Here is a 112,724-nt window from a genome sequence, read left to right on the forward strand (position 1 = left end):
ATTGAACACCTCTACAAATCGACGCATGAACTGCGGTTGCGATTGGCTCCGAAGCTGCCAGAGCGGCACATCTACCAGAAACCTTTTTCCAACATGAAAGTTAGCCGAGCGGCACAAGTACTTAGTTCATCCGTTAGCATCGCAATTATGGCATTGGTTTATGTGAATGAACTCCCAGCATCAGCCATAGCTACAGCAAATTTCTGTGAGTGTATAGATAAAATCTTTGATGCCCTGAACAGTTCAAGCCCCCATAAAAATGCACAAAAGTGTCGATACGGAATTAAAAAGGGTGACAATGAATTAATTCAATTTCTTCAAGAACAGCTTCTGTGGTTCCCATCATGGAAATTTTCTGCAAAGCGTCAGCCACGAACAGTCATTGGATGGCAGATCACTATTCAGGCAATTCTCTATCTTTGGGAAGACCTCTCAAGAAATTATGAATTTATTTACTTGCTAACTCGTCGGCTGCAGCAGGACCCCCTTGAAAATATGTTTGGGCACATCAGGCAGAAACAAGGGTGCAACACTAACCCCAATGTAGCACAATTTATTTCTGGTTTGAAACATATTTGCATTCAAAAAGCTTTTAAACTCTCCGAGAAAGCAAATGTAGAAGATGATGAAACTGAACTCCTTAAGGAAGTGTCGCCGTTCTCCCTGAACAGTTCTTCTCTGGTTGACACTGTGGAATGGGTTAAGCCAGACGACTTTCCATGTCTTGAGGACATTTCAGAACTGGCAGCCCACATTGACTCTCATATAATCGATGAATCCGCAGCATATTACGTCGCTGGCTTCCTGGTGAAATTATTTGTTACAAGGACTGTGAAAGATTGCACTTGTCGCCATTTGTTACTGGGTGAAGAAAACGCACTGAGTGGAGCGCACCAATATTTCACAATGTTAAAAGCATATCACGTACCAAGCAAACTTTTTGGCAATCTCACTGTGCCATCACAAAGGGTATTTACTTTTGTTCAGGAATTGGAGACCCACTTCCTTGCCATGATCGAGGCTACAGCGCATCTTGCATCTGTCTGTGATGTTTTGTTTCAGTACCTGTCTCGCGTTGGGGACATGGAATTTTGTTCCGTTGAGTGTCGGCAGAGGTTTGTCAAAATGTATTGCCGGATCCGTTTGTGTTGGCATATCCGATTTGTCAACCGTAATTTAGATAAAATTCGCTTTCAGTCATCTGTTTCTGGCGTGCAGCTTGAAAAATTCAAAGGTTGAAAAATGCAAATTTCAAGGAATTAGGACTTCCGTTAAACCAGTGAACACAATTTTTCTAACATAACATTGCTGTTTCAGGACTGCTACTGCTTGCTTGTTCACACTGGATCGCAATTCGGAAGGGTCAGTCGTACAACAGTGACGTGTGGTGGTGGTGTGGTAGAGGGGGGCGGTGGTGGCGGTGGTGGGGTGGGGTGGCTGTGGTGGGTGGTGGCTGCCTCCGGAGGTGCAACAGCAACAGCACTTCCGGAGGAGGGGGGAGGGGGGCAACATGGACCTTCCGAATGCTATTAATTGCGACCAAGTCATCCGCAGCAGGTTTTGAAACATTTTTCACAGTCGCCGAGTTCCTAAGGGGGAGGAGGTAAAAGCATACGAAGTGATTTCTGGAAGGTTACTCAGCCTGGGTCCGGCTTAGATTAGTGTGCGTTATTTTTTGCTCACGTAACAGCTGACGCGAAAGGGGGTGGGTAAGGATGTAAAGTGATGTAAATGCAAATCACTCTGGGTGGCCTCGAGAAGGCTTGCTCCTGCTTGTTAACAATCGGATACTTAACGCCAAAAGTATACGGGTTTTTTCTTGGGGGGGAGGGGGGGTGGAGCTTGCGGAACGAGGGATTGGGGGGGAGGGGGTGTGGATTTTAAGTGCAAATCACAGTAGACGGTCTTGGGAAGGCTTGCGCGTGCTTGTTACCAATTGGATACTCAATGCCAAAAGTATACATGGGTTTTCGTCTTGGGGGGAGGGGCGGAGCTTGCAGAATGAGGGATTGGGGGGGGGAGGGGGCTGGGATTTTGCAGTGCAAATCACTCTGGGTGGCCTCGAGAAGGCTTGCTCTTGCTTGTTAACAATCGGATACTTCATGCCAAAAGTATACGGTTTTTTTTTCTGGGGGGGGGGGGGGGGGCGGGAGCTTGCGGAATGAGGGATTGGGGGGTAGGGGCATGCGGATGTAAAGTGCGATGTCATCATATGGACGTCGCGAGTTATTGGTTCAAACGAGGGACCAGTAGCGGTCATGAAACATCAAATGTGTCTAGACAAAAATAGCCTTGTGCAGGAAGTGGCACAAGTACACATATATGCCCACTCGTGAATTTTTTTTTTCTTAAACATAGAACATGTTTTGTGTTAAGTTGCTTCCTCGGCTTCCTTTTAAGCTGGCAGATGCAATTTTTTTCTGACCAGGATGTGTTCATTCCAAAATGGTGTTATTCGCGAATGTATTAAGCTTCACATTTTTTGATAAAATGAAATGATATTAATTTGTTTACCCTGTGCGCTGTATTGCACTCATTTCCTGACTTTATGCCGGCATGTATCAGCTTTCTTATAGTGCGCCAAACATGGGCTATGTTTACTGTGTACTGTATCAATGTTTTTGTATATTGAAGTGAAATAAATATTCAATTGAAATGTTCTGTAGCATCTGTTTTCTGGAATAGCAGTTGCCCAACGCTGATGGACAGCTGCCTTTCCGTATCTTATATTTTGCATGCTGCTTCCCACGTTAAGCCGCGCGCGCGTAGAAAAAAAAAACGCGCGCGCCTGAACCCTGATCAGGAAAGCATAGGAACGGCCGATCAGCGGAGCCGGCGCGGCGTGTACCAACTGGTGTTCAAAACGAACGGCACGCGCGTTATCAGCATAGAACAGTTTACACCCTTTGGAGTGCCCCTTCTGATAACGCGCGTGCCGTTCGTTACTGGAAAGTTCCGGGCTCGCAGCGTTAAAGAAAGGAAACGCATCAAGGCAGATAACGATTATCGTTGTGTGGCAGAAGGGGCAAGCCAAAGGGTGTAACTTTGCCTACACTCTAAACACTGTTTGCACCCTTTGGGGTGTATATTTGTCCCACAACAACAATCGTCATCTGCCTTGCTTGCGTTTCCTTTCTTGAAAACTCGGCGCTCGCTACTTTCCTGTCGAGAATGCTGCGTCACACTGATAACGCGCATGCCGTTCGTGACTGGGAAGTACCGGGCTCGCAGCGTTAAAGAAAGGAAACGCGGGCAAGACAGATGACGATTATCGTTGTGGGACAAATATACACCCCAGAGGGTGCAACTGTTTTTAGAGTGTACACTCTTAGAAAAAATTTACACCCTTTAGGGCGTATCTTGTCCCACAACAGTAATCGTCATCCGTGCTGCCCGCGTTTCCTTTCTTTAACGCTGCGAGCACGGTACTTTCCAGTCACGAACGGCATGCGCCTTATCAGTGTGACGCAGCATTCTCGACAGGAAAGTTGCGAGCGCCGAGTTTTCAGGAAAGGAAACTCAAGCAAGGCAGATGACGATTATTGTTGTGGGACAAATATACACCCCAAAGGGTGCAACCGTTTTAAGAGTAGATGACGATTATTGTTGTGGGACAAATATACACCCCAAAGGGTGCAACCGTTTTAAGAGTGTAAGAACAGTTTACACCCTTTGGCTTGCCCCTTCTGCCACACAAAAATAATCGTCATCTGCCTTGATGCGTTTCCTTTCTTTATCGCTGCGAGCCCGGAACTTTCCAGTAACGAACGGCACGTGCGTTATCAGCATAGAACAGTTTACACCCTTTGGAGTGCCTCTTCTGATAACGCGCGTGCCGTTCGTCACTGGAAAGTTCTGGGCTTGCAGCGATAAAGAAAGGAAACGCATCAAGGCAGATGACGATTATTTTTGTGTGGCAGAAGGGGCAGCCAAAGGGTGTAAACTGTTCTTAGAGTGTAAGGGTGAAGGGTGATAGCATAGAGAACACTCTTAGAAAAATTTGCACCCTTTGGGGCGTATCTTGTCCCACAACAATAATCGTCATCTGTCTTGCCTGCGTTTCCTTTCTTTAACGCTGCGAGCCTGGTACTTCCCAGTCACGAACGGCATGCGCGTTATCAGTGTGACGCAGCATTCTCGACAGGAAAGTAGTGAGCGCCGAGTTTTCAAGAAAGGAAACGCAAGCAAGGCAGATGACTACTATGGTTGTGGGACAAATATACACCTCAAAGGGTGCAATCGTATTAAGAGTGAAAGGTGATACTACATACACTCTAAAAACAGTTGCACCCTTTGGGGTGTTTTTCGTCCCACAACAATAATCGTCATCTGTCTTGCCCACGTTTCCTTTCCTTAACACTGCGAGCCCGGTACTTCCCAGTCACGAACGGCATGCGCGTTATCAGTGTGACGCAGCATTCTCGACAGGAAAGAAGCGAGCGCCGAGTTTTCAAGAAAGGAAACGCAAGCAACGCAGTTGACGATTATTGTTGTGGGACAAATATACACCCCAAAGGGTGCAAACAGTTTTTAGAGTGTATGCATGCATACCTACACTCTTAAAACGGTTGCACCCTTTGGGGTGTATATTTGTCCCACAACAATAATCGTCATCTGCCTTGCTTGCGTTTCCTTTCCTGAAAACTCGGCGCTCGCTACTTTCCTGTCGAGAATGCTGCGTCACACTGATAATGCGCATGCCGTTCGTGACTGGGAAGTACCGGGCTCGCAGCATTAAAGAAAGGAAACGCGGGCAACACGGGTGACGATTATTGTTGTGGGACAAGATACGCCCCAAAGGGTGTAAATTTGTCTTAGGGTGTACACTCTTAAAACGGTTGCACCCTTTGAGGTGTATATTTGTCCCACAACAATAATCGTCATCTGCCTTGCTTGTGTTTCCTTTCCTGAAAACTCGGCGCTCGCTACTTTCCTGTCGAGAATGCTGCGTCACACTGATAACGCGCATGCCGTTCGTGACTGGGAAGTACCGGGCTCGCAGTGTTAAAGAAAGGAAGCGCGGGCAACACGGATGACGATTGTTGTTGTGGGACAAGATACGCCCCAAAGGGTGTAATTTTTTTTAAGAGTGTATGTATTTGCTTCTTTACTTTTGCGTTGATATTATCCACCAATCATATAGCCTCCGTTTAGTTATTTTTACCTGTTCAAAGTCTACTTTACTTTCACTGTCTTTAAAACCCAAAGCTTTGAATAGTTAGTATAACCAACTGCAGCAACTGCAGGGTGAATTAGTTGTTTACAAGCAAGTATCAGGTGTTCAGTCGTTAATTCGATCCTCCTCCGATCCACACGCCTCGCACAACAAATCTATCACCTGGTATCTGGCTCGGTACGTTTTAGTCCGCAGTACACCTGTCCTGGCCTCAAATAACAATGGAGATTCCCTTAGAGTTATCGTAATATTTTCTTTGGCTATTTCTTGCTTAAACGTCCTGTATGTCTCTACTGCTGATTTGGTTATCTCTGTTTTCCACATACGCCTCTCTGTCTCCTGAACTTTTTTCTTGACGGATGATTTCTTACCTGTCCCCTCACTGCTGCCCAAGTATATTTGCTTGACAATTTTCTAGTTCGCTTCCTCCACCTTGTGTCAACAATATTCCTCGTATATAAGTAACTGAAATCCTTCCTAGCCCACCGCATTCCCCCCATTTTTCTCAATCGCTCCTCAAATGTTGCTACTAGCCTCTCTGCCCTCGAAAGAAGACCATCCCAAATCCCCCTGCACCCCAAGATTTGGTGTCTTGCCATGTGCTCCCAGAGCGAGCCTACCACACCACGTTGCCTAGTTTCCAACTGTTGCCGGGTCTCGGCTCTCATACATAGAACTGCATTGGCAAAAGTCAAGCCTGGAATCATTACCCCCTTCCACATCCCTCGTACTACCTCGTACCTATTGTAGTTCCACAGTGCCCTACTCTTCATAATCGCTGCATTTCTGTTACCTAAATTTTAGTCGTTACATATTTTTCGTAATCTGTCAGATACTCAATGCCATTATTTACCACACCCCAAGATAATTGTATTTATCGACTATGTCCCGCGTGGCCTCCTAGTATCTTATGCTCGCCGCAAATGTTATCATTAAAAATCATGACTGCTGATTTTTCTTCGCTAAACTTCAAGCCTAATCTGTCTCCTTCTGTACCACATATCAATCCCTGCAGATCTTCTGTATTGTCATATCATATGCGAAACTATAGTGCCTAGAATATACTGGTATATTCAGTATACCAGTATATACCAGTATATACCAGTATATTCTAGGTACTATAGCGAAACTGTGCAAACAACGCCTGCGGCGGCAGCGTCGCGTCATCGAATGAAGAACCAACTGTGGCATCCCCACGTCGGCGACACAGCGAAATCAGTCAGGGAGATCTGATGAGCCTCATTCGTCCCTGTGAAAAAAAATTCTGCCACTTATCTTTGTATAAGACGATGAAAGCAGGAGCCCTGTATCTTTGTATAAGTCACTTGGTTTTTATTTGTTTTTTTTTTTTAAGGGTGATAAAACAGAACCCATCTTGCGCATCAGGAAACGACGGTTGCCCAGCAACGGTTTCTCCCTCTCCCGCTTGCTTCTCGCTATGTAATTCTCCTCACTCTCTTCCAAGGGCTCTCGCCTCTCGCCGCGCTCGGACGGCTGGCTCGGCTCGCGCTCGCGCGTTATCCGGTGGGGGTGGGGGCAGTGACGGGGGTGCGTGGTGGCGTCAGCCGACAAGTGTGCTTGTTTTCCTTGTTGTGCCTATACGCCGGCAGTGGCAGCAAGTTGTTTTCGTCGTCGCTAATTGCGTCTAGCCAATGCCGTGGTCCCGATCGTGTGGATGCAGTGCGAGGCGACTCCGGTCAGCGGCAGGGACGCTCACGAGCGCGGCCTCGGTGATCCACTCACCCAGTTTGCGGCGACGGCATTGAACAGCACGGAGCGGTAGCCCTGCGCGGCGATCGATATATCAAGCGAGGCAACCGTAGGAATGAACGCGATGGATGGAACTTCTGCCCTTTTCCTGGCCGCGCTGATGTGTTTGGCCGCGCTGTTGCAATACGCGAGCCCTTTGCAACCGAACGAAAAAGTCGACACAGGAGTGCAAAAGCTGAAGAGTCTGTACATAGCTGCAGTGTTCCCCATGAAGGGCCATGGTGGCTGGCTCGGCGGTCAAGGATGTCTTCCAGCGGCGCTTATGGCACTGGAAGACGTCAACAAGCGATCGGATCTTTTGATTGGCTACAAGCTCGAAATTGACTGGAGGGACAGCCAGGTGCGTCGTCCTTGACATATATTTGTCGAGACATCGAAACACACCGCGCAGCCGGCGACCTTTGACATTTCAAGCAATGCTGCTCTTTTGGCAGATGTTTAATTCACACTGGAATTTGATTTGGCAAATGGTGCATTAATAATCGTTCAGCTAGCTGTCGCGCAGACCACGTTCCTTGCTATGGTTACGAGTTGTCTTGAGAATGCAGTGTTTGTTCACCGCGGTCTTGCGCGTGTAGTGTTTTTGCCGAGCAGCATAATCTGTGCTGTAAATGTGGCTGGCTGCACGTTGTTCGTTGTTTTCAAGGAGACATTATTACCTTAAAAACAACTTCCTCATTTTGCTGCTCTCATTTGCAGTGCAATCCTGGCCTAGCTGCGACAGTCATGTATGACCTGCTCTACAATGAGCCGCAGAAATTGATGCTGCTTGGAGGTTGCAGCATTGTCTGCTCTACGGTAGCAGAAGCTGCTAAAATGTGGAACTTGGTAGTTGTAAGTGTTTTTTTTTTGTGCCTATATTGAATAGCAGCATGACAGTTATGCTGCTATTCAATAAGATTTAGATATTCAGTCACCTTAGATTGCCCAAAGGCAATCTAAAGTGACACTGAAAATGGAGTGAAAATGGAAAATGTAGTGCTTAGACAGCTCGAAACTGAATTTGAACAGAAAGCAGAAAACATCACAGATTTGGCAGAGCCAGTCGTTGCTCACAGCACAAAGCATGTTTGTAAATACGTGTAATTTGAGAGCAGAGTGCATGCAACTTGCTACATGTGCTAACACTTCTCATGTCATTTCTAGGTGCTTTTGTTATAGTGCAAATTGTAAAAACATGTTGCTGCATGATTCTCTTTTTACTAGTGGATCCACCGCTTATGAAATATGGACTAATCATTCTTTGGAAAATTCTGTCAAACAATGATGAAAGATATTTCTAAATTTCTGAGTAGTTTGTTTCAATTGGTAAATGGTGTGAGGTTGGTCGATACGTGTAAGATGCAGCTGACCACCCTCGTCCCCTGTGCTTCACACGTTCGGTAGGCACTATGCTTTTGGTATCATTCACCTCTGCATGAGCAAGTCCCACTAGGAACTGGTGGCAAAGGAAGGACTTTTTTCTTGGCGGTAGTTGAAGTTAAAATACTAGGGCTTCTTCTTTTTGTTTTTTCATTTCCCTATGGCCGAGTGTTCTTTAGTTTTGTTTAGGTTCTTTTATCAGTAAGGAAATGTCACATCAAACACAGGTCACTAGTGCCCTACTAGGTTACAATTAGCTGCTGTCACTATTTTTTGTACATAGTTGGTATACCATTTCTCATGTTCTTTCAACTACAACAAAGTTTGTCATAGTAATGCCTCAAAATTTTATCCTTTGCTGAAAGCTTTAACAAATTTGTCCTTAACAATATTGTCTTTGCTGTGACAGAGGTACACTTTCCACTTTGGTGCATTCATCTGAGGTGTGCCAGTGGAGATTTTTTCTCCATTTTCATTGTCACTTTAGATTGCCTTTGGGCAATCTAAAGTGATTGAATATCTAAATCTTATTGAATAGCAGCAGAACTGTCATGCTGCAGAGTTGAATAGAAAAACTGTTGTCAGTGCACCCATGCTGAACATATCAATTGAGGTGTTAATTGAATTCTGGGGTTTTACGTGCCACAACCATGATTTAATTATGAGGCATGGCAAGGGGGGGGGGACTCTGGAATAATTTTGACCTCCAGGGGATCTTTAGCATGCCCCTATAGCATGGGATACAAGTTTTTGTTTTTACATTTCGCCCCATTCGAAATGTGGCCGCCGTGACTGAAATGTGATCTCACGACGTCATGCTTAGCAGTGCAACACCATAGCCGCTAAGGCACTGCTGTGGGTGACCTATATTACCTGCCACAATAGCTTAATGGCTACAGCATTGCACTACTGAGCTCGGGGTTGTGGGTTCGATGCCGGCTGCGGTCGCCGCATTTCACTGGGGGTGAAATGCAAAAATGCTTGGGTGCTTAGATTTAGGTGTACGTTAAAGAACCTTGGGTGGTTTAAATAAACCTGCCGTACCACACTTTGGCATGCCTCAAAATCATATTGTGGTTTTGGCATGTAAACCCCAACATGTAATACTTTTTACTTATGTTGTTCTAATTTGTCTTTAAGCAGTGTGATATATAAGCGAAGATGTGGTTCTTATATTTTATGACTTCAGGTTTACTGATTGTCTTATGTAGTGTAACTAAAGCCTTTTGCTATCAGATAAATACCAATTTTCTTCGCAAGCTTTTGCACCTCAAAGCCAGCTTTATAGAAATTCACTTAAGCTTAGGTCCTGCTATAAGAGCAGTCTTTGCAGAAGCTGTAAAGCATGCTTTATAACAACCAGTAAAGCTAAGGACATAAACAGCTCAAGAAACAGGACAAGGAAGAGAGACAAGCACGTCATGTACCAACTAGCCCAACAGTAAACACCCATTGAAGTTGTTTCCATGGCGTTATATTTTACATAGTTCTTTTTTTTTTTCAAGCCCTGAAGAAAGCGAATGAAACATGAAAAAAAAAAGAAAGAAAGCATCGTGTGCTTGTATGTCTCATATGCAGTGCTCTTAACTGTTCTTCCAAAGACAAGCCCACATGCCTGTTGTAACAGAGGTACATGAGCATGTTTCGATCTGCTTTAAGTACCGGCCTATCCCTTATCGTTCCAGACCATGCTGACCTGGCTTCCTGGATGCCAGGGCCAGTCGCTTCCTTTTACGAATGAACATACGGCCTTTATTCTTTAGAAATATGACCGATAATGCCGCAAACCAAAGGTGCAAATACGCAGTAACGTCTTTTTTAAAGAATATTTCAAGTGTAAAAGATGACATCATTGCAACAACTTCATTGGGTGTTATTGAGCATGCTCTACAACATTTATGGTCACACTTATGCCTTAAATTAATAGCTAAAGCTTTTCATAATTGAACTTTGCTAATTTGGTTACTAATCACATTTAAAAAAATAGTAATCTTACTTGGAGAGAGAGAGATAAAAGAAAAGATGGGGAGGTTAACCAGTGGATATCTGCAGTATGCCATTGCTCTCAATCACCTAAAATGCACCACCTTTTTTTTTTTTAAAAAAAAGAAAAAAGCTTGATATAGGTTACTTGAAGCACCTAGTATAATTTGTCATTTAAAGGGGAAACATTATTTTTAATACCAATATTGAACATTATCTTTTCATATGCACCATAGTTTCATTCAGTTCATGCTCACTTCCTGGCCTTTTCAATGTACCCCTATAGCGTGTACAGATGCACTTAACTCAATTACTTGCATTTTATTTGTCATATATGAACCATTACTAAAAAATGCACATGCTAAATGTCGGAGCTAAACTGATGGCTTATCATGCTCAAATTCCACACGGAGGTGGCATATCTCAGTGCATTTTGCTTAATAGCATGTTTCAATGTCGTAATTCCTGCTACTTCATCTTCAGTAAATCAGGATTACGCATTGCCTGCAAGTGCATACTTCGAATTTATACCCCAGTCACACTGGGCGCTTTGAATCATGATCGATGCCATTCAGGCTCTGTCACGATTGTAAGTGCCCATGTGATTGGGTATTATACTGCTCTCCTTATCTATACAACATTCTGTATTACCCATATACTTTGCCCACATTGTGCTTAAGGCATTGTGTATCACACACTCATGATAGATAGGCAATATCTCTGTTTCCTTGCAGAAGGGTTGAAGACTGGCATAGTTGGTTCATGTTCACTGGTGTGAACCAGTGAAAGCAGACAAAGCACTCAAGGATGAAACACTGCAGTGTACTTCTTGTGTGCTGTGTGCTTTTGCTAGTTCGGATATCTGTTTCTGTTCATTCAGTCTAGATAGTTATATTTATTTCCAACCACACTGCATGCATATGCTATCTTTTGCCTTGCTCTCTAAGTGCCACAGCAAAATTAGTGACGCACTGTGGTGACACAAGGCCATTGGGCACTGCCTTCATTGCTGCCCATTGTGTGCATGCACTAAACCCAACATAGCCCTTACTGCTAGAATGTGTTGCGTGTTACGTGTGGCTAGATTGATTTAGCATTTGTCATGGAAACAAGGAGTTTGGGGTTTGATCCTTCCTGAGTGCAGGGCAGTGTTCAGTTTGATTGATCGCAGTGTAATGCACTTGCTGTACATTAAGGCTTTTGCATAGGAGCATGACTTGTTAATAAACTTGCCCCACAAGCTGCATAAGTCTGCTGTCAAGAGGACAACAGCGCTTCGCCTGAACCACATTGTTTGCCGCAAATTTGTATGTGATAAACAGCACAACATCAGATGCACACAAAGATGGAAGCAATTATTTTGAATGCTACTCTTTTCTAAATTTTCTGCAAAAGATGTCATTCTATTAGCAAGTATGAGCAATAACACACCAAAAGCACTAAGGAATCAGTGATCAGAAATGGATGTATTATTATTGTTAAATGGAAAGTTCAGCACTCGCATTGGTTCTCACTTTTGAAACTTACGCTTGATGAAACAGCCCAAACAGCTTAAGTGAAAGCGACTTAACTTCTGTACATTTTCATTGTGCCTTAGGTGGACCTCAACTTATGTAAATTAAATATCTTTTGATGAAATGGGAGCCAGCTATTGCTCAGTATTTGTATGGGAAGGATTTATAATAACACAAGCTCCCTAATGTGCTGTTCTAATATAGTATGGAAAGAAAAGGGGTTATTGTGGTTAACAAAATAAACACTACTGCAAGCTTCTTAGATGCAAAAATATTTATGTGTCCCACACAGTTCTTAAGCCAAACAAGACAGAAGTTAAGAGGGAGACGGAGGCTTGAATTGAATAGCAGTGGTTAAGCAAGGAATGTCACTGGAGCGTATGTTTTAACAAGCTGTTTATTCGACTATTCATACTGTTAATAAAGTAGTCTCTTCAAGCACTCTACCACTGCGCTCATATGATATGAGCAGTTCATTGCCTTTTTTACTGAGATGCACAGTGGCTGTGATAGCATTGCAAACAGCCACATTGAGAAAAAAGTTTTTGAAGATCTAAGGCATCCAGAAACTAGTAAACTTTTGTTTTTAGATTTTCTTTTTTCCTTGTGAATGCTTCTCTGTGTTTTGTATTTAAAAGTGGTAAGTATTGAAAGCTTAAATATGATACTTCTTATGGTCATTGGGATGTTTCTCTTTCTAGCAGGATTTTCTTAAGTGGAAGGCTCCTAGAAATTAAAAAGAATTGTCAGCCATGGCTTTGACCTTTCAAGCATAATAGTTTCATTGCTTTTCAGACTTGAGTAAAATTGTTTAGTCCATCAAGACAGACTTAACTGTCAGCCATTTAGTGCAAAATAAAGATGCAGTTTACAGGCTGCTTCAGGAATGTCTATTCATGGCTGTTCAAAATGTAGCATCTCCTACATGATGACTTGGCATACTTCTATGTCCAGCCGTTTTCTGTGTCTGTATTTTGCTCTTGTGCTCTAAATTTATTATGACTTGACGTTTCTGTGGCCCACTTTGTATTTGCATATATTATAGTTACAATGACTTGTCATTTGCATGGCCAAACTTCTCTTTGCAGATATCGTATGGGTCTAGCTCACCTGCACTCTCCAATAGAAAACGTTTTCCAACATTCTTCAGGACACATCCATCAGCTACTATTCACAATCCTACGCGCATCAAGTTGTTTCAGAAGTTCTCATGGTCAAGAATTGCTATCATTCAAGAAGCTGAAGAAGTTTTTATATCTGTAAGTGGTGTTGGTCTATGTGTTTTGAAAGGCAGTATGAAATTAGATTGAAGTGGCTTAATGTACAGTGCAAACTTTCTGGATCAAATCTCAGCCATGGTGGCTGCATTTCGATGGGGGCGAAATGTGAAAACACCCGTGTACTTAGATTTAGGTGCACGTTAAAGAACCCCAGGTGGTCAAAATTTTCGTAGCTCTCCACTACGGCGAGTATCATAATCAGAAAGTGCTTTTGGCACGTAAAACCCCATAATTTTTTTTATTTGCTACGCTTTCTGATTCTTCCTTCTTTTCTTTTCTTTTTTTATGCGAAGCATATTACGAGAGCTCAACCCAGCTCCTCAGGCGCGGCGGTGTCGCCTTCAATGACCTTTGACCCCATGCCATACCGCGTGACACCGTGACGTCACGACAGAGGAGTAACGGGGCTCCAACTCGCGCCGTCGCTCGCGGCGTCGCATAAGCAGCTGCGCTTGTTTCTAGGTGGCTTTGGCTCAACTCTTGCAAGATGGGCTCGGTGAGAATCGAACCAGGGTCTCCGGAGTGTGAGACGGAGACGCTACCACTGAGCCACGAGTACGATGCTTCAAAGCGGTACAAAAGCGCCTCTAGTGAATGCGGCGTTGCCTTAGAAACGAGCTGTTTCTAATGCTCGGGCATGCGTCGCTTGCTCAGGCACACATTTCGTTGCCGCGCCGAACGCTGCGTCGCTCGACGCTCACCGCGTCCAATGCGGGGCGCGTAGTCGCTGCTCCGTAGCCCATTGTCTTACACCCCTTGGCGGGTCGATGGGAACGCTGTCGCGTTCCACTCTTGAAGGTGAAGCAGAGTAACGCATGAGTTGTTTCTTCGTCTAGCCGAACCAAATATAGCCAAGCAACAGCAGTTCACCAGGCTAAACAGTGGTTCAACAACTAAAATAAAGGCTAGTATGCTGCGCATCCTGGGCTTAACCTTAGCTAAGCCACAGCCATTTTTTTTTTAGAGCTGTAGCCTTGCTGATGTTTATTACCTCACTATTGTGCATGGAGAAAAAGTCGTAAAAGTGGGCTGGTCTGCCCTGTTCTAGTTTGTGAAATTGCATTCTGCATGAATATTCAGTCTATCATCTGTACATGGGATGATGGCTTGAGAGCTTATGCGATTTCATTTCGAAAATTTTTTAAACATTTTAAAAATTTTTAAATGCTCATATGTCACCTTTTAAATAGTGTACATAGTGCTTGTTTCAGTGCACAATTCTTAATAGTATTTAAGCGGTCAATGCAGTCACTGCACCTTTGCACACAAATATCTGTGTCCCTCACTTGTAGTCTCAATGGTAAGATAATATTTTTACTGAATCTATTAATTGACAACACATTGCAGGTCTCTTAAAGAGCATATTTTTTTCGTTATCGTTTCTGCACAAAGAATGATTGATATATTCTGTTTCCTATTTGAATTGACCCACAACAATGACTCAGTGGCTATGGAATTCTGTTGCTGAGAACAAGGTTTGATTCCCAGCTGTGACAGCCACATTTAGGTGGAGGCTAAATGTAAAGAATGCTAATGTACTGTACTTCAGTTTAAGTGCACATTACCAAGTGGTCAAAATTAATCTGGAGCCCTCCACTACGGTGTCCCTCCTAACCCACTGTGCAGTTTGGGGACATTAAACCCCACAATTTATTTATTCTTTATCATATTTTATTTCCTGGCTAGCCACTTGTTTTGCATAGGATGTGGTATTTTGCTAGTAAGTTTGATGTGTTTGTGGGCTTTCAGATTTACTTGCTTCACTTTTGCAGACAGGTGAAGACTTAGAAGCACGTTGTAAAGAAGCGCACATTGAAATTGTTACCAGGCAAAGCTTTCTAACTGATCCCACCGATGCAGTCAAGAATCTTGTGGTGAGTCTTGTGCTTTCGCTGCTTCAGAGGGTGCTTGTTCCTGTACCTTTGTAGTGTGTATGTGATAAAGAAGTGTTTCCTTTACATTTCTGTCTACAGAGGCAAGATGCACGGATCATTGTTGGCATGTTTTATGTTGCTGCAGCCAGACGAGTATTTTGTGAGGTATGTGCAACTGTGTACCTAGAAGTGCATTTTCATCTTGACATTGTGCTTGCTTGCAATATTTAAAACATGCCGTATTGGTTCAGTTCTAGCATGCTCTCATGTGTAACATGCACCTGATTTTCATGGCGAGTAATGAAAGATTCAATGCCCTTGTCATTCCACTCAAAAGTTTTTCATGGCAGGAGAGAGTAATGGTGATTTGTGCTTACTTCAAAAAGAAATTTATTGCATCTGAGCTACAGTTGATCGGGTATCGCTCATCATCACTGTCAGACGCCTCCTTATCGTTATCAACAACCCCAGAGCATCACATCTTCAGTGCCATCTATGGCATTTCAAATGCTGCATTTCCTAAACACCTTGCAGACAATGGCAACCTGATAAACTTGCAGAGCAGGCACAAAGCTACCACAGCTCCTACAGCTCCATTCTGGACACTTGCAAATTTCACAATGTTCATGAATTCTGCCATGTTGAAGTCTTGAGCCAATCACTGAAGCTGTAGGTGTGTACTCTGTTCACAAATTCCGCCATGTTGACCTGTCGAACTAACCACAGAAGCTGTAGCCGCCTGCTAGGTTCACGGATTCCACTATGTCAATATCTTGAGCCAATTGCAGAAGCTGTAGCTCTGCACTATGTTCACAAATTTCACCATGTTGACATCTTGAGCCAACCACAGCATCTGTGGTTGGCTCAAGATGGTTCACAGAGCTCAGTTGGCACTCGGAGCCAGTCAGACACGACAAAATGGTGTTTTTGACAAGATACTGTAATTTGACAGTCGGAATTGTAGTGATGTGGGGATTGGATTATAGAAATTTTTAATACCAATGATGGTAGTTTGTCACTATTGTAGTACTGGTTTTGTACTCGATTGTAATGCACATGTTTAATTTTAGTAATTCCTTCCATGAAAAGTGTGTGTTAGAATAGAGTAAAGGCAGTATTCAACAGTCTTGCATTTATTACTGTACGCTGTACAGGAAATCTCAAGACAGGTGATGTGGGTATGGCATTATTGAAGCTATTGATGCTTGGAAAAAATAATAATAAAAGATTTAAAGTAGAAAATGTCTAAGGCTTTAAGGAGGCAGTTGACTTTTTCACACACTGGTACATATTGTGGAGATTGAGGTATGCCCCTGGCGCCTTTGCACGGGCAGTAACCTGTTCTGTCATCCTTACGTCCCTCCCCCTTTCCATTCGTGACGGTTGTTGCCGGTGGCGCTCCACTCGCTGTGGTTTGCGGTGGGGGCACTTGCAATGCGGGGGTAGCCGCTGTCGGCTCCTGCTGACAGAAGCGCAGGTATTCTCTTCAGGACCATCACTGAGTACGTACAGGGTCGTCCACTCTTAGTACGAACATGGTGCAGCATGGCCAAGCTCCATGAAGTGCCAGCGCACATGGCGTGGCCGCGCATCGAAGCTAAGTGGCGCAAGTGCACTGGGGCTTGGAGTCAGGGTACCGTGTTGTCTGCTAAAGCGTGCGAGCATGCCATTCTTGCTTTGCTGTGAAGCGCATCTAGAGAGAGAGAGAAAGGCAAAGGAAAGACGGGGAGGTTAACCAGAGATTATCTCCGGTTGGCTACCCTGTACTGGGGGAGGGGCAAAGGGATGCGATAGGTGAAGCACAACTGCATTCTTGTAGCACCTGAGCGTGCCATGACGGCCTTGCGGGAAAGTGCACTTCACTGCAGCGTGTTGTGTAGTTTCCTCATACAACTGAGCAGTTCCTCTCTTCAGTGCCACGATACCAGTTAAATGCATGTATTGTTGTAAGCTTCTTAGGACTGGTTTGATTTGGTTTATGGGGTTTAAGGCCACAAAGCGACTCTGGCTATGGAGACGCTGTAGAGGACGGCTCCAGATAATTTCGACTACCTGGAGCTTTTTAATGAGCACTGACCTCGTGCACCACACTGGCGTTTTTGCATTTCCCTTTTATTGAAATGTGGCACCTACTGCCGGGATCATAGTTGGGCATCACGGCTCAGTACAGCTGAGGGTTCTAACCAGTGAGCCATCACAGCGGGGCATTCTTAGGACTTGACCGCACTCTGGAAGTAACGAGGATTATGAAGCAAAGCTTTAGTTTCTGTTTGTGCTCTCTAAAGCATATAGGATGTTTTACTGTTTCTACATATGCCACAGTGCATGTAAATTGGCTTTCTAATTGCTTCTATTTCTAAGGGAGCAAAATATTCTACGGGATTCAGAAGTTTGTGTCTGTTTTATTACATTCAGTGGAAGCATACTTCGGTCATATTTTATATAAACTTGGCTAAACTCAAAACTGTTCTACTGGGGTGCGATCGGAGATGGTTGTTCGGCGCGTTCGTTCGGTTACCGGCGCGCGCGATTGGCCTACTCCGCGCCGACGTCGCCAGCTGCGGGGTGCCGCCCTGTTTTTGGTGACGTCAAAATGACGACACGCTCCTGTCAATCATCCGCCCAGCAAGCATTTCGTCCGAACGCGACGGGAGTTGAGAAGTTTGGAGCGATCATACGGCTTCGCATGGCGCGTCTGATGGATTGGATTGGATCCAACAGGCAACCTTTTCGGCTGCGGAATGGCACGTTTGAATCCAATCCATAGTTTAATTCTAGAAAATGGCGCTTCCGTTTCGCGGCGTGTACTGTACTGCTGCCCTCTGGCTTCAGAAATGTGCACACTTTACTAACCAGTACACATGCGATATGCATTGGAGCAAGCACAAAGTGTGGTGCCAAAGTGCAGTGTGGCTTATCGAATGCCTGTATTTTTTACACAAATTTGAATATGCATTTGGACAGCCAATAATAGTGTGCAAAATGCAAGTTAATATTTCATAGTATACGAGAGCTTCTGTAAATTAGGCTTACTGGCAGTTTTCGGGCCGTCAGACTCGCTGCTGCTGGTTCCACATTGTGGCAAATGAAACTTCATCCATAAAAACTACCTTCGTGCTTACTTTCTTGACAAGACATCGTTTTATGCATTGAAACACAAAAGTAATTGGAACCCCAATACGTTTCTCCGCAAAGTTCGGGAATTAATATCTAAAAACTGGTGTCATCCTGAGAATCCATTCCAAGTGGATCCGTCTTGCGAACTCCATGGCTAGAATTTGTAAATTGCAATATGGGCTATAAGGTAATTAGCTAAAACTTGATCAGATATTTTTTTAAATTAGTCAATAATGCATTTCAATTTATTGTGCAAGAAATGTCTGCCTCTTCGAGTAGACCAGCTCATCAACCAGAATTGTGCTATCTGACACAGACAACTCTTAAAAATTTTTGAAAGTGTTCGCTGAAACACCCTGTATATGAAAAAAGCCAATAGACATTGAGACCAAGGTCGCAGAATCAAAACCCAGCCACTGTGGCCAAATTTCCATGGAGACGAAATGCAGGGACGCCTGTGTGCTGCTTACTGTCGGTGCACGTTAAAGAACCCCGGGTGGTCGAAATTATCCGGAGCCCTCCTCTACAGCGTATCTCATAGGGAGAGTAACTTTGCGGCATCAAACCCCATAAACCAAATGAAACCAATCCTGAGAAGTTTGCAACAATACATGCGCTTAACTGGGATTGTGGCACTGAAAGAAACTCACTTTCGATTGCGACACTCCTTAAAGGGACACTAAAGGCAAATAATAAGTCGACATGGACTGTTTAAATACCATTCCAGAAAACTTGCAACACTTGTTTCGTGCCAAAAAGGACTTAGTTTACGAGAAAATTGCATCTGAAGGGTCCGAATACCTTCTTCGAAATTCCAATCTCCCGCCAACTAACCGGGAGAGCGATGACATTGTATACGCCATCATCACCCTTTGCTGCCATCTGTGAGTAAAACGGTGCCCGACAGACGGTGGCACCGAGTCAAAGCAGAGCGGTGGATTCGCTGCTGCAGCTGCTTTTTGGTCAAGTTGCATAGACCGTTTGGGCATCGCGCGACATGACATGGAAGTTGAATTCTCTGCTACTGGCAGTTTGTGCGAGTTTTGTGAGCCAGCAAAACCAGCGCAGCACTATGCGATAACGAAACTGCTGAAACGTGAAAGCGGGGGTGGCTCAGAGTCGAGCAAAGACGAAGCCTTTCAACGTCTTGCGTCGTTGCCGAGGGTAATCAAAATTATCGAGCGAAGATGAAGCCTTTCAACGTCCTACGTCGTTGTCGAGGGTAATCAAAATTATCGAGCGAAGACAAAGCCTTTCAACGTCCCGCGTCGTTGTCGAGGGTAATTAAAATTAGTTCTTTTTTCTAAAAATGCAATAGAAATGGACAAGTACCATTTTATTTCATCTTATGATACAATACAATTATATTTTTTGCAACGATTGGTTGAGTACTAGTGTCAATTTAACTGATGAGTGCCTTCGTCATCGGGCAAGTACTTGAATGTCCCGTGGGAGCCTCTAATCATGTCCTGCATTTACCTCAATGTCTCGATTATTAAGGTTTTGTTGCGATAATATTGATGCCTTAGTGATTCTCGAGCACTAATCTATCACTTCAGCTTGACTTAATATTTGCCTTTAATGTCCCTTTAATGTGAAATTTGAGTCCAGCTCTATACGTGTTTTCATTTCGCAATGGCTGGTGCGGACAATCTGTCTCGTGCGGCTCATCGCAAATGGAGCGAAGTGTGGCGCGAGTGCCTCGCCAATCGGGAGATTGAGAGGCAGCGGGTGGGTGATGCATGGGCGCGTAAACAGCAGCCGTCACAGACAGACCTCCACTCACGTAGCACTTTGTTTCTATATATAGTATCGGAAGACAACAGGCAACGGCACCCTACTCTGTCGCCATCTCGTAGTGGTCGTCGCCGCGGAGCCTTTCTTGCATGGCACTACTCTTCTCACGCTTTTGCCATACCCTCCTCCTCTGCTTTCCACGTCATTGCATAGCATAAAGAACCAACTTTAGAGAAGGAAAACTGGACCTTCTGCAGTGGTACGAAAATAAGCAGCGGCATCACATGGAACTTACATACGTGGACACCAGTTGGTGCTTCTCAACCAAAAACAGAAGTGTTTTTTTTTTAGAGCAAAATCTAATATGGCCACTTTTCACCAGTGGCATACGCTGGTACGCGTCGTGCTCGCCCTGCTGGCTATGCGGCATGCCTCAATGCCTTGGCTGCCACGTAGCTGGTGCGTTCTAATTGCCAGGAGACCAAAGAGCCTCTGCTGACGCCCATACATACAAGCCACAAGTGAGTGAACAGAATGTGCGACTTTTATTGGCAAAAGACAAGCAGCGTACATTCTCACGCAAGAGCAGAAATAAAAATTGCATGTCAAGATACGCTGGAATCATTGACGCGAGCTCGTAAATGGTTCGTCGTCGTCGTCGCACATGGCGGTCTGGTAACGAGCGACAGCCAGCGGCGCAAGCAGATTGGACAGTGTCCCATCTGTTTGCAGCAACAGTCGCCGTGAAAGATGAGCAACTTGCCTTGCGAAGCAATCGGGTTATGCAGGCATCTGCTGCCGCAGCCAACACAGCAACGTGGACTACCCAATATTTTAGTGTTAACTCCTTTCCAACCTGCATGTTTCTTTTCTTTCGGGGGCTGCTTATGTCTAGCTCACACTTGGTGTCCCACTTTGTCTCAATATGGACAAGTCGCTTTCATGGGCATAACCTTCGGCAGCCACTTTTGCGGGCCTTTCCACTCATATGGCTATCAAATTCATACACTTTGAACCATGTAAGCGCGTATGCTGATCTCCATTCATGTCTAATTGCAGCCGAGAAAGGCCACAGGCACAATTTGCCCATGGCTGCAGCAGGAAAGGGTGAACGGGGAGCACGAATCACGGTGTGTGTAAATTGGGAGTCTATGTCGCTGTGCAGACTGCAGGAGCAAATGCTTACTTCGAGAGACTGCTTCCCAATGCAACTGGCCAGGCGGCCATATCCGAGAAACATTACATGGCGACCGTAACCAAGTGAGATAACAGCGAAATTAAACAGCAATCAATCACCGCATAAGATTCACACAATACATTATACATTGGCTACAAACCATATGGTAACAGTGAGCATTCACGTACACGGGTCTCTTACGATACATTCAGCCGCCTGCTTACAGGCATAGTGCTTGCCTTCGTCGCACGTGGTGGTCTGGTAACGAGCGACAACCAGCAGTGGGAACAGATTGGACAGAGTGTCCCACTTTTTTGCAGCGACAGTCGCCGTTAAAAGATGAGCAACTTGCATTGCGAAGCAATCGGGTGACGCACGCATCTGCTGCCGCAGCCTACACAGCGACATGGACTACCCAGCATTTTAGTGTTGACGCCTTTCCAGCCTGCACTTTTCTTTTCTTTCGGGGGCCACTAACATGTGGCTCATGTGGAAAAAGGCACTTCTGCCAGGTTTATTGGCACAGAGCGTCAAGCCGTCCTGACATGGCGTACTCAAGGTGACTAGCCTAACATTAGCATTCTCCCCGGTCGCGAGCCAATCTCCCTCTTCCTCTTCTTCGATGCGCTGTGCGAGCATGATTTCCAACACCCTCCGTGGCCAATAATGTCACTTGCACAGTTCCAGAGGACAAAGAAGTTGACCCGGCCTCGTGAGCTCTGTGTTGTCTGCTAGTCGGACTTTGCATGCTCTGACGTACCCATTGCTCCCCTTAAAGATTTTAACAAATTTACCTAATTTCCAAAATGTAATGGGTACTTTGTTTTCTCTAATAATGAGAAGGCCATAATTCTTTAAAGAGTTGTCAGGCTTCTGTGACCTGCTGTGCATGCTTCTCAGTGTCAAGATGTATTCTTTATACCAGCGCTGCCAAAAGTCGTTTAGTTTTTGTTGTTTACATCTCCAGGCATGCAGTGTGTCTGTGGGACCTCCCAAGTTCTCGTTAACTTGTGCTTGTGGAAGGGCAGTGAGACATCTACCTGACAAAAAGTGTGAAGGAGTTAGTACTTCCGCTTCAGTAGCATCATCAAAAATGTATGTGTATTCTAGAATTTATCACTGCCTCGACCTCTGTTAGTAAAGTGTGGAGCTGTTCGAAGCTGAAGCATCCTTTTCCTAGTGTTTTCCTGAGGCAGTTCTTAACTGTTCGAATCATTCTTTTCTAAAATCCTCCCCACCATGAAGCGCGCTCAGCAATGAACTTCCATGTGATATTACTAGATGCACTAAAGTTCTGTACCTTGACATCACGTAGAAGTCCATATGTCAGCTTAAGTTTGTGACTGGCTGCCTTAAATGTTAAAGCATTGTCAGAATAAATTGCACCTGCCAAACCACGGCGCGAAATAAATCGACGAAAGGCCAATAAAAAGGGATTCAGTCATGTCACTGGAAGGTTCTAAGTAAACAGCTCGCACAACAGCACAGGTAAATACTGCAATGAATGTTTTCACAGAGCCATTTCCCTTCACAAACACCGGACCAGCAAAGTTGACGCCCGTGACTTGAAATGGATGAAACCTTGAGACTCTGTCGATCAGAAGTGGGGCTGTAGGAGCTGAAGCCATTTTAAGAAACCTCGCACAGACCCCGCACTGGCCAAGCACCTTTTTAACACACTGGCGACCGCGCTATACCCAAAACTTCTCACGCAACTCGGTGAGTGTAACACCGACACCGCTGTGAAGAAGGCATCGATGTTCGCAGTCCATGATGAAGTGCATACAGCGATGATCTGCGGGTAGGAGTACAGGACATTTTACATTGTCCGAAGCAGCTGCATTGTCAAGACGAGTCTTGATCCTGATAATGCCCTTGGCATTCATGAACAGGTGAAGGTCTCGTATGGTTGACGTCTTGTCGAAAGCTTTGTCCATCTTTAGTGCAGCAATCTCATTTCCAAAGCTTTCTGCTTGTAAAATCCTCAGCCACATATCTTCGCTTTCTGAAATCTCCTGAGCAGAAAGTGAACATTCTCTTCTAGTATTAGAAGGTGCTTGGCCATTGTGAATGAACCTCTTCACCCAAGTCATGATTCTAAGGACTGTCTTCCAGTGACTATATTTCGTGACATCTAATATAGGCTCAGGAGTCCTACTCAGGGCCATCAGAACCACTTCTTCTGCTGGTTTTCTTTCGTCGAGTAACACCTCAGGTGAGTTCTCGCACCTCTCTTCTTGTTTGGATGATGGCGTATCCACCATGCCAATCGCTTCCATTTCCTAGAATCGTTGCAATGGGAAGGAAAGTTCTTCATTCTCGTATGCGTCTATGCGGAAAACACATATCTGACTGCTCGTTTGCTGACTAACTTTCCATGTGAATGCCAAGGGCTCTTGAATAGTCCATCCAATGTTCGTGTTGATCGCTACCAGAGATCGGTTTTCGATATCCCATTTCACCTCACTTGAATTCGGCATGAGCTTCCACATCTGGTCGGAACCAATCAAAAGACTCACTCCGGGTTCACCTGTTACGCCAGGGAAAACCACTTCGTCTGCTAGTGGCTTGTCCTCCACAATGATGGCTTGGAACAAATGGCTATCTGGTGGAATTTCAGTCATGTCTTCGCAGATAAAAAACACGACGATTGCTTCTGTCTGTACTGATACATTCTTGTACTGGCTCCGAAGTGTTATGCTGACTAGCTTAGCCCGCTGAGCATGCTGTGACCGAGCTCGTCTGAACGTGCTAATCACCAGATCCATATCTTGTGTGGGAGATAAATTGAGCTTCTTACATACATCTTCCCAAAGAAATGTTCTTTGACTGCCATTGTCTGAAACACCACGGACGTAACAGCAGTGGGTCGGAGTCGTCAGCCAGGCACGGAACGTCTGTAGGAGAATCTTCATAGTGAGTCGAGGCTGTGTACCGTTCGTTAGAACGTGCATGGCAACATACGGTGTCTTTAGTGGTGCTGAAGAACGTGATCTTTCGTTAACTCCAGCGTTGCACATCGTGGAAGCATGACGACCGTTGCATGCGTACACTGGATCCTGCGACGACAGTCACGCGCAAGGTGTCCCGTTGTGCACTTGAAGCATCGACCATATTTCCTGAGCATGCTGCATTTGTCTTTGAGGCTAACGTCACTGGTGCATCATTCGGTCCTGTGGTCTTTGGCTGAACAAAAGCATGGTTCTATTAATACTTCTGCCTTGTTGTGAAGAACCCTTGCAGCAGGAGTCGACGATATATTGAAGCTCGGACTGTGTTTAGGACGTGTTTCGTTCAGCCTTGGTGTTCTAGTCTAAGCACACCTCTCTCTACATTCGACTTCTAGCTGAAGAAATTTCAGCAAGCGCTCTAACTCCTGTTCCGGTGAGTGCTCACTATTGGGGGCGAGCTCCACCACTGGAAAAGCTGGCGCCACCGTCAGTGTATGTTTCCAATCCGAGACGATGGTTTAAGTGTCAAAGGTTTGGCCATGCTTCGCCTTTGTGAAGAGGCAAAGCAACATGTGCAAAATGCAGCAGCAACGATCATGACTCCGAAAAGTGCAATTCTCCTCCATATTGCATAAACTGCAAAGGTGATCACCCTGCCTACTCACGGTCGTGTCTCGTTTGGAAAAAGGAAAAGGAAATCATGGCAATCACAGTAAAGGAAAAGATATCATTCTGTGAAGCCAGGAAACGTCCATCACACCTACCTAAACTCAGCTATGCCAATGTGGTGCATCAGGGGGAAGCACCACATAGGCCCCACAAGCCTACAGGGTCTACTAACAGTAGAGCTGTGGGGGCTCCTCCTACCCCCTTGGTGGTGGCAGCCAGTGCTGCCTCATCACTTTCAAAGGCTCTGGAGGCCACAGTCTTGCAAGGTCTTAAGACAATGCGAACATCAAGGCTTGAGGCACCTCAGCGCCAGTCGCTCAGTCCTCCAGCGTTTCTGATAGAGCAATGGAGGTTGATACCAAAATACCAGTGTCATTGACACCGAAGGACCTGCGCTCTCTCGAGCACGCAAAGAGGGATGAACTCCCAGTAACCGCTTCAAAAAAGGACAGGTAACCTGACAGTTACCGTTCTTATCCATAGTTGATTTTTGAACATATGTCACCTATAATCTGTATTTAAGGATCCATCTCTATTTAAATATTCTCAGTTCTGTTCCATCATGGTTTTTATTATACACTGGAACTGCAGAGGTCTACTACATAACTTAGGTGACATAACAGACATCATAAATAGCTTCTCCACAGTTGCCTTTTTTTTTTACAAGAAACAAATCTAGGCCCCCAAAACCAGAATATTTAAAAGGTTTTTCCGTCTTTATAAAAGACTGGGAAAACACCAGCTGACTGTCTTGAGGAGTTGCCATTGTCTGTCCTACCCAAAAGGTTAAACTGGACAGTCGTTTCTAACTGGTTGCCGTGACTATTCTCTCTTTCAAAACTATAGCAGTCTTGAAACTTATTGTGCGCAACAAACAGGGACGAAGAAGAGAAGAAACACAAGGACGAGCAGTCTGTTCTTTGTACTTACCACGCCACAAAATGTAAATGTGAAAGAACTTGAAAAACTGATTAAACAGCTATTGGGCCCTTTTACGCTTGTAGGCTGATTTTAATGCCGATTGTACTCTTTGGGGAAGCAAGAAAACAGACCGAAGAGGACATCGCATAGAATATTTTATTCTATCTAATAACATCTGTCTTCTAAATTCAGGTGTACCTACTTATTTTTCACCTACATCACGTAACTTTAGCTGTCTTTATTCAGCTCTCTGTTCACCTTCTCTTTTCATTGATTTTAACTGGGAAGTGTTGGACAATCCATACAGCAGTGACGACTTACCTACCATAATCAAAGTGGCATCAACATTACCCATCATCAACTGCAGGCCACGTCATTGAGAAATCCAACTGGCAGACTGGCCACTTTTCAGAGAAACAGCCAGACTTGAACATTTTTCAGCCACCATCTAGGTGTCGATGAGATTAATGAAGCATTTACTAATTGCACAATCATGGCAGCTGAAAGAGCTATACCCCAATCTACTGGAGAACGTCGAAAGAAACTAAACCCATGGTGGGCAAAGGAATGTACTGTTGCAACGAAAGAGCAGAATAAGGCCTGGAGCAATCTTCGTAGATACCCAACTTACCACAACCTTCTTGACTTCAAACAGAAAAAAGCCCGTGCACGATAAATACATAGACAAATAAAAAAACTCTCTTGGCAGAACTATATCTCCTCAATTGATAGTTCAGTCACCTCCAAACGTGTGTGGGAACAGGTAAAAAAATTTAGAGGGGATTACTCATCCTACACAATTCCTTTACTCTCAAGTCCTGGCACACAAACAACGCTCAAAGAACAAGTAAACATTCTGGGGGAACACTTCTATAGAGTATCAAGTTCAGCCAACTACACGGACACACTTTTAACATAGAAAAAATATGCTGAAGAACAAAGATTACCAACAACAGGTGCATCTGATCTACCGTACAATGCTCCCCTCACACTCCCAGAATTACAGAATGTACTTTCAGCTGGAAAGAAAACTGCAGTTTTCATGGGCCACCTGCTCTTTAGCATGCTTGCCCATCTGTCAGAAGCCTCAATAAAAGCATTACTAAAACTCTTTAACAAGGTCTGGGAAACTGGTGAAATTCCAAGAACATGGAAAAATGCCGTTATTATACCTTTTCTAAAATCTGGAAAACCCCTAACATCACCCAGCAGCTACCGCCCCATTGCTCTCACCAGTTGTTTGACAAAGTTGTACATGTTGTGCACCAGACTAACTTTTACCCTTGAAACAGAAAAGCTTTTAAACAAACATCAATGTGGTTATAAAAAGGGTTGTTCTACAACTGATCACCTAGTCCGATTAGAACCTGAAATATGCAATGCCTTTTTACACAAACAACACTGCCTAGCTAGTATCTTTTTTGACTTGGAGAAGGCATATGACACTACATGGAAATTCAGCATTTTGAGGGACTTGGCAGACTTGGGGATTCGGAGCAAAATGCTGAAGTGCCTTTCTGACTTTATGTCCGATCGAACATTTCAGGTGTGTCTTGGCAGTATGCTGTCACATGTATTCACCCAAGAAAACGGTGTGCCTCAGGGCTGTGTTTTAAGTACAACACTGTTTGTGGTTAAGATGAACTCTGTTAGCAAGGTCATACCATCTACCCTTATGCATTCTCTCTACGTTGATGATCTCCAAATTGCTTTTTGCGCATCTAACATAACATGGGAATGGCAGATCCAAATCACTCTACACAAGTTGACACAATGGGTTCCTGGCCAAGTGGCTTCCTTTTTTCGTCTGAAAAAACTGTTGCCATGATGTTTTCTCAGAAGAAGGGCTTACAACCGGACCCCGTCCTGAAACTTAATGAAATGATACTGCCACTTAAACAAGAACACAAATTTTTAGGGGTCATATTCGATAAAAAATTTAATTTTCTCACACACATTAATAACCTAAAGGTTAAAATAAATAAGGCACTCAATGTCCTAAAAGTCCCTTCCCAAAAACTCTGGGGCTCTGACCGTAAATGCCTCCTACATATTTATTGTTCTCTGGTACATAGCAAACTAGATTATGGATGCATAGCATATGGTTCAGCCAGACAATCGTACCTTAAGCGGTTAGATCTCGTGCATAATAAAGGATTACGCTTAGCAACCGGTGCCTGTAGGACCTCGCCCATTCCCAGTTTGTATTCTGAGAGTAATGAGCCATCTTTAGATCACAAAAGAACACAACTCGTGGTTACATATGTTCGAAGAGTTCGCTCATCACCTGATCAGATTGGCCATAACAATATCATGCACTGCGACAAACGACTACACTACACAAACAAGCCAAAAACTCTAAGACCACTCATACTTAGATTTGAAGAAAAATGCCACGACTACAATGTCTCTGCTGAAGCACTTTCTCTCATGCAAAGGCCAACTAAAATAGCTCCTTGGAATGATTTCATGAAATTTCTAAGTTTTTCATTGACACATCTAAAAAACAAGATATGCCTCATGAACACATACTATAGGAATTTCACACAGCTCAAGACACATATAACACTTACACAGAATTTTACACCGATGGCTCAAAGATGTCCATTTATGTTGGAAGCAGTGTAATTGAAGGTACACGGGGACACACAGTCAGACTACCACAGTTTGTATCAGTTTTCACTGCTGAGTGTTATGCCTCATGGATGGCAGCACAAATGATTATAAATGCCAAACACAAAAAATCTATAATTTCTACAGATTGTTAAAGTGCACTTAAGGCCTTGAATACACAGAGTACAAACCCATCATAGGTGACATCCTACATATACTAACAAACCTAAATAAAGACCAGACTGTTCATTTCTGCTGGGTCTCAAGCCACGCTGGGATCCCTGGAAATGAGAAAGCAGATGAATGTGCAGCAAGGGCAACAAATATACATATTTCAAAAGTTAATGTACTTGTCAGGGATGGAATTCAAGCTGTTTGTGAGGCACTGCTCTTTAACTGGCAATGCGAATGGCAGTCGAAAGACAACAATAAACTTCAACTGATTAAACCTGTCCTTGGGAAGTGGAAGACATGCTACCATCAGAAACGCTTCATTGAAGTAATTCTTTGTTGACTTTGGATAGGCCACATACAAATCACACATAACTACTTATTGAGACAGGAGGAACAACCAACATGGGACATATGCCATGAACTATTGACAGTAATACACATTCTAATCACGTGTCCACATTTCGAAATGCATAGACAAAAGTGCTTCCACGTATTGTACAAGTCACACACCCCATTCCACCCAATGTTGACGCTAGGAGAAGATGCACTGATACCTCAGACTGATGTGCTAGGCTTTTTAGACTGAACAGATTTTTTAAGTAAGCTTTAATTAATGCAGGCTATGTTGCATTTACTAATGAAAATTTATCACCCTGTGTCTGGCGCAGCATAGCCTTAGTTGCTTTTGCGCTGTTAAATCCAACTTAAATAACTAACTAAATACTTCAAACATAACTTGAACACGATCTTAGTATCATAAAGATCTGTTACTATTTTCCTGACGTAAATGGCAACCACATGAAGGTTACTTGTGATGTATTTTTGTCATAATGTCCCCTGATGTAAGGTTGTTGACAGTGAATCCATTGCTGCAAATTCGGCCAAAGAATGCTTCATGGGGGTACTTGCTTAACACCAAGGATTAACTAATGGTACACATTTAATAGCAGTGTCTTCATTGTGTGGCCATGGAAGAAATGCACCAACACCAGTTTATGCATGATGAAGAGGCATTGCAAATGTGCCCCCTTATAGCTGATGCTTTAGACTTGTTTCTTCCGATAACCATGGCTGCTGGTTTGACGTATGAATTGTGAGCTGACAACCCTTTTTGGCTCCATTAGTCTTCTCACTGTACACTGTTATGAAGAGCTGTAGCAAACCTCTATTTGGCCCATCCTCTCAAAACATGCCTATACTCCATCTCACAAGTCGTTTGCAGCACTGTGGAAGCTGCAGAACTCCTTAGCCAATAGGAAAGCCGCATGCCCCTCCAAATGTGTTCATTCGCACTGCATCATCTGCTTACCACCACAGTAAATTGCGATATACGATGTGCATACGCGGAGGTCCTAACATGTCATGTATCACTGTAACGTTTCATGTACCAAGCAAAAATTTAACTTTTTAATTCCGCCAATAATCAAGCAGTTAAGCCCAAAGCTATAACGCTGTGTAAGGATATTACCTGTGTGCGCCTCGTAGCTTTGGCATTGCTGCAAACAACTTGTGAGATTGAGTGTAGTATCTATAGGGTATATGAACTGCATTTTTTTATTTTTTTATTTTTTGTTAGAAATAGCATTCTTAGAGGGACAAGATTAAAAAGGGGGGGGGGGGGGGCAAACAAGCTGTTGCGATCACCTTCTGGGTCAAGGAAAGCAAAGAAAATTGAAAAATTAGTATAGTCTCATACATTCACAAAATTTTGTGTAAGCTTAAAGAAATTTAATATTGCTCAACAGGTGAATATGCTTGTAATCTTGTCCACACTTGATAAGCTGGTGAAACTGTGCAGAGCAACTTATAGAAAAATAAAAGAGAGTATAACTGCTCAATCAAGCATTGGCATTTCTTTAGTGCTTAGAGTGTAGAAATATAGCACACAAGGTGCAATGCTACTTACTGTTTTCACCTATTCTGTCTCAGCACTGTTTGCTCTTCAACAAATCAACCAACTCAATTGTACACATTGTTGCAGTGGTGTGGAATGTTTCTTTTTCACTTGGTGAATGCCCAAACAGTTGACATGGAATACTATAACATTGCAAAACACAAAAGGAAAGCCATTTCAGCAGTTTTAACTGTATGCTGGTCCTGTAAAGATACAAAGGAATCAGCAGACAGCAAGATTTTTGACCTGGCTGAATTTGAAGGCTGTCAAAATTCAGGACATGAAAGAATGTTCTTTATCAGAAAAAGAACTGGAGTGTCTGTTACCAGCAAATTGGAATGCGATCAGATAAGGTCATTCCTTTCAGACGTATGTTTCTTTTTTCATTTTCTTTTATTGAGGGGTGGTGGGGGTTAGTGCATTGTGTATGCCCTCTATTGTCCCTGTTTTTACTTGTACTGTTCTAACTACTTGGTAAAAAAAACTTATTCCATTCTATGTGCTGCATTTTAGCACCCATTCTATATAGCATTAGTTATTGATCATGGTGAGTATGTAAGAATAACATTCAAAGAGTAAAATGAAAAGTCCTTTTTTTTTTAATGCAAATCATTATATGGCTACTCATGCTGGGACCTGGAGGTTGTTTTTTGCGGTCAGCCTCAAAAGGACCACTTTAGTGTGCCCAGAGTCACTAAAATGTGCCCGATATGTAAAATATACATCATGAGGAATGCAATGTGCAAGTTTTACGTTTCAAAGAGCTTTTATTAATTTTCTTGAATGAATTAAAACTCATTACAGTGGAAAATGGGCTTTAGGTGAGGGGTGTGCAGCCTAGGAGCCATATATGGGTGCAAAGGCATGCTGTCAGTGTTCCTAGTGTGCCAAAGTACATTTGGCGGCAGTTCGAGGCCACAGGGTTACCTAGGGAGGCCTGTGTTCTCTCATCGTCAAGGTTCCACCGGCATATCGAAGGCAGCAGGTGGAAGTGCTACATATGTGCAAGCAGTGTCACGTGATAGGTGTGGTGCCATGTCATTTGTAGAGGTAGCTTGTGCAGAGAGAAAAGTGGCACGGCCAAGGAGAGCGAGTGTTGCACCAAAGCTGCTCGGTAAAGCGGCATGCCACAAACAGCAATACACCAGTCTTGCCAATGAGCACAAGCTTCGCACATTTATGATAATTCTCCCATAAGGAGTTTCGGCTTTTCTTTTGTGTGTGTGTGTGTGTGTGTGTGTGTGTATGTGTATGTGTGTGTGTGCATGTGTGTGTGTGAGAGAGAGAACCTGCCAGTGGAGTGCTGTTCCCCTGGCAGGCTCAAGACGTGCTTATGAGCCTAGCAGTTGTTAAGAACATGAGCAGTGACTGTACAGTCAATCCCAGATTTGTTGAACTTGAAAGGGATAATGAAATAATTTGCTACACCGATAATTGAAAATATAAAATATGCATCCATCTGAGGGTTATCTGAAGACAGTCTCATGAGATGGTGAAAAGTGAGAATTTACCTGTTTCTCCAAGGCTGTGTTGAACACACAAAAGTTTCAGCGCATCAAATGCGTCACATTACACGTCTGTGCAGTGGTAAAATTTAATAAAGTAAATCGACTGTTATGGAGCGCATATAAGACTTGCTGCATGCGCCAACCACATTTTGAGATGCGCACCATGCTCATTTTTCCTCTATGGCATGTACTACCCATAAATGTCTATAACTTGTTCAGCAGCATCTGCCAAAACAGTACCGTTTTACCAGCATGAATATTTCCGATTACTCAAGCAGTTATAGCAGTGCTGTGAGGAGAAGCATACTTGCAGGGATGCAGCATTCCATATATCAAATCTCGTGATGTATAGGAGTTCAATATACACGTAGTACGATGGTATACTTTTGCATAGAATTTTCGAGGAAATGTTACAACTGTTTGATGTAGACAATAATTCACTATGTCTGGGTTTGATATGTCCAGGATCGGCTGTAATTTGTAACAATCCATTTTATTTTCCATTCTTAATGCATTGAGTTCCCCTTGGCTGTGCATGTACACCATATTATCACTAGTGCGGTTCCACGGTGCAGCACATCCCGCATGTACTTTTGTACCATGAGCTGCATACTCCTTCAATGAAGGCGCAATGTGTTTTCTGTGCCAGAGTGCAGGAGAGTGCGGGAGCTGACGTCATTGGCACTGTGCGGTGCAAGGTGGTAGAGTGTGTGTGTGAAGTGCCGTTTCAGCAACATGGTCTGATGCATTATCAGGTAGCCTGTGGAGTTAGGCAAATTAAAAAGCATTGCATGCTGCCAGATTTTTGGCCTATTGGTGCAGAGTGATCAGTAAATCTTCATTCTGAACTAAAAAAAGTTTGGTATATCCATTTGAAAGAAACTTTTGCTTGATTAAATTTTAATTTTAATTAATTATGATTACATTTTCAAGGGAAATTATAATTATATTCATTATTTGCTATAACCTGTTTCATTGTATCAAGGTTTTACTGTATCTGTTTTTGTTACAATTGTGTATCTGGCAACATTGCTACGATTGTGTTGTAACAACTCGTTGAACAGGCATTTGACCAACAGTGTTTGGCTGTACAAGCTGGCCAAGCAACAAATGTCTGATGAGATTGTTTAACGATTTTTTATGAGTGACATTTTCATCAGAATTAAGCAAATAATGTGACAGTTTTCATATGGAAGCTTGTTTGATAAGTTGTGCAGCTGTCATTCGTTGTCATTTAATATAGAAGTTGTTGAGTAACTCTTTATGATCCCTTTTGGTATGCAGGCATATAAACAGAATGTGTTTGGCAAGCAGTATGTGTGGCTTCTAATTGGATGGTACGAGGATGGTTGGTACACAGTCCAAGACAAAGGCCACAACTGCACTACAGAGCAGATGAAAGAGGCCCTTGAGGGGCACTTCACCACTGAAGCTCTTATGCTCAATCAAGGAAACCAGGAGACCATCTCGGGAATGGTATGTTTATTGCTAGCTAATGTTACATGCCTGGGGTGCTGGAAGATTCTCAGCCTGACTAAGAAGATTATGGCATAAAGCTGTTGAGCTTCATTAATTTGACATACTTCACTAAGTAAAATACACTTAGCATATTGTTTCTGAAGACTGCTTAAATTTTTAAAAAATTGCAAATGCTTGTTGTTGAATACTGCTTTCTTGTAGGTTTTTTTCAAAGTTAAAAGAAAGGTTTTCTTGCTCTTGGTCCGAAAAAGTAAAATTGTCAGAAAGAGCAAGATCTAATAAGGCAATCGGTAAAATATTTTTAATATGTTTTACCTGCGCAGATCAGCGTTCTGTCGGTCTTTCTTTCTTCTTCCATTTTTTTTCGCTGATTTTCATTCTTAACAATGTGTACAAGTTAGCCCAACATCAAGCTCTCCAAGTTTATTTATGTACTGAGAGTCAGTTAAGGAAATGAAAGAGGAAAAAATGGGGAGGAGGTGATTATTACGTGTTTCCTATGCAAGCATATCGCAGTATTTTCGGAATGCTTTTCTTCTGTGCAGCGTGGTCAATGACTCGGTCGAGTACCAGAAATGAGAAGCTCTTTGATGACCCGAAGGCCTGATGGGGAGCAACAATGTCCCCAAGTTTTAAGCATGTGCTTGTCGCCTCTTTCTCTGTGTGTGGACCTTTTATTGCCAATTCCCTCTCAACAGTTATGGTTAACACAGTCCGTAATGAGATAGAGGTGCACCTTGGCTGGAGCAGCAATGTTCTGCCTGCTACAGGCACCAGGCAACACCTTTCTCCTACATTTCTCTCCGGAAGTGATGCACCCCTTGCGCCCATTTGATGCAAGGAGTGTGGTCCTAAACATAACGGTCTTATACCCCAGTCACACGGGCACTTTCAAAGTCCTTTGAACGAAAGGTCCTTTACTTCAAGGGAGAATGCGCACTGTCACACAGGCACAGCAAAGGAGCCCTACTGGAAGGGAGCTTTGAGTGAAAGGAGTGCTTTGAAACCTCAAGGGAATAATCTCGAGCCTAGAGGGTGTGTGACAGCAGAAAAATAAAATCTAAAAATATGGAAGTTGCATTTTTACCACTTCAGAACAAGCTTATAAGTACTGAATACTATTACTAAGTGCCGGTACAGCAGCGCCAGCACGGCCTGTCGTCAGCAGCAACATCGACACAACACGGGTGCAATGTGCGATTTGGTCCTTTGGTCAGTGGCTGCTAGGCATCCCAGTCTCCTCGGCTTTTTTCTGCGCGTCTTCTTCCCTCGTCGCTTTTTTGTTGTTGTTCTTTATTTTACCGCGTTTACGCGTAACTACCACTGCCTAGCCACAAGGAATGAAACAAAGCAGCTGAAGCAAGGGCAACAACAAATAATCGACGCCAACATGCGGTGTACGAAGTGGTACACATGGTGGCCATCATTACTATAAATACATCTGTATTTCGTAAAGTAATGCCTTTACTACGCTTGCATTTTGTTTTGATTGTTCCATGTATTAGGAAAAATAAATATTGCTGAAAAAAAAAATGTGACGAACTTATTATAAGACACATTTGGGCCATATTATTTTATTACTATCGAGGGAATGGCAGCGCTAAAGATACTTTGCGGTTTCTGTTAAAAGCTTCAATGGAGATTACCTGGAGACCGTATAGCACCGACAGATATCCCTTGAACAATGCTCCATAACTTCAAAGGCCCTTTGGCATGCTCGTGTGACTGGGGTATTAAATATTGGATTCAGGGGAGCCCCCCTTCCCTGCTACTGCTACTATTCTACTGCTATTTTTTTTTTCGCCTCTTTGTTTACATTTCAAATATACTTGCAAGCAGCACATCTTTCTGTGAGCAGCAAGGTCAGGCTACATATCTCTTATCCCCTAAGAATTTCATTGATAGTGCATTTTGTCTGCGCATCTGGTGATAACCATAAAGCGCGGGCTGATTGTACTCCTAAGCATGATAAAGTCATCATTCTTTCATCAAAGAACAGTGTTCGGTTGCTTCAAACGGCATTTTGCATGCTTGTCGATTTTCTTTTCAATAATGTTTTTCTCTCTGCCCTCATATTCGCTATGTGCCTGTCATAGGCATATGTGCCTGGGGGGATCGGCAATGCGGTCAAACTTGTGTGTTCGCTATGAAAACTCCTCAACAGCGGCCTTGAAAGAAGCTAAGGCCCCTGAAAAATTTTGGCATCTTACTAGATACAATAGCCCGTCGGCTTGCGCCTCTCGAAATGGGCTGTTAATTGTCTGCATGCCCTATTCATGCCCACTAGCTAGTGTGTCCCCTGCATGGGAGGCAAAATGTCTGAGTTAATTGTCCTAACATTCAGTATTGTAAATACTGTGATTGCTTTAAATAGGCCCTCTGTATTTTTTTCCTCCCCATTCTGTGCTTTCTCCACTTCCGTACCCTCGTCATCACACCATCTCTCTTTCTGGCCAAGGTTCAGGTGTCAGCCATCACCAGTGCAGCCAGCAAAATTTTTTCTTCTAACAAGCACAAATTTAGCTACTTTTTTCACAATCAGATGCCAGCTGACGTAGATGCGTAGTAAGCTGCACCTTTTGCTTATTTGTTCTTGGCACGACGGCGAAGACGTTTTCTTTGTGTGCGTGGGAGAGGGGATTGCCCCCATGACAACCATGACAACCAAAGAGGGGGTCCTTTTGGACTGCCACTAGCCCTCGACTTGCTTTTGCATTCAACCTTTCTCTTTCATTTATGTTGCTCTTTTAAAGCCCTCCTCCTGAAAAAAGAGGGAGGGAGGCTCGACCCCCCTCACCTGGCTATGCCAGTCAGAATTGCTGACCACCACACTGCAGTCCATTTACCGTTGTCCGACATTGCCCCCACGACGTTATGATTGGGCTTGAATTCCTCACAATGCACTCTGCCCTCATAGACTTTTCTGTCGATACCCTCTTCCTGGAAATTCCTGCTCCTTCTGTTGTCCTACCAAGGCCCTGAGCAGCCTGAGTACTACCAGCTCTGTCCGCCTGCCTCCTAAAGCCCTAATGTTTGTTGAGCTGTCTCCTTCACCCCAGTGCTCAATGATCAGTACATCGTCACACCAATTGCGGATGTGTTATTAATGTGCAGTGTTACTGTGTCGCACTCTGTCTTGACCATTATTGCTAACTGGCCGTGCCTGCCTGTCATCAACTTTGGCTTGACAAAGCAAGTCCTTTCCAAAGGTATGTCTCTGGCAGTGCTATGTGCTGTAGAGGACTGCCACATAACTGCATTTGCAGTTGACTTCTGCTCTGATTGTCCCCAACCTCTGCAGCATGTTCCTTGCCTCAATGCCACGTTTGCCAACATGATCATGACAGACCTATTACCTGAGCAATCTGCCGCTCTTTGCCACCTCTTGGATACCTACCATGACATTTTGACGTTGACAATTGCAATTTGGGCCAACTTAATTTGTTAAGCACCGCATCAATACTGGTGATGCCACTCTGGTTCGTCACCGACCATATCGGGTGTCTGCATCAGAACGCCAGATTATTCAAACATATCAACAAGATGCTTATGAAAAGCATTATTGAATCCTTGTCAAGCCCTTGGGCATCACCTGTCATGATTGTCAAAAAGAAAGATGGCACCTGGCAGTTTTCTATGAATTATCGTCCCCGTAACAGAATTACGAAAAAAGGCTTTTCTCCTTTACCAAACATTGATGACGCTCTCGATTGTCTACATGGTGCCAACCACGTTTTGTCAATAGACCTGCAGTTTGGTTACTGGCAGATTTCAGTGGCCGAGAAGGACCAAGGGAAGACCGCATATGTCACTCCTGACGGTTTACACCAATTCAGAGTCATGCCTTCCGGTCTAGACAGCACCCCAGCAACATTCGAATGAATAATGGGCTCATTGCTTCCGGGATTCAAATGACCACATGTCTCTGCTACCTAGATGACGTAATTGTATTTGCCGCCACATTTTAGACTCACCCTCTCGGCTATTCTTGATGTCTTCTGTAAAGCTTGGCTCCAACTGAACTCGTCCAAATGCCACATTGGCTGCCACAAATGACCGTACTGAGACATGTTGATGCTTTCGGCATGCAACCAGACCCGTAAAAAATTTGTGCTGTTAATTCTTTTCCTTTTTCTTGGTCACTGAAAAGCGTTCGGAGCTTTGTAGCCCCTTGTTCCTAGTTTCGACACTGCATGAAAAGTTTTTCAACTTTTGCATGACCACTTACTAACCTTCTAAAGAAAGCTGTGCCTTTTATCTCTAACCCCCACAACCTACTCATTAGACCACCTATCTTCGGCCACTTTGACCCGTCTTCTCCTACAGAGGTCAGTACAGACGCAAGTGGTTATGGAATTGACGCAGTCTTAGCTCAGCACCAACGTAGTCACAACCGTGTCATTGTCTTTGCCAGCCAACTCCTGACAGCTGCAGAGTGCAGCTGCTCAATTATAAAGCAGGGATACTCATCTAGGCTGTATCTAAATTCTGCCCTTATGTATACAGCAGGCAGTTCTTTGCAATACAGGCCATCACACTGCGGATGCAGTGTCCAGCAACTGGTCACCTGCAGTCGGGCCACCTGCATCAAGGTACAGGCTGTTTGTCTCGTTACCCTGTGAATGAACCACTTACCACTGGCAGTCACTGACGCCGTTGTGAGTGTTTGCATTTTTTCGATTTCACTGTTCCTCAACATCGCCGACAAGCAACGCCGTGATGTCTCCTTGTGCACCATCATTGATTGGCTCAAATCTTCACCTTCCGATGTGTCCCTATACTCTTTCGTCCTGCAGGATGGCATATTATGCCCACATAATGTTTACTCCTCCTCCTCATTGTTCCCAAACACCCGCCCTCCACGGTTCTCCATGAACTTCATAACAAACACAGTGCCGAACACCTCGGCGTCTCTTGCACTTACGATTAAGTCTGCTGACACTTCTTTCGACCAAGTCTTTCCTGTGCTGTCTGATGATATGTTACTGCATGCAAGAAATGCCAACGCTGCAGAACACCGTCAACCCTACCTGCCATGTACCTGCAGCCTCTCGACATCCAATCCAAACCATTTTTTCGTATTGTATTGCACTTATTGGGCCCCTTGCCTTAATCCACCTCTGGCAGCGAGTGAGTCACATTTGGCACCAATTAGGCCATGCACTATGCCGTCATGTGAGCGCTTCCAACAAGCTGCGCCACAGATGAGTGCCGATTTTCTGCTACACGATGTCATTCTACAAGATGGAGCACCATGCAAACTGCTCACTGATCATGGCAGCACATTCCTCTCATGAGTCATCACCGACATCTTGAACGCATGCTCAACGTGCCACAAGCTGACACCGTCGTACCACCTGCAAGCCAACGGTCTCACCGAACGTCTTAGTCGGGCCCTTACAAACATGTTTTCGAAGTATGTTTCTTCTGACTACACTGATTCGGATATCGCTCTGCCCTGTGTAACATTCGCCTATAATTCGTCGTGCCATTATACTGCCAGGTACTCTCCGTTCTTTCTATTGTATGGTCAAGAAGGTATGCTATCTCTGGACACACTATTTCCATCTCCCGCTTCCCCAGCTAGCGAATATGCATGTGATGCCATTACCCAAGCTGCCCATGCCCATCGCATTGCCCATGCTCAGCTTTTCACCTTGCAAGAGAACCAATGGCATTTGTATAACCAACGACAACAGGACATTCTCTTTATGCCTGTTTCTCTGGTGCTCCTGTGGTCCCGCTCTCAACATGTTGGGCTCTCACAAAAACTGCTGTCTCGGTACACAGGCCTCTACCGAGAGCTTCATGCCGTGACACAGATTACGGCATGAAGCATCGTAGCAATTGTAGAAACTGCTGCTACAAAGGAAACGGGTTTCCTTTGTATCAGTTGCTACGGTTGAGTGGATGTCTCATTTTCTCTTAATTAATTACTTCTCTCCACCTAGCGGCTTTCTGCAGAACTATTACGTCAAACTCTTGCCTTTGCTTCGAGTTGTTGACAAATTCGACTTTGCCCTGCTATCTGCTAGCCGCATGGTTAGCTCAGATGGTAGAGCGGCTGCCCCGGAAAGGCGGTGGTCCCGGGTTCGAGTCCCGAACCAGGACGAATTTTTCTTCAACTGCGAGGCTTTTCTTTTGAGGAACCCATATGGGTTTCCTTTGTAGCAGTTGCTACGATTGGGTGTATGTCTAATTTCCTCTTAATTAATGACTTTTTAGTATTAAAAAAAAATATGGCAAAGGTCTTATATGTATTGCAGAATGGCGGCCAGTTTTCTCGTCAGCTTTGTCAAATGTTTTTTAAATTGAGCTTCGCCGCAGTACAGCAGTGGTATGCGGTAAAGCTTACAAGCACCACTAACATGGGTTTGATTTCATGTCCGATTGCAGTGAGCAGGTAATTTCTGGCACAATTTTTTTTTTTTTTAGAGAAGAAGAAAGACATGTATTGGAATTGGGTAACTACTATTATCAGACAGTTGTGACCTACTGTTATTGCTTTAAGATCTTCTTAGGCCAGGCCAAACATAGGTGTTTTTAATGAGAGGTGACGTGTGTTCAACTCATTCACTGTCTGCTAAGCTCCTCCGAAACAGATGCTGACACTAAAGGGTTGCTATTGCCTGCATGTTGACTGGTCAAGTTCAAATCATCTGGTGAAGGCCAATTTTAGGATTGAAATAAGGAAAGTTTGTGGCCATATAAATGCATTGGCGCCAGCTGCGACCGTCGGTCAAGATCGAATTAACCAAAAAATCTAATTAACGGAAGCCTACTGTAAAACAAGCCCTTGGTAGAGACCAAGCTCTTGACCTATATGTTTGTGCTTTGTCTAGAACTGTTTAAGACAAAAGAACCTGTATTCTGCATTGTTTGTGGTTTCTCTGGAATGCAGCTGTGTTTGCATGCACATTACTTCATTGTCGTTCTTCAGAAGCAGTATGGTCATGCAGCCAAAGCATCGGCACTGACAGTGTTTGCTGCTGTTTAACAAAATGCAAAATAAACCAGCACGTTTGTTGAGTAGCAGAACAGTTGCCGCAGCATGTCATTCACTTGATGTGCATCACTGGCTCTCTTGTGTGCAGAGCTCGCAACAGTTCCTGGAGCGGTATGAGCGAGCGCTAGCGGAGCAGAATGGAGGACTGCAGGGATACAAGCCTGAAGGTCATCAGGAGGCCCCGTTAGCATATGATGCCATCTGGGCCATTGCATTGGCGCTCAACAAGACCATCAACACCTTGCGTGAATACTCCATGAGCATTGAGGACTTTACTTACACCAACCACAAGATTGCAGATGAAATTTGGTCTGCCATGAATGCCACCCAGTTTCTTGGTGTCTCGGTGAGAACGTCTTTTGTGCTCTTGCCTCTCATGGGCCTGAGTAATAAAGAGATTCTATTCTCTTATCATCACCCGCCACCTTGACTGGCTGATTCCAGTGTTATTGTAAGCAAAGACTCGCTCAGTTCAAAGGTAAAAGGGTAAAATTAGGGGTGTGCGAATATTCGAAATTTCGAATACGAATCGAATATTTTCCTTATTCGAAGCGTATTCGATTCGAGAAATGCATATTCGTAAATTCCCGAATATTCGAGGACGGCCGAATAATGGTCGAAACGGCGAAAATATTCGGACAGACTGTGAATAATTTAGCAATTAACGTTTTTTTCGCTTGCTCCACATTGTCCTAAGAACATGTTTATTCACTGAGAGCTTCACATGACCCGCTCATCATCTGTATGCTCTGCATCAAGATGGCAAGTTGGGCCAGTTGGTTAGGATTCATAGTAAGGTTCGTTACAGCGCAACACAAAACAAGGACAAAAGAAGGTACAAAACGACGACACAGCGTTACAGCACTGTGATCTTAAGTGCTGTAACGAACCTTACTATAAATGTGTACGCTCTGTTCCAGTCTATCTGTATCAGGCCCGTGAGACATGATCAGTTTCGATTTTTTTTTACCAAGCTTTATTCCAGGGCTCTTTCATAACAATATATGATGTACTTTCGGGCTTTGTAAGTATGCACAATAAAATATGCACCTAGAAAATGTTACCTGGACCAATGTTGTCACAGTGCATAGAGAGCCTTTACTTTCTGAACATGTTGAGCAGTCAATTTTCCTTCGCGATAATCTGCAACAAGCGTTTACCTGACAGAGCATCACCTTACATTACCTGAGTGCATTACCTAGAATGAGTGCCTCTTTAACCTGAAGCAGCCTCGTAAAATGCAATATTATTTTTAAAAGGGTAATAAAGCTATTGTTACCTCGTTTTGCAATTTTTTAATTGTACACATATATTCGATATTCGATTCGATATTCGAACAGAGTTTTTCGCCTTATTCGTATTCGATTCGTATTCGAAAATTTCAATATTCGCACACCCCTAGGTAAAATAAATGGAATCAGAATTCGATTCAAATAGAATATCTGTATTCATATGACCATGGTATTCTTGTCATCTTTTAGGTAATGCCAGCTGTGTGTTTGGCACACAAAAGTAGCCGTTCTGAAGTAATAATATCAGACAGACAAAACCTGTTTCATCAAAGAACCTTGACAGAACAGTGCATGGATGTTCACAGCACAAAGCAAACTATATTTTTTCTTCACTTGCTGTTCATGGAAAAATGTATGTTGGCAGAAAAAGCTGTGACAAGAAAGCAATTGGTAAAAAAAAATTGGCCTATTAGTTGTTCTGTAATTGCTTGGTACGTGTCATTTTGCTTTGCAAATTGAACTTGTAATGACTGCTTGCGATGAGGCTTAGTCTAGTCACTCTTTTAGCTCTTTTTATTATGATAGCAATTATATGGACATTTAAGGCACATTCATGCTGCCGTCATACCATCCCAGTATCAAAGGCACATGCGCATAAGCAGAGGGTTAAAAGGTCTTCGGAGATGAAAGTAACGCACAGTGTGTCTGGCTGCAAGAACAACAAAGCCAAGTGGACACACCATCACGCACCGATCAATCGACTTGGCAGCTGAGCCAGAGCAGTGCTCTGCTTTCCACTGCTGCCATGAGCATTGTGTAAACACACACTGGTTTTCCTGCTGAGCAGTCATGCACTTACACTGGTCTGAGCAAAACGGACAGTAAACATCAAACTAAATTATCTAATCTTTCGTTGGGCACTGGCAAATGCCTGCAGTGCAATGCCTGCAACACCACTGAGAGTGCTCCTCATCACACCAGCATTGTGAGGCATCTGGTAGCTAGCGGCCAGGATGCTGTTCCTTCTGTGCAGCAGCACTTGCCTTCTGTACAGCAGCACACCAATGTGTCACCTCATTGTATCGTTAGAACACTATCCAAGGAGCGCAAGTGCAACACTAAACCTTGCTATCTGTAAGTTGTTCACCCCTCGGGCAACATTGACCATCCTTTATTATTGCCACAGGTTTATTTTTGACTTGACCTGGGATGGTTTGTTTCTGCAGAAATTGTAAAATTTCCCGAAAAACTGTGTGGGAAGTGCCAACAACACAGATGGCAGGCCTTCACACTGTTTTGTGACATCATGCTACTTGGTCCAAAGTTCCCACTGCAAAGGCAAAGCGCAGTGTGACAAAAGCAGTGATGTAATAATTGGCATGGCTGCATTTAGAACACACCCATTTGAATCTATGAAAGTCGGGCCAGGTAGCATGACATCATTTAGCAGTGTGTGAAGGCCTTCTACTGTCTAGGTGGTGTTGGAAGTGCCATAAGTGCATTGTTTTATTCCTTGTGGTGACAATTATAATTGAAAGCACGCAGGTGACTCGAGAGTGTCAATTAATTTTCAACCCTTGCTAAGGTTCACAGACAACAGAGGTTACTGATTAAAGTTCTGTGATATTAAAAGAATATTTTAAAAGATTAAACCTTGAAATTACTGATATCATTAACCTGAGAGATGACAGTTTAACTAATGAAGCAACCATGGTGTGTATTTTCACGCATTGACATTGCTTCATCATTGACATGCGGTGTGCAGGGCACGCAACTCTTTCTGATTTAAGGGACCAATTGTGCTCTCTGATATTTCTTCAGGGATTTGTTGCCTTCTCTGCAAAAGGTGATCGCATGGCATGGACACTCATTGAACAAATGATTGGTAAGTGCATAGGACACACCACTGCATGACTGCAAAAATTGGCATGTTGATTTTATATCAATTTTGTTAACCACCAGATGGAAACTATGTCAAGATTGGTTATTTTGACACCCAGACTGACAATTTGACCATATTAAACCAAGAAAAGTGGGCAGGTAAGCCACCTTATCAACATTGTTCTAATCTCGTGCCTATCTTTTGCCAGCATAGGGATTTGTACCTGCAAAAACAGTTGCATTACAGAGCTGTTGCTAAGAGACGTAACTTGGACAGTTTTCATCATGTTGCATGCTTAAATACTATGCACCTTGGATATCACAGCGAACTTTCAAGTGTGCATAACTAGGCATGCAACTAATTTCAGCTCTTGCCAAATTGAAATCAAGGTGCAGACTAGGCCTAGTTCATTCAACATTCTGAGTAAGCCAGCACTGAAACATGAGACAAATGGCAAGGCAAACAACATGGGCGCTGCCTTACTCATTCATTCATTGTAATAAATTGATGTCACTTTGGGACTAAAGGCACACTTCTAGCTGGCATGCTTTTTCTTCTGGCAGGAAAAGTGCAGGCACCAAAAAAATAAATTATTTTGGTGCTTGCATAAATGAAACAATAATAGTATGATTATATATATATATATATATATATATATATATATATATATATATATATATATATGTGTGTGTGAAAGCATCAAATGGCCCATTGAGTGAAAAATCCGGCGTCTGTAGCAGCGAAATGGCGCCTAAATTCCCATTGGCTGTGACGCCACAACACGAGCACGCCTCGATGGAGCAGAGCAGGTGAATCGGAACACCTGCTGCCCGGTAGTGCACCAGGTGTTGCGTGAGGGGAGAGGGCATTGCCACGATGGCACGTCACCATTGCACCTCGACGGAGCACATATGACGGCATGAAGCTGCAGAACGAGATGGTTTGCTCTGGCGAAGCATTCCACTTTCCATGCCGTCTCACTTTTTTCCACGCGGTCTCACATTCCACGCCGTCTCACTTTTGGAAGCTGACACGGTCCATATCTCTCTCTCTCACCCTTAGTGGGCTTAGCTGCTGCGTGCGCCTGCCGGCCTCGGTGGCTGCTGCTGCTTCCTCAGTCTCTCGTTGTGCAGGACGTCAGTGGCATGCAGTGTCCTTGATTTCTTGGAAATATCGTCCAAATGATTCCGGTCTACAGCCAACATGCTAATGTAGAAACTGTATTTGAAAAAAATAACCCTCACCAATTTAATCGCAAAACTCGATAACATACCTCACAGCAAAACTCATAACCATTACTTGTAGTGCAAAACTCGTAAGAAGCATCGTAAGAAGTGCTTAGGTGTCCTTGGATTGTTTTATTTGTCTTAGCCAAGATCATTCTGGGTTGTACAGTTATGTGGGTTGAAAATGTGTAAGGAAAAGCTAGTCAGATGTAATCCAAAAGTTCTGGCTCCTTTATGAGAACTGTCAGAGTTTAGGAAGTGCTAATGGCATCTTAATGAGTGTAGTAAATGTAAATGTAGTAAATCAGTGATCTGTTTCTTGAAGATTGCTAAGGTTCCACATTCTCAAATGCTGCATGTTTATGTTGTTCATGTGTCTGTGTGTGTTTGTGCGCACGCACGCATGGTAGGTGGGGTCTTTTAGAAGTGCAGAAATCTCAGTACACTCAGTTCTGCATTCCACCCCTCCAGACTGCGACTTCCACATTTGAGAAGCAAATGGTCATCTGCAGAACTCAGTAGCCACTGTGCCACCATGATATTTTTCTTTATTTCTGAAGTTTTTCTTCCCCCTTGTTTTTCGTTCTTTTTTCCCCCCTTTTTTTGGCAAGGAAGCATGGTAATCACACAGATCCAATATTATGCTTCAGTTTAGTTGTGTCCAACCAGTACACTTTCGTGCCCCTTTTACTTTTGTCTGCTCAAAGCTCGGAGATGTGTTTTGCGTTTTGTTCATTTAGGATTGCGCATTCTTTTGCTTACGTGGTACTGAACATTACTGTAAAAGTTAAGTAATTTAATCTAAAGCTATCTGAATAACTCTCCAGCACTGTGTCAAGTGTCTGCACCGTTATGTAAGTCATGAATAAACAAAACTTGTTTGTGCACTCTTGTGAATACAAGCAAAAAAGTGCATGTTGGGCCAGGGTCTTGCTAAAGGTATATAAGGTATCAAGAGCGTAATAGACTTCCATGGAAGAAGCTGTCAGATACAATCAGGCATGAATCCTGCTACAGTCAAATCCACTTATAACAATACTGGTTTCAACTCGACAACACCTTGGTTTCGGGCGAGTTGGTTCATCTTGACAGTTTCCATAAAAACGCGCTAAACACAGAAGATGAAAGGAACACATAAGATAGGACTGGCGCTGAACTTCCAACTGCCGTTTATTTCAAACGATCATCTATTTATGCACTGTGCATCAGCTACATCATGCACACATCATCATACGAAAGATTGCATAAATCATACAGTTCATACATATGATTGTATGGTCAATCAGTGTACGTTCCTGATACCCTATATAACTATGTTGGATATAACATTGAGCAGTTAATGCACCTTCAACATTTGTATGTGTTCTATGGCAAAATAAACAGCTTACTACAATGCTCCCATGCTGCACTATTGGTTATAACAATTAAATCTGGCTACTGGTCTGTGCGCCAAAAGGAAAAAGGACTACAATAGCCTCAGTAAAAATTGAAAAAAAAAAAAAAAGTAAGGGCCTGGGTGCGTGTGCTCTACAAAACGTTACCATCGCGACAGAGGTCTCTCAAGAGAGCCCGCGCTACAAATTCTTTGGGCTTATAACATGTAGTAGGCGGACTTCATTGAAAAATTACTATTACTCCCATTACTACCATTACTATAGAGCAAAATCATGAGCCATTCCACTCTGTGAAGATGGTTGATCAGCAAAGCTGTTTAGCACACGACACGGAGTTGACACATAGTTGAGTTGACACAATTTTGAACAAAGGTACGAACTCATTTATTGTCTTGATCGGTGGTCATTATTTCACTCGCAACTGCAATCACATTCTTTGATAATGTCAAATCGATGCTTGAATGCCACTGAGTGGTCGGTTGGGCCGGATCGGTGTGGCAACGCAAGGGATATGTCTGCAACACAGAACGCGTGAATCGCTCCCTTTTCGGTGCCAACACATCCACATTGAAAGCACAGACAACGACAACAGGGTTAGTGTCATCGCAGCTAATTCACGCAAAGTGAGTAGCCATGAACCTTACAGGACTATGAGTCATTGCATTTTTTGCTTGTTTATGGTGGTATGAGCCATTGCTCACGGGGGTACGAGCCATTGATGACAGTTTTCGACATGCTGTTCTGTATGTTGTATGCATGATTAGAAAGAATTTAAGCACTGTTTACTTCCTTTTGCTGAGTGCTTGTAGCCTCTGCCTTACGGGGCTATGAGCCATTGCATTTTTTGCTTGCTTATGGGAGCATGAATGCATTTGTAGTGTCTACTGACACTACAAATGTTATCAGTTGGTACCGTAAAAACTTAATTTCTATTAACCAGAATAAAACTAAATTAGTATGTTTTCACGATCCGCTGAAATCTATTCCTGTCATCACTCCACTGTTTCTTCATTCTCCTCTGTGTAACAATTGCTCTTGCTCTCCTATTCCATACCTCTCAAGTGTCAATTATCTCGGGGTTCATTTCGATTCTAACATGTCCTGGAACACTCACTTGGCTAACGTTTGTGAAAGGCTGCGCAAAATAGCCTGCCTACTGCATTCTATTAAAGCACTATGCCCAATTTACGTAAGGAAAACAATAGCACATGCATTAGCGTACAGTGTGCTGAGATATGGAATCTGTTCTTTTTATTTCTGTTCAGTGTTTTGGCGCAATAAAGTTGATTCTTTACTAAAATCCATAATTCGGGCGGTGATGTATGGTGTGCACATTACTAACAATTCCAGTCTTTTTTCATGCTCGCACATGCCCTCGTTCAGGCTGTTATTCAAAGAAACGGTAATCCTTTTGTATATATCGAACAATGAGTTCTGCCTCCCGTATGTCCCCGCCAGAGCATTACGTACACGCGACCGCTTTACCTTACCAAGAGTACGGACAAAATATGGCAAACGTGTCCGTGCCTTCTATGTACCTGATGTGTTAAATGACCTGCCAGATAAAGTTTTATCTTCCAGCACACGGAAAGAAGTTAAATCTTATATTTTTGATTTGTATGTGTAATTTGGTTTCCTTCCTTTTTCTTTCTTTCTTTCTTTCTTTCTTTAGTTTTATTTTGAGTCTTGTACATAATTGATTTACTGTGCCGCTCCCTGGCTTGCTCCATTCTGCCGAGCGCTGCCCCACAAGCCCATTGTTGGCTTGGGCAGGCTCGTATTTGTATGTCATTTTCGAAATAAATAAATAATTTATATTTATATATAGGGGTATGAGCCATTGATGATGATAGTTTTTGTTCATGGAGAACAAAAATGCACGGAATCCTAGCCATATACAGCTTCACTGTTAAAACGGGAGCTGCTTCGCCACATCTGCCTTTGTTTCATGCACTCTGCTTGACACACCTTGTTTGCATTACCTTGAAAAAATAAAGAGCTGCTTCATCACACCCACCTTTCTGCCACGCACCCTGCTCGGCATGCCATCATCGCATCTCTTCACCAGCCTCGCACATCCCTCTCCAGTCTCCTCGACTTAGGAGGGGTGGAAGGGAGATGGGAGTCACAAAGGCCTGCTGTGTCGGATGCGCTGCACAAAGCCGGGTGTGGTGAAGACCTCTTGGATAGTGCAAAATTCTTGAAGGGAACTTTGCACAATGCTTATAAATTATGCAAACATTATTCCCAAGAATATCGTACCACTCAAAAGGGACTGTTGGCTGGTGAACCAGCAGGTGAATTTTTCAAGTAGGAAGTCTGAGTGCACCGGCAGTTTGCTACGTCAAGCAACAGCAGCTTTTCTTTCCTACACAGCAAGAAGAGGGGCGAAGCACACAGTCCAGCCTGACTGTGACTGTAGCAAGTACAAAAAGTCTCTCAGATTTCAGTACTCCCCTGTGCAACATACAGCTTTGTATTTACATCTGTCAGGTGCTGCAACAATTGTGCAGTTTCATTCACAGCTTGCTCCTTCCCTCTCCCCAGCTTTTATTTGTTGTTGTTTCTTGGGGTATACAGAAATTGACTCCATTTTTTTTCCAACTCTTTTCATCTGAAGGAAGTGGTTCAGTGCTCAACGTAATAGCACAAAACACCTCATGCTTTAATGATGACAGCCATAAGCAGTAGCACTGTGTGTCTGATTTACAGATGGGAAGCCACCCCAGGATCGTACAATCATAGTTCGGGTACACCGCAAAGTGTCACTAAGCCTCTTTGCTGGGATGTGTGCAGTGGCCTTCATCGGTGTTGTCTGGGCTGTTGGCCTGCTCATATTCAATTGGATATTCAGGCACTCCAGGTGAGAAAGGAACAGGCACATTTGCCTTTTCCTTTTGTAACCCCCCCCCCTTTTTTTGTGTGCAGCATATGATACCTGCTGGCAATTTCTGTCCTTCTTATGTCTCCCCCCTATACTGTTTGCCTTTCTTAAGTGTGTGTCCTTTTCCCAATATGTTCAATATGTACTTGTTTTTGCCTTGCATTAGCTTACCTTGTAGCAGTGGTGTAGCCAAAAATTCTCCTCAATGGGGGGGCACTTTGGCAGCAGCGGCCATTTTTCCCACAATTGATATCCATCTGCATTCTTCTATCTATTCAGCCATCTGCCCCCCCCCCCCCCCCCCCCTCTCTCTCTCTACTGGCAAACGCACATGCAGCAATCTTGTCAATACAAACAATTACAGAATATAGTGGCTCAGAAAAAGTTTAAAAAATGCCTTCTACCTGCATCTACTATCCCCAACTCCTGGTAGTTATAAGTGTGCCACTGTGTCTTCAGCATCCTGAGAATGCACAGAAAGTCACTTGCAATGAAGGCAATCCATTTCTTCTTATTTTTTGGTTGCTTCCTACCCTCTGCTTACAAGAATCACAAGTTTTGGGCATGGAGGTGTTCTACAACAATCACCATGAAATGTTTGCACGACATCATCTCATCAAAAAGGCTTCCTCGTCTTAGTAGTTACTGCAGTTGTTATTGTTATGCAATGAATCTTGCTTCCAGTCGGGTTACTGCACTACTAAAGAAAAACAAGGGGTGATTTTACTTTCACAAGTTTAGAACATATGGCACAAATGCAATTTTTTTACTTCTTTGTACATCTAAACTCAGTCGACTACACTGAACAAAGTAAAGTATAGCTAGCAGAAGTCAACATAGGTCTCTGTTTGCTTCATTCTTCAAATTGGTTACCTTGATAGCATATACCCTGAGCATCTCTGTATATACACTGGCCCTTAAGACTGTGGCAGGTCAGATCACAAAGCCATTTAGAGTATGTAGGGGAACTTAGGGGATGGTGTACCAGGCACGAGCAGAGTCCTTGTTCATCACTAATGTGGCAAAGCTCTACCGTAGAAGCAAGAGCTAACAACGCTTTGGGGTGCTGTACTATCTTTTTCCTACTTTATTTATTATTATTATTATTATTATTATTATTATTATTATTATTATTATTATTATTATTATTATTATTTTATAGAGAGTTTTAGAACAGTGGCCTCAATAGTTTGGGGCCCCAAAGAGCTTTGCAGGTGTTAGCGTTGGGGCACACAGGAGTCAAGAGTTTTAGAATAGGGCTTTGTGTTTGCGAATAGCATCTTGCACTGACAGCGCCACTGCGGCGTCAAATAAAAGCTATTAGAAATGATTAAATAAAATATACCATTTTATGATAGGAATAGTAATTTTGACTTGCACGTATTTGCGTTTAATTACAATTTAGAGGTCATTCTGTAAACAGCAAACAATTAGTTGCGCTTAGCTTTGAGCAAACCAACTTTACGTGCCTTTACCAGCCAAGCTTAGCTGTGTTAGGCCTACCAGCCATAAAATCCACAGTCGAATTCAGAATCAGCGGCGTCTAATAAATCAATCTTCATAACACACGCTAGCTGAGAGAAAGCAATAACCACAGTCACTTCTCCTTGCTTGCGAACTTCATGCGTTACCACAAATCGAACCCAGTTTGGTGCTAAGTTAGAGCTGTTGCTTCAATGGGTGCTGCCCTGTTTGTCCACGCAAAGCTTTTGGGGCTGCTATTTGGGCTCCCGCTAAATTGGTGAAATAGCATTCCCAACGCAAAACCCAAACGCAGTTTGCATCTTGTGCATGCGCAGTTGCTTCGACGCTATTTCTTTGGGGCCCCAGAATGTTTGGGGCCCCTATTCTAAAACTCTCTAATATTCTTTACCCCTTCAAGTGCAGACTGCGAGCCTAGTTTGTTCTGCATAACCTTATTTGCTGCTCTTTTTTTCTTTTGTGCAGTCTGCCAAATTTACGCTTTTTACCCTCATCATTACGGCCTACCATTGCATCTATCTTGAAGGTGTATCTTATTGATGTGGGTATGTTATAGCATGCTAACTGCTGATGTAAACATGTTGGGAGAGCCATTATGTGGTCGTGCTAGTATGATGCATAGAAGATTCATGGACAGTGGAGGGTGTGCTGGGGACTTCACAGTAAAATCTCATTGATGAGATTACAAAAATGTATAGTTAAGCCTCACTATGACGAACCTCGATTTAACGAAATTCACGATGTAACAAACCATTTTGATTTCCCGATCTTAGTTCCGTTGAAATATCTATATATTTTTTTCTCAATTTAACAAAGTAATTTAACGACAAAATATAGATTTAATGAAGTTATCGGCCATTTCAAGCATGTACTTGTAGCCATATGGCTGGTAAATGTAGCAAAAAACTATAAAAATATCAACTGAGACAGAAGTTATTTGCAAGCGTCCTTCTGCATGAAAAGCTTAAGCAACAAAAGTGTCGCCGAAGAGTGTGCGCTAGGACACATTATGCAGGAAACGCCGCTGTGCCATTTGTTGCATTGGTAAGAAACTTGCGGAGGCCATGTAGCACGTGGGAGCTATAAGACTTTCTTTCTCATATTTGCTCGACCATTGTGCGCATGCTTGAATTGCATGAGAGACATGTGAGTACTTTTGCTCCTCGAAATCTGCCTTTCCCTAGGTACTGCAATACAACAGAGGAGGGTATGCTTTGCACCAATTCTCCCTCGCAGAGCTGCACACGCGGCAGCGGATAAATACTCTAGAATAAGATAGTATTGGGGTGGGAGCTTAGGTGCATGCCTCGTTGCGGCCACAGATCAGTGAATAATGACTTGTTACTGTGAATACGTTTAGTCTTAAATATTCAATTGCGCGTTATACTGAAGTTCTTGTTCATGGCAGGGCAGCACATATGCAGAGATTGCCCATGTGTCACGCACTCCTCCCATTGCCGACGACCGTGCCACTGGCTGAGTGCCTAAGACGTACTGCAAATTGGCAAATATGTTACGTGTGTTGCAGTGACACGAACCAACCACCGACAGTATAAAACTGATGTTTTGCCATTACACATTCTGTATCGGCCACTATGATCCCGTTTGGACGTAAGTTTAGGAGGCTGACAAAGCAAAGCGAGTTGTCCTCCTAAGTATTTATGCACAGGCACAAGTTGAGGTGCAGGGAGGCAAGATTCCCCTGCAGAAAGTCCTTATGGAGGTGAGATTTCTCAGCAGAAAGTCCACACATTTCTCTTTGGGGACATATTGGATCGGGCAAGCGTAAGAAAAGCGCTTGGAGGAATGTGAGAGCCAGTTCTTAAAGTCGAGGGGGGGGTGGGGCAGTGGGGGTTGCCTCCCACCGTTCTTCAAGGAGGGGCTCAGTCCCCCTCCCCTCGGCAGGTCAGCTGTAGCACTGTAGCACCTATTCAACAAGTGCTGGAGGTGATTTTATTACCAGGAGTGCCTTGTGTGGGGCAATTCTAACTCTCCAATTTTTCTAATAATGATTTAATTATGATTGATCAGTTGATGCGGGATGAGCAAGAACAGGAAAGCAGGTATTGTCGTACTTCTGCATGCATTTCTTCAAGGCACTGCACATGATGGTCACCACCCTTGTTTGATTAAGATTCTTGGCACAGCACACCGTTACAGGAACCACCTGAGTGCGTTGCTACCGGTTTGTGAATTAGTGAAGGTTCACCTTGGTTTTTTTTAAGTAACCTTTTACCTCCCGAGTTATTATAGAAAAAGAAAACTAAAAAAAAACTTTAACACACATGCGCACACATGCACACACATACACAGGTAAAAAAACAGAGGCACATAAGAAAAATGAAATACTAGGATTTTACTGAAGTTTCAGCCAGGGACCGACCTCTGTCGGAGTGAAGGCCAGTCCCCGGCCGAAACTTCAGTAAAATCCTGGTATTTTTCCTATGTTTTTTTATCTATTCTTTGACCTGTTTCACTGCTGGGTCCTGTGATTCAACGCTTTACTGATGGGTCCTGTGATTCAATGCTTTACTGATAATATATGAGCGTGTGAATGTGCTCCCACTATACTGGTCGCTGCCCTATGAGGCACCCCCTCTGCTGAAGTGTGACTTTAATAAGCCTCTCGAGAGCTGACAATTTAGATGATTTCTTTAGTGTAAGGGGACGTGGGAAGGGGGTGAACATACGGTAACATGATAGAGCACATTATAGGAAGGTGGGAGGGGAGAAAACAGGATATGCGCCCCTATCTGGCCTTTACCTCTAGTGTGTGCATCTACTCCTCTATTCTTGCCATGGCTATGGTATCTAGAACTGGCTAGAACTAGTCTAGCCACCCTACCACAGCTGCGCATAGTTGTCCATACACGGGCCACGCACCCTATCTTGGAGGTAATCTGTGGCAAGTGCAAAGGCCAAGCGCTATGTGTGTGTCATATTCTTCTCTGTCCTCATTCACTTGTGCTGCACTGTTTTATCATGAAACCCTGCCAACTAGCCCGCCAGCGTGCTTTAGCCCAAACTATGAACCTTAGTTCACATAGTTGTCTCTTTGCTATCGTTATCAATGCTCTGCCTTTCTGGCAAAACTGTATCATCTTTTTTTTTTTTAATCAGGACGAATACCTGTATCTTTTTACACTTTTGTTTTTAATTTTTGGGTGCCGTATGACGATGGCTACAGGCACTAAGCACATTGAACCATGACATCCAAAATTTACGGTTGTGCAACACAACACTTGTATATCTCGGACGTACGCCATGAGCCAAGCCGATAAATTGCTCTCTGTGCGATATGCACCGCATGCACTGACGCTCATAACTGCCCTGTTATGACCTGACCTTGCGATTTTTTAAAAAGTGCTCAATGAAGGGTATCCACCAGGAATGTCCTAGGAATTTGTGATATTATTTTACTGTGGAAACTATAAAACCTCAAATTAATTAAATTCACATATTTATGGAAGTTTTACTGCGTAAGCTGTTATAGGGTGATTCCAATAGGCGTTTCAGTTGACAATGGTGCCCGTCACCATCTCCGCCGCTGGTATCTGGTGACCATAGCAGCTGTCGCCAGGAACAAGAAAAAAAAATAGCCAGTTCCCGCCGGGATCAAACCCGGGCCCGCTGCGTGGGAGTCGGCTACTTGCCAGCGCTTGCTAGCAGGCAGCGGAAAAATGCCCTCTAAATGCATTCTAGCGCGTGAGGAGACACGTGATGTGACATGCGCGCCGCATAGCTTCGATACATGCATATTTTGCATTGCCGTTGCACACGATTACTAGAACGCTATGTAGCAAATTCACAGATAGCAGTACAAGGCAGGTTTGAGGAAGAAAAAGAAGTTTAAGGAAATGTATACAAGAATGCTAGAAGAAGTATATATTGTGTACCTGATTAAGTCAAGTTGGCTAGTTGACTATGTCACCACCACGTTTGAAAGGGGATGCCAATAAATCATCATCATCATTGTATCGTGTCACTTGCCTTGCGATGTGAGATGCACGTCGCATAGCATCTGTATATGCATCCTTTGCATTGCAGTTGTATATTATTACACCAGGTGGCACACCATGTAGGAGTTGCATAGAGTTACTGTATATGCTACCACAGGTAGCAGAGTTGCGCGTAGGTCCGCCATCTTGCCTAGCAAGCAACCAAATCTATGCGGCGAAGCCGCACTCTGTTTTTGCAGGCGACATGCCTACCGTATCGTCGATCGACCGTGGACGCTTTTGCATCGCTTGTGGACTGATTTTCCGCCTAATCGCAAACAAAGTGGATTGAAACAGCTGACTGAATAAGATCGTCAAGACGAGATCGGTCCCCACCGAAGCTTATGCCAAGCGTATCCACCGAGTCCATCGGCACGCTCTCGGCGCGTTTAGGCTCAGGAATCAAGAAGTCTAACAAGGATAAATCACCGTATTTCAGCTTTCGCATCAGTGTCCTTAAATAAACACAAGTAGCATGAGCGCACAAACAGCACAAGTAGCGATGAGCGCCGATGTGACGCGTCACGAACACAGGTATATATGTGCTGTCGCCGAAGGATCACAGTCCTAGCCTGCGCTTCTCTGACGAAGATATATGAATAGACAGACGTGTCGACTGAAAGGCATCACTGAACTAAGAAAACGTTGCAGATCCTTCGCGTGAAGAACAACAAACGGCTATCCGAATCGGTAGTAACAGCCCATACAGCGTCCCGGGTCGGCGGTTCATTAGGACTTTTTTCGAAGAATCGCAAGTGAAAATCGGTGTTGTGGCACTTCCGAGCAAGCTACTGAATATGAACAGCAAAATTTTCTTTTGGTACAGGCGTGAGCTTTAGTTGCTGGCGATAACGCATCTACCATGACTGAGCGAGACTTATCTCTGTGAAACTAGAGCTGCTTCTTAGTCCTTGACGTAGAAAATCATGCGCCGACGTTCTGCTTCTGGCGTGGAAAAAAAAAAAAACTGGCGTGGCGTAGTGGTAAAGTATCGGGCTTGGGATTTGCAGGTCCGGCGTTCGAATCCTCGTCGGAGCTTGCTTTCTTTTTTCGTTTTTTTTTATAGCGCCAAAATGCTCTGTTTCTGTTCTCAAAAAATATATATACGGTGTCCAGGCACCGCGTATTTAACGCGCTAGAGCTGTTTTTCGCAGCAGTACCCAGTGCCTCCCAGTACGCCGCACCTGCCCAGCATCCAGCGCGCGGCACTGGGCCCATAATCCGGCGCTGCACTGGACACTGGGTTTCGCAATTGGCATACCTGCTTATGTGCCAAAGCTCTCAACGTGTAGGTAGTCTTAAATATTACTGGTGAATCAATGATCAACCATTAGTATTTCGACTCTGGTACCCCATTAAATTTGCTGTAGAAACGTACCCACCTACTAGCAGGCACTGGATATCAGCCACACCTTCAAGTGCCATTTCATTATGTGCCTTTTCACTGCAGGGATTCGAAAAGTAACCTTCTGTGGGAGTGTATAGTGAAAGTTATTCTCTCACAGGATTGATATAGCTACAATGTGGGTAATAATGCAAAACACAGTAAAGGCCCTTACCGTATGGTAAATAACGACATTAATTCCTCTTGCATCCTGCTTCACATAAGCAGTAGTAGACGAAATATCTTTACTTAGTTGTGTAACCTCTTTTATGTTCAGAAACAGCAACCAAAGCAGTGCATTATCCTGAAAATGTGAGCTGGCTTTTTTATGACACTTCTGTGAAAGCAGTGTGGTGCATGGGTTTGAATGGGATCGAATAAATAGCTTTTCCGCTTTCAGAGCGATTCGTGCAGACGGGAGCAGAGCACCCGGTCATTATATCATTCCGATGGGACTGCGCGGACACTGCGATGAACCAACTGTGAGATGCGTTGCGCACGTTGTGTTGTTGCTCAGCAGCTAGCGCGCACGCGAACAGCGAACGCCAAGATCGGCCGGATTCGCTTTGAATTTGACTTGCGTCAATCCAGTTCGCTGCAGCGGCGGCGTCGGGAAATACAAAAATTGGCCCGGGCATCTGCTTCTCCGCAATGCACGGTTGCTTGACTACCACGTGATGACGCTCTGCCAATAGGGACGCTAGCGGCGGGATAAAACAGACGCGCAACTCTGCTACCTGCGGTAGCATATACAGTAACTCTAGAGTTGCATAGGTAGCGGCACAAGGTAGATAGAAAAGTCTTGAGGAAGAAAAAGAAAATTATGGAGATGTATAAATATTAATATAATGAAAAACATCTATGGCATACCTGATTAATTCATGCAGGCTAGGTGACTGTTTGTCACCGTCCTATTTCAGAGGGAATGCCATTAAATCATCATCATCATTCATATCGTATTGTGCCATTTAACAGGTGATGTGACATGCACATCGCGTAGCGTCAATACGTACATACTTTGCATTGCAGTTCTGTTATATTCCACTACGTGTACCGACATGTAGCAGTTACATATAGCAGTTGCATGCTGCATGTAGCTGGACCTGGTTAACTCAAGCTGGCTAGGGGACTATTTGTCACCACCCTGTTTCGAAGGGGACACCCATAAACCATCATTATCATCATCAACAACAACAACAGCAATGTACTGTGTCACTGGTCAAGGGATGTGATATGTGCGCCACGCAGTGGGGATATCTGTGTTTACTCTTCGGTACACGTCATGGCACCTGTTTGCAACGTGCGAACCGCTGCTTACAGAGCGAATCGTAGAGCTACCCACGCAGCTGCAACCAGGCAACATCAGGCTCGGCAGACTGCTGTGCACAGAGCAGGACAAGCCGCCACTCACCTTCAATGCCGGGTGGATAGTTCAGATTGTTCTCATGAAAACGATGTGAAGATCCTGTAGTACAAGGTGTGGCAGATGGAGCTCCTATGGGGCCGCTCCTCCACCTTATGCTCCGTGTGCCACATAGGCCTGTGACTCTCTCCAAGTACACCTTCGTAAGATCGAGGATATATATATATATATATATATATATGTATATATATATATATATATATATATATATTTTAACAAGGTTCTACTGCACATCAATGAAAATAATAGAAAGGTATGGCCAATGGTGTCACTAGGGTCAGCGGCACCTGGTGAAATGACCTGCCGTCTCGTTTCAAGCAAGAAAGCACAATTTTATCCTCCTGGCACTTCAGCGTAGTTTGTTCTGTAGCTATGAACTGATTATTTTTCATTTCTTTTTGAAATGTCCAAAGTAACAAGTGCACCACACAACTCCCAATCACCAAAACATCACACCAAAAGTGCATATGTGCATGTTTATTTTGCATTAATATGCATAAAAACAGGAGTATGCATTTTTATTACTTAAAAAAAAAAGCCTTCTCACAGAATAAACAAAGTAAATAGTTTGCCTGATGAAAACTATTTGTTTTCTATAAGCTATGCATATGCCACTGTTCCATTCAGTGAAGAGCGCCCGGTGCCTTTTCACTTTGACGAATAAGTCTTTGTTATTTCACCCCCCCCTCTCCCCCTTTCTTTTTTCACTGCCCAGCCGCACCCCCCCTGAGCGCAGCACTTGGGGCGGTTCCCGCTCCCTCTCCCCCCTAGTGACACCACTGGGTCTGGCCATAAATTCAACTTGCATTATTCATCTACACCAAAAATCATCCAAGCAACATGCTGCATACTGCATTCAAATTGCAGTCCAATGTGCCCAGTTCCTTCTTAATTTGTCCTTGTCTGTGACATGCTATGTTTACTGCTCATATTACAATTGTGTTCTAAACACCTAACATAAAAGGCGCATGCTATTTGTGTGTGATATCGCTATAGATTGTATAGCACAAAAGGCACTGTCTAACCTTGATGTCTATCCATAAAAGGAGGAAGCACTATGTAGCACAATGGCTTTGCAGACCTTTCAAGCATTCTCATTGACACCAAGCATTCATAAATTGCAAGATAAATTAATTGCATGAACAAACCCTGCTTGACCTCAAGGATGCTGGCCATGATTTGCTGAACATGCTGTCACCCTTGCCATATTGATGCAATTTCACATGCATGCAGGTATATACAGCTTTCCCATCCCATGTGCAATAACATCATGCTCATCGGCATCATCCTGTGCCTGGTGTGTGTCTGCCTTCTTGGCCTGGACGGGCAATTTGTCAGCGAGTTCAGATATGCACATATCTGCCAGGTACGATGGATTTGATATTGCTTGGATACAGTCTGAAAGGTTGCTCAATTGTCTCAATGCCAGTTCATTTGGTATATTAGCTCACTAATAAGTCGCTCAGCTTGGGGAGTCTGTGTTTGATGTAGAACTGCAAGGCACAAAAAGGAAGAAACACAATGCAGGCCTATGTGGTATGGTAAAAAGTATTTTACAAAATATTCAATCTAATAAACAAGCTTTGATTTTTTTCAAACTTATCCATAAGTCTCAAGCATGAAAGAATTAAATAAGTTCACCTTTAGTTCTAATTTTACAAGCTTTTTAAAAAAAAATATGAAGCAAGAAGAAGGATCAATGTAAATTTGTGCAGTGCTTGGAAAGCTCCCAGCTTCATTGCCGAGATGCATAGCAACATACACATTACAGCATTTTATTACATAACTGCACTTAATGACAGTGCTAGCAGTCTGAAATATTTGGCAGTTTTGACAGATCATTCTACAACCTGTGGTTGGCCATGCCTTTTCTTCAAAGCGGCGTGTTTGTATAATTGAGTGGAAAAGAGGTAAGCTGTCCGAAGATGCTTGCAGTCGAAAGCTTATGAACCTTTTGTGATGAAATCAAGTAATGTCATCCTCCTAAAGTGATATGCGGGTATCTGAGCTAAGGAGTTGTTAAATGTTCTGACAGTCATTTTGTAAGTGCACATGTAACCTGCTGCTAGAGCTTGCTCACAGAAAAATTACAGACTTTCGTTCCACAGTAACTTCTAACCTTGTAATTTCCTAGTGTGTTTTTAATGTAGCAAAGAGTAGATCCTGACTTAAAGGGAGTGGCAACTGATTTTCAAGCATTCCTCTTTTCTGGCACGATGGAAAGCCTACTACCTGAAGTATCTGAACCCGTGGTAGTTATTTCAGGCACGTCTGGAAATTTATGAAACATAATTTTTCTATCTGCAAAATCTTTTAGTTACTGTGTAGAGGCACTGGCAACAGTGATAACTGATAGTGGTAGTGACAGAAACGTGCAGGACAGGTGGCAGAACAACTGTTTGATCAAACACTGCAACTGAGGCCATAAAAAGAGCCACAGCAACTTTTAATGATGTAGAGATGTCACAGACATTTTTCGGTTTTGCAAAACTTACTGCTGGGAAAGAAACTGTGGTCGAAGACATGGCAGCCGTGATGTGTTTCTGGGTCTACAATCACTTTCAGTGCAAAAGCATAGCCTTCGAGATCTGTCCGCGTTTCTCGGAGTCAACCATGGTGGCACTCTGTCAATGAATGGCTCCGCTTTCTAGAGCACAGGCAGCACCACTCCTCAATTAAATTATTTGCAAATTCCAAATACATAGATAAATAGACATAATTTACAATATTAGGAAATAACCATCCTTGTGCACTTACAGCACCTGAAACGATCCCGAGAGGCCTAAATATCTATTTAGAATTCGCACTGTTTGCAAAGGCCTAATGACACATTTCATCACAGAGAGTGCCCCACATCACTCTTGCGTGAATTTCAGTGCCGATATAAAAACGTAATTCCATACTTAAGTGATAAAATTGTGCTTGTTCTTATCATTGTGAAGCATAATCTTTCCATAAGCACAATAATCTGAGGATGCATTCCGGATGCTTGCTGGTCCCATTAATCAAAATAATTCTTAGCACTTGCAACATTTGTTGGTTTATCCTTTAAGGAACATAGTTCATATATATAATGCCTTTAGAATGTAGTCTGAACACAAATAATATATAGACAGGACAAACATTGCCTTCATGGTGCAGCATGAAGCATAACCAGCTGCAAAACATGTGTAGTATAGTCCTGAAACTCCATTTCTAAGCTATAATCACCCTGATGTCATCTGGAAACAATAAGCTTGCCCATTTCATTCTGTTTATGCTTCAATTGTTTCCAGTGGTACTCTCATGAACATGTATATATATGCATCAAAAAGCATTAATGCAATAGTCCGGAACATTTTCCCTGCAGCTTGAGAGGTTCTTCCGCTGTCTGCACATTTTTCTTCTTTTTTTTTTTTTGTAAGGTCCAAAAATCAACACCATATTATTTCATTTTGTCATAATATGTGACGATAATGTGCATCTCAGGCTCTGAACCAGGATAATGATTTGCTATTTCAAGATGTGCAATATGACAGTAGCTAAACTTGTATGTGCACTAGTGCTCTTCTATTCTCGCATGTGGCCTTGCTTTTGACCAAAGCCACATGGGTTATTTTTTTTTTTAGCAGCCCACATGCACTTAATTTCGTGTAAATAAATGGGCAGAGAATGTAAGTGTAGCAAAACAACGATGGGAATTGGGCCTGGACCCGGACGCCTGACTCATTCATCATCTGGTAGCAACTGAGCAAACAGCACATGTGGCTGCCGCTCGTGCTCGGCGCCTCTTCTTCTATATTTGCAACACACTCCCGGCCCCATAAATATGCAATGGCCAGTTTCAAGCAAGTACACTATTGCATGGCCTCAGTGCCTATACTGCACACTAGCCGCGGATGCTGAGCTAGTGCATTGAGCGGCAGTTCAACTGATGACAGGAGTAGTTCAAGCGACAACCTGAACAGCGATACAGGTGGTGATCGATTGAGGTGATGATCAGAGTTGCAGTGTCTGTGTTGGCTTGAGTGGTAAAGATCAGCGTCAGGTCCTGACATTGCCTTGCTCCTCTTGTTCCAAAGACGTCTCCTTTCATCTGTAGGGTATGTCGTGGTCATTGTAATACATCTGATGCTGCCTTGTTATAATTCACATTTCGACTCGTTGGTGCATTGGCAATGGCCTTACATCGCAGGTGTTCTTACGGCTTGACATTGCATTTGTGCAGTATGTGTGTCTCTTGTTGTGTTGAGCTTTGCTGGATTGTCATGCGGTGGCGTTCATTCCTGAAGGGCAGCGCTTGTACACCTGCGTTTTGATGTAGTTGCATATTGTAATGCTGGTGCTTGTAGTTGAATTACCGTTCGAAGTACATGAAACCATCATTGGCAATGGCCTTGAGCCTTATCTGTTATGTTTGGACAGCCTTGTAGGAGGTGACATTTCTTGCTTTTGGGAGACTTCGTGACACTTCTATTGGACTTGGGTTCCTTAGGCATTTCTGCAACAGCTACTTCAGGGCGTGTTCCATCATCGGCAATCTTGTCACTCTCGTGTCTCCTGGTCTCCTTTGTTCTTTGCCTTTCTCTCTATTTTCCTTGCCCTTGCTGCCTTCCATGCCATCCTTCTGAGGCATGGTGACGGCTTGTTTTGTGGACTCACTCTGGACTCACTCTTGGTGACAGCTTGTTTTCTGCAGCACTCTTTTTTGGAAGCTTGGTAAACAATGAAAGAGCTCCGGTGGTGTCACGGGCTCTTCCATGACGAGGGGAGCTTTGTACTTGTATTCATTACCTTCCTCGGTAATGTCTTGTATGCCAACTGTATTCAGGTGCAACACCAAAGAACTGTCAACTTTCATTGACGCATAATCTCTGGGAGGCTCTCCAGTACCAAAGACCAGATATCTGCTCTATACATTTGAACCTGGGGAGAAGTTGTGGAGGGTTACCTGGACCGTCCATCCAAAACGGGTTTCCACTGCAGTAACTTAAGGCGATAATCAAGCTATCTGGCTGGTTACAACATCCTAGTAGATATCGGAGTCAATGAGAATGCTTATCTCGTTTGCTCGGAAAGTATCTGCTTCAGGGCTTGCATCAGTGTGAACAAGACTAAGGTTTGTCATCATGGTGATAATCGTGCCATACGCTGGTGCACTGGTTACAGCAGAGATTTCTGACACTTCAAGGGCATATTTGGCGGTCTCATTCGTACTGTGCTGGTTCCAGAGTATGGCGCACACTCGTTTAGATGTAAATGTCACAGGGCAGGTTTCAGCACCACTTGAAATGTAGCAAAACAACAATGAGAATTAGACTCGTACGCCTGACTCATTTGTCATTTGGCAGCAACTGAGTGAACAGCACCTGTGGCTGCCACTCGTGCTCGGCTGTTCTTCTTTTTTATTTAAAACAGTAAGTATTTGCAGGGTGTGGACACTTCTTAAGAAATTGAAACATTACACATAAAAAATAAAAATGACATGGAACTGGAAATTGATAATGGTACAGAACCTCAAAGAGTGAAAAGTTGGAACTGGCAGTAGAAGGCCAACACAGAGAACCTGGTTTGATAGTCTTGCTTGTCATTCATTGCAGGCTCGTTCGTGGTTCCTGGCCATTGGGTTCACACTATCGTTTGGTGCTATGTTCTCAAAGATATGGAGGGTGCACCGCCTTACGACAAAGTCCAAGTCCGAAAGCAAGGTATCTTTGAGAAGGAACTGAAAAATCCCCATTACCAAGCAGCGGGAGATATGTGTGCAGCCATCTGAAGTGATGTTTGCATGTGCAAGGGATTATATTACAACGAAAAGTCTTAATTTACTGTGCGCAGTTGCCTTCCCTAGTACCAACTTTTTAAAATTCAATGCTGGTCATAAGCAGTTCAGCTGTTTACATGACAGATCTAGTAATTATTGGAATATAATTTCTATTGCAATCTTTATTAAAACATTCCTATGGTAAATAGTGCTGTGGATGCACCATAAAGCAGTAGGTGCCATTTACTTGCACTTTGTCATGACTAGGCTGTTTGTATACTGTGAGTAGAAACTATATCAGTGATTTTGTGAATGTCACTCTTGATAAATGCATGTAACCAATGTGTAAACTTCAACATAGCATGTTGATTTTGTCCATTAAACTCTTAAATGCTGTTCACAGGATAGCAGTAACTGTTTCTGTTGCAGGTTTATGGAGTTCGAAACTTGGCATTTCAATTGACCACTGAAATCATATTCTGTGACCATCAGTGACTGTACTTTGATGTTTCTTTCGAATGCAAAAAATTTAAGTTAATATGGCTTTATCGTTTTCTAATGAGAGCCTTTACTCATTCCGTATGTATTTGAATAGAAAATTAGGTTAATCGGTTCTTAAAATGAATGAGGCAATGACAGTAGTGAAATATAATAGTTTTTACTATGCATGCAGAACCATGTACACATCCATTCATAATGTTTTTAAAGACAAAGTGAGCATTGTCAGTACTTTAGCCACCATGGTGGTGTAGTGGCGATAGCATTGCGCTGCCAAGCCCGGGGCACGGGATCAAATCCCGGCCATAACATCCGCATTTCGATGGGGGCGAAATGCAGGAACACCTGTGTGTCATGCATTGGATGCACATTAAAGAATTCCAGTTGGTCAAAATTAATCTGGAGTCCCCCACTACTGTGTGCCTCATAATCATATCATGGTTTTATCACGTAAATTCCAGAATTTAATTTTTTAATTTGAATTGTCAGTGCTGCGTGGCTGTGTGCTGCTAGGAAATTCAAGAAATGTAAGTAGCGAGGCTACAGTGTCGTGTCCTGTGTGCTTCTAGTTCTGGTCCTGCATCATTTAGCGCTACTTGAATATGTCTCAATCCTGCATCTTTATTACAGGTAACCAAAAACCTACAATTATTATTCTGCGTGCTGATGAGATCAAACAAAATTGATACTATGTTATTCATCTGTCAGTTCCTTTTTACTGCTTGTTAGCAGAAAGCCAGGTGATCACACTTTGTACATTAAGAAGTCTCTATTTTACCTGCTAAGAATACTGATAAAGCACATAGAAGCAGGCATACTGCTGCGGTTTCGCAGGTGCTGAAAGCAAGCATGTACTAGAAGAATTGGTAGAACCATGCTAGGGGGTAGCCTGCAGAATAAATAAACTCAGCTGCTTTCATACTATGTGTTGGGTGCCTTGGTTTATGCTTAAAGGGTGAATAAATTAAGATTATAACGCTTTTGCTTTTTGCTGTAAATTGCTTAAAAGTTCACATCCTTCTTGGAAATGGTGCTGCCATACTATTGGGTGCAAGTGCTGCAGATATTTAAGTATGGTCCATAGGAAGGATGTCTAAGTGGTGTATTCTGCAGTTTGGTGAATAGAGCTATGCCATGTAAAGATATTAACTGTGCCATATGTAACACTGGAGCAGCTAACATTGGTGTAGAAATATCTTATCAAGGCTGTTCTTGATTCAAGTTTGCTAACAACGTTCAATCTGTTCAGAACCGCACTGCCCGATATGTGCTCTCTAATTACTCTCGCTACACCAGCATTTCTTTAGTGAAAGCTAATTTAGGTGCTCGGTGACACTTCGGTCACACCGCAAGTGCTTCCTCTTAAACCTCTATCACAAAATTTTTTACACTAACTCAACACTTAAAAACAATGTTTTCCTCCCTCCAGGTTACATGTCCTCACGGATTGATCATAAACTCAAGTTTAAAATTCCGTTATGGCGCACTAACACTTGCATGCCTCTTTTTTGCCGCAAACAAGCAGTGACTGGAACCACGTTCCCGCCTCCGTTGCTGCAATTCAAGACCCTGCCGCCTTTCAAGTTGCGGTTAGCAATTTATTGTTAGAACCCTCCTCTCTGTAATACCCTCGTGTCCTGAGAGTATGAAAATAAATAAATAAATAAATAAATAAATAAATAAATAAATAAATAAACAAACAAACAAACAAACAAACAAACAGAACAGGCAACTTGCTCTCTCATCACACATGCAAGAATTACAGTGCATGGCACATATATACTGTAACCATTTGTTGTGCTCTCACTTTCTTGCTGACACCCTCCCACCCTCCCTTTAATACACATCTGTATACTGCCTAGGACATCGAGGGTTTGTCTTTTTTGCATGACTGAGCTTCATGGTGGTTTAACTCACCATAACGTACGAAATAGAAAAAAAAATATATCACCTTGTGACATTATATTCCGAGCATAGCTTCAAATGTAATGTGAAGTGCTTTCTCAAGACATAATGCCACTAAAAAATTTTGTGTTATATTCGTGCAAATATAGTAAGTAGAACAAAATTGGTAGTGACCTACCCAGGGAAGCAAAAATATGTGAAGTAATGCGAAAATACTACCATCATTGCTGTTATCTATGTATTGATACACAGCTTTTGAACTTGAAGCTGTCTTCTCTTTGGCACGATGCCTACATTGTGGATATTATAAAGAAATGCTGCGTCTTACCTCTTCCATCTTGTGCATGCAACAAAATGACACGTAACAGTGCTGCTGGGTTTTCTTTCTCATGGGATATTTCATTGATGACGTACATGCAAGAGTATACTACACACCAGATGGCTAAGCTCTTTTCTTAGTTTTTGAACGCTCAAGAAACACTTGAGCAACACAATTCAACTTATTTATGAAGCTCAGTAAGCTTTTCTTATCTGTATCAGATTAGTATGTGGCTTTCAGATGTGACTACCATATAGACTCGTGCGAGGGCTGCACTTTTCCTTCACAATTTCGACGAGGTGTGGCCCTTACGCAGGACCGAATGTTTTGGTCAAAATTGTGCACACCCCATATCACCGAATATACCTGTGCATCAGAAGTCAACACACAGCTCTCACCATCTAGTAGCGGCACGCGGAAGTACACAGCGTGCGAAAATTCTCTATTGCGAGTGCACTAAACGCGTTTGCTTTTCCGTTGGAAATTTTTGTCCCAAATTTTGGGCTGCCAAGTTGGGGGTGCGACCCTTACACAAGTGCAGCCCTTACACGAGCCTATATGGTGTAACTTACACTAAGCACTTGATATTACAGTCCCATAGTGCAAGCCCTACCTAGACAGTTTTGCTATACTACCACTATCTGGCAACCTTTGAGCACTCCTTCTCAATAGCCCCTATGGTGCACGTACCCCTTGCACTATTGCAGGGAACACAAAATCTTTCATGCTACGTAGGGCCTGTCATTCCAGCATGTGGAGAGCTGGAAGCTGTATGGGATGGTGGGCGGCCTCGTGTTGGTGGATGCAGTGATCTTGTCTGCCTGGCAGCTGGTGGATCCCATGCAGCGCCACCTCGAAGTCTTTCCTCTTGAACCACCTGCCCTCTCTGATGAGGATGTTCGTATTGAGCCTGCCCTCGAGCACTGCGAGTCACGCAATCATGCCATATGGCTCGGTGCGTGTTGTCTGTTGTGTTGCTTGATCCAAGTGCAGATATATTTTTGTGATGCCTTGCTAGTTGGCTGGGAGCAGCAGTCATCATGTCCTTTTTCTTTTATCCTCCTGTTGTGGCTTTACCTAAAAATTAAAAGAAAAGAATGTTTTCTGGAAATACTGCACACCGGTAAGCTTATCAATGGGTACTAGGGCAGGTAAACACACGTGGCTGTGTTGGAGATGGCCTAGCAGCAGCTTTTCATATATGCAACTCTCAATATTTAAGAAAGAGAGAGAGTTGATGCAGCTGGTTTGGTCAAAGAGACCTCTACTCCTAGATAAACATTTTCCCATGCACTAGCAGTGTCTTCATCACTGAGCTCAGCAATGCATGAAAGATAGAAGCACCTTGTGCTTGCATATGTTCAACCACTTTTCTTATACTTAGAATAAGCTAGCACACTGCACATATTCAAGTACATCTACAAGGAGCCAATAAACTTTTTTCAGTGCGAGTTCCCAGGCCACTATCATAACTTGCACTAGACTATTGTGTGCGTGTGTGGGCACCTTGCTTCCCTTTGAGGGTATGGTGACGATAGAATGTTAGAAAAAAATGTACCTTTTTGAAATGATGTGCCACCTGGCGTCGCTTCGGGGGTGCTGCAACTAGGCTTTCTCAATGCGCCTCTTCAATTATTCGTCCCTGACAGTCCCAGACTGTCTGAGGAGGTGCATATTCAGTGCTCATTGGCTGAGAGCACTGCCTCGGGCAGTCCGGAACTGTCACGGATGGATAACTGAAGATGTCCAATGTGCTCCTCGTCCCTCAAAAAGGAGGTCATCGAAGAACCCTAGCTACAACCTTCCGTGACTTCTAGAAAAAATTCTTATTGTGCTGCTGGCCCTCGGTTTCCACCAAAACAATTTTTTCGCTTTGCTTTATGGTGGTCGCCACCGTGATAGTTTGGGAGTATTCCCGCTTCACTTAATTTACTGCTGCATGCTCATGCTCACCCTTGCATGCTTTATAATACGCATTCTTGCACATGTCATTTCAAGTTACGAGTATTAGGAAAACTGATTTCTGCCTTCTTTCTTATAAAAGCATTACCATGAGATGCTTGCCTGCAAGGCTCTCCTGTAGGCATGTGATTACTTTAGTTACAGGGGCAAGCGCTTGCTAACTGGTTGTACTGCTGTGCGTGCATCTTATTTTGCAAGACATGCAAGAACTGATATAATCTCGTCTAGTCATCTAACAGTTGATTGCTGCAAGTTTCTCATTCGCAACGTTTTTCAAGGGGGGCGGGGGGGGGGGTGCGCCACTGAGTTTGCCTGTGGAAGCTCACATGGCATGCCTCGCTTTCACTATGGCCATGCATATGTCCCTGGGACCGTGTTTTCTAACAATCCACTTCATTTTGCATTCTTCCTATACATAGAATGTGTAGAGGCAATTGAAGATGCAAGGAGTGGTGCCACTGTGATCTGTACCAATGCAGATGTTTAAAACTCAATAATAAATCGCACAGTTTATGTGGAGCAGTAAAATTTGTCCTTTCACCTACCCTACCAAATGAGTGCCTTTGTACAGAAGAGTCAAAACTATTTCGGGGTCCCTAAGTATTTCACACAAGCAGACTGAGCTAATTTACTGCATCCTTCTTCTCTTTCTTGCCACAGGTGTGATGTACAGCTATAAGGGCTTGTTGCTCATATTTGGCATCTTCCTTGCATATGAGACGCGGAGTGTCAAGATCAAGCAGCTGAACGACTCGCGCCTCGTTGGCATGAGCATATACAACGTTGTGGTGAGCACCTGAAATTTTCTAGTACTCGGGTTGTCAGTTGAACCAAGAACTTTTGAAGTATTAAGAGGATTCATTCTTGGTTCGTCACAGACCATTAATAAAATTATAGTGTTATGAGGGTAGAGTGTATGGATTGATATGTGGTAATTATGCATCACTTCTCATGCATTCGTGCGAAATATGCAAAAAGTTATTCTTATGAGTCTTTGGAAGGCTTGTTTTTATGGACTAGCTTTTCAAGCTCAATTGGTGCCGGAAATGCACTGTCAAGGGACTTCAGCTGGATGTGCAATAGCAAAGAGTGTCTTTTCTGTGCTGTGTTGCATTTGTTGCAAGTTGTGCTCGCAGGGCGCATCAAAGAGGATAAAGTAAAATCGGCTCAAGATTGGCAGAATACAGATGTTAGGTTTGTAACATTGAGTTCGCCATGTTTGTACTGCTTAGTGCTGTGTGCCAATAAACTCTGCAGAAGTGTGTTTTCCCACATCATATTTTGGTGCCAAACGAACTTGGAAGCCAGCTAGTGCCTTTGCAACTTGCAATTTCATCTGGGAAACACTTTCGCCATCTTGCACGACGAGGGCACAAGAGCCTCTAATTGGCTGTCTGAGCAAGCGCTGCGGGTGGGCCAGGATCATTTCTTGCAGGGGGGTGTCGACGGCCCATCCGAGGTAGCGGTCATGGTAGGGTCAGTTTGTATAGGTGTTCTGTGATAGGGTGGCTAGAATCCTAGTCATGGTAGGAAGAGCGGTTGGATGGAGCCACGTTGCCGGGTTTCCCCGCCAACGCGAGGGAAAGCCAACTTCATGGAGCACTTTTCCACTGCTTGATGTTCGATAAATCGGGAGTCGCTGTTATTTTTGTTCGATGTAAGACTTTTGCTATATATACTCATTGTAACTATACCGTGTCCAGAAATTGTTCGATATATAGAATAATGCGATGTAAATGGGTTCGACTGTACAGGCATGGAAGCACTGTGCCAATTGTGCCATCGTGCGCCAAACCACCTGCCTGTGCCCACATTTGCCAAAATGTGACTTTTGGGAGGAACCCCTAAGCTTTGCACGGTGCACCTCTGTAGTGGCAACTACAGAGTGTTGTCCGCAAGGTCGATTTCATCTGATCTATTTAAGTGGTCGCTCCGCAGGAAAAGTGTACATTGTTTGTGCGCGTGGCAAATTGGCAAATTGGCACTTTTGGCGGCTCTTACGACTTTTTCTTGGATTGTAGCGCGAAGTGACATACACGCAGACTAGAAGACAGGATGAGTGCTAACTCTTGTGGGGTTCTTACCTGTGCTCTTGGGAAAAAGGAATGACAACACAGTAGTGCAAACAATCACAAGGGCATTTATTGCACCTTTCATAGACTAATGCCTGCTAGCCGAGTTGCTGTCCACGAAGCATGTCGATGGGCGTGCGCCAAATCGCGAAAGTCCGTCTCACCGCGATCGCATAGTGAGCGAATATGTTTGCCCCATACTGGACACCGACGCCTGGTCTTTCGCCCGTGCGGTCACGCGAACAGTTGCACGTTCGAACGATCATGTTCATCCATTCCGGGATAGGCTTCGCGAGACAGTCTCGCAAAAGCATGGATCGGCGCACGTGCAGAACGTCCGTGCCGCTTGCCGACTCCGAACTTCTCCATTTTGTGCCCAAGTAACCCCGCTGTTAGGTGGCGTTAGCAGAGCCACACTCGCACCATCTCTCACAATGTGCTTCAACCAGATCGACTGCCACTTGCACCAAGCCACGCGACGAAGCCGGATTACAGGAGACGGGAGCTATGCGGGAAAACAACATATCAGGGGACACGTGAGAGTTGCACATCCCCACACTCTCAACTAAATCATTATTGAAACTATCAACATATATATAAGTGATTGCAAATACCGCAGTATATGAACATGAGAAGGTCTAAAGACTATCAGTTAAACATAGCAAGAGGTAGGGATGCCAAAAACACCACGAGAAAAAAAAAAGAATCGCATTCAGCGCGTTCAGTTTGCTCCGCGAGCCACCATTTTTGTTTTGGTATCCCGAACTAACAGCGGCAGCCGCCTGCTTGTCATCCCGCAGCAAATGTGGGATGAAAAAAGAAAATGTTTCTTTTCGTGGGAAATTTAACCCACGTAATGATCGCACGACTGAATTTGCTTCAATTTCTTTTGACAAAGAAGTGCGATCATTATGCGAGTAAATACAATATGTATGCTCACTTGCTTGCTTCTGTGTGGATGGTGCTCCTTGGCCATACCTGGCCCTTGTGCCACTAAACAACACATTCATTCATTGCTTCTATGCGCCTATACACAAGCCGCACCAAACAAGGAATGGCAGTTAGCTTCTACAAAGAATGTGTGGTAGCACAAACTCACTCCTGGCTGCATGCCTTGGCAGACATTGCTTTTGATTGAGCTTAATTTATAGTGCTTTGAAATACTTATCAAAGCCATTAAACATATTTGTTTTCTTTTTGGAGTTGTTCCTTGCATAGCATAATCTCAGAAAAAAAGCTGATATGCACTACGCTGTAGCTGCCATGATGAGCCCTCTTGCTGGTGAGATGCTCGGATAGCTTCATTCTCTAATTGGTCTCTGTTGTCCACATGGCATCAGGCACATGACAACGCATGCCAGGGTGAGCGCCCATATCTGACTAGTGCAAATGTCCGTACCTGCATGCGCTTCTCTGTGCCGGTTCTGTCTTGCGGCACTTGGGAACATGCACACATGTATAGATGCGACCTGGCACACGCAGGCAAGGCTATGTAGAATGTGGGCTTTACATACTAAAATGTTTTTAATTGGCCATCATTGAAGTGCCAGCCACTCAAGACAGTGATATGAGTAATAGCAAAATGATCGCTGCAGCAATGGCCAATCATGAATGTCACTTAAGTAAGAGTTTCTTTAATATGGGTGCTCAATATGTTCAAAATAACTTTCCTGCAAAAAAAAAAAAAACTGATCCATTAGACTTATTGGTTGCATTGTCAGTATTAGTCTAGTGCATTTCATTCCTACATTACCTCAGCTTTTGGAGTTGAAATATGCGGCAGTAAAATTGGTGCCATTCTGATAGCGTGGTGCCTTTACAATGCAGATGCAACAGCTTTTTCACAGATTTAGCATTATGTGCCGCAAATGACCTCTGCTGTACTATAAAATATCTTTTTACAGCACTAGAAAGTAGCCGTTGTGAAAACATTTTCTGAACTGCACCACAGTCGGAGAGAGAAGAAGCTGATTTCTTTCTTAAGCTGTGGAAATGTGATACATTTTTTATGGAAGTGCCATGTTTCACATTCTGCTCTTTGTTCGTTCTATTGTGGCTTAAAATCAATGTAAAGGGTGACCTTGAGCTGAACTGAACATGGTAAAGGTGTGCAGGAAGTGCAACTTTGCCACAGTGTGTTTATATCTGCTGTTTTGGCAGTGACTTAGAATCCAATTCAGTGAATGATTTTCATGTGCCTATTTACTGAGAGCACAGTTGCTATGTTTAAGTGATCAAAATTTGCTCTCTCTCTCTCTCTCTCTCTTGTAAATCTAGCAGCTTTGGTATATGTCGAAGTATTTATACACGGCTTTGTAAGCTCAGATATTTTCACAAAAATTCATAACTTGCAGAGCCAGCTCTTTCTTCATTTTAATACTGTTTCTTGATAAGTGAAGCATTTGACACACTTGCAGTACATGGATAAAGTTGAAACATGCTTTCGTGCGTGTGATAAGTGCTTCACTTCACATTGCCTGCATAACAGCAGCAGCCTGCAGCTACTATAGCTTAATAAGCTGTGAGGTATGCTTGAATGGGAGGTGATGATATGCTGTAATTTTGTGGAATAGATTCCTTGATAATGCTCCTACCTTTTCTTTTTCTTTCCACACCTCTATGGCCAGGTGCTGTGTCTGATCACGGCGCCAGTCACGTTGGTGATTGGCAGCCAGCAGGACGCCACCTTTGCGTTTGTCGCCCTGGCCATCATCTTCTGCAGTTTTCTCTCCATGGCACTCATTTTTGTACCCAAGGTGTGTTTGTCTTCTAGTGTGAATTCAACAGGAAATCAGTCAGAATAGCATGACATGCAGTCATAAATGCTAGCAAGAGCACTTGTGTACATAATTCACATGATAGTAACACTAACATGAAAGCAAAACTCAGTACATGCACTTACTTAATAATCGAGATTGTGCGAAAAACCTTAAATTTCTGGCATTTGATCATTGTTGGTAACTCTAGTGAGATCCATGCAGCTGCTATCATGCTTTACCTGAACATGTAACACATGCTTCTAGCAGCATAGTTAACAAGCGCAGACTCTGAGTGAGCATCAAAACTTCCAGTAAGAATAACCGGAGCAAGCTAGCACTGCGACTGGTAAATTCTAGTGTCATCTCAATCAGGAACTGCTAAAGCATATCTTGATAATTATGTCTGGCAGCAAACAATATTGTTTTTTGTGATGTTACCTGCTCCAGCTATCAACAGGCACTGTTAAGTACATGATGCACAGACTGAAAAACGCCTCTACTTGCCAGGTGTACCATTTGTCATGCTAGCCTCAGCTTTATTTATCTGAAATTTTATCTGAAGTTTTATCTGAAAGGTCTGCATTCCTGTAGCGCAATTCAAATCACCCACCACAAGTTAGCAGTTGTGATCTTTTACAAACCAGATATGCCATCACTTCCCTTTACTGCCATCAGTTAGTAAAACTGACTGCCCACCGATGCTGCAGATTTTTTCGTAAAATTTGACAGCACAGCCAAAAACCGAGTGAATTAGGCACAGCCAACAGGCTCTCCAGACATCACATGGATGCAGCATTTTCTGCTGCTTGCAGAAATTTCACTGGTCGCCCAGAAGTCCACACTGTGGCCTGCCCGTTACTGAGTGATTGGGTAGCATCACGACAGCAACCACTGCGTTCGCTTCAGTTTGTATTGGTCTTGATACTTGCTCTTCTTTGCGAGCATCAAATAAATGGTCAAATGAGTCTTCGCTTCGTCTGATCTCACACTGAGTACTAATTATCCAAGATCACGCACACGAACAATCTCGAAGGCCATGGAGTCCCGAAAGTGTTTTGATTTCTAGCTATCAGATGATGCCACAGCATTTACCACTGGCAGCTTAAAATGCATTTTTACTAGCTATGATAGCATATTAAATCTAGATCTAGTACCCTCTGGTTAAAATGTTGCCGTCATGGCACATTTGAGAGGGTTGTTTTTGTTAACAGGCATACAACTGTGTTATTCAGACAACAATGAAAGCTCCTTGCTACCTTTTTTCGCGATGGCACGCCCATGTATTTAGGGTCTTTCTGTGAAGAGTGCCCAAAATTCCTAAAGATAGAGCACTCAACATAAAAATTTGTTTTTTTACAAACCGGAGTATTGGAAAATGCAGACATCTGAAACAGGTTGTGTGTTCTAATTTTTCAATGATTAGTTAATTATGTTAAATAATCTTATTAATTAGCACAGTATATGACTACCTACATTGTAAAGTTCATAACTAGTGATGACATGATTGCATAGCAGTTTTGAAATCACATAAAAAGTATTTTCCCTAGGCCCTGCGCCATGAGAAAGTGTCTCGCTGGGGAACTGAAACTAAACACTTGAGGAGTGCAGGAAACCACATGTACAAGAAATGTCCGCTGCTTACGTTCACTGACGTCTCCCATTTGTGCCACATGAGATGTACCGTCTTTTTTATTTTGACGTGCTGACGATGGCTCATGACATGTCCTTGGCTTTCGTTGACAGTGCAAAATATTGGCCATCACATATAATTTGCAAGCTATAGGTGTTAACTTAAACAGTCACAAAGGGTACGATTATAAGTTTATCAGAAGCGGCAGGCACGCGCGAAAAAAGAACGCTAGAAAAAAATTAAACAAAGGAGTTGGTGTGTTTACCACACAAACAACACACACAGAGACAGACAGACAGAATGAAAAAATATACCACACGTGCCACCAAGCAAAGCTCTAGGTAAGCATGGCCAAGCACTTAGTGTTCTAAGGCTAGTTTTGCTGCATCGATGACGTGGCGTGGGAAGAGCCCGCCTTGAGCTGCGTAATCACTTTGTTGAAATAAGAAAGATGGCTTCTTTTGCATGGTGCAAACCGGGAGACGTCAGTGGCTAGCGTTTCTTGTACACATGGTTTCCTTTCCTTCTTAAGCCCTCAGTTTCAGTTTCTCAGCAAAGAAATGAGAAACTTTCTTGTGGTGCAGGGCCTACGAGAAGGATGTCTGGCACGATTTCAAAACTAATATGAGATCACGTAGACAGTAGCTACAAATTTTACATTGTCAGTAACCACGTAACTGTGCTAATTAATTAGATTACTTAATGTATTTACCTAATTATTTAGAATATTATAACGCTTAATCTCTTTCCTGATGTCCACCATTCCCCATAATCTGGTCTGTAAGAAATCACATTTTATCTTGAGTGCACTCTTCGGAATTTTCTGCAGTATTGGCAGCAACAGTTGGTATAGTTCCACAGCGAGGCGCGAAAGCACTACAGGGTCTGTCCGTCACTGTCACTTGAATATTGCATGCATGGGGTTGACTCTTTAGTGCGAGCTTTGTGAGACAGCAAAGCAATCACAGCACTATGTGATATAGAACATACCAAAATACGAGAGCGTGGGTGGCGCAAAGTCGAGCAAAAACTGAACCTTTTGACCATCCACCGCTTCATTGTCAAGGGTAACTTCAGTTAGTTCTTTTTTCTAAGAATCGAATGGAACTGGACAAGTTGCATTTTCTTCTGTCTTATAATACAATGCAATTATCTTTTATTATCAGTGGTTGAGTACTACTGGCAGGATTATAATGAGGAGCTGCTATGTCATCAGGCTAGTATTCCTAGAATGACCCGGTAAAGTCTCAAAACGTACCCTACATTTACTTCAATTTCTCAGTTACTAAAGCTCTTTTCTCGGTAATATTGATACCTTAGACGCTTTTGATTATTAATCTGCCATACTTTTTCTTGACTTAATATTTGCTTTTAATGTCCCTTTAATGCAGTGTCCTGAACAAATACAGTCTGCTTCTGTAAATTCAACACTGATCACTGGGGAAAAAAAAAAAAAACTGAAATTTTAGTACTCCAAGATGTCCATTGTACAACTCTTATCAAGAACACTACTTTTTTGTAGAATAGCTTGAGCTTTACATGATAGTCTCACAATAAGTAACACATTGCAGATAAAATTCCTGAGATGAAGCACCGTCTCTGCCTTGCAAATGAAGGGTTCCTTTTTTTTAACAGATGAAACAGCTTTGAATTATTTGTCAAGTTTTATAGACTACCCACAACTATTATTTGAGCTATGCACATCTATATTATTTGGTACTCATTACTGTTCATTTTGAATCGATAAACCAATATTCACAGAAGTCTGTGAAAAACTAATGTATGTTCAAAAGCTCCCTATGTAAGCTGTGGTGAATACTGTGACCATAGTCAAGCTCATGACAATGGTAGCAAAAGCTGTTGATGGCTTTTACTGCCCCGTATACTCCGCTGATGGCTGGATGCCCACAGTGGCATTAGTGTAAAAGACATCAAACAAAGCATGAGATTCATTTCAGCTTTTGGATAATTGTTGAGTTCTTTCTGCAGCTGGATATATAGACAGCATAAGGAACGTATGCTATGGTGGAGGTGGGGCAAAAGCTCTTGATGCACATTCAGCTCATTTTTATTTAAGGAAGTACCTATTTTCACTGTCTACCTGCATTTGGCCTACCAGCTTTATTTAGCTATACCATAGTAGTGACTTGCTTGTTTTAACATCTTGAGAGACAATCACACGGAATGTGTTTTTTTTTCTGTACTTGCGGCATGCTCTTTCTTTCCTCTTTCCTACCCTTCTTCCTACCTTCCATTTCCTGTCAAGTGTATGTGTGTTCAAAACAAATTATTATTATTATTATTATTATTATTATTATTATTATTATTATTATTATTATTATTGTTGTTGTTGTTGTTGTTGTTGTTGTTGTTGTTGTTGTTGTTGTTGTTGTTGTTGTTGTTGTTGTTGTTGTTGTTGTTATTATTATTATTATTATTATTATTATTATTATTATTATTATTATTTCATGTCACGAGTCCTTGTGCAGATGTCTTCAGCTGAAATGCTGAAGGCACTCAAGGCAGCAACCACAAAGAATACATTTTGGCTGTCATTTCAGCTTGGGCATTGCGTGGCACCAGCATTGCACCAGAAGTACTGCAGTAGTGCATTTTATGCAAATGTCACATCAATCATCTGCTTAAATTTTGGTGTGGTGTTTGTCATCATTTTGGTGTCCCTTTTGTTTTTACCATATGTGCATTGCTGTGTCTAGATTATAGAGCTGGTGCGGCGGCCCCGCGAGCGTGCGGACGTGCGGAGCCTTATGGACACCATCACGAGCAAGGAGGAGGAAGAGAGGCACCAGCGGCTGCTTGCAGAGAACGAGGACCTCAAGAAGCAGATCGCTGAGGTACGTGGCAAGGAGGATTACAGAGCATTCTGACGAGTTGTGCACTAAACCAAGGGCTGCATGAAAAGATGGGACGAGAGAACAGTGAACAGCAGCAATGTAGGCTTGCAGCTATATTTGATTAACAATCAAAACAAATATTTAGTACTTGTCTTTTTGTTTCAGTGATAACAACATAGAGTCGAAACAATACATTTTTTGCAGTTTCTTGCCATATGCTTTGTCAGCAGCCTGTAAGATTCGCTGTAGTTCTGCATGGGCTTTTACACTTATGTAGGTCATCGTACTGTCTCTCTTTAGCCAGACCCAATGTTTAGAGTGAAAGGGGTGGTGCTATGCGAAGCATAAGCAAATTTGAAATAGGGAGGGCTTGAAGGATGGCACTGAAAGTTTGCTTGAATAGAGTGAGAGGGCAAGAAAGTGCAGTGGCTTCTCAACACAAAATATAGAGGAGGAAAGGAAATGGGTATCATCAGAAACGCACAGTGCTGCAATCCATGCAGCTTGTTGCTGCTGAAATTGTACATTGCGTGCAATGTTTTACCTGGCGTTCTTTATCACACTGGTTCCCATAATTTTTCTCCCATTGTTGCAACGAATAAAGTACAAAAAGTAGCTTTAATGCACGTTAGACATTAGCTACAAAGTAGTCTGTAAAGTTCAGTGTAAGGTCAGCACATGCTCGTATACACATACAGATTCTTTATTTTGAAGTCTTACCCCGAATGCAGAGATGTAACTTGGATTGTGCTTGGACTTGACGAAGTCGGCTTTCGCGTTTCATAGATGCTCAAGCCGACTTGCTTTGTCAAGTCAAGACTGTGCTTCAATGCAAAAGCAGGTCGCTCGTCTGTGTTCGAGGTCAACAATAAATTTGTTAGCATAAGGCGCATTGTACAGTAAAAAAAGTGTGTATCTTTCCAAATTTCTATCAGGGCATAGGTGCTGAAGTATAGTTTGGGTAAATTTATTCCATCTGGCAACGGCCGCCGCTGCGATGTGCAGTGTTGCTTGCGGAAAGCGGCCGTTACCGGCGGGTTTAAGTGGTCTTCAAGTTTTGGTGTTCTGGCACGCTTTTTGAGTTGCAGGTTTCACCATTTTTTCAAGTCTGTGCTCCACTCTTACACAACAGTGTATTTGAGTGCAAATTAAGAACTTTTATAGTCGCATTTATTTCGGTTTCAGCTTCTTTTTAACTTAAAGGTCTTATTGAGCGTTCGTAGAAAAGGCCACAGGGAAGCAAACGAAATGGTTGGTTCGTATGGTGGTCTTTCAACGGCTTTTGTTCTCGATTGCCACAAGGCATTCGTGTGCCATCTAGGCCGGCAACCGGATGCAAGTGGCCGAGATGAGGCATATGGTCGGTTTCTGAGGGGGCTCGCGTGTCTCTTTTCATTCCAGCAGAAAGGCAGCAGCCCTTGTTCTGGTCGGGCTACGTGACTCTTTGAAGAAAAGACCAAACTATTCAAAGACGCTAGGCCTGAGTCATAAACAAGAAAAAAACAGCAACATGCGCTGCAAACGAGTACTGAGCACCGTAGTGTCCCCTATCCGGACCCATATGGGTGACAACACCCGATAAAAAACAAAATAAATAAATAAATAAAATGACACATGCCAACGATTTGTCTACTTCGCATGGAAGCTTTGCCGAGAACAAGAGGGAGAGTGTGGCACAGTGATAGAAATTGCAAATTGTCAGCGCGTGTCATCTGCTAGGAAAGTGTCATCTGTTAGGAAAACAAGTTGTGGGGCTCGCGCGACGGCCGGGCGCCGCATTTGGTACGAAATTGTTGTCCTGTCAACAGGCTTTGATGCTCAAATGTCGCACTCACGTACCCTCTCCTCTCAAGAGATGTGCCCTAGGATAACTTAGGATAACAAAGAAACTTGAAAGGAAGCCAAGGATCTTGCAATGAGGAACATAACAGAAAAATGTAGGAGACATGAGTAGGTTATGTGAAATGCAGGACAGATAGCCATTGGTCTATTAGAGTAGCAGAACAGGTGCCAAAGAAAGGGAAATGTAGTCGAGGACGGCAGAGGATTAGGTGGTGTGATGCTATTAGCAATTCGCAAGCGTAGCATGGACGGAATTATCCTGCAAGTAGCTGATGCAGGATAATGGTCATTGGAGATTTCTTAGAGAGGCATTCATCCTGCAGTGGATTTATGGCTGACAGTGATTGTTGTGTCGGTAAGCTGGAAGTAGCTTATTCTTGTTTTATGTTGGCAACCTTTGTTAGCAACTGTATATATGATGTATGATGATCAAAAGAGGACAGTTTCATTTTGCTTGTTGATAAGAACTATTCGCCATTTGTGTCTTCTTTTTTTTGCACCTTTACCATTTAGCGCCTTCTTCGCTATACAACATAAATGGCGATGAGGATCAACTAAGAAGGACAGCAGCCACTATGTTCAACTGCAACTCACCTCCACCATTACTTGCTACACCAGGCCCTGCAAGCGTGCCGTGGAGGCAGTGGAAGCGAGCATTTCTCAACTACTTGGAAGCCCTCGGCAGACAGGAGCTGTCGAAAAAGCGCTGCAAAGCGATACTGCTCAACACACTTGGTCTAGAGGAGCAGTGAGTGTACTACAGTCTGGTGTCAGACAATGCAGACAGCAGCATGGATGCCAAAGAAGACAGCATTGATGTTTTCAAAGAGGCACTTGCAGTGCTAGACAAGCATTTCACCACAACAGTGAACGAATTGATGGAGAGGCACTGTTTTCACACTGCCGGAGGAGGGCATCGAGGCTTACTCCGTAGCCTTACATGAGCTTGCCGCATGCTGCAATTTCGGTGACGGAATGGAAAAGGCGGTGCGTGACCAGCTTCTGGAAGGAGAATCATCGCAGCAGCTACGTGAGCACCTTTTCTTTGAAGGCTCCAGTTTGACACTCAGTCAAGCGGTTGAAATCGGCAGACACACAGAGCAGACACAAGGCAAACTGAAAGAGTTCGGTGCTGATACAGCGGTGCACCAAGTCACTCCTAAGCCAGCATGTGCAACTGCTGTTAAGGCTTAAGGTGCGTGCTATCGCTGTGGCTTAAATGTGCATTGTGCCATCGCGCCAGACTGCTTTGCCAAGAACGCAAGGTACCAAAAATGCAAGGAGATAGGGCATTTCACTTCAGTGTGCTAGTCAAAAAGCAAGTGCTATCATCAGAACGGTGGAAAAATAGAATCGTTGGAAGCTACAAATGTGGTTACCACTCTGAACCTGGGCACCAACGACACGTCAGGAAAGCGAAGTCACGTGGACGTCAGCATTAACAATGTAAGCTAGCGTTTTCTTGTTGACACCAGCTCTTCCGTCTCACTTCTCAACAATGAAATTTTTCTGAAGTGCTTCGCCGGTTGCTCACCCACCATTGTTAATGTAACACTATTGGACTACTCACGTAAGCAAATTCAAGTGAGAGGTTGCTTCTTTGCAGATGTCATCTACAAGCAGATACGCACATGTGTTCTGTTTTATGTTTCTTTTGGGACTTGATGCCATACTGAACCTTCAACTTTGAATTCAAGGTGACACATTAAGCTGTCTTCAGATCAATGTACCATCACCGACACTGCTGCCAGCCAGACTGCACAACAAGGTTTTGCATCTCTTCTCTGAGGAAGTAGGCCTGGCCAAAGGTTTTGAGCATCAAATCAAGATTCACCCGTCAAGCAAACCTGTTGTTGCAAAACTATGTAGGCTGCCATTTGCATTAGAAACAGGGTGTCGGAGGAGTTGAAGCGCCTAGAACTAGGCGGCATCATTGAACATGTAGACGCTGCTGAGTGGATAACCCCCATCATGGTTGTACAAAAAAGAAATTGTACAATACACCTATGTGTTGATTTACAAGAAATCAACGAAGCAATTGTTGTAGATGGTTTTCCACTCCTGTACACTGAAGTACTGTTGCACCATTTGGCAGAAACAAGATTTTCGAAGCTGGATTTGAAAGTGGCGTACCACCAGCTGGAACTGACAATCAAAAGTTGTCAGTTCACAACGTTCATCACACACGATGGTCTCTTCAGATTCAAGCGGGTTCGTCTTGGACTCGCCTCAGCGCCAGCAGCCTTCCAGAGGATGATGTGCACTATTCTGCAGAGATTCAAAGGAGTTCTTTGTTACATTGACGACATCATTGTGTGGGGAAGCATGGTCAGTGAGCATGACGAGAACTTAGGAAAGATTCTGCAGCGCATCTCTAATTCTGGGCTGAAGCTAAATGACAAGAGTGTTTTTGGCGTCCACCAGTGGACTTTCCTGGGGCAGGTAGTGAGCAAGGAGGGCCTTACTCCTATTCATTCGAAGGTAGAAGCTATTGAACGCGCACCCATGCCAAAGGACATGACAGCGCTTAGCTCATTCCTGGGACTTGCGGGGTATTACTCTCGTTTTGTGCCACATTACACTGAGGTGGGAGAACCCCTCAAGAAACTGCTACGTCAAGGCAAGCATTAAACTGGAATGATGATGTGCAAAGGCGCTTTGAGCTGGTCAAGCACTCTTTGTTATGTGAAGTAATCTACCTGTCCAACCTGCAGCTTCTAGTGGTGGTAGCAACAGATGCTTCTGACACAGGCCTGGGCGCTGTCTTAAAGCAGCCAGCTTTGATTGTTTTGCACCAAGTCACTTACAGCTGCAGAAAGGCAGTACTCTGCAGAGGAGAAAGAGGCAAAAGGCAATGGCGTGCTGGTTTGCCTGTGAAAGCTGGCATGTGTACCTCTGGGGAAGATGATTTCTTCTCAGGACTGAGCACCATGCACTTGTGACCCTGCTTTCATCAAGAGGCAATGGAAGGAAGCCATTGCGTATCACAAGATGGTCTGCCAGGTTGCTGTACTATAACTTCAACATTGTCTGTCAAAAAAGGTGCAACGATATCGTGGCAGACACATTATCTACATTATCTACGGTATCAGCCACACCACCTGATATAGAAGAGGAAGTGATTTCATTTGTTTCATCTTGCATTACCAAGGAGCAGGTGCAAGCAGCAACAGCTGTAGATGAGACACTACAGTTGGTGACCAAATACATCGAAACAGGATGGCCAGCTGTCACGACTTGCCACCCTGTCGCCATCGGCGCGAAGTCGATGGGGTATACAAGCTGATTGGTCGTTCTGTATTCAAGCAAATACAGCGAAGGAGCCAGAGTTGGGAGAAAGACAGAAAAAAACATATTTATCGACTAAAGGTTAAAACAAACACAAAAACACAAGAACACTAACACACATGCACTTAATCTAGATCAATGATGAATACAAAAGAAATACAACGAACATTAAACAGTAAATATAGAAATTAACATTACACGAAACACACTTATAGGTGGCCAACTAAACGGAGTTCAAAAGATAACAAATGATAGCATATGCATGGCTGGACAGCAGCAGCAAGTCCATAAAGCGTGGAGTCGAAGGCAGAGCTTTCCCGAAGAACGCTGTCAAGCCGAGCTCGTTGCAGTGTATGCGATTGCCCGGGAGTCTAGTTCTGATGTCTTCCCTCGAGCAGGTTGAGGTAACCTGAGGGGAACTACCGTGAGCTTTGTTGCAGACAGGCGTTGGTTTGCCGTCTCTTACGTCAACTAGTAACTCGCAGTTCAGACGCGGCTAGGCGGCCCAGGCAACACTGGACAGCACTAGCTCCTTGACGCTTCTCAGCAAATCGTAGGCTCAGCTTCTAGACTGTAGACTGCCTAGCTCAATCTAAAACCTGCATTTAAATAACTTTTCTGTTCCTTAGTTCTCCTTTCTTTAGTTCCCTATGGTGGGGAACGGCAGATATTGGTGACGATCCAAGCAAGTTCACCCAATTGGATCCCGGTCCTCCCAAGGTCTTGGCCGCACCCCTTTTAATTAGGGGCGAGGGAACAGGTGATTTAGAGGTCATGTACTCGTATTGCACCACGCACGCACACCCTTGAGTCCATGGTGGGCCTGTGTTGTTCGTTCACAAACACTGAAGAAATGCCGGTAGCCGGCCATATGGTGCTGTCGGCACACATACACTGACAGCAATTCATGGACATGAGATTGCACAGAGGCACCGCATACACTGTCAGTATTTCATGGACACAGGATCGCTTAGACGCACCATACTTCGGAGTATTTGCACCCCAGCCTTCGTAGCTTCTCAATGCACGCACGGGGCAGAGAATACACAGAGGTTCCCACAAAAAGCTGTCGGGGCGTCACGGTCGCGCCGACGACAAAAAGACAATCATCTCTAAACCTGCCTTCGACTTCTTTCGGCCGCTTGCCCGAGTGGCTGGCAATACCCGTTTTGCTCGTCGGTTCCTATTACTACGGCCCTTTTGGCGGCTGTTGATCGGTGCTTCGCTGAATCGAATAATGCCGCACCGTGACACCAACCAAAAGAATTCTGCCACAGAAGTTGATGCGATTGCATCATTTGCAAGAACAACTGTCGGTTGTTGATGGCATGGTTTTAAGGAAGGACGGAGTAGTTGTGCCAGGAGTGCTAATGGCTGATCTAGTTTTCTTGGCTCATGAAGGGCACCCTGGCATCACAAGAACGAAACAAAGATTGCGAGACAAGTACTGGTGGCCAAATAGGGACAGGCAGGTGGAAAACGCAGTACACAGCTGCTATGTATGTCAGTCTGCCAATAAGTCTGCAATGACTTCAGTTGCTCCACTGAATCCTGTTGCCTTTCCAAGAGAGCCCAGGAAAAAGTTGGCTATGGACATTGTTGGGCCACTGAACATCCATGAAGCAATGTGTCCAAAGATTATCATTGCGTTGGTGGACTAACACACGAAATGGCCCAAGGTTCACTTTTCAAACACAGTTACATCACAAGTTGTGATAGACTTTTTAAGAACAGTTTTTAGCCGAGCGGGCAACCCAGAAGAGCTCACGACTGACAACAGCCACAGTTGAAGTTCAAGCTGTTCGAGAACTTTATGGAAGAAAGGGGAATTAGGCACTGTATCTGGTCAGTGTATTACCCCACGCTAATAGGTTAGTCAAACGTTTTAACCACAGCCTAAAGGAACTAGGCGTCGGATTCCTGATTAATAAGAATATAGCTGGTAACATACAGGAATTCTATAGCATTAACGAGAGGGTGGCAGGTCTTGTTGTGAAACTTAATAAGAGGTACAAAATGAAGATTGTACAGGTCTACGCCCCTACATCCAGTCATGATGACCAGGAAGTCGAAAGCTTCTATGAAGACGTGGAATCGGTGATGGGTAGAGTGAAAACTAAATACACTATACTAATGGGTGACTTTAATGCCAAGGTAGGCAAAAAGCAGGCTGGAGACAAGGCAGTGGGGGAATATGGCATAGGCACTAGGAATATCAGGGGGGAGTTATTGGTAGAGTTTGCGGAAAAGAATAATATGAGGATAATGAATACCTTCTTCCGCAAACGGGATAGCCGAAAGTGGACGTGGAGGGGCCCGAACGGGGAGACTAGAAATGAAATAGACTTCATACTCTGCGCTAACCCTGGCATCATAAAAGATGTGGACGTGCTCGGCAAGGTGCGCTGCAGTGACCACAGGATGGTAAGAACTCGAATTAGCCTAGACCTGAGAAGGGAACGGAAGAAACTGGTACATAAGAAGCCGATCAATGAGTTAGCGGTAAGAGGGAAAATAGAGCAATTCCAGATCAAGCTACAGAACAGGTATTCGGCTTTAACTCAGGAAGAGGACCTTAGTGTTGAAGCAATGAACGACAATCTTGTGGACATCATTAAGGAGTGTGCAATGGAAGTCGGTGGTAATTCCGTTAGGCAGGATACCAGTAAACTATCGCAGGAGACGAAAGATCTGATCAAGAAACGCCAATGTATGAAGGTGTCTAACCCTACAGCTAGAATAGAACTGGCAGAACTTTCGAAGTTAATCAACAAGCGTAAGACAGCTGACATAAGGAAGTATAATATGGATAGAATTGAACATGCTCTCAGGAACGGAGGAAGCCTAAAAACAGTGAAGAAGAAACTAGGAATTGGCAAGAATCAGATGTATGCGTTAAGAGACAAAGCCGGCAATATCATTACTAATATGGATGAGATAGTACAAGTGGCTGAGGAGTTCTATAGAGATTTGTACAGTACCAGTGCCACCCACGACGATAATGGAAGAGAAAATAGTCTAGAGGAATTCGAAATCCCACAGGTAACGCCGGAAGAAGTAAAGAAAGCCTTGGGAGATATGCAAAGGGGGAAGGCAGCTGGGGAGGATCAGGTAACAGCAGATTTGTTGAAGGATGGTGGGCAGATTGTTCTAGAGAAACTGGCCAACCTGTATACGCAATGCCTCATAACGTCGAGCGTACCGGAATCTTGGAAAAACGCTAACATAATCCTAATCCATAAGAAAGGGGATGCCAAAGACTTGAAAAATTATAGACCAATCAGCTTACTGTCCGTTGCCTACAAACTATTTACTAAGGTTATCGCAAATAGAATCAGGAACACCTTAGACTTCTGTCAAGCAAAGGACCAGGCAGGATTCCGTAAAGGCTACTCAACAATAGATCATATTCACACTATCAATCAGGTGACAGAGAAATGTGCGGAATATAACCAACCCTTATATATAGCTTTCATTGATTACGAGAAAGCATTTGATTCTGTCGAAACCTCAGCAGTCATGGAGGCATTACGGAATCAGGGTGTAGACGAGCCATATGTAAAAGTACTGGAAGATATCTATAGCGGCTCCACAGCCACTATAGTCCTCCATAAAGAAAGCAACAAAATCCCAATAAAGAAAGGCGTCAGGCAGGGAGATACGATCTCTCCAATGCTATTCACAGTGTGTTTATAGGAGGTATTCCGCGACCTGGAGTGGGTAGAATTGGGAATAAAAGTTGATGGAGAATACCTTAGTAACTTGCGATTCGCTGATGACACCGCCTTGCTTAGTAACTCAGGGGACCAATTGCAATGCATGCTCACTGACCTGGAGAGGCAAAGCAGAAGGGTGGTCTAAAAATTAATCTGCAGAAAACTAAAGTAATGTTTAACAGTCTCGGAAGAGAATAGCAGTTTACGATAGGTAGCGAGGCACTTGAAGTCGTAAGGGAATACATCTACTTAGGGCAGGTAGTGATTGTGGATCCGGATCATGAGACAGAAATAATCAGAAGAATAAGAATGGGCTGGGGTGCGTTTGGCAGGCATTCTCAGATCATGAACAGCAGGTTGCCATTATCCCTCAAGAGAAAAGTGTGTAATAGCTGTGTCTTACCAGTACTCACCTACGGGGCAGAAACTTGGAGGCTTACGAAAAGGGTTCTACTCAAATTGAGGACGACGCAACGAGCTATGGAAAGAAGAATGATAGGTGTAACGTTAAGGGATAAGAAAAGAGCAGATTGGGTGAGGGAACAAACGCGAGTTAATGACATCTTAGTTGAAATCAAGAAAAAGAAATGGGCATGGGCAGGACATGTAATGAGGAGGGAAGATAACCGATGGTCATTAAGGGTTACGGACTGGATTCCAAGGGAAGGGAAGCGTAGCAGGGGACGGCAGAAAGTTAGGTGGGCGGATGAGATTAAGAAGTTTGCAGGAACGGCATGGCCACAATTAGTACATGACCGGGGTTGTTGGAGAAATATGGGAGAGGCCTTTGCCCTGCAGTGTGCGTAGCCAGGCTGATGATGATGAAAGGATTTTATTCAGGTGTCAGTTCTGGAGCAATGACCTCTGAAGCTGGTTATCCCGGATTACTTGTTTGTAGGGCTATGTCACACACCACCACGGGTGTTTCCCCTGCAAAGCTCCTAGACAAGCGCCAGCCTAGGGCCCGACTTGATGTTGGTATGTTGTCGAGAGGTGTCACAGTGCAGCCTTCTGCAATGATGCAACAGTTACGTGAACATGTACAGGTGAAGCGGTGCTGCATAAAGGAGTACACGGATGCCAGGAGGAGTGCAAAGGTGCCCAAAATTAAGGAGGGAGATGTTGTACGTGTTAGAAAACCAGGAGCTCATGCAAAGGGAGAATCGACATATTCTCATCCACTGCAAGTCGTCAAGCAGCTGCCTAGGGGTGCATTTAGTCTTCAAAATGGCCTTTGTTGGAATGCGTCTAAGCTGGCCCTGGTACCAAAAGTGTGTCTTGTTAAAGACGGGCAGATACGTGGGCAACCAGCACCTGTTGGTCAAGTACCTTCTCTGGGGTGAACTCAAGTGGACATACCTTCAGCCCCAGTGACACCCCAGCCCACTCCAGGATACAGTGCGTCAGAATCCACAGCAGAAGCTGCCAGCCAAGGGGGATGTGATGCGCCTTTACTGCCATCAGCTCCTTGTTGCGAATGGGCGAGAACCATCGTCAAGAGTCCGAAGAAAGCCTGGACGTTTCCAGGACTGTGACATGTGACTGTGTTGTGTTCGAGGTGTAGATTGTTTACTTTTTTTTTTAGGAGAAAGGAGCTAGAAGCAGCTTATTCTTGTTTTAGGCTGGCAACCTTTGTTAGCAACTGTATATAATCTGTCTGATGATTAAAAGAGGGCAGCTTCATTGTGCTCGCTGATAGGAGCCATTCGGTGCCCGCGTCTTCTTTTTTCAAGCCTTTTCCATGCGGCTACAACAGTGATGAATTGCTCTATTACATGCACAGTCGAATACACTTGATAAGAATGGTTTCAACAGTACGTCGGATGTAACAATGAGCAGCTGCTGCACCGTCAACATTTGTATGTATTCTATGGTAAAATAAACTGCTTACTACAATGCTCTCATGCCATATTATCGGCTGTAGCAATTAAATCTGGCTATGTGTGTGTACACTGAAAGGAAAGAGACTGCAAGACACTCGAAAAAATAAAAAAAAAAGTGAGTCGCTTTGCCACACTTGCCTATGTGCCATGCACCGCGCACGGGGCACACACCCTCATTGCATTGCCTCGAGAGGTGGGGGGGGATGCGAGCCGCTTTGCCTCACCCGCCTTTGTGCCGCTTACCCCGCATGGCACGCCTCCATTGCATCGCACCACTGGTCTCATGCTCCCCTCTCCTGTCTTCCGTCCACCTCCTCATCGACATCAGAGAGATCGAAGGCAGACGGGAGAGGGATGATGAAGAGCATGCCTTGTGGGGTGTGCGGCACAATGGCAGGTGTGTTGAAGCGGCTCGCTTTTTTTTTTCTTCTGGAGTTTTCGTCCCTCTTCTTTTTGCTGCAGACACCCAGTAGCCAGATTTAATTTTTATAGCCAATAATGCGGCATGGAAACATCGTAGTAAGCAGTTTATTTTACCATGGAACACACACAACAGTTCTCGGTGCTGCGGCTGCTCATTGTTACATCCGAGTATTGTTGAAACCAGTAGTACTGTAAGTGTGTCCAACTATACTTCTTTCTGTCTAATTGAAATGTTTGAAAGCTTGTCCTCTCTGCGTTTTTTGTGCAACTCGGTTATAGGTCATACCAATGGGATTTTCTTGGCACTTGAATTTTTCTATGGAGCTGTGACCTAGTCAAGTTGCTCTGACAAACAGCTTTTTGTGTCACAGTCCTTCTTTCTGTATCTTTGACAGAATGAAAATATGATTGATTGATTGATTGATTGATTGATTGATTGATTGATTGATTGATTGATATGAGTGGGTTCAACTGTATTTTCTCGTGTAGTACTTATTCACTATTCATACACACGAGTAAGCTAGAGATGTGCTAAGGATGGCTAAGAAGACCAAAGGTGTGAACAGTAACTGGCATTGTAATTATATATAACAAATGACACTGATTAGCATCTGTAAAGCTTTATCATAAATCCTGGAGCATCATGTGCTAATCACAGAACTAGTGAGCATTACAAGGCATAGAGCCACCAGCTATATAGCTTCATATGTTACATTGGGGTTCGGGAAAATGCAGCTGCATTCCTTTATATTAAGGGTGTTGGAATAGTGAAATTTCCAAATTTAATTGTATGCAAATAGTGAAGAAAAATTATTGAATATCAAATCAGTCGATGCTGCTTCCTATATGTGCCGGACTTTTCTTTTACGGACAGGAGGTCCCCATAGAGCTTTACGCTCTGTAACCTTCTGCTGCATATGCCAGTGTGAATTTACAACCACTGACTCACCTGAATAAACTGAAACTGAAATACTATAGGCTATTTTCTCATTTCTGAACAAAGTGAAATGTAAATTTTGTGTCCAGTCAGATTGGTTTTATTTAGTATCCAATATCAAATCGAATATTGAACAGTCAAACAGAGATGCATATATTTACAACAGGAATATTTATTTCGATATAATCAAGTACCAGGCATGTACTTACTAGTGCAAGAAAGATAATTATCAGGGATAAAAGATCAGTTTTAAACAAAATATCACTAAGTCTCGTTAAAAGACCTGCACAAATAGCCTCGCAACATTTTTTAGAGTCAAACAAGCTTTTTAAAAATGAATGGCTGCTGTATGAGAGGCTTTCCGACAACACTAAATAAATGGCTGCAAAAAAAAAAATGAAATCGGAAGCTGTGGAAAAAAATAAAACTGCTGAAAGACTTGTGTGCTGTAAATTCAAGTAAAAGGGCCAGTTGCAAGGCATATACAGCACTGGTTGTAGTGTAAAAGATGAAACTACTATTTGACTAGGCTGCCAAAAACACTAAATGACAGCAGGCTACAAGCAAAAATCACAGGCTATCATCTTGGCTTGGCTTGCCTTCTTTCATAGAACCGAAAAGAAAGTTTACTATACTTGCGGACAACTTTCTGTGGCTATGAAGAGAAAGCTATGGAGGCAAAGAGCGCACAAGTGAGAGCACTTCTGAAAGGAATCCCGCCTTTTAATCTACGTTGGTTTAGGCTGGGAAAGAGAAAACAGAAACACCTTAATAGCAACAGTTAAATAAGACAGAACACACCACTAAGTTTAAAGGTTTACGTATTTTGCAGCTTTTCTATTCCATGTATGAGGAAACGCGAAACCGTCGCACTTGGAAGCTGCGTCGATTCAACGTCTGTTCCAAGCAACCAAAAGCACTGTCAAACGCTGCCAGACTACTTGGTGCGGTAACACATGTGCAGAGGCTCCGCCCCCATAGCTTTCCTTTCATAGCCACAGATAGCTGTCTGCGAGTATAATTTGTATTATTAATTTTGTATTACTAATTTTGTATTATGCATTGCATCAAAAATATTTGTCATTGTCTCGCTTCTGATAAATCGTGGTATTTTGTTTAACAGACACAGAACAGTAACCAGACTTTTAACAGCCAGCTGTTGCAAAATATTTGGTTAGTTTCAATATTTAAAAATACTGAATACTTTTTGAATATGAATACTAATAGTGAGTGCCCAATATTCTGTTTGTATTCAAAACTTTGAATATTTGCCCACCCCTAGTTTATTTTATTAATGCACATAATACAACTTGCAAACGAATGTCTGGTCAACTGAGGAGCTTGCAAAAGGAAAACAACTGATTCCAGTTATCTGGTGCGCCATGACAGTGATAGTAATGAAACAAGAGAACAGCCTGTCTTAGATACCGTGTTTACTTGCACAATGCTTGCGGTCCCCAAATTGACCATGAAAAATTATATTTGTTTTTCCTCGAGTAATCATCGCACCCTCTAAAATTGCTGCAGCGACAGTCGTCTGCTTGTTCCTATTTCAATGTTGGCACCGACTCTGAATAGGTTGGGCCAGAGTAAGTTTGTTTATTTTTTTAGTGACTGTAGGTTCAGCTAATGTCTGCAAATAAAGGGTCTTTGCAGCTCCTGCTTGTGTATATAGAATGTATGCCCTCATTACAAAAGTATTTGTGCTGTTTGGAAGTAATATTTTGTTTGAGTTTACAGTGGCTGGTGTGAGAACTCCGATTTTCCGCCACTTTATTTTTTATCATTCTTATTGGCGCCTAGGATGTTCTAGTGGAAAATGTTTACCCCGTAATTATCATGCTTCTCGATATCACATCAATTTTCCGCATATAGAAGTACAGGCATTATGCAAGTAAATGCATTACATGTAGAGTGTTGTACTAGTTGAAGGAGAGAAGTGTGATACTACAGCACCGCACGCTACTAAAGGGATGCAAAGGTAGTGAGGCTGACCAAATAATGAATTGCCTTGCCTAACACGAGACCAATTCACTTATAGGCTGCCTAAAAGGGGGGTGTTCTTACTGAATGACTGGCAAATATTTGGCATACATTGTCTGCTTGTGCGTTCATTCAGGAACTGGTGCCTGTGCACAGCAATCACGACTTTCCTGCAGCAGAATCATTCGCAAAAGTCCTTACTTGCATCGGTCTCTCTTCCTTGCGACACTAATAAGTGTTGTTATCCCTTGTGTTTGAACAGAAATAAATATGTGGCAGTTTTGAATACTGAATTCTCATATCGAATGTGAATCAAGTAGCACGGACTATTCAATTTGTATTCTAAATTTCACATATCCGCATACCCTTACTTTATATTGCTTTTGCAACTACTGTTACAGTTAAACCTCAATATAACAAAGTAGATAAAATCGGCAATTTGCTTTGTTATATGGAAATATTGTATTGAAATTCTACCTTTTATGCAAATAAGTACAGTAGCCAGTCGATTTTTCTTACACAGAAAAGGGCCGCAGAATTTTCCGAATTATCGAGCTGTAGAAAAAAGCAAATTTAAATTAGAAAGAAATTTGTTGTTATTAATTTGGGAGTTGGTGACTAATGGTACAGTTTCGTGCCAAGTCGACAATATCTTCACATTGGCGGTACAAATTAAGTGGAGCCAGCCAAGCCTTCACGTGCACTCCAGCCCCACGGATGATACACTGTAAACGGAAATACTCTCAGGTGGAAGTATAATGCTTGCCCTCTAGCGACCCCCAAGTTGGGAGTTTATTATACTCCATTTGATCAGAGTAGAATTTCTACTCCATGTAAGCGGAATTTTTACGTGGAGCCTTAGGGCTTTTTTTTTTCTTTTTTCTTTTTTACTTCACACTGGATGGAGTCCCCCCCCCCCGAGGTGCAACGGGAGTATAAAAAGTGGTGTGGTGACCGTTTGCACAAAGATTTGTATATGTAGAGGCTACTGGTCAAATTTCGAAATATACACATAAGACCGTCTCAAATTCAACGAAACATGTCAATGAAGGCACATAAACCATGACATACATAAACAATTGAGAAACACCCGATGCAGAACTTTGAAAGACATCCAACATACATGCGACACACAGGAAGCAATGCTGCCAGTATATGCAGCCACGATACCGTATGCCTCTAAACCGCCTAGTGAGCAGCTGACGTAGTAGTTCTGCGGAAACCCGCAAGGTGGAGAGAAGTAATGAATAAAGGGAAAATCAGACATCCATCCGTTCGTAGCAATTGCTACAAAGGAAACCCATATGGGTTCCTGTAGCTCAGATAATAGAGCAGCTGCTCCGGAGAGGCGGTGGTCCTGGGTTCGAGTCCCGGACCAGGACGAATTTTTCTTCAACTATGAGGCTTTTCTTTCGAGGAACCCGTATGGGTTTCCTTTGTAGCAATTGCTACGAATGGGTGGATGTCTGATTTTCCCTTTATTCAGTGAGCAGCTGTGCTGTTTTCAGAATTATTACTCACATGGTCGCTCATATGAGATCTGCCTCTCTGAAATTAACAGAAGACCTTAATCGGCACAAAACTGTTAGTTCAGAATAGTGAGAAAACAAGGTTAATGGCATAATTTAAAAAAATTAGCACACCATTCAACGAGTGCTGAAGTGACTTCGCACACTGCCGACGTTCACAGTCAAGCAGTGCATTAGTTACAGTAAGCAAGAAAAATGTAAGTCCATGTGCTTTATGGCAAAATTAACTTTGTGTGAAATAGTGGTAGCGTAGCAAGAATTTATTACATATGAGCACGATCTGCAGCAGCCCACAAACACCGAAAAGTGTGTAGTCATACATTTTTTTGGCTGCACTACTTGCTCAGCATCCAAGCAATGTCTCTCGGTTATGAAGTGGAGCTACATCACTGATCTGTCGAACAAATCCTCACACTCGGAGCCAGCAGGTATGCTCCTAAATCAGTGTCTAGGATAGATAACGTTAATGCGATATCGGAAACAATGACATGATCAAAACAGAACTGTGAGATAACAGTTCAAATCACAACGCTCAGTAAAAAGCTTTATTTACGGTACATACTTACATCCTACTGTTTTTCTTGGGCGAGGATATCCCTACACAGATACATAAAAACATTAACTTGCACTCCAGTCTTTCTCACTGGTAACACAGCACCGCAACAAACTCTGAATATGCCATTCATGTGCGACTAGCACAGACGTTGTCGCTCGAACAGTGGCTGCTGGTGCCATCGCTGTGCGGTCCTTTCAAACATTACATCAGACATTGTCAGCATATACTCACAAGGACATAAAAGTCGCATTTCACATACTGAAGAGCACAAGTCAACGTCTCGCAACATGAAAGCACAGTCAGAAACCTGAGCAGACATCACGAGTCAACAAGCAGCTTCAAGGTATACCTAAACCTTTTTCCGCACTTGAAAATGTTGCTCTTGCATTTATCGATATCAGCACAGTGATCACAGCTAAAGTAGATGAAGCTGAGATACAGTGAGCTTCAGGCACGCCTATAACACTTTTTCGAAGGAAATACGGGGAAATCGATGACAAGCTGGCACGGAATGCCACCTCACAGATGTAAACAAGCCGTCAGCCATGAGCACTGCAGACTCCGCCGAACATGGCCAGTCACTGGCACAACGCACAGCCTCATGGGAAGCACCATGTGACTGACTGGTTTTGGCGGGGTAGGGGGGGGGGGGGGGGAGTTTTCTAAAACTCCCTGTGCAGAGTTTTCACAAGAGAACAAAATATTGAAGCGGGGTAAAATCACGTCATGTCGCCTTTATCCTCCCGCAGCTAGCCAACGAAGTGAAACTAAGGAATGCTGCTGTATTGCCCCAATATATTAGAGCAAGTATCCAGGGCTTATCAGTTGATCAGCTTATCAGTCTTTAGGGCTGATAAAACCTGTTTGACTTGTTCAAAACTCCCATGTGGGTTTATTTTCGTTTGCAGTGTAGCGTTGCTCGCACTGAGACGACGCTATCATAAAAAGCGCCGGCAAAGGGGAGCAAATGCTTCGTCTGCTTCTCGTTCCAACGGGCCGCCGAAACTCGAGATTACGCTACTTCCAATACTAAACACGTAGTATGACAGCTTACATGGTGCCAAGCTGTCTCGGCATGCCCACTCTTTGCATACGCAGCAGATGTACCTCTAAAGCAGGGTGCGCGTATGCGTATGCGCTCAGCTGCACTTACAGCCATGCGCAGCCATGGCCGAGACGCGCGCTATTTCACCCCCTACCCCTCGCACGCTACCCCTCACCCCCTACCCCTTGATCACGTTACCGTGAGCTCACTCTCCTCCCCCCTTTCCCTTTGTTCGCACCGGAAGGTGGCACTCGTAAACCCACTATCTTTCTTGTCTCACCCTCGCACACTTTCACTCGCACCTAAAGCACAAAGTGCGCAGGTCGCAGGTCGTGATAGGCTCTTATCGCACTTGGACTTTATACAGAACATGATGCGAGTCCACCTCGGAGGTCACACTGCACGCGATTTGAGAGGTGCGTTTGCAAGCAGCTGGTTGTAATTCTACCATTTGACCATCTGCGTCCACGGAAGTTTCCATTCGTTGTCTGGGCAACCCTTCGCGGCAGAAGTGAAATTCCGTTATATTGAAATCGCATACAAACACACTTCGTTAAATTGAGGTTCTAAAAACGTGGTGTTCTATGGACAAGAGGTTATCAAAAGTTAAATACTTCATTATATTGAAGTTCGCTATATTGAGGTTTTACTTTTTGTTCTTATATGACAGTGCTATTGAATACTTCAGCCTTCATAGAAAAGGCTGCAGTTTTTTAGAAACAGAAAATGAGATGTTAAAGTTTCAGCACATATGGCCATAATTGCAGCTGTTGACACGTCATACTTATGTATGTCATACTTAGTACATACCATAGTTGACACAAGTCATGCTTAGTTGCCAAACAGTCATTTAATTGTAATTGCAATGCCATGGATGAACTGTAGCGCTCTTTTATGGAGTGTACGGCATGCACTTAAGAATGAGGAGTCTTAATAACATGCCATCTGCCGTCATATGAGTACTCTATGTACTATGCACTATGCTTTGGTAAGTATGCTTTGCAGTATGCTTTGGTAAGTGGAAGGCTCCAAGTTTCTTTAACAAGAAGTGGTGTATCTGTTTCTGATCCACTGGTCTAGGACTAGTGGCCCCTCATGTGTGGCTGGCTGGGGGTAGCATGAGGTGATCTGCTCCAAGCTCAAGGCACCAAGGTGGAGCATGTTACAACTTTTCACAATGATAGACCTGCCCAAAGCAGTCCAACTTGCATATTGGGCCAACTGATATATTAGTGAAGAACATCAGAATGGATACAACAGAGGGTCAAAGAACGAATACAGTAGAACCACGTTCATACATTTTGGGAAAAAACGCGAGAAAAAATGTACTAACTGGGAAAACGTACGATCCGAAGTAACTAAAAAATTTGACACTCAACTATTGTTGACATCTACGTAATGCAAAGCGTTGCACTGATCTTGTGGCACAAGATGCCGACGTGCGTCGAGCTGGTGGTGCTCCGGCGGCCCGAGAAGCATTTTGTTGTTTTCCTATTGCGTGGTGTTCTAAAGGGGCGACGGGAAACTGAAACGAAATCGAGCTGGTGGGCGATGCCGGATGCCACCGAAGCGAAACGTGATGCCTACATCGCGCCGCCTGTAGCAGGGAACGGTGGCACGTTTGGATAACCGCCCACTAAAAGCGTGCAGTACGCTACCAATGGCACTACGCACCACGCGCTGTAAAACAGGTAGGTGAAGATGCTTATCGCAATAGGTTTTCAGGCGATAGCTGTGAATGTGGCGTGCGACGACCTGGGCAGAGGTTTGCTGGTACCGGAATAATAAACTGCGCGTGGTAACTTTCACATGGGACGGGCGTCTATATACTGTTGTCGATTGCACGTGCCTCGCGCCTTGTCTTGTTCCTATGAGATGCAGTGGCCGGAAAACGTATACGATCGCAGTCTGCAGCAGGGAACGGCAGCGCGTTTCGGTTATCGTCTATTAAAGGCATGCACTGCGCTTCCGACGGCATCACATGCTTTGAAACAGATAGGCGAAGATGCTTATCGCAATAGGATTGGCCGTGATGGCTGTGAATGCCGCGTGCGACGACCCCGGAGAAGATTTGCTGGTACCGAAATGGGAAACTGATGCGCGCCTGCGTTTTTACGTGAGACGGGTGGGCAAGTATTGCCGTGAAGCTGCCGCGACGGGCACCCACATACTGTACTCAACCGCGTTCGCCTCACGCATTTTATTGTTTACATGCAATCTAGCGGCTGGAAAACATATCGTACATCGCAGTTTGGCGATGTACTGAACGTTGGTGTCGGAAAATCATTTTTTCCGGGAACGTATGAACCGGTAAAAATGAGTAACTCTATTGGGTCATTTTTTGTGTTCTCGATTACGAACGTTGGCGCCGGGAAAACGTACAGGCACCGACAAAAGTGGTATACTCCACACAGCAAGAGCCGAAGCAGCGGCAAACTGCATCGCAATGCCATCTACAGGCAGCATCTGGGATCGAGACAGCCAATGGGTGCCCTTTATTATCTGCAGGCATGTCACTTGACTCGTGTCGAAGTTTCGTGCTTCAGCTCACCAAAATGCCGCACGACGCCGCTGCAGTAGCAATCTGCGTGGAGTATACCACTTTTGTCGGCGCCTGTACGTAGCGGGAACGTATCAGCGAGGTTACTGTATAATGTACGGCAGTAAGGATCTGCACTGCAGCTGTTCAGTAACCACATAGTATACATATCATGATGCACAGAAATGGTCCCGTTCATTTCCCTCATGCAGAAGGAGGAGCAAATTCAAGTGCTGAACCAAAAGCTGCAGGAGCGACAGCGGCTGGCCCACCAGACTGCTCTGCCTGCTAGCGGCGAGAGGGTGCGCATTGCACTGCCTCCCACCTATGCAGATGGCCTGCTGGCCCCCAAGGAGCCTGTGGCCATTGACCCCGTCTCCGATTCTGGCTTTGTCACGGGCACCTCCCTGGTTGGCCGTGGCTCACGCCTCTCCCGTTCCGACTTTGAATTCTCCGAGTCATACCTTTAATTTGTGACATACCATCAGGTTGCACAATACCTGGCATGGCCATTGGAGTTTGCCATTCAGGATGAGGCCCAGAATGGCTAATGTACAAACTTTCATAATGGATTTCTTTGCATGGGGATACTTTGAAGGGGATGAGCAGCAGATGTGGTTTAGACTTTGGTTATATAATTATCAACCCTCAAGTTCCCTCTGTCTTATGCCACAGCTAAGGAAGAAGGGGTTGATTTCAGGGCAGTCTTTCCCTTTTCCATGAGATTAGTGCTGGTGTGCTTTGGTGACTTGTTTCTGCTTGGCCCATTCTCGTGGCATCCTATTAAGTAAGGAGGCTTAAAGAATGGATCTTGCAGACTACAGTGCTTGAGGCACTTGCCTTGCAATATAAAAGGTGGCAAAAATAGTGGAACAGGAGACAACAGCAGGGTGCTAAAGTATTGAGTTCATTTTATTGAAAGAAAAAGAATAACTTGCATAATGGATATGTATATGTGCCTATCCTATGGACTGGCCTGACTGCACTGCACACATTTCCTTTTGCTTCATACTGAGTTGTGCCTTTTCTGCCAAGGTTTGAAATACTCATTGCCACCAGTGGTTTTGGTTGTCACTGGTGATATGCATATTTTTTTTAATATACGCTCACAAAAAGTATTATTCTAATATTTCAGTTCACATTGAACACTGCAATTCCTCTGTACTCTTCTTCACATAAGCAATTTTTAGAATTGTGTTAGAATCGGGTAAATATCGCAATCAGGCATTGTGAGCTACTTTTATTGCTTGGAAATCTTAGGGCAGGTCAAAAATATGCGGGAGGTGATGACTGTTCAACAGGATCTGACGTGTGTTCAATGTCATCTCTCGCCGAGACAGATGCGGCCACTAAAAGAGTGGTTATTGGGGTCACCATGATGGTCAGGCACGTGCGTGCTGACTGGTCAAGATCGAATTATCTGGTGAAGGCCAATTTTAGAATCGAAATAAGGAAAGCTTGGTCCCATAAAAATGCATGGGCGCTGGCCGGAACCTTCGGTCACGATCAATTTAACAAAAAAATGGAATTAACCAGAGTCATATTAACGGAACTCAACAATAAGCTTTTCCATACAGGCAGTAATGGTTCTTTAATACTTAGTGTAAAAAACTAATAATACTGAGCAAATTTTATGTCTGGCTTGATACCACCAAGATTAAAAAATTTTTTCCCCTCACCACAAAAGCAAGGATGAGCAGTGGAAAAGGAGGAGTGTTTAGGAGGTTTGCTTTTCAAGTAACTAAGTCAAATGTACAAAAGGCAGTCAGAACAAGAAGGTAGAACGTACAGTTAAACATCATCACCCAGCAAAAACAGTTCCTGTGGAGCTCTGTAGCATTCTTTTGTGTCGTGTTTCATTCTTTTCTTTTTTTTTAGATCATTCTTACTCTATTTACTAACTCTCTACTAGTCAGTGCATAATTGTAGTTTAGTCTGGCCTACTGCAGAGCATGCAGCACAGTCCAGTTGCATCAGAACTTGCTCACATTTCAACAGCAAGAAGCAGAACTTACAAAAGCTACTCTAGATCTTTCAAGCAAGGCTCAAAAGCTACAGACCTTGCCAAAGAAAGGCTCTTCTCAATAGTCTTGCACAACACACATGTGTTTGTGCTGGTGCTTGGTGGCTGCCATTCAAGACAGCTGCTTTCACCTATTCCTTCCAAGCTCCTTATTGGTGCTCTTGCCACATGGTGGTGTTAGCAGACCATCCTACTGGAATTTCAGAGGTTACCCAAAAATTCGAGTCCCCTCTTTTCAAACAACTCGGCAACTGGCCATTTACTTGCTTGAGGCAGAAAACAAGGATAGAAATATGATAACCTGAGCACTGGCCACCAAGTAAATCCCATAACAACAAGCACTCACTTGTACTGATTCTTTATTCTTTCCACACCTCCTGCACCATGCGCCTGCTATGCATGAGTATTCTTTCTGTCTTGTGCTGAAACGCACTTCCCCCATCAGGAATTTGAACAGTGACCACTCATCAATGCTAGATGTTGATAACATGCTAGGAAAGGTATATCTCAACATCTGCAGCCGTATAGCTTGCACAAGTACTATCTGCCTCCCAGTGCCATGGGGACTGGTAACAGAATAACAAATTAGGTTTCTGCTGTTTACATTTATTACGTGTCTCCCCTTTTCATACACCATTCATAACAGGAACTGCCATGTCATATAAATTGAGTTCATAGGTTCAGTTGTTAGAATGTGGCTGTTCCTCAGTGATGGCTCACTTGTCAACCTGTCTTCTTTTTTCTTTTTTGCAGGGAAAGTTTTAAAAGAAAAAAAAAAGTTTTTTGTAAGGTTTGAGCAGAGCCAACTAGGCATGATTCATGGTGGGCCCACGTGTCCACCAGGCACCTCATTGTACCATAGAGGCATTTGAATTCAAAATCACATTTATTAACAAACGTGTTGAATGCCTGCTGTTGCAAGATGAAGTCTATCTTGCGACTTACTATTTGTTCGCTTTGGTTATGTAAACTTGAAGACCGGTGTCCTAGCTAGCTGCATTGTCTTCCCTTGGTGCAGGGACAGTGCTCGCAACTGGATTGCTTCAGATTGCACCTGTATCTCTTAGTGCTGTGTTCCCTTCCAAAAGAGCTGTATAAGTTGTAACATGCACCCTTATGTGTTCAAAGTAAAAGCAGTGTGAACCCACACTACTGCAGCATAGGCTTCTGACATGTACATGATACATGGTTATGTGTACAGGCGCAGCCACTGCTAGTGGGAACACACGAGCCCTTGACAGCACTCCGCAGAGTGCCACGCCACCACCGGCGCCTCGTGAAATCTTGCAGCGCAGACGCAATTAAAGCGATAGACGGAGCACCCGGCATATCGTCTGCTATGGTTCCTCTACTTCGCTACCTTTGCTGTGCGTGCATTGGTATCTATATATGTTGTGCACACTAGTAGCTCTGAGTATTCATGAAAGTGCTTCCAAAGCCAAATGTACACACGCTGATGCAGGTGTTACAGAGTTTGGAATGTGAATAGCAATTCCATGCAGTTTTCATTTGCAAAGGGTCATTTCAAAACTCTGTGCTTTGAGTTTAATCAAGAATAAATAGAAATTAACACTTTCCAAGGACTCTGGCTGGCATCATGGCAAATCCACTTGGGCGACCATCAGAGCAGCCATCCAGCTATGCGAACAGCTGCAGGGTAAACAGCTGGGCGGTATTATTGGATCATCACTTTTGAGAATATTTTACTTTAGCACGATGCGCTCTAAATTTTTCACTGGAACCTTGTTCTAAACAGCCTTGTTGTTCCCATATAGCTTACAGAGTTTCATGAGGTCGCCAAATTCGGGCTTTTTCGTCCCACATTTCTCGTAAAACTGCACTCATTCATAAACTTCAAAAGGTTCTATTCTTTAGTTGTCCACGCTGAATGCTGTTAGGTGAACTGCAACAGCTTTACTTTGTTTGAGGTGCAAGAAAGGGGCTCCTGGGCTGTGATTCCACTCTTGAGACCCACCTCAAACAGGCGATGCTTGACTGTTGTTGTTTAGGCGTCCAGACCAAGGGTTTCTTTCATTTCCTGTGCAGAAGCACCTGGCTTCGCTGCCGCAGTCGCTGCATAGTCGCCACGATGCAAAGATCTTTGTCGGTTGTCACCTGAGGCCGTGGAGCACGGGAGCATCCTTGATTCACCGCTCAGATTTGAATGCTTTAACAATCCTATTAGCGGTTTTCAGGGGTCTTCCTGTGGCTTCTGAAATTGCTCGCTGTAAGCATCCTCTGAAAGACACCTCCACAATTCCCCAGCGTTCATCCTCTGGCATTCTATCTATTGCGTAGCAACATGCTACAAAGAAATGAACTGGCATAAAAACATGGCAGTTCTTTATAAAGGGTCATGGAGAACAGGACCATATCAAAAGTTGGCATCATTTTAATTGCGCCAGTCTGTCTTTCACTATTTTCTATAAACCTACTGACCTTGTGAAGGGGTAGTGTGTTCTAGCTCTTCTTTATTCTCGACACTGAAGATGTAGCTGCACTTCTTATCGCTCTTGCATTAAGAAGAATGCAGCCACGTTCATGACCTAGCTTTTAGGCTGGATTTACATGATGGGATGGATTGCCGATTTATTCCAAGGGTGACCATAACATAGTTCAGCTGCAACAACTGACCAGGTAGCACCTCGTCTCTGGTGTTTTTGAGTGTGGCATTATTCGGCAGCACTGAGCTACGTCATGCTCATCTGTTGGCTGCACCGACAATCCATCCTGTATGAATCCCACTTTAGTCACAAAACTTCATTGCCGTTGACAACATGGCAATGTGAACATTGAAGCAGTGCGAGCGGGAGCGGTGGAGGGAGGAGCTGTAGCAAAGAATGCACCAGGCACTCTGCTCATTGTCTTGATTGTACCTGCGCAGCAATACTTCATGAGGTGTCAGTGGTGGCGCTCTGCATAGCACTGCCACGGGCTCCCTTGTTCCCTCTAGCAGTAGCTGCACCTGTACATGGTCATGTACCATCTTCAAAAGTGCAAACACTAAATAACGAGCACCAAAGCAGCTGACACCATAGTATTTAGTGTTTCCCACCCATTTAAGGTGTTTTTAAGAAGGCCTGTGACACAAAATTGGTTCTTACATTCAAAGTGTGTTACAAAACAAAAATTTGAGTCCGTGGGAAAATCTTGGATGGTTTATAAAGGCAGCACCATTGTGGAACATATGGAGGGTTCCTTTTTTCTCCTTTTACCAGTAATATGTTATGCCAGGATAGTTTCTGAAATAGCTAGTTGTGTTCTCAATACACTGCGTGTAAAACAACTGCCTTAGTTTCCACACAAATAATTTCTCTAGCTTGAGGCACAATTTAAACAGTTGTGGACACAATAAAAATGATTTTAAAAATTGTTTAATTCTTGTCTGCTCTGCTGTTGTGTTTTTCATTATACTAAGGCTGTAAATATGCCTTAAAGATTATTTTTAAACATATAAGACTAACTGTAGCCTAAAGCTGATACCTACTATCTGAAGTGATAAATAGTGTGACACACAAATCACACGTAAAGACAAAGGACAAGTGTTTTTTATGTGTAGGGTGTGTTGTCCTATTCATAATTTCAGATATGTCACAACCAGGCTCATGGCAAATGTTTTTAAATATTTTATTTGCCTTACTTGGCAGCACGTGCATAGCAGGAACAAGTGAGCTGAAAAAATGTCTTGCACAAGGAAGGTGCATCACTGTGCAATCCATTTATAACAGTCTAATCACAACATTAAAAAATGCAGTCACTACCAGTCGCAACACATCCTGACTGACGTCAACAATAAACAACATCCAGTCATAGAAACACTTCTGATATTGTAGCTTTTCTGTGTATTTTGTCTAATCTAGGAAGCAGCTCCTGGTAATCTTTATGTTTGTGATATGCCTTGCCACACTTGTCATACTTGAGATCTTCCTTATGCTCTGAGTGCCAACCAGGATTTTAACTTTTGTAAGAGAAAAATAGGGCACAAGACCCAAATGGTAGTGTTCTTAAATGACAATGTGAAAATTTAAATGTGCTATTGCTGCTTTATTTCACACAGAGCAGTTATTGTCTGACTACTAAAACTTCCATTGAGAAATAACTATGCACTGTAGATATAGTAGCACTATTGTCCACATTAGTTGGCATGCACAATGTTTCAAAAGAAAACTGCTTCTTTTAACATAGCTCAGTCCTAAAAAGTTGCATTGCAGAAAATTGTGATTGAGGAAGAAAACAGTAACGATCTTGGCATATTAACATCAGTTGAATGGAATTGTGTGTTAGGCATTGGCAAGCTACAAAAAAAAAGTTATTTTTGTGCCTGGATTCTGCTGGAGCAGGAGAGTGACAGCAGTACCTTCAACTTATGGCATTGTACTAAATTGCAGGGCATACTTAGAGCACCCTCCAGAACAGCTCCAGTCCATGCCCACATCTTTTGCTAAGCGAAATTCTATTATTTGGCCAATTTTGCCAGAAAGTTGCCCAGTAATCTTATTATCACGTGCAGTTTATTTGTAGAAGATCAATACAGAATGTTATAGTAAGGCTAAGGTAACTTATCGTTATAAGTGACTTGTGGTATCGTTATAAGTGGATTGCACTGTTTACTTGTATGGCATATAGTTACAGGCTGTGCAAACTTGTTACAGCAAGCATGTGTTTACTTTGAAACATGAAGTAAAGAGGAAACAATTCCATTAATCAGATCTTTAATGTGCACACTGCTTTTAGAATGTTGGCATGTCTTGAGCATTTGTGTTGTTTTGTTTTTCTTTCTTTCTTCTTTTTTAACATTTGTTCTGTTCTTTAATGTGTTTCCTAGCATTGAAACCATTCGTGGCAGAGCACATTGCCTTATTTACTTAACCATTATTTTTTAATTTTGGTTGTGGTATTATAGCATATGTTATTTATTGTGATTGTGTGGGGGCACAAATTTCATATTTATGTTTACTGTTTACTGATGGTTTACATGCTGCTTTCTGATTTCTCAAGTTTATACACAAGTGCAGCATTGACTTTATTTTTTTCCCCAAGAGCTGTTTAAGATCAAAAACTTCGATAAAAGAGTGCTATTGTATCCACTACATACAAAACACTAGGTGTTTCTGAGAACTGTGATTTAGTTTACTCTTGCAATGTGTGGAATAAGTACATAGAAGAATCAAAGTGCATCAGCATAAAATTTCAGTTATCCTTGTAAGTCACCTTCAAATAGTATGCACTTTTAAGTGCTTTTGTGCTCAAAAGCAGTCACGATCTTGCATTCTCGAAAGTTTAGGAATCATAGTTTTGTAATCTCATTGAACTGGCATTCACATGTCAGTTGCATCAAATCATTACGCACCTCGAGGCTGGCTGCACAGTTTGAACAAATGTTATTTGAATTCTGCGTTCCGTCATTTTCCATCAGTTCATTGGGCAGCAGGCCAGCTAACATTTGTTCAGCAGGCTGTGCATAATGCGAGCGTTTCAACTGCAGCCTTAGCAGAGGGAGTAATCATTCACATACTCGTACATATTTGAAGAAAATTGACCTTTTGAAGGAACCTTTACTGTCTGCAACCTGCCATGCTTTTCTTGTTTGTTTGTTGATTTGTTTTCTTTAATTTGTGTGCATTCGTTTGATGTTCTATTGAAAATGGTATTATGGAAGTGCACTACCAACTCCTTAATATGTGGGCTAGTCAACCAGAACCTTCAAGAGTTTCATTGAGTCTTAATATTCTGGATGGGCTAGAATGCAATCATTCTGTAGGTTCATTCATATTTATTCATTAAGCTTCATTATTTTCAGCAGCACAGAAAATAGTATTGCAGAGGACCTAAGTTCAAATTCATTGTAGGCTGTTTTATCAACACATAATTGTAGGATGGCATAGTAGTCTTAACAGTTACTGCAGAAAAATGTAATATCAACAATGCTAGAAATGGTAATACACTTCGTTATCCATGGTAGGTACCATTTTTTTGTGTATGTGTGGCAGTTTGTGTGCACATTCTAGTTCCTATATTTTCATGATTTCATGTTCTCACGCACACACACAAATGTACAGCACATGCATTATACTACTGTACTCATCAGTGAATTAAATGTCTACATTAAATGTGAATATTGACCTAGCATGGCTGAATCGAATGTCATGATCACATATAGATTATCTTGCCTTGGGAAACTGAGGTGTTCAGTACTTGTGCATTTGTACATGCACAATTTGGATATAATGCAAGTGAACATGAACAGCGCATGGTAACACTGCTGAGAAATAATTGAGCTGTGAAACACTCTAAAATACTTTTAAAAACACCTTTGCTATGAAGGGCCACTGCCTCTGGAATCTCCTCCCACTATAATATTTACAAAGCATTTTGCATTACAGTGTTGAGAAGAGCCAAAGTTTCCTTCCTAACATGCGGTAGAAATCCTTTAACTTCTATTTAGTCTTGCACGCCTAATTAGGATTTACTTGAAGAAGGGGGTACCAGCGAAACACCAAGGACGCGCACTCAAGGAAAAGGCGTTAGACATGGACGAACGCTGGACTTTCAACAGTACTTTATTGGAATTCACATTGACGCACATAACCTCTGACACATGCGAATCTTCAACTCCTCCCAAGACATGTGCATAGATAACACCTTGAAAGTACATTACTACGCGAAAACAGCCGACGCATGCGAAACTTCTACTCCTACCTATCGGGTAGGTAAAAGATGATTAATAAAAAACTGACATTGATGCACGGGTCTTAGGAGGAGTAGAAGTTGCACATGCGTCGGTTTTTTTTGCACAGTAATGTACTTTCGAGGTTTTAACTGTGCACATGTCTTGGGAGGAGTTGAAGATGTGCGTGCGTCGGAGGTTATGTGCAGCAATGTGAATTCCAATAAAGTACAATTGAAAGTCCAGTGTTCGTCCATGTCTAGCGCCTTTTTCTTGTGTGCGCGTCCTTTGTGTTTCGCTGGTACCCCCTTTTTCAAGTTCATCGTGCACCAACTGGCCCAAGAGCTTGCGCTAATGTAATCAGGATTTGTCAGACAGCTGGCTTCCAAATTTTCTCAGTCATTTCCTCTCACCGCCATTTCTTTTCTTTTTTTTCGCCCATTGTGGCTTCAGCTGTACCTGGTAACCAACTGGTCATGGCTGTAAAAAAAAAAAGTCCAATGCATCTGGCCAAGAGGCTATCATGTTGCATACTGTATATTGCGCCACCAGAAGGGTGGCATGGACAATGTAATTATTTTATGCGTTGCATATTGCAATCACTCAGTTCAGCCCTTGGGCGCGGCCGGGCAGCCACCATTGAGGGTATGAGCCATTGTTCATTGCTGCGCGTCTCATATGTGGGTCTATTCTCTTTTAAGTTTGCTATGTTTGTTATTAAGTTGCTTCTATTTTTATGTGTTGCATATTGCAATCACTCAGTTCAGCCCTTGGGCGTGGCCGGGCAGCCACCATTGACCTTTAGCGCAACCACGTGACGTGATGTCATGACAGCCGGAGGAAAAGCTGGGCCCCAACTCGCGCAATATGCAATGCATTCTTAGGTTAACCAAGCTAAGCCTGGCCATTTCTTTTTTATCATCTGTTTCATATGTATTTATTTACTTATGGGACCTCTAAAAGGCAGTCCCTGGGTCATGTTCATAGTTGCTTGATATATATGTATAAATACACAGATTTATTTCATGCATTTAAATTCCATTTACCTTTCAATGGGCAAGACACACGACTTGAGCCTGGTAGAATGTTATGTTTGCGGCCCATAGATGTTAACATAAATGCCTAGCACTACTGTTTCAAATTTAGACCACACTGTGAAGAATGCCTAGGTGGTGTTAGTAGGGCTGATGTTGTACAGGATAGTGTGATAGAAAAATGTCATGTCGATAGAGCTTGACTGCACTTCGTGTTTTCAAATTTTTATGTAAGCAATCATTTTGTTGTGCAGGGTGCCCTTTGAAAAGAGGTTTTGCTGCCATTTGCACTCTTTTTTTTGTACTGATGAGACGTCCAGCTGTGGTAAAAAAAAAGTGTATAACCTCTTTGCTTGCACAAATAATTATCATGCAAATTGGGCATGTGTTACAAGTCGGTTTAGTTGGCACACACTATAAGCTGCTTCCAAGCATGTGCTGCCTGTGTTATGTGCACTTACAGCTGTGGCCACCGTAAAAAAGAAACATGAAAAAATACACTTGAAACACAGAAATGCTCGCATTATCCAACTGCTGAACTGTAGTCAACAAAATTTTTTACATTGAAAAAAAAAAAAATGCTGAAACTGTAGTGACTGATGGCAGCATGTTTTTCTTATTTAGGCTCTCTTCATTTTTTCCTGGCTGAATTGACTAAGGTTGCCAAATTTTAAAAAAGCTGACACATCATATGATAGTGACTCTGAGACCAAAATAGGGATCGAAATCATGTAAACTCGGGGCATATCATACATGAGTCTAGAGCAAGGCCCTATTTAGAGAATAGAAATTTAGCAAAACTGTCATAAATCGGTAACAGTTTTTGCATCAGATTTTATATAAATGGCATGATACTGTATGCTTGAAATGATTTGTCGGGTGTAGTTCACAGAATTGTGATTTCTTATTTCTGGAGTGTAATGTTACATGAACTTAAATATATTTAAGAACTTAATTTAAAAATTTACTCGTAACAGTCACTAGAATTTTACATCTAAAATGTCAGAGATTTCATTGAAACGAGTTCAATAGTTGTCTAATGATAACATTTCACATCTGATTATAATGAAGAGGCCTTGCATATTCAGCTTTTTTTCATGGTATGCAGAGGTGCAATATTTTGCAGACAAAATCGTTATGATCTAAGCACTAGGCTTGCTTTGTTTGCAATGCCCAAACCTGGCAAGGGCCCCTTTGAGTGCAGGCAATGAGTGATTAAATACTAAAAATCATTTCTATGCTGAGTGGCTTTGAAAATTTTCAGAGTATTAGGATTCACATAAGGCAATCTGCGCAAGAATATTTGTGCTTGAAAAAAAAGTCAACTTTTTTTCTAGTCATTTGAACATTCGTTAACTCTCCCTATTTGTTGTCTTATTAAGAGGAAGCTTTAGCTCGGGCCCAACTCCGACGCGGCCTATTCACATACGTATAAAATGCAAAAATGTTTCTATGAGATAACCCCTGGACCGATTTTAATGAAATCTGTTGCATTTTAAAGAGAAAGTTAAATTCTAGTGACTATTGGAAGCGAAATTTCGATTTAGGGCTTGAATTTTCTTAAAATGATTTTCAAATATTTGGCCGTTTGAAAAAAAATAGAAGCACGAAGTTTACAAATTCATAGCTCTGCATCAAGAACCGATATCGCAGTTCTGTAAACAGTATCCATCAGATCATTCAAAGCGGAAAAATTCTATGTGTCATTTTTACATCTTACGTGAATTTGTTACGTTGGTTACAAGGGTTCTGCGAAAGCTGTATTTCCAAATTACTAAATTTTTTTCAATCCATGTGTAACATATCAATTTTGTCCGCTTTAGATGTGCTATTAGATGAAATACACAGTATTGTATTACCCTTTTTCGTTGTTTAGTTACAGAGCTGCAAACTTGATAGTTTTGTTTTTTGAAAATTTCAGATTTTGCCGATTTTTAATAAAATATTGACAACCTAACTCAAAAATTCGAAATTAACGGCCACTAGGTTGTAAGTTTTTCTTTTAAATGCAACAAACCTCGTCAAATTTGGTGCACTGGTTGCTGAGAAAAACGAATTCTCCTTTTACATGTATTTAGATGGGAGCAGTGGAGCTAAAGCTTCCTCTTAAACAAAAACAAAAAAACAGTCATCCTTCAGTTTCCTTTTTTTTTTTTTAAATCTAACCTTTTCTTGATTGTTGTGAGCGCTGCCAAACATTAGAACACAACTTTTGCTTTTTTTCACGTTCACACTTCAACGGCAAGCACATGTGCATCTCGGAATTTTAGGTTATAAGTCACACTAAATAGAAGTTTTGGCCGTTTTCTCACTAATTTAAGCTGGTTTAGTGATAGGATGACTGTGGTCAAGATGTCGGCTTTGTTGAAATCACATTACAGGGTCTCCTGTATAGCATTATGAATAACATTCTGTGTGCTGCCTCTTGTTTCAGTTCAGTGCCTTGGCATTACTATACATACAATCTTTGCTGTGTTCTTCCACGCTTTATTATTATGTATAATTTTTTTTTATGCACAATACACCAGAACTTTGTCAAAAAATGCATGTTTTGATACTTTATGGCAACTGTATGCTGCACCTTCTGTACCAACCATTTCAGTGCAAAATTTTAATTGTGCATCTTATTATTTAAGCACTAGATGCCATAACTCAATTTTTAAGTGTTTTCTTTTTTTTTCTCAAGGAAATACATGGTGAATACATCATTCACTCATTGAACAACTTCTGTGGCAATATTTCTGCCAAGTGGACGAAAGTGGCTAGTCCTGTAACGTTTACAATCTAGTCATGAAAAAAAAAAAATTTTTTTTTTTTAAACTTTCAGCGACAGTGAGCTAAGAGTACAATAACCCCCTTTGCCATGCACTATGACCTCACGGATTTCTTTAAGGCTGCACACGAAGTATGTGCTGTCACACTGTGGCGAACAAATGTGCAATTTTATTCCGATTGTATGTGTGCCACCTGTTTCCATAGTGCTGCTGCATAAAGTTTCCAAAAAAGAAAATGATGGCTTTTGTACTTGTTAGGCATACAATCCCAACTGTGATGGATCATGTACTCTATCTACTAGGACACTCTTGTGCAATATGAACCTCTATGCCGTGTAGTGGAAGGGCTTCTTGTAGACTATGTGGAGCTTCTTGTAGAGTATGTGGCTGCTGGATGGTGGAGACAAGTAATGCAAGCTGTTATTTTATTTTATTTTTTTAGCTTGAAGGCACAGGTGCAGAGCACGACAAAGGGCGGGAAAAGTAAGTCGGGTTATGTTACAGTACGCATGCACCTGTATCTAAAAATCGTCCACCGTTGGCACATCTAGTGGTTCTCATTCACTAGTAGCAGTAGTAGTAGTAGCAGTAGCAGTGCTGTGGCACTCGTTTACTCAGTAAAAGTTTATTTGCCGTACTTATTTTGGCATATGTTCGGTTTAGATAAGCATGCGGAACAGTATACCCTGCTTAAGCATTAGGCGTAGGCTGTGAGAACACTCATGGTAGTGTACGCTGTTTCTCGTTATCAGTGCAGGTCCCTAGTGTGGAACTTGTCCACCTATCATGTAGATAACTGTGAATAGTGCACATGTACAGGTTGTTTAAAGAGACTCTCCTTGCTGGAGGTATGTATCCTCTCCTACCTACACCTACTCAGAACATCTGCCTATGGCACCGTCTCTTATGTGTTGTTCTGTGCTCTACGAATTAAGGCAACAGCTTTAGATCTGTCAGGACATGTTGATTTTGATGTGAGGTTAGACCTAATTTGCAACTGTCTAGGTTCAGTGATGTGTGAACACAATCTATGCTTGTTCAACAAGTTGTGGGAATGTATTGTGTTAGTATAGTGCACACATCAACGAAAACACATGCAGATCTTTCGTTAGCCTCTGTGGATGTGCCCTGGGCAAGAAAGCCACTTCAGCTTGCTTGGGCTTTTAAACTCGAGCTCAACAACTCTGTGTCATTGAAGAGCTAATGTTTGGTTCTTGCAGTTTCTCTTTAGTGTTCTGCATAATCTGTTGTTTGAAGTGTAAAGATGTCACTGTTTTAAAATAAAAGCTGTTACACATAGAACTGTTCACAGCTCAGCTTATTTTATTATTCTCAGTGATGGTAGCATCCATTATAGGGAGGCTTGAAAGTTAGCACATTAAGCAGATGTAGCATGCTGTTCAGAATGCATGTTTCAGGTTGCTTTCTTGTGTGTACAACTGCTGTGGCGATGATAGAAAAGCATTATACAAGATAAGGTCATGCACATTTATGAACAAACCATGCTAGGTTGCAAGATTTGTCAATTATGCTGCAGGTTTTCACTAGATAGCTGCAAGACTGCTGCTAAAATGTGCTAAACAGCATCTTTGACTTTAAGCACTTGTCAATCTGGAATAAAATTGGATCATGTACCCAAGAACAATGTGCAAATATGCAATATCGCCATGGCTCACATTATGGATGGTGCGCATGCTAGTGGTGTGATGCCAGCGTGCATCACCATTGTTCCATGTTATGTTCATCAGACATATTAAGATGCTCTATGGTTGATACTCTGGACAACAGATTGTTGCATGCATGTTGTGGAAGGCTGCTACAGCACCAAATGTCTTGGCTGTTGCTGCTTTGTTTAATTTCTGTTCCTACAAGCCTATGTTTTGTAAAGCATGTTTCTTGTACCAGTTTTCAACAATGGTTGTGCGTGTTTTTGTGTCGCACAAACCACTCTGGCTTCTTTTGTACACTGCTCGAGTTACTAGATTCTGTCAGAAAAAATATTACATCCCTGTCCAGTCTAGCTATACGAGTGTGTCTCAAGTGTACATCACTTGTGTTTGTTCCGTAAAGTTTTGTAAGATTTGTGTACTGCCAAATATTAGATGCCAATAAATTGCATTACCATTACCATGGTATTTTTCTTGTACAGTGCCTTTATTCTATAGACAATAACAGAATGCTCTCTCAAATATTCACAATCATTACTTTAGTGAAGCATCACCCAACCAATCAATAAAAATGCAGCAACATATTGTATGAAGGAGCCCATGCTGTGTTTTTTTTTTTAATCTCTGCAGAAATTTCAGTTGCACTGACCTCTTTCATTGGCATGTTAGCCACAAAGTAAATGGCATTACGTAGTGCAGGGCCGTTATCTTGTATGCATTTGAAAAGCCGATGTTCAGTTTCGCCTCACACGAGTGGCCTAGATTGGCCTAGGCCGCGATATCGACGTGGCTTAGGACAAGTGTGTGAGATGAAACTGAACGTCAGCTTTTCGAATGCGTACAAGATAGCGGTCCAGATTAAGCCAACATGTACCACATTTGCACCTGCTGCAGTACATGACCAGACAGCCAAGCCAATTTTCTGTCAGCTTGAGCTAGTGCACACCACTTTGTTAAGGGTCACCTTGGCAGTACAGTGCTATAATGTGGCAAAACATTGAGCACGTCTTACAGGGTGCTCTAATGTAATCAAATCTTCAGTAACCTAGTTTAACCTAATTGCAAAGATGTTAATGATTTGAAGCCCAGATAGGCATGCAGCAACTTCAATGTGATGACCACCACATGATTTGACAATTCTGCAACTAGTGCAAATGACCAGCGAGAAATCCTGATAGTGTCTCTCGCATAGCCAAGCATCTCTGACTGCCATGCGTTGCTTTGGCAATTCCATGAACACAGATTGCAGCCTTGTGCATTTGTGTGCTCAATGTTCTGACAATCTTTACAGCAGATCAACATTAGAATGCATTCAATTAAGCACTATATAGGGTGTCCCAGCTAACTTTAGCCAGAGTTTTAAAAATATGCCTGTGCACTCTAAGACGGCTTGACCAAATGCATGTTGCTGACTATTGTATGGAGTAAGTCTACATTCAATAGCTTTGAAGCCTCCAGTATTGATTACCTTCTGTCTGCCATTCTACGTGTAGCAGGAATCCCCACCGTTTCCTCAAAATACACTGTACAGCCAAAGGACATCATGCATACTCAAGGGCAAAATTCCAAGTATCAGACGACGATTGCAAGGCTTCGAAGACAGCAGGTGAGGACCCCCAACACAAAGTGCTTAATTGCAGCTGTTTAATGACGGACACACTGGCTTACACATACGAGATGAGGATATTCGGTGCATGCTCAATTATTTTTGCAGCCATTTTATTTCGGCACGCAACCATTCAAATAATTTTGCTACCCTAATTCATGCTCCTTCGCAGAAGTACAAGAAAAAACGTCATATTTTTTTTCTTCTAAGAGAATCCCATTTCGAGCAAATTAATTGCTGGCGTGTATGTGCAGTTTTTTTTTTTCATTATCTGGATAGTTGCAACACGTCTTCTATGTATGGTGTTTGTGCAAAATTATTGCCATCACGGCATTAATTTTTTACTATTCTTCATTACA

At 43.1% G+C, this 112,724-nt stretch overlaps 1 protein-coding gene across 6 annotated transcripts; it reads left to right on the forward strand.

The window, feature by feature from the left end:
* The first annotated feature begins 6,578 nt into the window (after positions 1-6,578).
* GABA-B-R1 (gamma-aminobutyric acid type B receptor subunit 1) lies at positions 6,579-111,227 on the forward strand. 6 transcript variants are annotated; one of them, XM_070541048.1, is made up of 18 exons: positions 6,579-7,286; positions 7,646-7,780; positions 12,894-13,064; positions 14,858-14,959; positions 15,059-15,124; positions 33,005-33,196; positions 40,294-40,551; positions 43,259-43,322; positions 43,400-43,477; positions 48,652-48,802; positions 58,344-58,476; positions 62,690-62,797; positions 66,311-66,530; positions 68,198-68,325; positions 72,237-72,365; positions 76,716-76,853; positions 86,598-86,677; positions 86,728-87,400. In XM_070541048.1, exons 1-17 carry the CDS (start codon positions 7,002-7,004, stop codon positions 86,658-86,660), a joined length of 2,421 nt encoding a protein of 806 aa, XP_070397149.1. In that variant the 5' UTR covers positions 6,579-7,001; the 3' UTR covers positions 86,661-86,677; positions 86,728-87,400. The 6 variants fall into 6 exon arrangements, with proteins under 6 accessions (XP_070397149.1, XP_065293746.1, XP_065293741.1 ...); XM_065437674.2 differs by having other exon boundaries at positions 86,746-87,400; XM_065437669.2 differs by having other exon boundaries at positions 86,598-87,400.
* Positions 111,228-112,724: the final 1,497 nt, after the last annotated feature.

This window comes from Dermacentor albipictus, chromosome 1 (genome assembly GCF_038994185.2).
Source record: "Dermacentor albipictus isolate Rhodes 1998 colony chromosome 1, USDA_Dalb.pri_finalv2, whole genome shotgun sequence".
Taxonomy (NCBI): domain Eukaryota; kingdom Metazoa; phylum Arthropoda; class Arachnida; order Ixodida; family Ixodidae; genus Dermacentor; species Dermacentor albipictus.

Excerpts from the sequence above, each read along its gene's own strand:
- GABA-B-R1 (XM_065437653.2), top strand. The coding sequence starts at position 7,002 with ATGAACGCGATGGATGGAACTTCTGCCCTTTTCCTGGCCGCGCTGATG. Across the intron at positions 14,960-15,058 it reads ATGCAGTCAAGAATCTTGTG|AGGCAAGATGCACGGATCAT; the intron begins GTGAGTCTTGTG and ends TTCTGTCTACAG. Across the intron at positions 68,326-72,236 it reads TGAGCATATACAACGTTGTG|GTGCTGTGTCTGATCACGGC; the intron begins GTGAGCACCTGA and ends CTCTATGGCCAG.